The 125,758-nt window shown below is 45.5% G+C and overlaps 3 protein-coding genes across 3 annotated transcripts; all 3 read right to left on the bottom strand.

Annotated features, from left to right (window-relative positions):
• Positions 1-10,717: 10,717 nt before the first annotated feature.
• Positions 10,718-15,451, bottom strand: wdr6 (WD repeat domain 6). The gene is given in 12 exon segments (XM_039011518.1): positions 10,718-11,108; positions 11,903-11,923; positions 11,925-12,105; positions 12,108-12,694; positions 12,696-12,810; positions 13,153-13,243; positions 13,452-13,637; positions 13,693-13,796; positions 13,799-14,293; positions 14,296-14,346; positions 14,587-14,693; positions 15,342-15,451. Coding segments are annotated over 12 exon segments (2,355 nt in total). The 5' UTR covers positions 15,368-15,451.
• A 7,460-nt stretch (positions 15,452-22,911) lies between these two features.
• Positions 22,912-76,874, bottom strand: celsr3 (cadherin, EGF LAG seven-pass G-type receptor 3). The gene is made up of 36 exons (XM_039011517.1): positions 76,842-76,874; positions 71,346-71,591; positions 68,084-71,111; positions 62,665-63,002; positions 62,143-62,431; positions 52,989-53,211; positions 52,325-52,440; positions 52,125-52,213; positions 51,553-51,710; positions 50,799-50,962; positions 50,293-50,418; positions 50,003-50,172; positions 49,630-49,815; positions 48,870-48,980; positions 46,940-47,108; positions 37,499-37,640; positions 36,753-36,873; positions 35,621-35,804; positions 35,247-35,348; positions 34,854-34,948; positions 34,506-34,715; positions 34,203-34,386; positions 33,636-33,785; positions 33,321-33,507; positions 32,914-33,081; positions 32,336-32,669; positions 31,590-31,764; positions 31,302-31,414; positions 29,509-29,588; positions 29,179-29,305; positions 28,967-29,086; positions 28,499-28,590; positions 28,099-28,190; positions 24,472-24,645; positions 24,066-24,263; positions 22,912-23,873 (listed from the first exon to the last, which is right to left on the bottom strand). The coding sequence occupies exons 1-36, from the start codon at positions 76,872-76,874 to the stop codon at positions 22,912-22,914; spliced, it is 9,456 nt and encodes a 3,151-aa protein (XP_038867445.1).
• A 15,118-nt stretch (positions 76,875-91,992) lies between these two features.
• Positions 91,993-124,651, bottom strand: LOC120061273 (DALR anticodon-binding domain-containing protein 3-like). The gene is made up of 12 exons (XM_039010969.1): positions 124,280-124,651; positions 120,861-121,164; positions 118,837-119,142; positions 117,028-117,086; positions 116,800-116,901; positions 108,936-109,000; positions 108,696-108,754; positions 108,496-108,578; positions 95,984-96,110; positions 95,389-95,447; positions 94,839-94,952; positions 91,993-92,799 (listed from the first exon to the last, which is right to left on the bottom strand). Exons 1-12 carry the CDS (start codon positions 124,511-124,513, stop codon positions 92,680-92,682), a joined length of 1,632 nt encoding a protein of 543 aa, XP_038866897.1. The 5' UTR covers positions 124,514-124,651; the 3' UTR covers positions 91,993-92,679.
• Between the last annotated feature and the right edge of the window lie 1,107 nt (positions 124,652-125,758).

Genomic DNA, 125,758 nt, shown 5'->3' with positions numbered 1-125,758 from the left:
GACTTAAGCTATCAAGCAAATGTGTTTCTTTCTAAGAGATCAGTCTAAAATCCTACAACACCATCAGTGAATTGGTTGGTGGATTACAAGGCATCATTCACGACTACACTGAACTAATCCCTCAAAGCCAACAGTGTGGAGACCTGAGGAAAGCATTCAACATATACTAAATCACGGAAACACAAAACTGCTTAAAAACGTCCTGAAAAATGAAAATCCTGTTGTTTTCATGAAATTGGATAATATTTGAATGAAACCAGATCAAAGAAGGACTACCAAAGTATGAAACATGACTGTTGCTTCTACACTGATAAAGTTTGATCACAGGGTTATACGTGTGTTAAGTTCCACCCCATTCTGGAGGACAAAGTCCAAATAGACAACATCAAAGCCTCTACTTATCAGTCTCACTATCCATTGATATCAGACACCCACACGTGACACTTTGTCAGTTTGCACAATTAGGGCATGTACACTACATGACCAAAAGTAGATGGACACCTGCTCGTCAAATACCTCATTCCAAAATCATGGGCATTAATAAAGGAGTTGGTCCCCCCTTTGTTGCTATAACAGCCTCCACTCTTCTGGGAAGGCTTTCCACAAGAAGGAACATTGCTGCGGGGATTTGATTCCATTCAGCCACAAGAGTATTTGTGAGATTGAGCACTGATGTTGGGCAATTAGGGCTGGCTCGCAGTCAGTGTTCCAATTTATCCCAAAGGTGTTCGATGGGGTTGAGGCCAGTCAAGTTCTTCCACACCGATCTCGACAAACCATTTCTGTATGGACCTCGCTTTGTGTACCGGCATTGTCAGGCTGAAACAGGAAATGGCCTTCCCCAAACTGATGCCACAAAGTTGGAAGCACAGACTCATCTAGAATGTCATTGTATACTGTAGAGTTAAGATTTCCCTTCACTGGAACTATGGGGCCCGAACCATGAAAAACAGCCCCAGACCATTATTACTCCTCACCTAACTTTACAGTTGGCACTATGCATTCAGGCAGGTAGTGTTCTCCTGGCATCCGCCAAACCCAGATTCGTCAGTCGGACTGCCAGATGGTGATAATGCTGTTCCACTGCTCCGGGGGTCAGGTGGCGGCGAGCTTTACACCACTCCAGCTGACTCTTGGCATTGCGCATGGTGTTCTTATGCTTGTGTGCGGCTGCACAGCCATGGAAACCCATTTCATGAAACTCCCGACGAAGAGTTATTGTGCTGACATTACTTCCAGAGGCAGATTGGAACTCGGTAGTGAGAGTTGCAAACGAGGACAGACGATCTTTACATGCTACGCAGCTCAGCACTTGGCGGTCCCGTTCTGTGAGCTTGTGTGGCCTACCAATTTGCAGCTGAGCCGTTGTTGCTCCTAGATGTTTCCACTTCTCAATGACAGCACTTACAGTTGACCGGGGCAGCTCTAGCAGGGCAGAAATTTGATGAACTGACTTGTTGGAAAGGTGGCATCCTATGACGGTGCCACGTTGAAAGTCACTGAGCTCTTCAGTAAGGCCATTCTACTGCCAATGTTTGTCTATGGAGATTGCATGCCTCTGTGCTCGATTTAAACACCTGTCAGCAATGGGTGTGGCTGAAACAGCCGAACCCACTAATTTGAAGGGGTGTCCACATACTTTTGCATATACAGTGCCTTCGGAAAGTATTCAGACCCCCTTTTTCTACATTTTGTTACGTTAGAGCGTTATTCTAAAATTGATTAAAATATGTTTTCCCTCATCAATCTACACACAAGACCCCATAATGACAAAGTGAAAACAGATTTGAAATTGACCACCCGGCCAATCGAGGGAGAAAGGCCTTGGTCAGGGAGGTGACCAAGAACCCGATGGTTACTCTGACAGAGCTTGAGAGTTCCTCTGTGGAGATGGGAAACCTTCCAGAAGGACAACCATCTCTGCAGCACTCCACCAATTGCAGCACTGACTCGCTCAAAATGCCTTAGATAGCTCTTTCGTCCCACCCCACACACATGCAGAGACCTCACCTGGCTTAACTTGTCCCTCCAGAGACAAAACATCTCTCATCGTCACTCAACGCCTAGGTTTACCTCCACTGTACTCACATCCTACCATACCCTTGTCTGTACATTATGCCTTGAATCTGTTCTACCACACCGAGAAATCTGCTCCTTTTATTCTCTGTCCCCAACGCACTAGACGACCAGTTCTTATAGCCTGTAGTCGTACCCTTATTCTCTGTTCCTAGAGAGGTAGAGGTTAACCCAGGCCCTGTAGCCCCTAGTTCCACTCCTATTCCCAAGGTACTATCATTTGTTGACTTCTGTAACCGTAAAAGCCTTGGTTTCGTGCATGTTAACATCAGAAGCCTCCTCCCTAAGTTTGTTTTATTCACTGCTTTAGCACATTCCGCCAACCCTGATGTCCAAGCTGTGTCTGAATCCTGGCTTAGGAAGGCCACCAAAAATTCTGAAATTTCCATCCCCAACTACAACATTTTCCGCCAAGATAGAACTGCCAAAGGGGGTGGAGTTGAAATCTACTGCAGAGATAGCCTGTAGAGTTCTGTCATACTATCCAGGTCTGTGGCCAAACAGTTCGAGCTTCTACTTTTAAAAATCCACCTTTCCAGAAATAAGTCTCTCACTGTTGCCGCTTGTTATAGACCCCCCTCAGCCCCCAGCTGTGCCCTAGACACCATATGTGAATTAATTGCCCCCCATTTATCTTCAGAGTTTGTACTGTTAGGTGACCTAAACTGGGATATGCTTAACATCCCGGCCGTCCTACAATCTAAGCTAGATGCCCTCAATCTCACACAAATTATCATGGAACCGAAAACACGAGCACCCTCATAGATATCATCCTGACCAACCTGCCCTCTAAATACACCTCTGCTGTCTTCAACCAGGATCTCAGCGATCACTGCCTCATTGCCTGCGTCCGTAATGGGTCCGTGGTCAAACCACCCCCCCAAACCACAAACCACCCCTCATCACTGTCAAACACTCCCTAAAACACTTCAGGGAGCAGGCCTTTCCAATCGACCTGGCCCATTCAAAAAATGTAGAACCAGGAACAGATATAGCCTTTGGTTCACTCCAGACCTGACTGCCCTTGACCAGCACAAAAACATCCTGTGGCGTACTGCATTAGCATTGAATAGCCCCCGCGATATGCAACTTTTCAGGGAAGTTAGGAACCAATATACACAGGCAGTTAGGAAAGAAAAGGCTAGCTTTTTCAAACAGAAATGTGCATCCTTTGCAACTCCAAAACGTTCTGGGACACTGTAAAGAATAAGAGCACCTCCTCCCAGCTGCCCACTGCTCTGAGAATAGGAAACACTGTCACCACCGATAAATCTACAATAATCAAGAATTTCAATAAGCATTTTTCTCCAGCTGGCCATGCTTTCCACCTGGCTACCTCTACCCAGGTCAACAGCTCTGCACCCCCCACAGCAACTTGCCCAAGACTCCCCGATTTCTCCTTCACCCAAATACAGATAGCTGATGTTCTGAAAGAGCTGCAAAATCTGGACCCCTACAAATCAGCAGGGCTACACAATCTGGACCCTCTCTTTCTAAAATGATCTGCCGCAATTGTTGCAACCTCTATTGTTCAACCGCTCTTTCGTATCATCTGCGATCCCTAAAGATTGGAAAGCTGCCGTGGTCATCCCCCTCTTCAAAGGGGGCGACACCCTAGACCCAAACTGTTACAGACCTATATCTATCCTACCCTGCCTTTCTAAACTCTTCGAAAGCCAAGTTAACAAACAGATCACCGACCATTTCGAATCCCACCATACCTTCTCCGCTAATGCAATCTGGTTTCCGAGCTGGTCATGGGTGCACCTCAGCCACGCTCATAGCCTCCATCGATAAAAGACAATACTGTGCAGCCGTATTCATCGACCTGGCCAAGGCTTTCGACTCAATCACCGCATTCTTATCGGCAGACTCAATAGCCTTGGCTTCTCAAATGACTGCCTTGCTTGGTTCACAGTCAGTGTTTCAATTTATCCCAAAGGTGTTCGATGGGGTTGAGGCCAGTCAAGTTCTTCCACACCGATCTCGACAAACCATTTCTGTATGGACCTCGCTTTGTGTACCGGCATTGTCAGGCTGAAACAGGAAATGGCCTTCCCCAAACTTCTCAAACTCTGCTCCTCAGACAGAGTTCAGTGTGTCAAATCAGAGAGCCTGTTGTCCGGACCTCTGGCAGTCTCTATGGGGGTTCCACAGGGTTCAATTCTCGGGCCAACTCTTTTCTCTGTATACATCAATGATGTCGCTCTTGCTGCTGGTGATTCTTTGATCCACCTCTACGTAGACGACACCATTCTGTATACTTCTGGCCCTTCTTTGGACACTGTGTTAACTAACCTCCAGACAAGCTTCAATGCCATACAACACTCCTTCTGTGGCCTCCAACTGCTCTTAAATGCAAGCAAAACTAAATGCATGCTTTTCAGCCGATTGCTGCCCGCACCCGCCCACCCGTCTAGCATCACTACTCTGGATGGTTCTAACTTAGAATATGTGGACAACTACAAATACCTAGGTGTCTGGTTAGACTGTAAACTCTCCTTCCAGACTCACATTAAGCATCTCCAATCCAAAATGAAATCTAGAATCGGCTTCCTAATTTGCAGCAAAGCATCCTTCACCCATGCTGCCAAACATACCCTCGTAAAACTGACTATCCTACCGATCCTTGACTTTGGCGATGTCATTTACAAAATAGCCTCCAACACTCTACTCAGCAAACTGGATGTAGTCTATCATAGTGCCATCTGTTTTGTCAACAAAGCCCATATACTACCCACCACTGCGACCTGTATGCTCTCGTTGGCTGGCCCTCGCTTCATATTCGTCGCCAAACCCACTGGCTCCAGGTCATCTATAAAAGTCTCTGTGAGGTAAAGCCCCGCCTTATCTCAGCTCACTGGTCACCATAGCAGCACCCACCCGTAGCACGCTCTCCAGCAGGTATATTTCACTGGTCACCCCCAAAGCCAACTCCTCTTTGGCAGCCTTTCCTTCCAGGTCTCTTCTGCCAATGACTGGAACGAATTGCAAAAATCACTGAAGCTGGAGACTCATATCTTTAAGCATCAGCTGTCAGAGCAGCTTACCGATCATTGCACCTGTACATAGCCCATCTATAAAAATAGCCCACCCAACTACCTCATCCCCATATTGTTTTTTATTTTTTTGCTTCTTTGCACCCCAGTATCTCTACTTGCACATTCATCTTCTGCACATCTATCACTCCAGTGTTTAATTGCTAAATTGTAATTATTTCGCCACTATGGCCTATTTATTGCCTTACCTCATTAATCTTACTACATTTGCACACTGTATATAGACTTTTCTATTGTGTAATTAACTGTACGTTTGTTTATCCCATGTGTAACTCTGTGTTGTTTGTGTCACACTGCTTTGCTCTATCTTGACCAGGTCGCAGTTGTAAATGATAACTTGTTCTCAACTGGCCTATCTGGTTAAATAACAGTGAAATAAATACAAATAAAAAAAACAAATAGGCGTTTATGGTAGAGTGGCCAGACGGAAGCCACCTAAAGACTCTCAGACCATGAGAAACAAGATTCTCTGTTCTGATGAAACCAAGATTGAACTCTTTGGCGTCACGTCTGGAGGAAACCTGGCAACACAGGAGTGGCTTCGGGACAAGTCACTGAATGTCCTTGAGTGGACCAGCCAGAGCCCGGACTTGAACCCGATCGAACATCTCTGGAGAAATCTGAAAATAGCTATGCAGCAACGCTCCCCATCCAACCTGACAGAGCTTGAGAGGATCTGCAGAGAAGAATCGGAGAAACTCTGTTACGCCCTGACCGTAGAGAGCTGTTTATGTCTCTATTTTGGTTTGGTCAGGGTGTGATTTGGGTGGGCATTCTATGTTCATTTTCTATGTTTTGTATTTCTTTGTGTTTGGCCTGGTGTGGTTCTCAATCAGAGGCAGCTGTCAATCGTTGTCTCTGATTGAGAATCATACTTAGGTAGCTTTTTCCCACCTGTGTTTTGTGGGTAGTTACTTTCTGTTTAGTGTTTTGCACCTTACAGGACTGTTTCGGTTTCATTTATTTCTCTTGTTATTTTGTTATAGTGTTCTGTTCTAATAAAAAGGCATGAACACTTACCACGCTGCGCTTTGGTCCGACTACTCTTCTTCAGACGACGAAAACCGTTACAAACTCCCCAAATACAGGTGGTATCGTCTTACCCAAGAAGATGTAAAAACATTTTTGCTTTGTCATCATGGGGTATTGTGTGTAAATTGACGGAAAATAAATAATTTAATACATTTTAGAATAAGGCTGTAACCTAACAATGTGGAAAAAGTCAAGGGGTCTGAATACACTGTATAGTGTATGTGTGTACAGTATGTGAATGTGTCTGTGTGTTTCAGCGGCTGTCATGCATGTTCTCTCCTAACACTGGTGTCATTGTGGCACAAAGGCAGCAGGGTATAGGTGTGTGAGAATGATTGTACAGGTGAACTCAGGTATCTGTACAAGTGAGTTGGTCAAAGCTCAGGTGTATGTGATTGTGTGTACTTTGCTGTACTGATATGCATAACGGTCTTTGGACAAATCATCCATTTGCCACATCACATATTAACACATTAAAGACTATAACTGATTGTAGAATGTAAAGTGATATGACTAAAACAAATAGGCTTCAAAAAAAATGTTTCCCCATTATTGGGAGAGAATTATTGTGAACATATGCCACATTATATTGAACATTAAAGAGATTCTCTGGTACTTTGTGTACTTTTTAGCCAGTAGTTCTGAAAGTAGCGCCCACGAGACAAAAGTGGTCACCAAAAATGTCTTACTATCTCACATGTGCAGATATGTGCACCATGTCATTGCTCTAACTCTGCTGTGTTTGCATCCTGCTAGCTGTCACTCAAATAGCGAGGGGCTGAAGATCATTGGCTAGAACTCAAATTGCTAGGGGGCTGGCACTTGTGGGGAAACAGCGCAGCACAGCTTCCAGAAAAACAGTCGCTTTCAAACTAGGATTTCATGGCTAATTGAGGTAAGACCATTGGGCCTGTCTAGAACATTTTGAATGGGGTGGCCAAGGTGGGGCACAGATCCAGTTTAGGGGGGGGGGCCATTACATTTTTAACCTTAATCGATGCAAGGTGGATTTTCTATATAATTATGAAGGTTCATTGCATTAAATGCTTCAGCTTAGGTTTAGTAAATTTCACTGTTCAAATAAATCAAATGATTGTTAGTGTTTGGTCAGGATTTAATATAATGTATTAGCATACAGCAGTAAGATCACTTGAAAGTGCCATCCTTCCGTGACAAATTTCTTATTAGCTTTATAGTAAAGACATGTATTACCTTTAGTAAAAAAAAAAACTTTTAATGTGAACACAACCATTCATGTTATCATCTGATTGTCAAACTAATCACTTAAGTAGGTTACCTGCGCATCTTCGTCTACTCCAAAATAAGTCCAGCATCCGAACAGTGCACTGTGCACCCGCCATTTGAAAAGGACATCTATTACAAACACTAAGTTATTGACATTCAGCCTAAAAAGTAGTGTTTATTCATAGTTGCCAAGGGAAGCCATGTTTCCCCCCAAAATTACAATAAAATAAACACATTTCTCATCCATGTTTCATAATTTTCCTGCAATACGCAGCGCCCCTCTGGTTTAGTATCTGTAGCCTATGTATCTACTCTCTACTCTTTTTGGCCAGATAGCATCAGATATTGTACATGGGTTACAAATACTAAGACAGAGGGGCACTGTTTCACTCGCTCAGATGCTTTCTCCAGTGAGATAGATGAGTATTTCTGTTGGTGCGCGCCTTGGTCAAAATTATCAATATATTCAGAGACGACATATCAGATCTAAGAATTTATGGGGGGGGGGCAATCAGATTTCAGGGGGTGCCACCCACTGGACATGCCACTGGGTAAGACAGTAATTCTGCTCATAAACTCAGAAAAAAAAGAAACGTCCCTTTTTCAGGACCCTGTCTTTCAAAGATAATTCGTAAAAATCCAAATAACTTCACAGATCTTCATTGTAAAGGGTTTAAACACTGTTTCTCAGGCTTTGAACCATAAACAATTAATTAACATGCACCTGTGGAACGGTCGTTAAGACACTAACAGCTTACAGACGGTAGGCAATTAAGGTTACAGTTATGAAAACTTAGGACACTAAAAAGGCCTTTCTACTGACTTTGAAAAACACAAAAAAAAATATGCCCAGGGTCCCTGCTCATCTGCGTGAACGTGCCTTAGGCATGCTGCAAGGAGGCATGAGGACTGCAGATGTGTCCAGGGAAATACATTGCAATGTCCGTACTGTGAGATGGCTAAGACAGCGCTACAGTGAGACAGGACGGACAGCTGATCGTCCTCGCAATGGGAGACCACGTGTAACACCTGGACAGGATCGGGACATCCGAACATCACACCTGCGGGACAGGTACAGGATGGCAACAACAACTGCCCGAGTTACACCAGGAACGCACAATCCCTCCATCAGTGCTCAGACTGTCCGCAATAGGCTGAGAGAGGCTGGACTGAGGGCTTGTATGCCTGTTGTAAGGCAGGTCCTCACCAGACATCACCGGCAACAGCGTCGCCTATGGGCACAAACCCACCGTCGCTGGACCAGACAGGACTGGCAAAAAGTACTCTTCACTGACGAGTTGCGGTTTTGTCTCACCAGGGGTGATGGTCGGATTCACGTTTATCGTCGAAGGAATGAGCGTTACACCGAGGCCTGTACTCTAGAGCGGGATCGATTTGGAGGTGGAGGGTCCGTCATGGTCTGGGGTGGTGTGTCACAGCATCATCGGACTGAGCTTGTTGTCATTGCAGGCAATCTCAATGCTGTGTGTTACAGGGAAGACATCCTCCTCCCTCATGTGGTACCCTTCCTGCAGGCTCATCCTGACATGACACTCCAGCATGACAATGCCACCAGCCATACTACTCGTTCTGTGCATGATTTCCTGCAAGACAGGAATGTCAGTGTTCTGCCATGGCCAGCTAAGAGCCCGGATCTCAATCCCATTGAGCACGTCTGGGACCTGTTGGATCAGAGGGTGAGGGCTAGGGCCATTCCCCCCAGAAATGTCCGGGAACTTGCAGGTGCCTTGGTGGAAGAGTGGGGTAACATCTCACAGCAAGAACTGTTGTTGTGTGCTTTACAGTGCATTGTTAATTATTTCATGCCCTGTGTGTCTCTGTTGACAGGATTGAGTGTCTGTTGACAGAGAACAAAGCCAGAGGAAAACAAACACTTGAGAGCCAACAGAGATGAGAGGGGATGAAACAGGAGGAGGAGTGGGAGAGGATGCAGAGCAAGAGGAGAAGGAGCCTTTTAAACAGTAATGCACCAGAAGTCAACACACAGACAGTGAAGCAGGTTCGAATAGTAGCGCTATTAAATGAAGTGGTGGGAAACCTTAGTTGGTTCACAGTACCTGCTGGTTTCCTTCCAGAGGAGCCAATCATAGGCAACCGATCCCGTAACACCATAGATCCTATAACCTGTGATGACAGAGCAGAGAGATCACAGTTCATTACTTTAGTCCATAATAACCCATGACAACAATGTTACCTATATTTACTAAAGTACCTCTCTGGTGGGTGTGGAGGGCTCCTCCTCAACTTGGGGGTCTTTCCTCCTCCCTCGGGGGTCCACTGGCACACCTCAGCCTCGTTCTCCTGGCTCCGGCGAGGCATCCCTCACGCACCACTACACACACTCCTCCTTTCTCACTTTAACCGTTCAGCAGACAATGCCTTCTGTCCAACTGTGCTTACAGTAAATGACATCACCAATCAGCCCCGACTCCCTTCAGGCATCAATAGATTCCTTCCATGAGTCTTCTCTCACTGCACAGACTACAGTTGAATTACAGGTCTTTCTATTGAAACAAAACAAATCCAAAGATTTCCCATTGAGCCTGTCAGAAGCAATGTGTATGTATTCACATATACAGTTGTTTTTATACATCATTGGTCAGAAGGCATCACCTCCTTCCATCCTCTGGCTCTTCAACTACCACTCTCTCTCTCAATAGTTGACTTATTTATTCACCTCTGCTGTCCATTTCCATACTCAAACCCTTCTCTCTCTCTCTCTCGTTGCCTTCTTTTTCTGATTCAGTCCTTTTACCTCCTCAGTGAAGATGGCACTCAGATGTGACTAAAATATTCATGTTCACCTGCTGCAGTCTTGCCCCCCTGTAAACTTGTGTACTGACCCCCATCGAGACTTCCATTTCACATCACAGCACTTGCAATACACCCCCCCCCACCGAGGAAAATGTCAGATGCTTTGACAATTAATTTTGCAAAGTACCAGTCCATGGGTCTGAAAGCATTGGGTCCTGTACACAACAGGTCATGTTGTCTTGTCTTCCGGACAACGCTGGTGAAAAGACTCTTTCACACATCCCTCTTTCACACGTCCCACACATCTTTCTTCCAGTTCTATGCTACCCGTTCCCTCCATCCTCCATGTCTGTTACCTTCAGCAGCTGTAACCCCTGTCCACAGACAACCACCCAGCCCCTGTCCCTAGCCCCAACTTCAGGCCCAGCCCCCATCCATACCTCCAGCCCTTCTGCGTCTATGACATGGGAGAAGAGCGCTCCCTGCTGGCTGAGTCCGGTACTGGCCAGCCACAACAAAACACCCTCTGGTCAGGGGAGGTGGACATCAGCAGGCCTGGGCTCAGCATCCTTAGGGCGGTCAGAGGGGGAGTGTGAGCTAAAGCCACTGACCACTGAGACTGGAGCTGTAGACACTCTGCTGCCCTCTACCTCCTCCCCCTGGTACTGCACCCTGATGAGTGCCAATGACAGCTGTCCGTCATCTCGACTGGCTAATGTTGTCCGGGTTGTCTGTATGTCCCCCCCAGGCCTTCCTCCCATACGGCAAGGGTGTTGACTACGCTCTAGTGAGCGGGGACTGTTAGACAGGGGCTGGGTAGGGCTAGGGCCGCAGTAGGGGGCTTGTCCTCCAAGTTGGCCACGGTGATCATATCCCATACTGCTATCCTTCCATCTGTGGCTGCACTGAAGAGGAACACACCTGATGGAGACAGAGGTGAGAGAACGTTAGGCAGATGTTATTATTATGATTGGCCAACAACAAGCTACACAAGCCACGCTCCACTCTCGTGAAAAGCAAGAGCAGCCGCATAAATTATATAATTTCTCTCTCTCTTACTGCAGCAATTGCGTTCGGATCTGTACGGGCCCTTCCGGACAAGTCAGTTAAAATTACAAATACCTGTGACCCCTGACAATCATATCAGATCCGACCCAGACATGTGACATTCTGCTCGGGTCCCGGATCAGGTCTAGGTTACAGGTGAATCCGTGCAGACCTCTACCTCAAGCATTTGACTAGTAAAATAATGTTAGGTAAATCCGACGTCTGCAGTGGCCGTACAGCATTTACTACGATATGGCCTCCACAGAAGTCAGGGCATGTATACTTATTGCACTTTGCAGAGCAGAGCTGTTGTGAAGGAAGTTGTTAAGGAAGTGAGTTTGTGTTTATACTGGACCTCCCGCCCCCACCTACTGTCAACCAATCAAGTCAATGCAGAGCTATACCGAGCCCTCTGCATTGTTACAACATTTTGGAGGCGCACGCGATGCGGTACGGAGCTCAATTTAGCTTCTGCATGCATCACACCCTCCATACGGCCCCTGACCTCGTTTTTAGATTGAGCATGAATTGGATTTTAAGCAACAGAGTGTGCTTGTGGTCCTGTGAGAGAAAGGGCAGCTGCATGACAGTATCTGTGTGTTGTGTGTTCTGGTAGAAAGTCAGGGGATATCTTTGAATGCAAAAAAATGAACCACAAGTTCAAACACCTCGTTTCTGGGTCCATTTTCAGTCTTGTGTCAGTTCTGCTTTCTCTCCCACTGATCGTCCAATCGGTGGCTGGCCACCTGTATCACCTGACACGACTCTCCATTTCCTACAATCAGCAGCCGGAAGCACTGCATCTGAGCCCGCATATACAAACAGTGCAGAGAGGCACTGTGTTGCTGTCTGTTCATCGGTCAGTCCTTCCATCCAATCGTTAGACTGCTGTCAGTGTCCGAACATTAGAGATGTGGTCGGTGAGGAACGACAGCACTCTGGCAGTACCGGTCTGCAGTCGGACCGCCAGGACGGTCAAGCTGGTGTCCTCTCCTCCGGTCACCAGCACCTCCCAGCAGCCCTCTCCAGCCTCCACCACCCCCAAGCGACACACACAGCCCACTCACCTGCCATGCAGCCCATCTCTCAAGCTGAATACCTCCCCAGAGGGTTGAGAGGCCAGGACCACCCCCTGCTTGATGAACACCAGGATCCCCTGGCCCACTGAGAGGCCATCCTGGTGGGGGCAGTCGCTCCAGGACCGATGGCCTCCTCCACAGGGCACTGAAAGCAGCCTTTCCTGCCTCACAGGGTCCCACACCACAAGGTGGACCGAGTGGAAGACCATGATCACAAAGTGGGCCTCTTTACCAGACCCAGTCCCTTCTAGTTCCTGGACCCTCAGGTCCTCTTTAGAGTCCTGGGGTTCCAGAAGCAGAACTCTCTCCAGCCACTCCATCCCCCTGCATGCCCGATGGACCCTCAGAACCTCAAGGCTCTCTGGTCCGACCCAGAGGACTCACACAGCTATCTCTACCTGCGCTGTACAGCTGCCCGCGATGCTCACACACCCACATCACCCCCTGCTTCCCGTGCACCCCAAACAGAGAGCTCACAGGCTGGAGGGCCAGCCTCTCTTATCCTTATCCCCCTCTCTGACTGTCACATCCCCCTTTCCATCATTGCTTTCAACTGTCCCATTATGTGCCTCTCTTCCAATCTCTTCATACCTATGCTCTGCTCCATCACCCCCACCCCTTCTCTTGCTGGTGTTCTCTCCCTTCAAAAAGAAGCAGTGATCCTCTCCTGTCTCCACATAGCCACAGTGCCCCCTGTGGATGGTTGAGGTAAACTACAGCAGTGAGCCAGCATTTTGCACAGGAAGGCAGGAGGAGAGCACAGTGGTTCTACCCTTAGATCCAGTCCTGTGTCTCTCATCTCTACCTCCACCTGCCAACGACAGACCAGCCCCAGACACCTGCAGGTATCCCCTGTCCCTCTGCCTGCCCCACCCACAGCACACTGTGGACCTTTCCTGGCCCTGCCCTCAACAACACCCCTGCACCAGGCTGGGACATGGGGAAGACATGCACCCCTTCACAGAGGCTGCCTATAGCACACAGCCCCTCCCTGGATGCAGCAGACCCCCAACCCATAACTCTCAACACCTCTAACACACAGGACCTGAACTCAGGACCCTGCTGTCACAGGAGGGGAAGCCCAGGTCCACCAGGCTCTCGCCCTCTCCTCGCTCAGCATTCCCCTCCCTCTTCTCACCCCCCACCTGCCATAGCTGGACTCCTCGATCTGCCGCCCCCCGGTGGCCACCCACATGCCCTGGCCCTCCCCTCCCTCACTGACCACCCTCACTCCCCGAGCCCGGTGTCCATTCAGTGTCTGGCCCACCCTCCCCCACCTCCCCAGTCCCACAACAGAAACCCCATCCTCCCCAGTGCTGTACACCTGTCCAGGGGACAGCTTTACGGAGAAGACTGGTGTCCGTACAGCACCCCCACACACATCGGGCTGGGGTCATATCCCCTCCAGCACCCCCCAGGTCCCCCAGGTCCCCCAGCCCCCTGAACCTCACACTGAGGTCATTAGAGGCGGAGGCCAGCCAGTCTCCCGGCGGTAACAGAGGCTGAAGAAGACACCACTATGACCTGGCAGACACCTTTCCACTGGGGCCTTCCTGTCTGGCTGTGCCCCTCCTGGCCTCCAGAGCACCAGCTGGTTGAACACTGTCTCCCCCACCAGGACAGAGTCCTCCCAGGTCCCACCAAGGAGCAGGGTGGAGTACAGCAAACACCCCTCCTGGCAAGAGCAGAGGACCAAGATGCGGCCCTCCACAGGGTCCAGCAACAGAGTAGCATTGTGGGCCAGGGCCACACTGAGGAGGGGCTCTTCCTCTCCAGAGACCAAGTGGACATCCAGGGCCCAGTCCTGCAGCTCCATGAGGGGGCCCAGTGGCTCCAGCCTCTACCTTCTAGCACTCAGCAGGCGCACAACCTTCCCTCCAAACACTACCACATCATCCTCTGGTTCACAGGTCCGTCCGTCTCTTGGCTGTGGTTTGGGACGGATCCCATGGATGCGGTAGTTGTGGAGCAAGCTCAGGTGCAGGCTTTGGGCTGTGGTTGGAGGCAGTAAACTGTCAGGATCGGACCCTCACCTGTATGGCCATATGCAAATGTCATTATTTAAAATAAAATCTTCATGACAGAACAAGGACAAAGGAAGAGAGAAAGGATGCAGTTTATACATTTCTTGGAACATGGCCCAGATCAGATTGATAATCCTAGGGTTTTGATTAGGCAGTAATGACCAAAGAATTAGAAATTTGAATATTAGTAATTTAATAGGATCTCTATGGTACGGACGGTCTTGTATTCTCTAGCCAGGGATCCCGTACCTGTCAGCAGGTACTCCTCCCTTAGGAACTCCAGAGCAGTGACAGGCGCTACCAGGGCTGCGGTCTCCATCATCACTGAGCTCCTCTCCTCAACAATACCTGACAACCTGGGACACATACAGAAGAATTAGCCAGTAATCCTCTTATTCAAAAGCCCTTTTCTGTAGTGTGACAACATCAACTTGCTAGATACTAGCTATGTGTGTGTGCTGTAACATTCGATTGATCATTTGTGGCTTTAGCCCGTTATGTTAGTCTTTCTCTTATGAATGAGAATCAGAAAAAAACTAGTTTAATTTACAACAACTTCAGACTTATTGTCAAAACCAAGGCAGGAAAACAATATGAGAAACACTTTTCACGCCGCTTCGATACAGCTATGACCGGAAGTTACTTTTTCATAGCAGGTTAGGAGAATTTCAGGTTAAGGTTAGGAAAAGAGTTAGCGAAAGGTCAGTGGGTAACCCCTACCATAACCTTCACCAACCCATTTTAAGTGTTAACTTCAATGAGGTAGGGACGTCTCAAAGGTCCCGGATTGCAAAATGCTCGTGTACCCTGCTACAAAAATCACTTCCGGTTGTAGTTGTATCGAAGTGGCGTGAAAAGAGTGTGTACCAATAACTAGCTAGATGACATAATGCTAATAACTTTGTATAATAAAAAAACTATTATAAAGCTAACTAGCATGCTAACAACTAGCTAGCAATGTCAGGGCTACTGCTGTATTATAAATACTATGGCTAGCTACTTACGTATCTATATAGGAGAACCCTTTCATTTCTTGCAAATCATTTTATCCATTTCGTGTATTGGTTCTATCTAGCCACCTACGCGTTTCTCCACTGCCAGAGTAGTGTGTATGCCACGGATCCAATCAAATATGTCTACACTGACAGATGCATCGCAATTGCAATAGAGTTGATACCCATTGGTTAAAAACTAGTCCAACGTGCTATTTGCGTAAATTACGCAGGTTTGTTGTTTACATTTTGTATCCTGGTCACTCAAAGTGTTTGTCTACGCTTTTATTGCTGTCTGGTTGCGTGTGAGTAATTTAAAATGTACATAAAAATACGTGCATTTAAATGGGGAATCCCAGGTTTATTAGTTTGACAGTAATGCTAGCTAGCTATATTGCTAACAAACCTGCTAAGGTAGCAAGCAAGGCATTCGATAGGTCTTAGGTGGATGCAAAAATTTGGAATCCTTGCGAACGATGGCTGATGCCTCTAAAAATCTCAACCTTGCTGCAGGTATTCATATACATTTGAATGTCGTTCTGATGTGCTTCCTTCCATTTCAAACCCGGAAAACAAATGATTTTGTGCGTGATTAACAATCACAGAATCGACCACTACACCTGTTCATCATATAATTTGATTTAACAGTGGACAGCCATCTGCTGCTGTAAGAACATTCCAAACCAGTTGGTTATCCCAGTAAAGATGATGCTCTACTGTGGATTACAGTAACATTCATGGCACTGACATATCCAAGTAAATACATGCACCTAGCAGTTCTTGCAAATGATCAGGTCATCAAATTGGACTAAACCACACAACCAACACTGTCACCGAAAACAACCTTGTTTCAAAATCAACCGAATGCTAGCTAGGCTGCATCAACTGAATGCTAGCTAGGCCATAGGGCGGCGCACAAAACCAGAGCAGGACTAGACCCCTCAGCTCCACCCCGTTGCCTTGGCAACCAACAACCATGTCGTACCTCACGCCCAACTTCACCATGCAGCAAAAGCTCTACTTCCTGCAGAGGATTCCTGCTTCCTGCACCGGCGCCAGAAGCAGGTGGTCACTGGCCTGCCTGACACGGCCCTGACCGAGGTCCAGCGAGAGATCACGGCCATGGTGCCCAACCTCATCTCCAACCAGGACGACATGGACAGAGAGGAGGGCTACACCGGCCTCTGGCCTGGCTCCCCCACTGCAGGTGATACCACACTACTCAAGTCAAATGTATTTATAAAGCCCTTCTTACATCAGCTGATATCTCAAAGTGCTGTACAGAAACCCAGCCTAAAACCCCAAACAGCAAGCAATGCAGGTGTAGAAGCACTACTCTGTGCTGACACTCCGCTAAGATGAGCTCATCTACATTGAGTTCACACATTTATAATATTTGTTTTCCTCAGATGATAGAATGATGTGGTGTCAACCAATCTGCTCACACACATAGTCAGTCCAAAATTATTTGCACCATTGATAAAGATTAGCAAAAAAAAAAAATCTAAAATAAATACAAATATTGTATGCTCTAAAAAAGTATGATTTTATACAAATGAAACGGATTGGCACCCCTGATTTTAATACCTTACTTTACGTAGCCAGTAGATCCGACCTGCTTGCTTACAGCTGCACTAGGGTCAGACAGACTTCCTGTGTAGATCAAGACACCGCGAAGCCAGACGAGATATGGCTCGGAAAATGTACATCAATCCAGGGATGAGAAATGCATTGTACTCAGGGATGAGAAATGCATTGTACTCTGAATTGTCCCATTATCTCAACTGTTACCCTGAGAAGATTGGACAATCTTCTCGGGGTGTAACAGTTGGGATGAATTATTAAATATTAAAGCATTAGACCTCACTAAAGGCATCAGTCATACAAAAGCTATACTTACAGCTGAACTGGTTCTCTAGCAGATTAGTAAGAATGGCTCACCCCGTTTTTAAGAATGGCCTTTTTCCCATTATTCAGATTACAACCTTTCACTTATTTGAAAATGAAATAATCTAAAAAATTTCGATATTTTTTTAACAAGCCATAGTTGGTTGCAATTTCTGTTTAATCCATCAGAAAAAACATAACCAATATTACAACGCGGGAGCTGACGTTTTTACGGGCTACTAAACAAACTGTGGTATTTTGTTGGTAAATTATTTTATTTATTTATTTAACTAGGCAAGTCATTTAAGAACAAATTCTTATTTTCAATGACGGCCTAGGAACAGTGGGTTAACTGCCTGTTCAAGGGCAGAACGACAGATTGTACCTTGTCAGCTCGGGGATTCGAACTTGCAACCTTTCGGTTACTAGTCCAACGCTCTAACCACTAGGCTACCCTGCCGTCCCATAATGATGCTGCCACCACCGTCTTTTGACCAAAAAGAGCTTCTGGACATCAGAACAGTGATTACTCACCTTGAACTGGACGAAGATTTTTTTCTTGAATGAGTCCGAGGTGAAGGATATATTGCTTTCGAGACCAGGCCCAAATCCTTTGGCCTTTTGGCAAACTCCAAGCCGGCTGTCATGTGCCTTTAACTGAGGAGCGGCTTCCGTCTGGCCACTCTACCATAAAGGCCTGATTGGTGGAGTGCTGCAGAGATGGTTGTCCTTCTGGAAGATTCTCCCATCTCCACAGAGGAACTCTGGAGCTCTGTCAGAGTGACCATTGGGTTCTTGGTCACCTCCCTGACCAAGGCCCTTCTCCCTGGATTGCTCAGTTTGGCCAGGCGGCCAGCTCTAGGAAGAAGTTTGGTGGTTCCAAACTTCTTCCATTTAGAATTATGTATGCCATTGCGTTCTTGGGGACCTTCAATGCTGCAGAAATGTTTTGTTACCCTTCCCCAGATGTGTGCCAATCCTGACTCTGCGCTCTACGGACAATTCCTTCGACCTCATGGCTTGGTTTTTGGTCTGATGTGCACTGTCAACTGTGGGACCTGATATACAGTGGGCAAAAAAGTATTTAGTCAGCCACCAATTGTGCAAGTTCTCCCACTTAAAAATATGAGAGAGGCATGTAATATTCATCATAGGTACACTTCAACTATGACAAACAAAATGAGAAAAAAAAATCCAGAAAATCACATTGTAGGATTTTTAATGAATTTATTTGCAAATTATGGTGGAAAATAAGTATTTGGTCACCTACAAACAAGCAAGATTTCTGGCTCTCACAGACCTGTAACTTCTTCTTTAAGAGGCTCCTCTGTCCTCCACTCGTTACCTGTATTAATGGCACCTGTTTGAACTTGTTATCAGTATAAAAGACACCTGTCCACAACCTCAAACAGTCACACTCCAAACTCCACTATGGCCAAGACCAAAGAGCTGTCAAAGGACACCAGAAACAAAATTGTAGACCTGCACCAGGCTGGGAAGACTGAATCTGCAATAGGTAAGCAGCTTGGTTTGAAGAAATCAACTGTGGGAGCAATTATTAGGAAATGGAAGACATACAAGACCACTGATAATCTCCCTCGATCTGGGGCTCCACGCAAGATCTCACCCCGTGGGGTCAAAATGATCAGTAGAATGGTGAGCAAAAATCCCAGAACCACAGGGGGGGACCTAATGAATGACCTGCAGAGAGCTGGGACCAGCCTACCATCAGTAACACACTACGCCGCCAGGGACTCAAATCCTGCAGTGCCAGACGTGTCCCCCTGCTTAAGCCAGTACATGTCCAGGCCCGTCTGAAGTTTGCTAGAGAGCATTTGGATGATCCAGAAGAAGATTGGGAGAATGTCATATGGTCAGATGAAATCAAAATATAACTTTTTGGTAAAAACTCAACTCGTCGTGTTTGGAGGACAAAGAATCCTGAGTTGCATCCAAAGAACACCATACCTACTGTGAAGCATGGGGGTGGAAACATCATGCTTTGGGGCTGTTTTTCTGCAAAGGGACCAGGACGACTGATCCGTGTAAAGGAAAGAATGAATGGGGTCATGTATCGTGAGATTTTGAGTGAAAACCTCCTTCCATCAGCAAGGGCATTGAAGATGAAACGTGGCTGGGTCTTTCAGCATGACAATGATCCCAAACACACCGCCCGGGCAACGAAGGAGTGGCTTCGTAAGAAGCATTTCAAGGTCCTGGAGTGGCCTAGCCAGTCTCCAGATCTCAACCCCATAGAAAATCTTTGGAGGGAGTTGAAAGTCCGTGTTGCCCAGCAACAGCCCCAAAACATCACTGCTCTAGAGGAGATCTGCATGGAGGAATGGGCCAAAATACCAGCAACAGTGTGTGAAAACCTTGTGAAGACTTACAGAAAACGTTTGACCTCGGTCATTGCCAACAAAGGGTATATAACAAAGTATTGAGATAAACATTTGTTATTGACCAAATACTTATTTTCCACCATAATTTGCAAATAAATTCATTAAAAATCCTACAATGTGATTTTCTGGATTTTTTTTCTCATTTTGTCTGTCATAGTTGAAGTGTACCTATGATGAAAATTACAGGCCTCTCTCATCTTTTTAAGTGGGAGAACTTGCACAATTGGTGGCTGACTAAATACTTTTTTGCCCCACTGTATACAGGTGTGTGCCTTTACAAATCATGTCCAGTCAATTTAATTTACCACAGGTAAATCAAGTTGTAGAAACATCTCAAGGATGATCAATGGAAACAGGATGCACTTGAGCTCAATTTCGAGTCGCATAGCAAAGGGTCTGAATACTTATGTAAATAAGGTATTTCTGTTTTTAATTTTTAAAATACATTTTCAAAAAGTTCTAAAAACCTGTTTTTGCTTCATCATTATGGGTATTGTGTGTAGATTGGGGAAAACATGTATTTGATCAATTTTAGAATAGGTTGTAAGATAACAAAATGTGGAAAAGTGAAGGGGTCAGAATAGTTTCCAAATGCACTGTATTGCTCAGTATTTGTACAGTCACAAGGAGGTAATGTGTCTTCTCAGCTAGAGCACATCTCCATAGACAATCCTCTCTGTATGATGATCTTACATATGAAAATGTCAATACAGTTCAATATTAACTGCAAGTTTTTCTATTATAAGAGCAGAATGTCTGACAGTACAGTTAATCTAACCCAGTGTCATGTCTTCCCCACGAGTGTGAGAGTAAAGACCAGGTAGACATGAGTATCGGCATCACCTCCTTTACAGCACTAACAGGAAGTGGTGGACCCCTCCGGGCCCCCTCCACCAACCAGCCCAATGAACTTTGACCTGCCCTACACCCCCCCGGGCCACCACACGACCCCTCACCTCTCTGGCGGCAGTGGCAGGGCGAGGTGCGGAGGACCCACGGCATGGGCCGCGCATGTTGGAACTGTCGGAGCTGGAACATGAGCAGAGGATGAGGCTTCTACAGATGGATCAGAAGGTTCTAGAAGATAAGAGACAGGCCGTGAGGCAGAAAGAGAAGGCCTACAGGCTAAAAAATAGATACTATCAGGCTAAGCTGAAGAAGATAGGAGAAGAGGTACGACTGTCCTCTAGTAGCAAGGACATGGAGGATGAGGATCACGATCAAATCATTTGACGTTTTAGTTTCTTTCTACATTTTTATTGCTCTTATTTTCTGACAATGATTTTTTCAGTTTTTGACAGTTTCAGGTTTTAGGGATTTTTGTTTTAGTATTCCTTTTCATTGCTGCTCAAAATCTGGGGGAGTTTTGTTGTAATGGGCTGGGGGAGATCTCTGAATATGAAAAGACACCTGGCAAATAAAAATACCTGAGAGAGAAGAGCCTCTGGAAACAAACTGTCAAAACTGGTCTCTGCTAACACTTGTTTTCATCAGGGAATGTCACTCACAGAAAACACATCTTGTTAGGAATAGTTCTTTTTTTAATGTGCAACATTTCTCTTGTATGGTTTCCACGGTGAATGAGGAGCAGCTGTTTCAAATTCCCCCCATGCTGACTGGATAGCACATACCCCAGAATAAACAAACTGACAAAGACAATCCCCCATCCCATCCTCTCTCTATCCCTTCATCATCACATCAATGTCTTTCCTCTTGACTAGTCATCTCACTCGTTCTTTTCTCTCATTGCATTTTGTCACAGTGGGAGAGTCAGGCCATAGGAAACATTACATCCTCTCACACAAAATTACAAAGTAATAAATATGATCGTCATAAATAAAATAAAATCTTATGTCTGTACAAGTTTCAGGTACTGCAATAATAAATCATGTGAAAAAATAACTGCCCAGTAGCTAAATAACTGGAGCAGCTGAACAGAATGGAACATGGGTAAGGATGGATATTGGGGGTACCCTGGGGACATTTTTGGCAATTATAGTGTCACATTTATAATAACATACCACCAAAGACATGAAATGATATTACAGCAGGTAATTGAAAAGAGATATTTTACACTTAAATGGACCATATATCCTCAGGCAGAGAAACCGTTAGATATGGAACCATATCTGATATAATACTTTGTTTTGACTGATATGTTTTGTTTGTGATTTATAGTAGCACAGCGAGCTATATGAGGCTGTAGAATAGATGATCGACATTCAAATGCAGTGGGTCTTGGATTAACAGAACAATTATGTCTAAAGAATGAGCCATCATCAAGCCTTGCAAATATAAAAGTATATCTGCTTTCTTTCTTGTTCACAATCATTTGTTCTATCAAATCTCGCTTTCCTAGAATTCCTTCCTATTTACAATCACCCGCCCCCAACATCTTCCTCATCCTATCACGTCTTGTAATCTCATCCAATCAACACTAACCAACCCCGGTCCCTAGTTTTATAAACATAGTTGACAGGTTTGAGGAAAGGTTTCGGGATAATGGTAGTGGAATTTGGGATTGAGTTAGGGCTATCGCCCATAGCAACAGATTCCATTCACATCTCCTTCACAACCGCACATGGACACAATCTTCCAAAACATCACAAGTGATTTTTTTTCTTCCATCTCTGTTGAAAAAGATACAAAATGTATAAAAATGTTATCTACAGGTTCATCTTTTTCTTAGCAGATCGATTCCGATCTTTGTGTTCATGTTGAAATCTGAGGATCGAAGTTGGTTAAAACGTAGTGGCTGAGGTAGCCACCCCTCTGTTTCAATCATATAGCCCTCCTCCCCATACTGGTTACTAATTGTGACCGAAAATACTTCACAGCAGCACCAACCCAGCACCTTCAAACTCCCTCTCACTGTCTCTGCCTTCCTTCAAAACATATCCTCCAGTATCCCAAAGTGCTTCAGCATTCCAGGGGCTCCTTGACCTCTGCCCTACCCCCGCGCAGTCCTTGGTAACCCCACTAGACATGCATTGTGGGATTTGGAGGGTGTCATCAAGACTGTCCTTCACTTCTGTTGACTCTGAAGAGGCAAGAGAGACCACAATCAGTGACAAGGGAAAATAACATCATTGTTATTAATGCTACATAAGTCTCCTGATATGTAGGCTATGACACATTTAGAATCCAAATCACCACATCTTTGATAGGGACCAAAAAGAGGGATGACCAAAAAGAGGGATGCGTGAGGATAGAGAGAAAAAGAGAGCAGAGCAGGAGTGTGAAGAGAAAAGGCAGCAGGTAGATGAAGGTGAGTGAGTGATTGAGTTCAGGACTTACTCAGAGTCTGGGGAGACCTCAGAGATGCTGTGGGAGGTGGCGGAGTGGGGTGGGGAGGGGGAGGGTCCCTGTGCAGATGAGGGGTCTGGGGGGGTGAGCACAGAAGAGCTGAAGGAGGCCAAGATGGAGGACAGGATGTCCAGGTGCTCGCTGGACGGATGGCGGCTGGGGGGCGCGCCGAGGGCAGGGAGGGGGTACCTACACGGGGGAGCAGAGTCCAGCCGGCCGCGACAGGGTAGGGGGGATTCCTGGGGTTCCTCGCTGATTGGGGGTGGAGGGGAGGAGGGTGGGGGCTGGTCGGGGTGCGAGGGCTGACGGGGGGGCAGTGTGCGCAGCCACTCCCTGCAGGGCTGGGACTGAGTCACCCCACCTCCCCCATTGCCCTCCAGCTGCTCACGGGAGCGGCTGCTCATCAGCGCTCCTCCCAGGTGTTCACGGGAGGAGGCCTGGCGTCGCGTCAGGGTGTTGAGCTGGGAGCGCGACCCCCCCAGACTCGGCTCCACACCTCCATTCCCACTCAAGTCCTCCCGGGAGGCGTGGGCGCTGTGCTGCTGGATGTCCAGCCTGTCTCTGGAGCTGCTCAGGTTCTCCCTGGAGGCTCTGTCTAGGCCCGGCTCACGGCGGCGGGGGAGCAGGTCCAGGTTGTCCCGGGAGCCCTGGCGGTCCAGGCGGTTCTGGGACCCTCCTCCAGCCTGGCGGCCCAGGGGGTCTCTGGAGAACTGGCGGCGAGCCAGAGAGTCCAGGTGCTCCCTGGAAGAGTAGCGGGAGGCGGGCTGGGACAAGGAACCCGTGCCAGACAGGGAGCCTGTCCCAGAGTACATGCGGCCGTAGGAGGCTGCCGGGACGCCCCTGTGGCCCAGGGTGGAGGTGCGGTACCAGGAGAGATCGCTGGGGACCCGGCCCATGGTGGAGAGACCCTGCAGGGCCGGCGGACAGCCAATACGGTTCTTCAGGATGCCTGAGACAGCAGGGAGAGATGAGAAGAGAGAAAAGGTTAATCATGTGTATGTATTTTGGCCTTTGAGTCTACATGAATCTGTATGTGGAACCCATTGGTAATAAATGCTGGTCATCAGCACTCCAAAGTCAACCATTGATACCCACACAGACCAAAATAGTATCATCTGGTCCAACTGAGGTTGTGACTCACCCTTGCGGTGGCGGCTGGGCTGTCCTGTCAGGCCGTTCTCGTCCCCGCTGGTCAGCGCTGCGTCAGGCTGGTTGTTGTTGGCGCCATCCTTGCTGTAGTCTGCCCCTAGGCGGCGCTCTGAGCCCCACTTCTGCAGGGAGTGGACTTCGCACTCCTCCAGCGCTGGCCAATAGGAGAGCAGGTCATTGCCATCCAGGTCTGATGGACAATCGCCAATGGCCAACAATTCAAAATAAATCACAACTGTATCCAATATGAGATAATGTTTTGTAGAAGTGACATGTAAATGCATAAGGATTTTTATTGATTTATGGATATTGGTTTCTGACATTTATGATATCTGTATGTATTCATTTGTGAATCTATGAGTCTATCAGTCTGACATTTTCTTAGCGTCTGTGTGTACCTTTGGTGCTATTGTGGGTGGGCTCTGTGAGCAGCCGCTCGCTGTGATTGGTGCGTTTGAAACGCCGCTGGATGCGTCCACGGAGACGAACGTTGTCCTCACTCTCGGAGGAGGGGATCGAGAGACTACGTTCCCCTTCCAAAGAGACATCTGAGTCTGTGTCTGAGTCCTCACCTGAGAGGAAAGACAGAACGACAGAGAGAGAGAGAGAGACAGAACGACAGAGAGAGAGAGAGAGACAGAACGACAGAGAGAGAGAGAGAGACAGAACGACAGAGAGAGAGAGAGAGAGGGTAAGACAGAACGACAGAGAGAGAGAGAGGGAAAGAGGGAAAGACAGAATGACAGAGAGAGAGAGAGAGAGGGAAAGACAGAATGACAGAGAGCGAGAGAGAGGGAAAGACAGAACGACAGAGAGAGAGAGAGAGGTAAAGAGAACGACAGAGAGAGGGAAAGAGAACGACAGAGAGAGGGAAAGAGAATGACAGAGAGAGAGAGAGAGAGACAGAACGACAGAGAGAGAGAGACAGAACGACAGAGAGAGCGAGAGAAATAGACAGAACGACAGAGAGAGCGAGAGAAAGAGACAGAACGACAGAGAGAGAGAGAGTGAAAGAGGGAAAGAGAACGACAGAGAGAGAGAAAGAGGAAAAGACAGAACGACAGAGAGAGAGAGAGAGAGGGGGGGAAAGAGAACGACAGAGAGAGAGAGGGAAAGACAGAATGACAGAGAGAGAGGGGGGGAAAGACAGAACGACAGAGAGAGAGAGGGAAAGACAGAACGACAGAGAGAGAGAGAGAAAGACAGAACGACAGAGAGAGAGAGAGAGAGAAAGACAGAACGACAGAGAGAGAGAGAGAGAGAAAGACAGAACGACAGAGAGAGAGAGAGAGAGAAAGACAGAACGACAGAGAGAGAGAGAGAGAGAAAGACAGAACGACAGAGAGAGAGAGAGAGAGAAAGACAGAACGACAGAGAGAGAGAGAGAGAGAAAGACAGAACGACAGAGAGAGAGAGAGAGAGAAAGACAGAACGACAGAGAGAGAGAGAGAGAGAGAGAGAGAGAGGGAAAGACAGAATGACAGAGAGAGAGAGAGAGAGGGAAAGACAGAATGACAGAGAGAGAGAGAGAGAGAGAGGGAAAGACAGAACAACAGAGAGCGAGAGAGAGGGAAAGACAGAACAACAGAGAGAGAGGGAAAGACAGAACGACAGAGAGAGAGAGAGAGGTAAAGAGAACGACAGAGAGAGGGAAAGAGAACGACAGAGAGAGGGAAAGAGAACGACAGAGAGAGGGAAAGAGAATGACAGAGAGAGAGAGAGAGAGACAGAACGACAGAGAGAGAGAGACAGAACGACAGAGAGAGCGAGAGAAATAGACAGAACGACAGAGAGAGCGAGAGAAAGAGACAGAACGACAGAGAGAGAGAGTGAAAGAGGGAAAGACAGAACGACAGAGAGAGAGAAAGAGGGAAAGACAGAATGACAGAGAGAGAGGGAAAGACAGAACGACAGAGAGAGAGAGAGAGAGAGAGAGAGGGGGGGAAAGACAGAACGACAGAGAGAGAGAGAGAGAGGGAAAGACAGAACGACAGAGAGAGCAAGACAGAACGACAGAGAGAGAGAGAGAGAGAGGGGGGGAAAGACAGAACGACAGAGAGAGAGAGGGAAAGACAGAATGACAGAGAGAGAGGGGGGGAAAGACAGAACGACAGAGAGAGAGAGGGAAAGACAGAACGACAGAGAGAGAGAGAAAGACAGAACGACAGAGAGAGAGAGAGAGAGAAAGACAGAACGACAGAGAGAGAGAGAGAGAGAGAAAGACAGAACGACAGAGAGAGAGAGAGAGGGAAAGACAGAGAGAGAGAGAGAGGGAAAGACAGAACGACAGAGAGAGAGAGAGGGAAAGACAGAACGACAGAGAGAGAGAGAGAGGGAAAGACAGAATGACAGAGAGAGAGAGAGAGGGAAAGACAGAATGACAGAGAGAGAGGGAAAGACAGAACGACAGAGAGAGAGAGAGGGGGAAAGACAGAACGACAGAGAGAGAGAGAGAGAGAAAGACAGAACGACAGAGAGAGAGAGAGGGAAAGACAGAACGACAGAGAGAGCAAGACAGAACGACAGAGAGAGAGAGAGAGAGGGGGGGAAAGACAGAACGACAGAGAGAGAGAGGGAAAGACAGAATGACAGAGAGAGGGGGGGGGGAAAGACAGAACGACAGAGAGAGAGCGGGAAAGACAGAACGACAGAGAGAGAGAGAAAGACAGAACGACAGAGAGAGAGAGAGAGAGAAAGACAGAACGACAGAGAGAGAAAGACAGAACGACAGAGAGAGAGAGAGAGGGAAAGACAGAGAGAGAGAGAGAGGGAAAGACAGAGAGAGAGAGAGAGGGAAAGACAGAACGACAGAGAGAGAGAGAGAGGGAAAGACAGAACGACAGAGAGAGAGAGAGAGGGAAAGACAGAACGACAGAGAGAGAGAGAGAGAGGGAAAGACAGAACGACAGAGAGAGAGAGAGAGAGAGGGAAAGACAGAACGACAGAGAGAGAGAGAAAGACAGAACGACAGAGAGAGAGAGAGAGGGAAAGACAGAGAGAGAGAGAGAGGGAAAGACAGAACGACAGAGAGAGAGAGAGGGAAAGACAGAACGACAGAGAGAGAGAGAGAGGGAAAGACAGAATGACAGAGAGAGAGAGAGAGGGAAAGACAGAATGACAGAGAGAGAGGGAAAGACAGAACGACAGAGAGAGAGAGAGGGGGAAAGACAGAACGACAGAGAGAGAGAGAGAGAGAAAGACAGAACGACAGAGAGAGAGAGAGGGAAAGACAGAACGACAGAGAGAGCAAGACAGAACGACAGAGAGAGAGAGAGAGAGGGGGGGAAAGACAGAACGACAGAGAGAGAGAGGGAAAGACAGAATGACAGAGAGAGGGGGGGGGAAAGACAGAACGACAGAGAGAGAGAGGGAAAGACAGAACGACAGAGAGAGAGAGAAAGACAGAACGACAGAGAGAGAGAGAGAGAGAAAGACAGAACGACAGAGAGAGAAAGACAGAACGACAGAGAGAGAGAGAGAGGGAAAGACAGAGAGAGAGAGAGAGGGAAAGACAGAACGACAGAGAGAGAGAGAGAGGGAAAGACAGAACGACAGAGAGAGAGAGAGAGAGGGAAAGACAGAACGACAGAGAGAGAGAGAGAGAGAGGGAAAGACAGAACGACAGAGAGAGAGAGAGGGAAAGACAGAACGACAGAGAGAGAGAGAGGGGGAAAGACAGAACGACAGAGAGAGAGAGAGAGGGAAAGACAGAACGACAGAGAGAGAAAGACAGAACGAGGTTATAGAACCAGTTATAGTGTCAGTCACAAATAAAAACTTAAAAGTGGTCATGTACATTTATAATTTTAAGTGTATTGTATACAGTATTAAAACCCCAGTTGAGTGTTTATGAATGTGTGTATTTCTATTACAATGCATGTGTGCACACGTGGGCAAGACTGTGTGTGTGTGTGTGTGTGTGTGTGTGTGTGTGTGTGTGTGTGTGTGTGTGTGTGTGTGTGTGTGTGTGTGTGTGTGTGTGTGTGTGTGTGTGTGTGTGTGTGTGTGTGTGTGCCAGTGGGTACCTCTGTCTCTATGGAACATAGCCACATCCAGGTCTGTAGCTCCAGCAATTCCCAGATTGTGTTCCAAGGTCTGGCGGGCCAGCAGGTTCTCCCTGTGGGAGGAGAGGTGTTAACCAGAGCATTTACTCATGACCACACACACTGAGACACTGGACTGGTCACTACATTTACCAGGCTCCATAAACCTTATTTACAAACAGTGGAAGTCTGCAGCACATGTACACAATGAGCCCGGTTTCCCAGACACTGACTGAGCCTACTCCTGGACTTAAAAGCATGGTTGATGGAGAATCTCCATTGGAATAGCTTTTAGCCCAGGACTAAGCTGAATCTGTGTCTGGGAAACTGCCCTACATATTTCAGCCTCACAGATCCTGTGCATCTCAGATGGCTTACTGACCGAGCGCTGCTGACAGAGGAGATGGTGGAGGCTCCCAGGGTGATGCGGTGCAGCCCGCTCTGCTCCAGCAACGACGCATTGTTGTAGGGGTTCTGACCCTTGACACAAAACACACACGTGTTGAAAAATACATTCAGGACTAGAGCACACATCAACATTCTAGGTCATACCGCGCTAGTCGAGTCTGAAATAGTCAGAGCAAACAGCAACAATCATTCCCCAGATGAGTCAGTGGAAGAGACCAATGGAAAGACAGCAGGCTGAGCACAGTGCATTGTGGGTCAAGTGAAGAGCCCCGAGGGGGTCATATTAGGGGAAGACCAGGGTGTGCTGATTTGGATTGGGGGGGTGATGTGTGTCGTAGAATGGGGCCAGATGATGTACAGTGGATGGGTGGGTAGATGGGTTCCTTGTTGGTGTAGTGGGCTGTGTGGGGGGGGGGGGGGGGGGGGGGGGGGGCATGCTCACAGGGATCTGTGGGGCTCTAGGTGCGTCCTCGTTGAGGCTCTTCTTGCCCAGACATGACAACTTCCAGACCTCCTGCACCTCCGCGTTCATCACCGTGAATAGCAGGAACATAGCAAGACCCTGGGAAGTGGGGAATGTATACATTAACACACCACCAAGTACTCACACAGTCTAATAACACACACACACACACACAAAAACAGGGTCAGTACCTGCAGTAAGCATAGTACAATGAAGATATAGTGGAAGGCCAGAATGCTGTTGTTGACAGCCATCAGCCCAAAGAACCAGGTAGAGGTGGCCAGGAGCAGCAGGAGGATGGCACCACGTAGAGTGGCTCTGGAGAGACAGAAGGAAAAGGAAAAGAATAGAGAGACAAAAAGAGAGAGGGCTTGTCAAACAGTGAGAGAGACAGAGAGGTTTTTTATCAAAAAAGCTTAAATGGCTGGATTTAAAGCTATACTGTATTACTGCAATAGAATTGTATTCAGCAGAACACGGCCATTTATATGTAATATGTTCAACCTCTCTGGGATACTCACATGACAGGTAGTTTCTTGGTCTCTTTCTGGGAGGGGTTGCAGGACATGCGAGCCACAATCAGAAACATCCCACCATTCATCTGCAACAAAGAGACAGCAATGAGGCAGACATGAGACTAGATCAAATTAGAACTACAGATGTATAGAGGCAAACAAAGTGACTGACACAGAACTAGAGGTATAGAGGCAAACAAAGTGACTGACACAGAACTAGAGGTATAGAGGCAAACAAAGTGACTGACACAGAACTAGAGGTATAGAGGCAAACAAAGTGACTGACACAGAACTAGAGGTATAGAGGCAAACAAAGTGACTGACACAGAACTAGAGGTATAGAGGCAAACAAAGTGACTGACACAGAACTAGAGGTATAGAGGCAAACAAAGTGACTGACACAGAACTAGAGGTATAGAGGCAAACAAAGTGACTGACACATAACTAGAGGTATAGAGGCAAACAAAGTGACTGACACATAACTAGAGGTATAGAGGCAAACAAAGTGACTGACACAGAACTAGAGGTAGAGGCAAACAAAGTGACTGACACAGAACTAGAGGTATAGAGGCAAACAAAGTGACTGACACAGAACTAGAGGTATAGAGGCAAACAAAGTGACTGACACAGAACTAGAGGTATAGAGGCAAACAAAGTGACTGACACATAACTAGAGGTATAGAGGCAAACAAAGTGACTGACACAGAACTAGAGGTATAGAGGCAAACAAAGTGACTGACACAGAACTAGAGGTATAGAGGCAAACAAAGTGACTGACACATAACTAGAGATATAGAGGCAAACAAAGTGACTGACACAGAACTAGAGGTATAGAGGCAAACAAAGTGACTGACACAGAACTAGAGGTATAGAGGCAAACAAAGTGACTGACACAGAACTAGAGGTATAGAGGCAAACAAAGTGACTGACACATAACTAGAGGTATAGAGGCAAACAAAGTGACTGACACAGAACTAGAGATATAGAGGCAAACAAAGTGACTGACACAGAACTAGAGGTATAGAGGCAAACAAAGTGACTGACACAGAACTAGAGGTATAGAGGCAAACAAAGTGACTGACACATAACTAGAGGTATAGAGGCAAACAAAGTAACTGACACATAACTAGAGATATAGAGGCAAACAAAGTGACTGACACAGAACTAGAGGTATAGAGGCAAACAAAGTGACTGACACAGAACTAGAGATATAGAGGCAAACAAAGTGACTGACACAGAACTAGAGGTATAGAGGCAAACAAAGTGACTGACACAGAACTAGAGATATAGAGGCAAACAAAGTGACTGACACAGAACTAGAGGTATAGAGGCAGACAAAGTGACTGACACAGAACTAGAGGTATAGAGGCAAACAAAGTGACTGACACAGAACTAGAGGTATAGAGGCAAACAAAGTGACTGACACAGAACTAGAGATATAGAGGCAAACAAAGTGACTGACACAGAACTAGAGGTATAGAGGCAAACAAAGTGACTGACACAGAACTAGAGATATAGAGGCAAACAAAGTGACTGACACAGAACTAGAGATATAGAGGCAAACAAAGTGACTGACACAGAACTAGAGATATAGAGGCAAACAAAGTGACTGACACAGAACTAGAGATATAGAGGCAAACAAAGTGACTGACACAGAACTAGAGATATAGAGGCAAACAAAGTGACTGACACAGAACTAGAGATATAGAGTCAAACAAAGTGACTGACACAGAACTAGAGGCATTGAGGATAACAAAGTGACTGACACTGAATGACACAGAGTGAGAGGGAGACAGTACCAGAATGACGATAGCGATGGGTCCAGCGAAGCTCCAGATGAGTTTGTCATATATGGAGATCCAGCAGAAGTCTGGGTTTCCATAGCCCTCAGGATCCAGCCCTACCGCCAAACCTGAACACAGAGAGTAAGATGTGTTTTTCACTTTGTGTTCTTACTAGTATCAGTGAAATCCATTCTAAAACAGGTCTCTGTAGGGAACTGCGAGTGTGTGTGCGTGTGTGTGTGTGTGTGTGTGTGTGTGTGTGTGTGTGTGTGTGTGTGTGTGTGTGTGTGTGTGTGTGTGTACCTGTGATGATGGCAGGCACGCCCCATCCGATGGCATAGTAGAACCTCATGGCTCCATAATTTATGTTGCGTGCCTCTGTCTGCATGCGGTAGATATGGAGCCCCTCCACAAACAGCCAGGCAAACGTGGCCATGAACAAATAGTGCAGCAGGATGGCCACCACCGTACACAGGAACTAACAGAGAGAGGACAGTCAGAGCCATGTATAGAGATTATGTTATGACAACTTTCAATGTATTCATATGGGTCTGTAGCCGAGTTCAGTGACTATTTGCCCATTGGGCTTCTATTGGTGAGTTTGGCCGAAATTTGTTTAAGGCCTTTGGCTTTCAGACAAGTTAGAAAACATTTACTGGGAGAGAGAATGTATGAAATCTGGTGTTATACTGTAAGCATCACAGTGCAAAACAGCAATGAACACCAAGGCAGAGAGATGTTCAGCCAGACGGTCATTTTGTCCACCCACTCAAACAGAAAAACCTTTCAGTCAGTTTGACTGGAAATGATCCAGACTGTGTAGATTAGCTAGTTAAAAATAGTAAATGGGATATTAAAGGTCATTGAAGACAATGATATAACATACCATCACTGTACATACGATACACAGTTGGAACACACAGTTGTTGAACATACCCATGCACATAAACACACATAGCCCCATGCACACTGATTTCTCTCTTTCTCTCTCAGACCCCCCCCCCCCCCCCCCCCCCACACACACACGTAACCTACCCACCCACACATACCTGCTGCTCGGTCTGGTTGATGCCGAGCAGGAAGACGAGCTCAGAGAGCAGCATGGCGGCGGCCATGTTGGAATGGATGGAGCGGGTGTTGGACTTGAGGCCCCGGAGGCAGGACAGCACCAGGACAGTGAGCAGCAGGGCCAGCATGGACACAGACAGGGAGAAGTAGGTGACCAGGGCCAAGGTCTCCAGATCCCCCTCCAACTGTTCTCTCTGGGAGCTGTCCATCAGGACACCAAAGGTGCCCAGCCTCTGACACTGGCAACGCACGTGGGACGTGTTCCTGTATACTACGATGCAGTCCCTCACTGTCCAGCAACCTCCCACCTCCAACCTGTAGAGAGAGGGGGTGGGGTGAGAGAGACAGAGAGTGAGCATCAGAGTGAGAGTGAGAGTGAAAGAGAGAGAGAGAAGGGGCGGATAGGGGTAGAGAAAAGGTGGGAGAAAGTCAGGATGAAGAAAAGAGATGGGTTAAGTGAGAGAAAGATAACAGCATCAAACACACTACAACTCCCAGCGGACAGTATCTATTTCCCATAGAGCACAAGCCCCCTCAAGTCATGTAAAGCTCTACTCACGGGCTGCTGTGGTTCCACTGGACACACAGGGGTTTGCTGCGGTTGGTGGTCTCCAGCAGGCGGAACTCCAGCAGCAGGGGCGAGTCCAGCGGACCCCCAACAAACGTCTGGTTGTTGTAGATGGACACACTGACCACCGGAGAGTTCATCACTGGATGTCTGGGGAGTCTAAAGGAGAGGAGGAGTGACAGAGGAGAGAGGGGAGAGGGAGAGAGAGAATTTGATTTAGTAGGACGGACTTAATAGCCCTAACACTGTTTTATGGTCCACCAAACACAATTCCAATGCTGTGCTTTGAAAAGTCCAATGAAAACATAAATAAACAGTCATAAATACACACTCCTAGTAAACCAGATGTCATGAGAGAGACAGACACTGGAGGGCAGGCATATACAGTACACACACACCTGACTCCTCGTCGGTCAGTGTGGTACTTGGGGGGGAGGGCTGCTCCAAGGCTACGATAGATCAACATGATGACAATGGTGATAGGCGGCTCCAGTAGCGAAACAGAATGCCTGGCTGCAGCATAGTCTCCCGTCTGATTGGCCAACATACTGACAGGGGCAGGAGCTGTGTTCTGTGAAGCTGAAACTGGAACATGCACAAGGCATAAGAGGAGTGACAAAAGGTAGGTATGTGCATGTGCTTGTGTGTGTGTGTGTACAGTATGTGTGTTTGTGTGTTTCAGTGGCTGTCGTGTATGTGTGTGTTCTCCTTACGTTGGTGTCGTTGTGGCACCAGGGCAGCAGGGGGCAACACCACATGTGTGTGGGGGTCCCAGAGAGCCTGGCCGCGGAACAGAGGGCTGTGGTAGCGAGGGAAACGTCTGCGCACATGGGTGTGGTTCTCAACGCGGTCCAGGTTCATCACTGAAACACGAGCATACACACAGTCCATGACTCCAGGTTACACCACACAACATAACAAAAATAACCTGATGAACAATGTTGTTGGTTTACTCACTACTCAGCAATAAAACAAGTATTAAAGTCAACGTCGGTCATCTGTCATCAGTGTGTGGTTTTTACACTTGTTTTTGATATTTATATGTTCCTGCCAAAACCAACCCTGGATCTCTACATGCACTGCTGTGCATAGGGTTCTCTCCTTCGTTTTTACACAGGAAAAGGACTAGGGCTACACACTTGCATGGATTAACTACTTGACCAAATAAAGCAGGAACAACCACTCAATACAGAAAGGTGGACCTCATTTGACACAATGAACTGATCTCACTACATGAAGGGTAAGAGAGCAGATGGTTCTGTCCTGGGGGGGGGACTCACCGATGTTGGGGGCGACCAGAGCCACGGGGTTCAGGTAGGTGAGCTTCATGTTCTGGGCCAGGGTCTGGGCATACTGCTCCAGCAGATCAGCCAGCCCTCCTGCCCCTCCCTGGGCCTGGATCTGGGCCCGCCATAAACTTGCACTGCCTGGACCCAGCACTGCACTACAGCCCTGCAGAACATTCTGGAGACGGAAGGAGAGAGGGAGATTCAGTTCCTACACACACAATCTAATAAAACAGTGACTACATTTTCCAAACTCCAATAAAAGGTTTTACGAGCGTGTTGCCAGGCAACCCTCACCTCGTTGAAGTGTGCGTCCTGGGTGGCGGTCAGGCCGAAGCCCGTCTGCAGACTCTCGAAGGTCAACAGGCGGGACAGTAGCCGCTCGGCAATCTGGAGGTCATTGCCATAGAGACGGGGCGTGGCCTCGGTGACATCACGGAGCTGGTGGGCCAGTTTCTTCTCCACGATGGTGCTGAGCTCTGTCTCGTTCCGCTCAACCGACTCCAGCTATGCACACACACACACAAACACACACACACACACACACACACACACACACACACACACACACACACTATGTTAGACACCATTCCGTATTGTACAGTTCCAACCAGTATGAGCAATGGGGTAGTGGAGTATTCTTACTGCTGCATTGAGCTCCACAAAGGGAGGAGAGGTACAGTTGTAGAGATCCGGCTCCAGCCAGCCCCTCTCCACGTCACAGTGTCTGATAGCAGCACCTGGAGAGAACAGACACAGACACTAATACCTGTATAACACATCCACAACACTAAAAAGCAGCACAGGGGATACATTCAAACACAGATACTAGGTTTCAAAGGAATGGGGCGTTTATCTGCCTATAGTCAGTATAGATCATGAGTCTTCTAATGGGAGATGTTATCATCTTTCCTTCTTTGGAAGATTCAGGAAATATACAGTATACTGAACAAAAATATAAATGCAACAATTTCAAAGATTTTACTGAGTTACGGTTCATATAACTACAGAGAAAGTGTAGAGTGTTGAGGGACTGACCCACGGATCCTTTAGGACAGGGCACGGCTGCTGGCAGGTTGAACTTCGTCCTGGGCCACCAGATACCCAGGGTGATGGTCTTAGGACAGCCGTCATAGATGACTAACAGACAGAGAGAGAGAGAAACAGGGGGAAAAAGACTGTGTATGAATAAAAATAAAAACTGTGTATGAAGACAATGAAAATCTCATACTAGTTTGAGAGGAGAGAGGTTTGACAAGAGGGAGATGTTTTTTGAGAGAGAAAGAGTCTTACAGCAGGGAAAATAAGTGAATCAGAGAAGCGGGAGGCACAGAGAAGATGAGAGAGAAGACATGAGAGGAAAAGAGAAAGAGAAGATCACAGGTAGGAGGAGAGGAATCCCTCGGTCTCACCTTCGCAGCCCTTCAGTGTGACTTCAGCGAAGGGGTTGTCGCACATGTTGCACTGTCGACCAATCACACCAGCCCGACACTGGCACTGGCCACTCTCTGGGTCACATGACCGGGAGAAGGAGCCCACAGGGTAGCAGTCACACGGCAGGCAGGAGTCACTGCCCCGCAGGCGGTAGTGGAACTCCTGACACACACGGATATATACACAGAGATAGGTACACAGAGAGACAGACACAACAGAAACAAATATACACCCAAACACACGTAGACATAACATTCAGACCAAAGACAACCACATCCAAATACACAAAGAACAGACATAGCAAAGTCACATACATATACACGCAAACATTCACATATACAGGCATATACATGTACATAGACGCACACAGACAAACACACAAATGCTCACAAATCAACATGAAAAAGAGAGAGGGGAAGATGAAAGCAGACAGATTTACAGAAAAGAGAAGGATTTAGAGAGAAAAGGAGAGACGTACAGAGACATGGACAGACAAACACACAAAAATATTGTCAGGTGGGCATTAAGAAACACCAGTTTGTTAAATCTCATCTTAGAACAATTCAACATTTAAATTACAATACTCAATATAATACTATAATACTATACTGTGAGAAAACGGAGCTTCTGTACTGTCCTTGAAACAGGATTTAAAATGGGGTCACAGTGTGGAGGGTGGTATGAGGGATAAGGTGGGTCCGTTGGCATTAAGAGTGTTAAGGGTAATGGGGTTGCTCAGATTACAAGGTGAAGCTGCTGATAAATGCCTCGATAAGACAATGCCTGTTTGATAGCAGTGTCAGGTTAGGATCAGTATCAAGGATTAGGGTCACAAGCAGGGATTAGAAAACAGTAGGTAAGGGTGGTATACGGTGATGATAGGTCTGCTGAGGTATATAAGAGCATGGATCTGGGATCCCATGCCTGGGATTGCGATATGAGTTGATTAACGGTAAGAGTATTTACTGCTGATATGCGTGATTGTGCGCATGCTTGTGTGTGTGTGTGTGTGTGTGTGTGTGTGTGTGTGTGTGTGTGTGTGTGTGTGTGTGTGTGTGTGTGTGTGTGTGTGTGTGTGTGTGTGTGTGTGTGTGGTGGCGGGCAGGTCACCTTGCAATGGCAGTGGCCACTGGTCTTGTTGCAGTCGGGGTCGAATCCTTTACTGGTGTTACAGTGGCAGGGCCCACATGTTGGAGAGCCCCACCAACCACGTGGACACTGGTGGTCAATCCTACACAGGCACGCACGCACGCACACACGCCCACACACACACACACACAGTGAAACACACGCACACACACGTTAAAAGTGGTAGTTCTCTCAATTTCAGTCCCTGTCTGCTATATAGGCCACAGTACCTAGATCAAAGGGAAATTAGGAAGTGACAAATCTGTGAGACCTAAAGCTGGGAGGGATTTCACATTGGGGTGGGGTGACACCTGGGTCACATATATACACTGTGTTTTATCATCACAGAGAAACTTAAGTCTCCTCTCATCCTCTCCTGGGGATTAGGGCATATCTGCTGAAAAACAAGGACAACAAAATCCACATTGACAGATAGACAGAGCAGAGCACTGTAACACTGCTGTCTCACCCCAGTCTCAGGCACTGCTATGGTGTACTGTTACTAACATTAGAAACACACACAGACATTTGGGACTCAGTCATCTGAAGTTGATCTGTAGTTCTAGTGTTTACTGACCTGTCTCCCTAGTCACAGATGGACAGTATGTTAATAAGGTTCATGTATTTAAAGTTGATGTAAAGTTGACACACTGACCTGTGCTGACAGTATTGCCCATAGTAGTTGATCTATGGTTGATCGACAGTAGATGTAAAGTTGAAAGTCTAACCTGTGCTGACAGTACTGGCCATAGTGGTTGTCTCCACAGTCACAGATGTATCCGTGTGATGAGCTGGGCTTCCTGTGGCACTTGGCTTCATTCTCACACGGGTTCAGCTGGCACGCTTCTATACAGCCCTTACCATAGAAACCTACAAAACACACACACAGTCATTACCATGGGAACCTACAACACATGTACACAGTCATTACCATGGGAACCTACAACACGTGCACACAGTCATTACCATGGGAACCTACAACACGTGCACACAGTCATTACCATGGGAACCTACAACACGTGCACGCACACGTGTTAGATCACACATGCACAATTTGATATAAAAAGGGAGTGGCTCCTAATCCGTGACTGGATCTTTTATTTCTGAGGCTTCATATCTGTGAGTGCGCTAATTCTCACAGTATCTCAAGAGAATTTGGGACTTAGATACATAGCTAGTTAAATAAGAGTTAAAAGGCAAAAAGATGATATTCGCAATGTCACTAAGCAAAAAAACTACCAAAACAGCAATAGCCACTACAATGTCAAAACATGAGTTCAGTACCATTTGCTTGATTTTATGGACCCACGACTATGGTGTATCAACATTAGCATGCTAACGACGCTATAAAATGTTGTTTTTATAACTAACCCTCACTGTTCTATACTAAAAAAATATAAATGCATGTTTCACCAGCTGAAATAAAATATCCCAGAAATGTTCTATACTCACAAAAATATTATTTCTCTCCAATGTTCCATACTCACAAAAATATTATTTCTCTCCAATGTTCCATACTCACAAAAATATTATTTCTCTCAAATGTTCCATACTCACAAAAATATTATTTCTCTCAAATATTCCATACTAACAAACAGATTATTTATCTCCAATGTCCCATACTCACAGAAAGATTATTTCTCTCAAATGTTCCATACTCACAAAAATATTATTTCTCTCAAATATTGTGCACAAATTTGTTTGCATCCCTTTTAGTGAGCATTTCTCCTTTGCCAAGATAATCCATCCACCTGTAAGGTGTGGCATATCAAGAACCTGATTAAACAGCATGATCATTACACAGGTGCACCTTGAGCTGGGGACAATAAAATGCCACTCTAAAATGTGCATTTTTGTCACACAGCACAATGCAGATGTCTCAAGTTTTGAGGGAGCGTGCAATTGGCATGCTGACTGCAGGAATGTCCACCAGAGCTGTTGCCAGAGAATTGAATGTTAATTTCTCTACCATAAGAATTTGGCAGTAAGTCCAACTGGCCTCACAACAGCAGACCACGTGTAAGCACACCAGCCCAGGACCTCCACATCTGGCTTCTTCACCTGCAGGATTGTCTGAGACCAGCCATCCTGATGAAACTGTGGGTTTGCACATCCTAAGACTTTTTGCACAAACTGTCAGAAACATCTCAGACCAGAGTCTTGACCTGACTGCAGTTCGGAATCGTAACCGACTTCAGTGGGCAAATGCTCACCTTCGACAGCCACTGTCACACCGGAGAAGTGTGCTCTTCACGGATTAATCCCGGTCTCAACTGTAACGGGCAGATGCCAAACAGTGTGTATGACGTTGTGTGGGCAAGCGGTTTGCTGATATCAACGTTGTGAACAGAGTGCTCCATGGTGGCGGTGGGGTTATGGTATGCGCAGGCATAAGCTACAAACAACGAACACAACTGAATTTTATCGATGACAATTTGAATGCACAGAGATACTGTGACGTGGTCCTGAGGCTCATTGTCGTGCCATTCATCTGCCTCCATCACTTCATGTTTCAGCATGAAATGCAAGGCCCCATGTCGCAACGATCTGTACACAATTCCTGGAAGCTGAAAATGTCCCATTACTTCCATGGCCTGTACACTCACCAGACATGTTACCCGTTGAGTATGTTTGGGATGCTCTGGGTCGACGTGTACAACGGTGTGTTCCAATTCCTGCCAATATCCAGCAACTTCACACAGCCATCAAAGAGGAGTGGGACAACATTCCACAGTCAACAGCCTGATCAATTATATTTGAAGGAGATGTGTCACGCTGTATGAGGCAAATGGTGGACACATACTGACTGGTTTTCTTATCCACGCCCCTACCCTTTTTTTTAAGGTACAGTATCTGTGACTAACAGATGCATATCTGTATTCCCAGTCATGTCAAATCCATAGATTAAGGCCTAATGAATGTATTTCAATTGAATTATTTCCTTATATGAAATGTAAAAAAATTAAATGGTTGCGTTAATATCTTTTTCATACATTTTTTACACTAGTGTTAGCTTGCTAGCTAGCCAGCATTAGCTACCTAGCTAGCAAGCTCTAGTCTAGTCCAATGGAAATCGATGCAACCCTGCTGGCTACATGGCTAGCTAGATGACCAGTGGGGACAGTGAAGTTCATATGATATTCAAGCCTCTAATAAGTGCCATCGTGCAGAATAAACAAAGAAAATACTGTTTGATGAGCTAGCTAAGTTAGCTAGCAAGGTATACCTGTTATCAAAGAGGATGCTAGCTAGCTTTGCATGCATGGCAGGACCAGTGTTGTCAAAGACGGTAGAGACCGCCTCTGGTGCTGTCAATATTACAACCAGGACGGACTGTTCTATGGTATGCAAAAGTGCCGGCACATACACAGATGCAGCTCTCATGCATTGCAATGATATTTTATTATCTGTAGTTAATCATAGTCAATACACATAAATTAACATAGCTATGAGTGAGCATGTTGTAAACTGTAAAGTATCTAGCTCGATGTGTCATCGCAAACTATCTTGCTATTGCATAAAAAAGTGCATACGACAAAATATATCTCACTACGTTGCCTATTTAGTCAACAACTTCTCTGACATTTGACTCGTAGTTCTTGAACAGGAAAGAAGTGGAGACAGTTTTTAGTGACCTACCAGATCACAACAAACAGAACAGCGAGGGGGAGATAAAAATGATGGTTAGGGAGAAATCAACCATATCACCACTAGGTATCATCGTATCCCCAAGAATCAAATTGATTTCAACAGTACTTGATGTAGAGTCCACTAGCTTGCTACACTAGTGTAACATGTCTATTGCATATGATTTGTATATAAACATATTTGGGACATTTTGGAAAACACATATGGATCTCTTAGGAGCACATACATCTATGTATTTTCTCTGTAAACTGATTAGAAAACTGACTCACATTTCTGGGGTGAGGTGGGGCTAACTAAATGAGAAATGGCAATCCAGGAGAAATGTAAATACTGCATCCTTTGTTGTATCAACTGCCTTCTTACACTAAGATCAAATCAAATGTTATTTGTCACATGCGCTGAATACAACAGGTGTAGACCTTACAGAGAAATGCTTACTTACAAGCCCTTCACCAACAATGCAGTTTAAAGAAAATTAAGTAAAAAATAACATAATTAAAGAGCAGCAGTAAAATAACAGTAGTGAGGCTTTATACAGGGGATACCGGTACAGAGTCAATGTGCGGGGGCACAGGTTAGTCGAGGTAATTGAGGTAATATGTACATGTAGTTAGAGTTAAAGTGACTATGCATAGATAATAAACAGAGAGTAGCAGCAGCAGAAAAGAAAGGGGGGGAACAAATAGTCTGGGTAGCCACTTGATTAGCTGTTCAGGAGTCTTATGGCTTGGGGGTAGAAGCTGTTAAGAAGCCTTTTGGACCTAGACTTGGCGCTCCGGTACCGCTTGGCGTGCGGTAGCAGAGAAAACAGTCTATGACTAGGGTGGCTGGAGTCTTTGACAATTTTTAGGGCCTTCCTCTGACACCGCCTGGTATAGAGGTCCTGGATGGCAGGAAGCTTGTTGACCTGTTTAAAGGTCTAACTCACATCGGCTACGGAGAGCGTGCCTACACAGTCGTCCGGAACAGCTGATGCTCTCATGCATGCTTCAGTGTTGCTTGCCTCGAAGCGAGCATAGAAGTAATTTAGCTCATCCGGTAGGCTCATGTCGCTGGGCAGCTCGCGGCTGTGGTCCCTTTGTAGTCTGTAATAGTTTGCAAGTCATGCCACATCCGACGAGGGTTGGAGCCGGTGTAATACGATTCAATCTCAGTCCTGTATTGACGCTTTGCCTGTTTGATGGTTCGTCGGAGGGCATAGCGGGATTTCTTATTAGCGTCCGGGTTAGAGTCCCGCTCCTTGAAAGCGGCAACTCTACCCTTTAGCTCGGTGCTGATGTTGCCTGTAATCCATGGCTTCTGGTTGGGGTATGTACGTACAGTCACTGTAGGGACAACGTCATCGATGCACTTATTGATTAAGCCAGTGACTGATGTGGTGTACTCACCAATGCCATCGAAAGTATCCCAGAACGTATTCCAGTCTGTGCTAGCTAAACAGATGGGAGGTGCAACCAAGCTTACATGAAACCATTCATGAAGACAAATGATCTGAAGTACGTAGGCCCCTACCTGCTGAGTATAAAAAATAAAGATAACTATAGAATCACACAGTACTGATGAAAATCTAGTGCATTTGATCTGGGTATAGGAGGACGTCTAGTGGTCACCGGGTTTTTCATCCTCAGTCACAAGCTATCATAATGTGTATCGCCCCTTCACAAGCTTGATGTTGGGTCCCCTTTCCTATGGACAAAAAACAACTAGAGATTTTACACACTATTGTGGAATGCAGTGATATATATTTGATGCAGGTATTTACTTTGCAAGATGTATTGTCATTGATGAGAACAAAATATAATTGTATGAGCTATGCATTTGTGTACTGGCATTTTTGTACCCCTCTGCTGCAGACTGAGAGCAGCCTGGTCTAGCTAGATAAATGAGGCAGTCCAGTTTCAGAGAGGCAGTCCATTCTGCATTCCTTCTTGACTTCGATACAATGTGTCGTCATGCATTTGTGCATACACACTGGTAAATGTCATAGCTATCACGCTAGCTGACTTAGTTAGCTCATCAACCAGTATTTTATTTGCCATTTCTGCACGATGGTACTTATAAATTAAATTCTTGAATCACATTAGGGCCCTCACTGTCACCACTGCTGGTCATCTAGCTAGCCACATAGCCAGCATCGGTTTACACCTACTAGAGCTGGTTAGCTAAGAAGCTAACGCTAGCTAGCTAACGCAAGCTGATTATCATGTAGCATGCTGACTAGCGTCGCTAGCATGCTAATGTCGATGCACCACGATGTCGTGGGACTGCAAAATCAAGCAAATGTTACTGAACTTATGACAAAATCATGTTTCCACATTGTGGTGGCTATTGCTGTTTTGGTTGTTTGTTTTTTCTTTAGTGACATTGCGAATATAATCTTTTAGGCATTTACCTCTGATTTAACTACCGGTGTGTATCTAATCTGGTTTTGGCATGAGAAAATGAGTGAAGTTCCAATTTCCCAGAGAATTTGCAAACTCAACGATACAGAGCTTCAGAAATAAAAGTTCTGGTCACGGATTAGGAGCCACTACCAATAAAAAAAACTGTCCATTGAAACCTAAAACAAAAGCAAAGATTTGGACATACAGTTGAAGTCAGAAGTTTACATACACTTAGGTTGGAGTTATTAAAAGTTGTTTTTCAACCAGTCCACAAATTTCTTGTTAACAAAATATAGTTTTGGCAAGTCGGTTAGGACATCTACTTTGTGCATGACACAAGTCATTTTTCCAACAATTGTTTACAGACAGATTATTTCACTTATAATTCACTGTATTACAATTCCAGTGGGTCAGAAGTTTACATACACTAAGTTGACTGTGCCTTTAAACAGCTTGGAAAATTCCAGAAAATGATGTCATGACTTTAGAAGCTTCTGATAGGCTAATTGACATCATTTGAGTCAATTGGAGGTGTACCTGTGGTACAGGCAAGGCCTACCTTGCCTCTTTGCTTGACGTCATGGGAAAATCAAAAGAAATCAGCCAAGACCTCAGAAAACAAACTGTAGACCTCCACAAGTCTGGTTCATCCTTGGGAGCAATTTCCAAATGCCTGAAGGTACTACGTTCATCTGTACAAACAATAGTATGCAAGTATAAACACCATGGGACCACGCAGCCGTCATACCGCTCAGGAAGGAGACGCGTTCTGTCTCCTAGAGATCAACGTAATTCGGTGCGAAAAGTGCAAATCAATCCCAGAACAACAGCAAGGGACCTTGTTAAGATGCTGGAGGAAATAGGTACAAAAGTACAATAAAAAGAGTCCTATATCGACATAACCTGAAAGGCCGCTCAGCAAGGAAGAAGCCACTGCTCCAAAACCGCCATAAAAAAGCCTGACTACGGTTTGCAACTGCACATGGGGATAAAGATTGTACTTTTTGGAGAAATGTCCTCTGGTCTGATGAAACAAAAATATAACTGTTTGGCCATAATGACCATCATTATGTTTGGAGGAAAAAGGGGGATGCTTGCAAGCCGAAGAACACCATCCCAACCGTGAAGCCTGGGGGTGGCAGCATCATGTTGTGGGGGTGCTTCGAAGCAGGTGGAACTGGTGCACTTCACAAAATAGATGGCATCTTGAGGAAAGGAAAACTATGTGGATATATTGAAGCAATATCTCAAGACATCAGTCAGTCAGGAAGTTAAAGCTGGGTCACAAATGGGTTTTCCAAATGGACAATGACCCAAAGCATACTTCCAGTTGTGACAAAGTTGTGGCAAAATGGCTTAAGGACAACAAAGTCAATGTATTGGAGTGGCCATCACAAAGCCCTGACCTCAATCCTATAGAAAATTTGTGGGCAGAATTGAAAAAGCGTGTGCGAGCAAGGAGGCCTACAAACCTGACTCGGTTACACCAGCTCTGTCAGGAGGAATGGGCCAACATTCACCCAACTTATTGTAGGAAGCTTGTGGAAGGCTACCCAAAACGTTTGACCGAAGTTACACAATTTAAAGGCAATGCTACCAAATACTAATTGAGTGTATGTAAACTTCTGACCCACTGGGAATGTGATCCTAACTGACCGAAGAGAGGGAATTTTTACTAGGATTAAATGTCAGGAATTGTGAAAAACTAAGTTTAAATGTATTTGGCTAAGGTGTATGTAAACTTCCAACTTCAACTGTTTGTGCATTAATACATACTACACACAAAAACGCTTTTAGCATAGAGCTGTTCACACAAGATACATAGGCCGCTATTCAATCCTATCGCAGGTTCTAGGAATTGCGGCTTTTAAAGGCAATGTGTTTGTGGAGAACCAATTCATGGTAAATGCTGCAAATGTTGGCTCAATTGGAAATGGCCTTTTATTAAAAAGCGAAGTGCCTATAACATAGCCCTCAGTCACTATAAAAACCTATGCATAACACCATAGAGCCCTACTGTCCACACACATACGATATTTGTGTATCAAAGAAATCCATATAAAACTACAGCCTCCTAGAGCTCTTCTCACAAACACCGTTTTCATCAGAAAAAACAAAGCTTCATGTTGAATTGTTCTCACATAGTTTTCTTTAGCGAAACGAGTTTAAAATAATCTCCCTATAGAACCAGGTGAGTGCTGTGAACCTCTTTCTGTGAACAGCTCTTACAAAAGTCCCTCACAAAGGATCCTGCACCTATTAAATGTGTCCTTGCATTCACAATATAAGGATATATGTCACTATAGATTCCTACACATAATAGCCCTCACCATGGAAACTGACAAAGACAGAGATGTTGGCCTTGACTGCATACAAATGCACACAATGACACCATCCTTGCCGTGGCAAGCTGCATGTTGGGAAATTAACATACACTATATATACAAAAGTATGTGCACACCCCTCCAAATTAGTGGATTCGGCTATTTCAGCTACAAGGTGTGTAAAATCGAGCACACAATCATAAAATCTCAATAGACACACATTGCCAGTAGAATGGCCTTACTGAAGAGCTCAGTGACTTTCAACGTGGCACCGTCACAGGATGCCACCTTTCCAACAAGTCAGTTCATCAAATTTCTGCCCTGCTAGAGCTGCCCTGGTCAACTGTAAGTGCTGTTATTGTGAAGTGGAAACGTCTTGGAGCAACAACGGCTCAGCCGCAAAGTGGTAGGCCACACAAGCTCACAGAACTGGACCGCCGAGTGCTGAAGCGTGTAGCCTTTAAAAATTGTCTGTCCAACACTCACTACTGAGTTTCAATCTGTTTCTGGAAGCAATGTCAGCACAAGAACTGTTCGTCACGAAATGGGTTTCCATGTCCGAGCAGCAGCACACAAGCCTAAGATCACCATGCGCAATGCCAAGCGTCGGTTGGAGTGGTGTAAAGCGCGCCGCTATTGGACTCTGGAGCAGTGGAAACGCGTTCTCTGGAGTGATGAATCACACTTCACCATCTGGCAGTGACGGATGAATCTGGGTTTGGCGCATCCCAGGAGAATCCTACCTGCCTGAATGCCAACTGTAAAGTTTGGTGGAGGAGGAATAATGGTCTGGGGCTGTTTTTCATGGTTCAGGCTAGGCCCCTTAATTCCAGTGGAGGGAAATCTTAATGCTACAGAATACAATTACATTCTAGACAAATCTATGCTTCCAACTTTGTGGCAACAGTTTGGTGAAGGCCCTTTCCTGTTTCAGCATGACAATTCCCCCGTGCATAAAGCGAGGTCCATACAGAAATGGTTTGTTGATATCGGTGTGGAAGAACTTGACTGGCCTGCACAGAGCCCTGACCTTAACCCCATCGATCACTTTTGGGATGAATTGGAACGCCGACTGCGAGCTCTGGGTCGATTCAACTGAAATCTATCAGAACTAACCCTATTTCATTTTCATTGCAGCTAATTATCCTGTGCATGCTAAAAAGCAAACAGGCGAACACAAACAAATACAGCCCCACACTGACAGCAGATGTCCTCATGTCAGTGCCCTGTCGTGCGGTGCCCTATGTGTATGTGCAGTATGTGTGTCTGTATAGTATATAGTGTGTGAACAGAGCTGTAACTCTCTCGTGCGTGAGAAAGCCCTGAAGCTAATTCAGCACTGGAGTACTCACAGCCAAAGATGAGAGGGAATTATTCAGAGCACTTCCGAGTGGCGTTATGAAACTTTGATTGGTCTCCTCCTGACGCTCATTGGCCAGCTCCATATGTACTGTAATGCTCATTGTGCTGATGAAAGCCAACACCGTGGTAATGAAGCGCTGCTACACTATGCTAATAGGGAGAGGTGTTTGTTGTAGATGGTGCTGAAGGGATGTCAGCCTCTGTATTTCCTCTCCTCCCCCCGCGGTGCTCACCGCTTCCTCTCTCCTTCTTTTTTCACTCTTTCTCCATCACACCTCTCAAACTTTCTTTCTCTTTATAGTCACCTCACCTGATAGTTTTGTATAATTTGCCAACAGAGAAATAAACATAGGTCTTTTTGCAAATGCTAAATGCCTGCACATATACACACACACACATCTGCTGACTCACAAACACACAAATACATATTCTCTCTCTTGCAGTATCTTACCTGGTTCGCACAGACAGGTGTGGCGTTCCCAATTGTCACAACAGCGGCTGTGGGGCGGGCAGGAGGAAGAGACACAGGGGTTGCCAACGCTACAGCCCGTCTCCACTTTGACAGCCCTGGAGGGGCGGGGCAGGGGCGTGGCATCTGGTCGCACCCCCAAACGAACCCCCTAAAACATAGACGAAATAGGTGTCAAATACAGTCTCATAAGAACATAGACCAATATACCATACATAGACCAATATACCATACACAGACCAATATACCATACACAGACCAATATACCATACATAGCATACAGTCGTGGCCAAAATTTTGAGAATGACACATTATAAAATAATAATTAATTTCCACAAACTTTGCTGCTTCAGTGTCTTTAGATATTTTTGTCAGATGTTACTATGGAATACTGAAGTATAAATACAAGCATTTCATAAGTGTCAAAGGCTTTTATTGACAATTACATCAAGTTGATGCAAAGAGTCAATATTTGCAGTGTTGACCCTTCTTTTTCAAGACCTCTGCAATCCTCCCTGGTATGCTGTCAATTAACTTCTGGGCCACATCCTGACTGATGGCAGCCCATTCTTGCATAATCAATGCTTGGAGTTTGTCAGAATTTGTGGGGTTTTGTTTGTCCACCCACCTCTTGAGGATTGACCACAAGTTCTCAATGGGATTAAGGTCTGGGGAGTTTCCTGGCCATGGACCCAAAATATTGATGTTTTGTTCCCCGAGCCACTTAGTTATCACTTTTGCCTTATGGCAAGGTGCTCCATCATGCTGGAAAAGGCATTGTTTGTCACCAAACTGTTCCTGGATGGTTGGGAGAAGTTGCTCTCAGAGGATGTGTTGGTACCATTCTTAATTCATGGCTGTGTTCTTAGGAAAAATTGTGAGTGAGCCCACTCCCTTGGCTGAGAAGCAACCCCACACATGAATGGTCTGGTATGGTAGCGCTCACCTTGTCTTCTCCGGACAAGCTTTTTTCCGGATTCCCCAAACAATCGGAAAGGGGATTCATCAGAGAAAATGACTTTACCCCAGTCCTCAGCAGTCCAATCCCTGTACCTTTTGCAGAATATCAGTCTGTCCCTGGTGTTTTTCCTGGAGAGAATTGGCTTCTTTGCTGCCCTTCTTGACACCAGGCCATCCTCAAAGTCTTCGCCTCACTGTGCGTGCAGATGCACTCACACCTTCCTGCTGCCATTCCTGAGCAAGCTCTGTACTGGTGGTGCCCCGATCCCACAGCTGAATCAACTTTAGGAGACGGTCCTGGCGCTTGCTGGACTTTCTTGGGTGCCCTGAAACCTTCTTCACAACAATTGAATCGCTCTCCTTGAAGTTCTTGATGATCCGATAAATGGTTGATTTAGGTGCAATCTTACTGGCAGCAATATCCTTGCCTGTGAAGCCCTTTTTGTGCAAAACAATGATGACGGCACGTGTTTCCTTGCAGGTAACCATGATTGACTGAGGAAGAACAATGATTCCAAGCACCACCCTCCTTTTGAAGCTTCCAGTCTGTTATTCGAACTCAATCAGCATGACAGAGTGATCTCCAGCCTTGTCCTCGTCAACACTCACATCTGTGTTAACGAGAGAATCACTGACATGATGTCAGCTGGTCCTTTTGTGGCAGGGCTGAAATGCAGTGGAAATGTTTTTGGGGGATTCAGTTAATTTGCATGGCAAAGAGGGACTTTGCAATTAATTGCAATTCATCTGATCACTCTTCATAACATTCTGGAGTATATGCAAATTGCCATCATACAAACTGAGGCAGCCGACTTTGTGAAAATTAATATTTGTGTCATTCTCAAAACTTTTGGCCACGACTGTACATGCTGACACACAAAGTCTATAAGAGTCCCAGAAAGAATAATGGGCATCGGTTAAGATACAGTTGCCATTGTGATCGAACCCTTACCTGGATGCAGCCCCGTATCCCGTTCTGCACCTCCCCCAAGCCCAGGACTCCGCCCACATGGAGGTGTTTCACTTTCAGCCCATGGATCTCATTCCCCACTATCACTGTGCCCTGAGAGAGAGAGGGAAGAAATAGAGAGAGACTAAATAGATTACACTTAAAAATGTGTCATTTTAGCCAGTTAACAGACGCTGTTATTCGGAATGACTTCAGTGCATTCAAATAGATGGAGTTAGAGAAAGAGAGGGGGAAGAGTGAATATGTGAAAGAACAGAACAGAATAGATAGAAAGAAAGAGTTAGACAGGTTTAGGGAGAGAAAGAGTGAGAGACACAAAAATATTTCAATGAAAGCAAGTGAACAAGAAGGATACAGGAGAGACCATGAAAGAGCATAACAAGACAGTGTGTGGTGCTACATGGCTGGAGTGAATTTTTACAAACACAGGTTTTAACACCAGCAGTGGGCAGACATTACACTGGCTTTAGGATTGGATATTGGGATTAACAACCTACAGGATTACAGGGCCAATTAGAGGTTATGATTTGCATTGAGACGTCTGCACTGCTGAGTGATATGGGGGTTTAGTGGGTCACTGGTCATTCTGGTCACGACCTTAATGTGTCTCTCCGGGTAAAAGTCACCTTTAGGTACAGATCTAGGATCAGTTTACGCCTCGACAATCATAGCCTAATCAATTAAGGGAAGAAACGCAAATCTGACTTTAAATCAGTGTGTATGGACAATTTGTGACTCTCACCTGGAAGAGGCCAAAGTCGAGGCGGACGGTAGCCACGTAGCGCGTCTCCCTCCCGCTGCGGACGTCTCGGAGCTCCAGCTGCAGGTCGTGCCAGCGCCCGTCGCTCACCTGCACCTGGTCCAGACGCAGACGCACCGGCAGCGTCGACCCCTTGGTCACCGAGAACACCAGCTGACCACTCACCAGCTGCAACAGAGACACGTGTAAATAATCCACAGAGTAATCCACACAAATATGGTTTGGAATCCCCCTGTAGGTTGCTATTACTCCAACATAAATGGACACATTTCCAAAGACAGACGGACATATAGACACAGATAAACTAGTGCAGGTTAGGTAGCACAGGTAAGTGTAGATGTATGTGTGTACAGACCTGGAAGACCAGGCTGGTGTACTGTCCGGCCTGTGCCTGCAGCAGGGTGCCCTCCCTGGCCCGCGTCCTAAACACCAGCCCCAGGTACCAAGGTGTGGAGATGGTCACGTCATTCTTCAGGTCCCACCAGAGGGCACTGTTTCCCAGGAAACGATGTGGGTGGGGCATCACTGTAGGGGGGCAGGGAGAATAGGTCAGTGAGGTTAGTATGAGGTGTGTGTATACGTCCGTTTATAAAGGAGTGAGAAAAGCCTATGTTTACTGGACAGGTATGTCAGTGCTTATCTTACCATGGCTGCAGTCCTTCCCTCCAAACCCTAGGGGGCAGTCACATGAGAAGGTCTCCCAGCTGACACGACACGTTCCTCCGTTCTGACATGGGTCGGAGTTACAGAAGGGCAGCTTGGCACTACATCCTATCAGAACCAGAGAAAATCATTACATCTGTGTTAACAAACTCAATCAACTTAGCGGTTAGTGGTTTCTATTGACAACACAAACACAGACAGGTATGCTAAAGATGCTTTGTGTCAAGTCTACAAAACCTGTGCACTGTGTTCACAAAATATTATACTTTTGGGAACAGAAAACTGTATTGAGATTGAATTTTTCATAGATGAGAAAATATGTAGAACGTCAGCCCAGTTTCATCTCGCTCCATCTTCTCCATTTGCTGGCCACTGTACTTCCTCTCATCACCATATTTGGTGGTGAGTGAGTGGAAGTTCCAACTGGATTTTTACCCCCAGTAAAGTATCTGAGTTCCCACTTGTATCTGTGAGTATGCTATACAGACCAGGTAGGGTTCCATTGTTAGCGATGTATCCCGCCAGGTCCAAAGGTCTGTTGTCGATGTGGAGGTCTTTCATACAGCCAATAAACTCCCGGGTGTGAAACGGGAAATGATCAGGCATGTTGGGCACTCCGCCCAAAAACAAGGGACCGGTGAGATCCAGAGATCTGAGAAGGGCGGAGAGAGAGGGAGAGAGAGAAAGCAGAGGGATAGAGAGAGAAGGTAGAGGGATAGAGAGAGAAGGCAGAGGGATAGAGAGAGAAGGTAGAGGGGTAGAGAGAGAAGGCAGAGGGATAGAGAGAAGGCAGAGGGATAGAGAGAGAAGGCAGAGGGAGAGAAGGCAGAGGGATAGAGAGAGAAGGCAGAGGGAGAGAAGGCAGAGGGATAGAGAGAGAAGGAGGATGGAAGAGAGGAGCACAACACTAGTAGATGTTGTCCTTGTCCTTTGCCCTTGTACTTTCCTCAGCGCTTACAGACCACAGCAGCAGTGGTGAGTGACTTGTCAAGTCCAGACAACATTGCCAGGCTTAAGTGGCAATGCTGAGGGTTTAACCCTGACACTGACTTGCACGTGACGTGCACGTGTGTGTGTGTGTGTGTGTGTGTGTGTGTGTGTGTGTGTGTGTGTGTGTGTGTGTGTGTGTGTGTGTGTGTGTGTGTGTGTGTGTGTGTGTGTGTGTGTGTGTGTGTGTGTGTGTGTGTGTGTGTGTGTGTGTGTGAGAGAGAGATAGAGAGATGGAGAGATGGAGAGACTTACTTCTTGGAGCTGGTCTGCTTGCCCTGAGCAGCACAGCTGTAGTTGCCGAGCTGTGTTCCGAAGCGTAGCGACACTGCTGTGTCACAGTCGTCCACGCTGACCACCGCCACCTTCTCATCAGATGGACCCTGGGCCTCCCCACTCACACTGCGCTTGGGCTGGGGCAGACACAGGGACAGTCAAATTTAACACACACACATACAAACAGTACACACACAGTACACACACAGAACACACAGAATACACCAAAACACCTTGCTGTACTCTTGCTGCTTGTGCTGCTACAAAGACAGAGAGTAAAATGCAGTACACACACAGTGGACTATCAGAGAGAGGGAAGAATATGTGACATAGAAAGAAACACTGACACTGCAAATGGGCTAAGAGGGCAGGGGAACTCACAGCCACACTCACAGAGAGTGAAAGACAAACCTGTACACACAGCCATACCGTACTCACACTGTGCGAGGGCTGAGAAAAATGTAGAAGGGGAGAAAATTCTAACAAATGCATGGTATGTGCAGATATTAAGGGTTACACACATACACACACACACACACACAGGGACTCGCCTTGTTGTAGTAGTGGATGTGGACAGTGTGCCAGTTTCCATCGGCCACGCCCCCAGGTAGAAAGGGGCTCACCTGAGTGGACAATTCACCTGGGGACAGACAGGTCAGAGGTCACACTCAAAACCAGGGTTTTGCCTACCATTGTATAGGCGGGGCACACCTACAAAGCCATACACATACAGATACAGATCGACACATACCTGTGGAGTACTTGAGCACCACCTGTCCCTCTAGGATCTCCAGAGTCAGGAAGTCGTGTTTCTCATTGAAGCGTCCGTTGTAGAAGAGGAGGCCACTGTTCTCCAGAGTGGCAAAACTGTAATACAACCCACAACCATGTTAGAGCGCTGTGAGTAACCCCACCATCACACACACGGTACAGGAGATGCTCTGTACATAGTACAGGATAAGCTGTAGGGTTCACTGCAAATCTCTAATGCAAGTGTACATGAGTATATAGGACATTGTGGTATATAATAAATAAAAGATCTATGCCTGCTGAGAGAGGCTGGGACGGATCACGTCATGTGTCTTAAAGCTAATGTACCTCTGAGTCACGGGATTTAGTTAGACCTGAGATCACATGTGTGACCACTTCACCCTAGCAATCACGTCTGACCAATCAGAACACACCAAGGGGCCACACCAGGTCCCAAGTTGGGCCTCTAGGAGTGGGGGAGGGGACAAAGAGAACAGGATAGAGGGTAAAATATAAAAAATAAATGACATGACACATGAAAGAAAGAGCAGGAAATTGAGAAAGGGTCTAAAAAGAAAGATTGAAAGAGAGAGCGAGAGAGAAAGAGAGAAAAAGAGAGAGTGAGAGAAAATAAAGACAAAAAGAAAAAGAAAGTCAGTACTCACGTGAGAGAAATGGAGAGGTGGAATCTCTGGCGGAGGCCTCGGAACATGATAAATGATTTGGGGGGGAAGGAGCGTGCAGTGACAGCGCAGTAGGGCCGCTCGTACCCTCCTGCGGGGCACTCACAGCGGAACCCCCCTCCAGACAGCTCCCTGCACGTCCCCCCATTCCTACACACCCCCGGGACACAGCGGCCCTGACGCCTGTCCCACTCACACCGCTCGCCTGGGAAGGAGAGGGGATGCAGCATGTTACTGTACACATACAGTACCAGTCCAAAGTTTGGACACACCTACTCATTCAAGGGTTCATTTTTATTTTTTTATGATTTTCTACATTGTAGAATAATAGTGAAGACATCACAACTATGAAATAACACATATGGAATCATGTAGTAACCAAAAAAGTGTCAAAACAATCAAAATATATTTTAGATTCTTCAAAGTAGCCGTCCTTTGCCTTGATGACAGCTTTGCACACTCTGCATTTTCTCAACCAGTTTCATGAGGTAGTCACCTGGAATGCATTTCAATTAACAGGTGTGCCTTGTTAATTTGTGGAATTTCTTTCCTTCTTAATGTGTTTTAGCCAATCAGTTGTGTTGTGACAAGGTAGGGGTGGTATACAGAAGATAGCCCTATTTGGTAAAAGATCAAGTCCATACTATGGCAAGAACAGCTCAAATAAGCAAAGAGAAACAACAATCCATCATTACTTTAAGACAAAAAGGTCAGTCAATGCTGAAAATTTCAAGATCTTTGAAAGTTTCTTCAAGTGCAGTCGCAAAAACCATGAAGCGCTATAATGAAACTGGCTCTCATGAGGACCGGCACAGGAAAGGAAGACCCAGAGTTATCTCTGCTGCAGAGGATAAGTTCATTAGAGTTACCAGCCTCAAAAATTGCAGCCCAAATAAATGCTTCACAGAGTTCAAGTAACAGACACATCTCAACATCAACTGTTCAGAGGGGACGGCATGAATCAGGCCTTCATGGTAGAATTGCTGCAAAGAAACCACTACTAAAAGGACACCAATAAGAAGAAGAGATGTGCTTAGGCCAAGAAACACGAGCAATGGACATTAGACCGGTGGAAATCTGTCCTTTCGCTCTGATGAGTCCAAATGTGAGATTTTTGGTTCCAACCACCGTGTCTTTGTGAGACGCAGAGTAGGTGAACGGATGATATCCGCATGTGTGGTTCCCACCGTGAAGCATGGAGGAGGAGGTGTGATAGTGTAGAGGTGCTTTGCTGGTGACACTGTCTGTGATTTATTTCACATTTCGAATTCAAGGCACACTTAACCACCATGGCTACCACAGCATTCTGCAGCGATATGCCATCCCATCTGGTTTGCGCTTAGTGGGACAACCATTTGTTTTTCAACAGGACAATGACCCAACACACCTCCAGGCTGTTTAACTTCTTATGGCTGGGGGCAGTATTTAGTAGCTTGGATGAATAAGGTGCCCAGAGTAAACTGCCTGCTACTCAGTCCCAGAAGCTAAGATATGCATATTATTGGTAGATTTGGGTAGAAAAAACTCGGAAGTTTCTAAAACTGTTTGAATGATGTCTGTGAGTATAACAGAACTCATATGGCAGGCAAAAACCTGAGAAAAAATCCAACCAGGAAGTGGGAAATCTGAGGTTTGTAGGTTTGCCTATCCAATATACAGTGTCTTTGGGGTCATATTGCACTTCCTAAGGCTTCCACTAGATGTCAACAGTCTTTAGAACCTTGTTTGATGCTTCTACTGTGAAGAATGAGGGAAGGAGAGCTCTTTGAGTCAGGTGTCTGGCATGAGCTGATCACTGGCGCTCCCGTGAGAGCGACCTGCCGACCTGCGTTCCATCGCATTTCTGAAGGAATTCTCCGGTTGAAACATTATTGAAAATTTCTGTTAAAAACATCCTAAAGATTGATTCTATACATCGTTTGACATGTTTCTATGAACTGTAATGGAATTTTTTTACTTTTCGTCTGACCTGCACGTCATCAATTTGGATTTTGGATCTAAACGCGCGAACAAAAAGGAGGTATTTGGACATAAATTATGGATGTTATCGAACAAAACAAACATTTCTCTGTGGAACTGGGATTCCTGGGAGTGCATTCTGATGAAGATCATCAAAGGTAAGTGAATATTTATAATACTATTTCTGACTTCTGTTGACTCCACAACATGGCGGATATCTGTATGGCTTGTTTGGGCTCTGAGCGCTGTACTCAGATTATAGCATGGTAATGCTTTTTCCGTAAAGTTTTTTTGAAATCTGACACAGCGGTTGCATTAAGGAGAAGTTTATCTAAAGTTCCATGTAAAACACTTGTATCTTTTATCAATGTTTATTATTGTAACGTCCTGACCAGAGTTCTTATGTGTTTTGCTTGTTTAGTGTTGGTCAGGACGTGAGCTGGGTGGGAATTCTATGTTGTGTGTCTAGTTCGTCTGTTTCTGTGTCCAGCCTAATATGGTTCTCAATCAGAGGCAGCTGTCAATCGTTGTCCCTGATTGAGAATCATATATAGGTGGCTTGTTTTGTGTTCGGGATTGTGGGTGGTTGTTTCCTGTCTTTGTGTTTTGTCTGCACCAGCTAGGACTGTGACGGTTAGTTTGTGTTGTCATTTTGTATAGTGTCTTGTTTTGTGTTAATTAAATAATGGAAAATTACCACGCTGCACATTGGTCCTCAGATCCTTCTCGCCTCTCCTCGTCTGAGGAGGAGGACGACTTAGACTGCCGTTACAATTATGAGTATTTCTGTAAATTGATGTGGCTCTCTGCAAAATCACTGGATGTTTTGGAGGCAAAACATTACTGAACATAACGCGCCAATGTAAACTAAGATTTTTGGATATAAATATGAACTTTATCGAACAAAACATACATGTATTGTGTAACATGAAGTCCTATGAGTGTCATCTGATGAAGATCATCAAAGGTTAGTGATTAATTTTATCTCTATTTCTGCTTTTTGTGACTCCTCTCTTTGGCTGGAAAAATGGCTGTGTTTTTCTGTGACTAGGTACTGACCTAACATAATCGTTTGGTGTGCTTTCGTCGTAAAGCCTTTTTGAAATCGGACACTGTAGCTGGATTTACAACAAGTTTATCTTTAAAATGATGTAAAATACTTGTATGTTTGAGGAATTTTAATTATGAGATTTCTGTTGTTTGAATTTGGCGCCCTGCACTTTCACTGGCTGTTGTCAAGTCGATCCCTTTAACGGATCTCAGCCATAATAAGTTAAGGGCTATTTGACCAAGAAGGAGTGTGATGGAGTGCTGCATCAGATGACCTGGCCTGCACAATCCCACAACCTCAACCCAATTGAGATGGTTTGGGATGAGTTGGAATGCAGAGTGAAGGGAAAGCAGCCAACAAGGTCTAAGCATATGTGGGAACTCCTTCAAGATTGTTGGAAAGGTATTCCAGGCGAAGCTGTTTGAGAGAATGCCAAGAGTGAACAAAGCTGTCATCAAGGCAAAGGGTAGCTACTTTGAAGAATCTTAAATATAAAATATGTTTTGATTTGTTTAACACTTTTTTGGTTACTACATGATTCCATATGTGTTATTTATTCGTTTTGATGGCTTCACTGTTATTCTACAATGTAAAAATTTTCTAAATAAAGAAAAACCCTTGAATGAGTAGGTGTGTCCAAACTTTTGACTGGTACTGTACGTACGAACATACTGTACATACATAATTAGTAGGCTAACAACAGATGCAAACATGCACCAAAAAAAGTACAGGATACGTACAAATATTGACAACTCACATGAATGGAATAATGTAATCACGTAAAGCCCTATTTATAATGCAATTTTTTTCTTCATTACATAAAAAAAGAAACACTCTACAAAACTCCCACTATATATACAAAGGTATGTGGACACCCCTTCAAATTAGTGGATGGGGCTATTTCAGCCACACCCGTTGCTGATAGGTGTATAAAATCGAGCACACAGCCACGCAATCTCCATAGACAAACATTGGCAGTAGAATGGACTTACTGAAGAGCTCAGTGACTTTCAACGTGGCACAGTCATAGGATGCCACCTTCCCAACTAGTCAGTTAATCAAATTTCTGCCCTACTAGAGCTGCCCCGGTCAACTGTAAGTGCTGTTATTGTGAAGTGGAAACGTCTTGGAACAACAACGGCTCAGCCGCGAAGTGGTAGGCCACACAAGCTCACAAAATGGAACTGCCAAGTGCTGAAGCGAGTTGCGGGTAACACTCTACTGTCCTTGGTTGCAACACTCACTACCGAGTTCCAAACTGCCTCTGGAAGCAACGTCAGGACAAGAACTGTTCGTTGGGAGCTTCATGAAAGGGGTTTCCATGGCCGAGCAGTCGCACACAAGCCTAATATCACCATATGCAATGCCAAGCGTCAGCTGGAGTGGTGTAAAGCTCGCCGCCATTGGACTCTGGAGCAGTGGAAACACATTCTCTGGAGTGATGAATCACGTTTCACCATCTGGCAGTCCGACGGACAAATCTGGGTTTGGCGGATGCCAGGAGAATGCTACCTGCTCGAATGCAAAGTGCTAACTGTAAAGTTTGGTGGAGGAGGAATAATGGTCTGGGGGTGTTTTTCATGGTTCAGGCCCCATAGTTCCAGTGAAGGGAAATCTTAACTCTACAGTATACAATGACATTCTAGATGAGTCTGTGCTTCCAACTTTGTGGCAACAGTTTGGGCATTGTTTCAGCATGACAATGCCCCCGTGCACAAAACGAGGTCCATACAAAAATGGTTTGTCAATATCGGTGTGGAAGAACTTTACTGGCCTGCGCAAAGCCCTGACCTCGACCCCATCGAACACATTTGGGATGAATTGGAACTCCGACTGCAACCCAGGCCTAATCACCCAACATCAGTGTCCGACCTCACTAATGCTCTTGTGGCTGAATGGAAGCAAGTCCCTGCAGCAGTGTTCCATCATGTAGTGGAAAGCCCCAGAAGAGTGGAGGCTGTTATAGCAGCAAAGGGAGGACCAACTCAATATTAATGACCATCATTTTGGAATGAGATATTCGACGAGCAGGTGTCCACATACTTTTGGTCATGTAGTGTATTAAATGTATAGATGAACCATAAGAATGTATAGAGGACTCATCTTCATATCTGTGCCATTATAGCATCTGTGACAGCATGGGCAGCGCCATTGAGGCTACAACCCATCAGAATCTACTTTAAAATGTCTGAAGCATGGTGGAAGCACACAATGGTGCTGTCCATGCTATAACAGCCTTTTGGCCACTAGAGGCTTCTATCATTCTCTATGGGAGAAACCAACATTTCCTCATACAATTCTTTTGCCAGGATTTCTCAAAATATGACTGTAACTGCAGGCAAACCCATTTGTGTGGGCAGTAGTCTCACTAGAGGCTTCTATCATTCTCTATGGGATGAACCAACATTTCCTCATTCTATTCCTTTGCCAGGATTTCTCAAAATATGACTGTCACTGCAGGCAAACCCATTTGTGTGGGCAGTAGTCTCTGCTGAATGCCCAGCAAATAAAACTATATCACTACAGGCAAAAATATACATATAGTCAGACTCAGCAGATTGAGTACAATACACAGCTAGAGAGCTCCAGCCAGCCTCCCTATCAATGAGCTGGTGTAAACACAGTGTGGGGATTAACTGCCTTCACCCTGCAGACACACTGCTCCTCCAGGCCCCCAGTTTAGAGGCCTGCTGAGGTCCATGGAGACATGCAGATCATGTTAGAGCTGCAGGCTAGGCCTTTGTATGGCGGGCCTAATGGTGTCTCGTTGGTACAATATTTGTTCAGCGTCAAGACACTACTATGGTGAATGCAGCCACTGGCATGGTTTAAAACAACCACCAAGCAGACGATTGTGCTTGGTGGGCGAGACTGCAGAGTGCCTTGGTCTTTTTCTCATGCGTGTATGGACACCCATGCTGACACACACACAAACTGGCTGACTGTACCCCCCGGTATGATGTGCAGTGTTAAAACATGGTAGGGTTCTGTGTCTAAAAGCATGAAGAGTTTAAACGACTTTCACTTTCACCCCTCCTTCTCCCTCCTTTCTACCCCCCCCCCCCAAGACACACACACACACACCACGTACACACACACAAAACCCACCACCACCATTTACATTATTTTTCTCTCTCTCTGGCACTTGCATGCTCACACACACACACACACACACACACACACACACACACACACACACACACCAACTTATTAATATTAAAATAAATAAACAGACATTAATAATCATGAATTATTTGTCTAGTGATACAGAAAGACAGACACACAGACAGACAGTGGAAACGTCTAGCAACCCGAAGGTTGAGTGTTTGAATCTCATCACGGACAACTTTGGCATTTTAGCTAATTAGCAAATTTGCAAGTACTTACTTCCTTTTAGCTACGACTACTTAGCATGTTAGCTAACCCTCCCCTAACTCTAACCCTAACCTTAACCCTTTAACCTGAATCCTAACCCTAACCTTGATCCTAACCTTAACCCCTAACCCTAACCCTTTGCCTAGCTAACATTAGCCACCTAGCTGATGTTAGAGACAACACATTTGAATACATAACATATCATACGTTTTGCTAATTGGTAACATATTGTACAAATTGCAATTCATAACATATTGTACGAAATGGATGATAGACATCCACAAATCAATGTATGCCATATTAAACGTAACATATCATACTAATTGGAGTCGCCCAGATTTACATTTACTATGTTAAATGTAAATCTGTGTCTACCACTGAGTCCATGTCTACCACTGAGTCCATGTTGCCCTGGCAAAGAACAGAAGAACCTATTATTTTCACTTCACTGACTCTCCTATAATTGTTTGGTGTACAACTCTGCGCTCACTCAACACACTGAAGGCCCACTCAAACCGATAGGGAGCACAGTTTAGCTTCTACATTCATATTCTCCATAGACTTACATAGAAATGGAGCAATTACTGTACAAAAGCTTTCCCTAAGATAACAAGACACTTATGCTCTTGTTATAAAAAACGACTCTACATTCTACCGGTGCTTCTCTATTATCTTTATTCTGGACAAACGGAGCACTATTTCTGTCCTCTTCCCCCTCTCCCTCTTTTCTTCTCCACACACCCTGTCCATCCTGACTTCCCCTTTTCCTCTCTTCCTCCCTCATTCTCTCCATCCCTATGCCTGCACATTCTTAAAACTATCTTCCTATTGCCCTTCATCCCTATCGTTGCTTCTTATTTCCCCTGCTTCTTATTTTCTCCTCCCTTCCCCATTCTCTCTGTATCTCGAGCTAATGCATTCACACCCCTTCATTCATGGGATGTTTTATTCATTAACGCCATCGCTTCCCCTACGGCTCCTCAACCTACCCCTCCTTCCCTCCCACACATGGTACATCCCCAGAGGCCATCGCTCTACCTCCTTCCTTCTCTACCTCCTCTGACTCTTTCGCTCTCTTTTTCTACCTCCTTCCCTCTCTCTCCATCTTTACCTCCTTCCTTCCCTGTTCTCTCTCTACATCCCTCTCTCTCTTTTTCTCTCTCTACCTCCTTACCTCTTTCTCTCTGTACATTAGTCCCTCTCTCTTTTTCTCTGCCTAGTTCTCCTCTCTCTGCCTCTGATGCTTCCCTTTCTTCTTCCTAGCTTAGCCCCTCCCACTCCCTTTAGTCCCCCTTTTCCCATGGAGCTCAGTTGGTAGAGCATGGAGCTCAGTTGGTAGAGCATGGAGCTCAGTTGGTAGAGCATGGCGCTCGGTAGAGCATGGCGCTCGGTAGAGCATGGAGCTCAGTTGGTAGAGCATGGCGCTCAGTTGGTAGAGCATGGCGCTCAGTTGGTAGAGCATGGAGCTCAGTTGGTAGAGCATGGAGCTCAGTTGGTAGAGCATGGAGCTCAGTTGGTAGAGCATGGAGCTCAGTTGGTAGAGCATGGAGCTCAGTTGGTAGAGCATGGCGCTCAGTTGGTAGAGCATGGCGCTCAGTTGGTAGAGCATGGCGCTCAGTTGGTAGAGCATGGCGCTCAGTTGGTAGAGCATGGCGCTCAGTTGGTAGAGCATGGCGCTCAGTTGGTAGAGCATGGAGCTCAGTTGGTAGAGCATGGCGCTCAGTTGGTAGAGCATGGCGCTCAGTTGGTAGAGCATGGCGCTCAGTTGGTAGAGCATGGCGCTCAGTTGGTAGAGCATGGCGCTCAGTTGGTAGAGCATGGCGCTTGCAACATCAGGGTTGTGGGTTCCATTCTCACGGAAGACCAGTAAGGAAATGTATGCACTCACTGCTATAAATCGCTCTGGATAAGAGCATCTGCTAAATGACTAAAATGGAAATGGAAAATGTACTCTTTGCTCCATCTCTCCCTCTCTATACTCCCCCTCTTTCCTTTATCTATAAATACTCTAAGTAGTTCTCTTTTCTCCATATCTTTTATTATCTCCATGGGAATCATGCCGTCTATTATAGAATCATTATTAAATGCCTGTGTTAGTTCTCTGCAGTCCATTGAAACAACACAGTGACATTTCATACAAACACAGGCAATACAGAAAATCCTCAAAACCCTCCTCTCTATTTCCCATCAGTCTCTATTTTCTATTCATCGTTGCGATCGCTTTCTTCATTCCCCGTATCTCTCTCACCCTCTTTCTAGTTCTCCCTCTCTCCTTTAGTCTCTAACTTCTCTCTCTGTAAGAGTTTGAACAGCGCTTAAGGCTCCTTCTCACTTCTGAAAGATAAGTGCTGGTTCACCCCAAGCTTTTTTGATCTGAAATGAAAGAGAATATGAAACACCTCTAACATATTCATGGCATCTATCCTCCATCACTTCCACCATAAGACAGTATTGCAGCTATTCCCAGGGGAAAGGAGGAGGGATGGGAAACACGTCTAGTCCTGTGTCCTTGTGAGGACATAACACTACTCTGTTTCCAGAGACTCACTCACAGGAACAAACACACACATTTTTCATAAATAGTCAGAAATGTCACACAAAATGTGCATCAGACATAAGCATACACACACACACACACACACACACACACACACACACACACACACACACACACACACACACACACACACACACACACACACACACACACACACACACAGTGACTAAACACCTATTAGCTGTGTAGTCTACCTGTGTAGTCTTCTCTGCAGATACAGGTGTAGCCTCCCTCCCTGCGAGCACACACTCCTCCGTTGAGACAGGGGTTGGAGTAACACAGGTTGATCTCCGTCTCGCAGTAGTCCCCAGTGAAGCCTGCGGGGCAGCGGCAGCGCAGCCCGGCGATGGGGTGGATGGGCCGGAACAGGACGGAGGGAGAGGAGATAAAGGGAGCAGAGCTGTTGAAGCGAAGCACCGAGATGCACTTCATGTAGTTCTGACACGGCTCCCGCAGACACACGTTGTCATCGAACGGGAGCACCTGTTTTACAACACACACACACAGATAGTTTCAATTCAGTGGACGGGTTGGGAAAAGCGTGAGAGTGAAAGAGAGCGTGTGTGTGTGTGTGTGCGTGTCCGTCCATGAGTAAAATGTACTCTTGTAAGTGTGTGTGTTCAGTGCGTACATCTATGTATCTTGATGCGTAACCACATATGTCTAATGCTATCTGTGTTTCTGAGTTGATCTGTCTGTTCTTCCGCCTCCCGTACCTCCATCTTTGCCAAGGAGGTGAGGTGCGGACGGTTGAGGTAGAGTTGCTCTTCCAGGGCCTCTGAGGGTAAAAAGTTACCCCCGGGCAGCGCAGCGGTGAAACTGACGTTCAGGATGCCCCCTGCTTCGCCGTCCGGCTGGATGTTAAATACAAAAACATCCTCCGGAGGGATGGACAGCACCGCCGACACCCCCTCCAGGAAGTGACCCAGCAGTGGGGACAGGAAGTGCTCCTGGGACATGTTTTGGAGGCGCACTGTCACGCTGCTGCTCAACATGTCCTCTGTGATGATGAGCACTCGAAGAACGCACTGGGCCGAGATACTGTGGACTCCGTCTGAGAGAGAGGGGGAGAGAGGGTGAGGGGGGTGAGGTTGCTATGTCAATCTGTAGAGATACACATATTTAGGTAGCATGAAGAGCTTGGTAGTGTGGAGTACTACAGGACAAATAGGAAAGTAGGAGAGAGTGAGTGTCGGTGGAGCTACTGAGAGACAGGAGAGACAGGAGAGAGTGAGGGTCGGTGGAGCTACTGAGAGACAGGAGAGACAGGAGAGAGTGAGGGTCGGTGGAGCTACTGAGAGACAGGAGAGAGTGATGGTCGGTGGAGCTACTGAGAGACAGGAGAGGCAGGAGAGAGTGATGGTCGGTGGAGCTACTGAGAGACAGGAGAGAGTGAGGGTCGGTGGAGCTACTGAGAGACAGGAGAGAGTGAGGGTCGGTGGAGCTACTGAGAGACAGGAGAGAGTGAAGGTCGGTGGAGCTACTGAGAGACAGGAGAGAGTGAGGGTCGGTGGAGCTACTGAGAGACAGGAGAGAGTGAGGGTCTGTGGAGCTACTGAGAGACAGGAGAGAGTGAGGGTCTGTGGAGCTACTGAGAGACAGGAGAGAGTGAGGGTCTGTGGAGCTACTGAGAGACAGAAGAGAGTGAGGGTCTGTGGAGCTACTGAGAGACAGGAGAGAGTGAGGGTCTGTGGAGCTACTGAGAGACAGGAGAGAGTGAGGGTTTGTGGAGCTACTGAGAGACAGGAGAGAGTGAGGGTCTGTGGAGCTACTGAGAGACAGAAGAGAGTGAGGGTCGGTGGAGCTACTGAGAGACAGGAGAGAGTGAGGGTCTGTGGAGCTACTGAGAGACATGAGAGAGTGAGGGTCTGTGGAGCTACTGAGAGAAAGGAGACAGAATGAGGATGTTGACATTGTGGGGGGAGGGGAGCGGTGGCAGCTGGTTTGATTACAGGATTATGAGGAGGCTGACTCCCTACTGACCTCACACACGCTCACATCACACACACGCACACACACACACACACACACACACACACACACACACACACACACACACACACACACACACACACACACACACACACACACACACACACACACACACACACACACACACACACCCACACCCACACACACCAGGCGCTAATAAATGAACAGCCAGGGGGTCGACTAGGATTATGAGAGGAAGGCTCAAACCAAAATATGATTCTTCATGTTCAAGAAATAATATGGGGAAAAACAGTGGAGAATTTCTCTCATTGTAAAAAGAAAAAGGAAATGTCAACACAGAATACAAAATAGGGAATACTGCTCAGGCAAAATAACTTGCAAAAATGAATATCTAATTACTTTTGTTCTTGTAATGACACATGGATCGTAGTCAAGGAGGTAATCTTTTGTGATTTGCACCCCTTGCCTGGCTTATTTCCAGCTAGCAGCTACATAGCTAACTCAGAAACAGGTACACACAATGAGCTACAATATAGGCTAATCCACCTAGCAACTAGCTAAGTCGGGAGCAGGTAGGCTACATACAGTACAATATAACTGAGCAATCAGCAATAACTTAGGAACAGATACTGTACATACAGCACAATAATAGAACCCAGCTAGCAGCTAGTAGCTAACTCACTCTGAAGCAGGTATTGTAGCTACACAGAGTACAACACAACCCAGACCTAATGCATGTAGCTACTGGCCCTCTGAGGCTAAGCTACCTTTCTAGCTATAAACTTTTATAACCCTCCCCAAAGCATAAATGGAGGTTATTTTAGCATCTTTAGCACTGAGGGGAAAACAAGCGTTTGTAAATAACACTTTGTGGGCTTCTTTTTGCTCCTATCCATGTTTTCGTGTCATGACTCCACACTTCAAACGGAGGAGTGGTGTTTTAGGTCTGCTGGGTTGAGAGGGGCTACTCCAGGTACACTTGGCTAATATAGTTTTACCGCCTCCTAGATATAAGCAATGCTTCCTTTCCTAAACCTAGGGCTGGAAATAGCAAGCTGCCTGCTACCCACGTCAGTAGCTATGCAGTACATGCCCAAACCCTTTTAAAGAGATGGAGCCTTGCCTTGCTCCTCTGTCACTTCAGCCAAACCTGAACCTGCTGCGAGACGGGAACAACTTTCATTTCATGTACACACACAGCTCCCTTTCCCTCCAGTCATATCAGGGGAGACTGAACAAGTGTTGGCCTTTTCAAATGGATGGAAATTGTTTTGGGCATGCAGAGTCACCTAGAAATAACAAGTGTAGGTCCCCAGGATGGTTAAATTATGAACACACAATGTGGCTCAGACTCCCACACACGGAAACACACACACACAACCACAGAAAGAAACACATCCATAGCCTGCATTCATTCACAATCTTGCTCGTGTGAACAGACACACACATGCACACTACAGGCAGTGGTCTGACAGATGATTTCTGTGCTCTGTTTGTTTTAAAATCCCTTCTCCCCCTGAGGTCTGAACACTCATTATTCTCAGTGCAAAGTAGAACGGAATAAGCCACACAGTCAAAGAGCTCTCTACAGGCTTCTACTGCATCTTAACAACACCGTGTCTAATCTCCCATTAAACCACATACATGGATACACACACACACAATCACTTTACACACACATTAGGCATCAGCATAAAAGTGCATTTTACAGACATATGCTTATAGTCTCAGTGATCTGATCTATCTGTTTTATCTTCCCAGGCGTACAGACGTATCTACCACGCCACGTTTACAACTACTGTATGTATATAACGGGAAATTACTTATTTGTAGCATACACACTCCCTCACATTAATTATACTGTTCTTACGCTTGCACACACAAATACACCTGGACACACTTACTACAGGATGCATCGGTGTGTGTTGAATAAGTAAAGGATGATCCTAAGAGAGGAGAGGAGAGGAAAGAAAGAGAGAGGGAGAAAGAGAGAGGGTGTATGGGCCCTGCTGTCTATTGTGGTTCAAGTGCATTACAGAGGGATTATATTATTATTATTAATTTTTTGTACTTTTACCCCTTTTTCTCCCCAATTTCATGGTATCCAATTGGTAGTTACAGTCTTGTCCCATCGCTGCAACTCCCGTATGAACTCAGGAGAGGTGAAGGTCGAGAGCCATGCGTCCTCCGAAACACAACCCTGCCAAGCCGCACTGTTCTTGACACACTGCTTGCTTAACCCGGAAGCCAGCTGCAACTATGTGTTGGAGGAAACACTGTACAACTGGCGACCAAGTCAGCTTGCAAGCACCCGGCCCACCACAAGGAGTCGCTAGAGTGCAATGGGACAAGGACATCCCAGTGGGCCAAACCCTCCCCTAACCCGGATGACGCTGGGCCAATTGTGCGCTGCCTCATGGGTCTCCTGGTCATGGCCAGCTGTGACACAGCCTGGGATCGAACCCGTGTTTGTAGTGACGTCTTAAGCACTGCGATGCAGTGCCTTAGACCTCTGCGCCACTTGGGCTGCTAACAGAGGGATTATTTAATGAGAAAATCCTACAGCTGGAGCAGGAAGAAAAGGATCTCTTTACGAACACTGTAAACTGTGCCAAACTATCTGGCCATCCCTTGCATGACCAGTCAAGAACACATTTATATATGCTGGACGGTAAACGTTTACAACACACGTTTTATAGAAAGTGCAAATCAAATCTCTATTATTTGCCTTTCATGTTTAAATATCTCTGTCTACACCCATATGTACTGTATAGACACACACAAACACAGATACACACCCAAGCACACAGATTCACACACACACATAAACAAACACACACACACACACACACACACACAAAAGAGGGGAAGTGGTGGTGGTGTGTGTTGGTGTCCCAAGGGAAGAAGACAGACAGATGGACAGAGACAGATATCAGATGAGTCCTGCTGTCCTGTTGGGATCTTAGACCGACTGGCTATATTACATCTTAATCTCCCCACTCTCCAGTCTTAGACAAGAGCACGAGTCAAAGCCAAGCAAGCGAGAGAGAACCAGAGACAGCCACAGCCCCAGAGAGAGAGAGAGAAAAGAGAGTGATACAGAGAGCCCATGAGAGACAGAGAGATAGAGCGAGAGACAGAGAGCATGAGAGAGAGAGCGTGAGCAGAGAGAGAGGGAGAGAATGTGAAGGGAGGGGAGGAGAGGGGAGGGGAGCCAGGCAGACACAGACAGCAGCATATACAATGAATCTGACAGACTTGCTCTCAGACTGACTGTATTTCATTATAATCTCATAACACTCCAGCCCTGGAGGAGAGGAGTGGGCAGAGAGAGGCTGAGAAAGGCTGAGTGTGGGAGAGACGGAGGGAGGGCGAAATGGAGGGAGGGAAACGATGAACAGAGACTTCTACTGCAGAGGGAAAATTGAAAGGGACAGGGAGAGAGGGAGAAAGAGAGATGCACAAACACACACGCACATACGATCACGCAAACATACACAGACAAACAAACAAACACAGATAGACAAACAAACACACACTCGTATTCAAAATCACACACAAATAGGCATTAAGCACCCACAATGCAATTGGAATAAAAGCTCTGTAAATAGGCCAGCTCACACAAAAACACTGCCCATATAAAACCTATTTATTAACAAACTAGAAATGCATGACTGTTGTACAGTAAAATAAATCATAAACCATCGTTACCAGGCAGTTTATCATACCATGCCACATTTTGCCTTATTTATCTCAATACAAATACATAAATCATGGAACAAGAGCCTAAGTATTTGAAATGCCCCTTTACCGCTCAGTCATTCACATTTTCTGACCAGCCCTTCCACACACTCTTTCTGTCCCACACACACACACAAACCACACACTCTTTCTGTCCCACACACACACACACACACACCACACACTCTTTCTGTCCCACACACACACACACAAACCACACACTCTTTCTGTCCCACACACACACACACACACACAAACCACACACTCTTTCTGTCCCACACACACACACACACACACACACACACACCACACACTCTTTCTGTCCCACACACACACTCTTTCTGTCCCACACACACAAACCACACACTCTTTCACACACAAATCTCTCTGTCCCCGTCCCTCTCTACACATCCAGCCACACTCTCTCTCTCTCTGGCTCACCTGTGACAGTGATGAGCATGGGGGCCACCAAGGCTCTGTTGTTGTCCAGCTTGCGGCTCAGCCGGATCTCCCCGCTGCTGTGGTTGAGAAGCAGCAGGTGCAGCTCGTTGCCCCGGTCGATAGTGTAGAAGAGACGGTCGCTCACGTCCGGGTCGTGGGCCGGCACCCGTCCGATCCCCCCACTGGGGAAACTGTTGGAACGGTTGGACACAAAGTTGTTGAAGATAATCTGGAAGTCCTGGAGCTGGGGCCGGTTGTCGTTCTGGTCCACCAGCCGGATGCGCACCGTGGCCCGACTCACCAAGGGGGCTGAGGTGGCCTGGACCACGATCACGTACTCTGAGCGGGCTTCGTAGTCCAGGTCGATGAGGGAGGTGAGCTCCCCAGAGAAGATGTCCATCTGGAAGATCTCAGGGATGTTACCTTCTACGATCTGGTACATGATCTGGGCGTTGGCCCCCTCGTCTGGATCTGTGGCTGTAATCTGGGCCACCACTGACCCCACAGCGCTGTTCTCCTTCACTAGAACCTCAAAGTCGTCCGCTGGGAACACGGGTGCGTTGTCATTGACATCGAGAACTGTCACCTGGATGTGGACGGGCGTCCGCTGTGGAGGCAACCCACGGTCCACTGCGTACGCCGTCAGCTCATAGAAGGGAACACTCTCGCGGTCCAGACGACGGACCGTGCGTACAATGCCCGATGTGGGCTCGATGGTGAAGTCACCGTCGCCGTCCTCCCCATTCTGGAAGGTGTACTGGACGCGGCCGTTGGCGTGGGCATCTCGGTCCATGGCGGATATCTGTAGGACGCTAGTGAAGGGTGGTGCGTCTTCACTGACGGTGCCCTGGTACCTGGGGCTGAGGAACTGTGGTGCGTTGTCATTCACATCGTTCACATTCACCTCTACGTAGGTGGTGTCAGACTTCTGTGGGATGCCGTTGTCCCGGGCGGTGATGGCTAGAGTGTAGGTCATCTGGTCTTCGTAGTCCAGCTCGGCCTGCAGGGTGATGGCTCCGCTGGACGGGTCGATGCGGAACTGGGGGATGTTGTCCTCCAAGAAGTAGGTGATGCGAGCGTTCTCACCGACGTCATCATCCGTGGCACTGATGACCACGACCGTGCTGCCCGGCGGCCGGTCCTCGTTCACAGACACTGAGTAGTGAGCGCTCTGGAATACAGGCCGGTGCGTGTTGGCATCCGTGATGTTGACGTGGACCTGGCACGTGTCGTGTAGTGTGCGGTCTGAGGCGGTCACAGTCAGAACGTAGCGCCGTTCCTGTTTGTAGTCGAGTGGCAGCGCTAGGGAGACCATCCCCGACCCTCCGGCTGTGCTTATGGCAAAGCGGTTACGCGTGTTGCCACCCGTGATCTGATAGGTGACCGCACTGTTGACATCACGATCGACCGCGGTCACAACGACCACACTGGTGCCCACGGCCGCGTCCTCATTAAGCCTCACAAAGTACTCTTTCTGCAGAAACTCTGGCCTGTTGTCATTGACGTCCATCACTGTTATGGTCACGCTGGCTGTGGCAGAGAGAGGTGGGACGCCATAGTCTCTGGCATCCACCCCAAAGAAGAAGTGTTCTACAGACTCTCGGTCCAGAGCCGAGCTGACCGTCACCCAGCCGGTGGCAGAGTTGATGGTAAAGGGCATGTCAGGGCTAGTGCCAGTCAGCCTGTACTCCAGACGGGCATTGTCCCCAGAGTCGGTGTCGATGGCCTGGATGTGGAGGATGGAGCTGCCCACGGGGGCGCTCTCCAGCACTGATGCCTGGAACGGTGTGGAAACGAAGATGGGAGGGTTGTCGTTGACGTCGGTCACCTGCACGCTGATGATACCTGTATTGTTGGAGAGGGGCGGCCGGCCGTTGTCCTGGGCCCGTACCCTCAGAGTGTATTCCCTCTCTGCCTCGAAGTCCAGAGGGGCAACTACCTGGATCTCCCCCGTCACACTGTCGATGTTGAACTGGCCCCGGCTGTTCCCACTGATGATGTTGTAGTGGACGGCCGCATTGCTATCCTTATCATAGTCCGTAGCACTTACCCTCAAGATCTCCGAGTGGGGCCGGACATCCTCCCTGACCGCCACCACATAGCGCTTCTCGCTGAACTGGGGAACGTTGTCGTTCTCATCCAGCACCGTGATGAAGACCTTAACGGTGGCTGAGCGCGGCCCGGGCTCCTTTCCCTGGTCACTGGCCTCCACGTGGAGGGTGTAACGCTCGTTGGTCTCCCTGTCGACTGCCCCCCGCGTAGTGATCAGCCCTGAGCGGGGGTCGATCTCGAAAGCGGCGCGGGCGGTGGCTGCGGTGTCTCCTATGAAGCGGTAGCGGATGTTGGCGTTGGACGGGGCATCCAGGTCAGTGGCTCGGAGCTGCAGGATGGGGTAACCCTCTTCCACGTTCTCCCGGATGGTCTCCCGGTACTCTGCATGCTCAAAAATGGGCGAGTGGTCATTGCGGTCGGCCACGGTGATGGCCACCATGGTGGTGCCAGAGAAGCGTGGAGAGCCGTGGTCTGACGCTGTGACCCGGAAGTAATGCAGGTCCATGTGCTCCCTGTCCAGCACCTGGGAGGTGGTGATGAGGCCTGTGTCGGGGTCAATGTGGAAGTAGTCAGTTGATCTGCTGTTCATGAGAGGGGCCATGGTGTAGCTGAGCATGCCTGCGTCACCTGAGTCTGGGTCTGTGGCTGAAATGGCTATGACTGAGGTGCCTGGGGGCTGGTTCTCTGGTACCTGCACCTGGAAGTTATACAGGGAGAAGTGAGGGTGTCTGTTGGCAGCACGGCGAACACGTCCCACCACCAAAACCTCTTTCTCTCTGTCCTCCTCACCTCCATCTTTCACTATGTGCCTTTCCAGGCTTCTCTCTCCACTGGAACTGTGCCTTTCCTCCTCTTCTTCCCACTCTCCCTGTGTGCTTTCATCCCCCTGCCACTCTTTGTTCCCCCCTCCTCCTGCTCCACTCTGTGCCTGTGTGTGCCTGGCCCTCTCCTGACCCTTTCCTCCCTCTCCCTCTCCCTCTCCAGTTATATCTGTTTGGGCTGTGGCTCTCTTTGTTATTCCTTCTGACTCCCACTCCTCCACTTCCTCTCTCCACGGCTCTCTGGCCTGTCCCTCCCCCACCTGTAATTCTCCTTCCCCAGACCCCTCTTCAACCTCGACCCCCATATGCCTCTCTCGCAGACTGACACCTTCTTGTTGTAATGGCACCAGTTTACTGGATTTTAATTGCGTGCGCGTGCCCCCCTGTACAGTGGTTAAGCTGTCGACAGCACACGCAGCGTGGAGGCACTCTTCCGGGAACGACCCCTGCTGTGTCTGTGAGCACGGTCCACTCAGATCCCCCGACACCTGTCTACTATCGGCATCGTTACTTTCGTCATTCGTTAGAACATTCTCCTCTTTGTTCTCCTCGTTGCTATTGTTGTTGTGGTTCTGGTTGTCATTTCTGATGTTGTTATTGCTATTGACGTTGTGAACACTCCCGAAAAAGATTGTCTGAAAGTGGTGAGCCAAATCTGCGTGTTTACTTTGGGAATCCTGTGTAAAGGTTTTCATGGGAGCTGTCCACAGTGCCTGTGGTGCTGAACTCATGTGCTGAGAACGGGTAGTGGGGTGGGGGCTAGCTCGTGGCCGGGAATGTGAGTCTGAGTCATCATCCCGTTTAGTCAGGTTGAGCTCGATGGAGAATGATAAAGGGGTTGTGGTAACGATATCCCTGTGAGTAACACCAGACTTAATTGCACGGGCGTGTGCCGTGAATGATATAGTGTAAGCGGTGATGGAAGACATTACAGGCGTGACGAGAGCTGACTCATTGTGAGCTGGCTCAGACTGAGGGTTAGGATTAGTGGCTCGAACAGACAATTCTGCTGCCTGTATGTCGTCATGGAATAAGGAAAACGAGTTTGTAGAGCTAAGTGAATGTATGTTTTCATTAGCGGTATGCCTACCGTTAGATAGAAAACAGAGACTATCCGTAATATTTGTGGTGGAGGGAAATTGGATGTTGACATTACTCCCTGCTATGCTCCCCCTAGGTCTAATAACGCTGGCTGAAGGTCCTCCCCCCACATCCATCTGCTGCAAACCACAACACCTCGTTACGGGGAGAGACGCCCAGGGTAACCCCTTGCTCTCTACACGGGATTGAGAGGTCTGTTCTCGGCCTGCCACCACTGATAATTTCTGTGGAGGAGCAGCCCGTACTTTAGGCTTGGCTGTTAGATAAACAGAGGCAAAATCATCATCCGGATCATTTGCGTTTACGTGATTGTTGACTTGTGCCTTCTCTCCGTCCATCCTCTGGCCCACACCCACCTGTCCAGGTGGTTGCTTAGCTATATATATGTGCTGTGTTGGAGAAAGTGGCTGGTGGAGAGGCCTTCTACACCTTTCAGAAGCCCCTCTCACTTCCCTAGCTATCTCGAACGCCTCGCTATCAGGTCCCCGGTGGTGGCCGCGCACAAAGACTCTCCTGGTGTCGGGTTTGGAGAGCAGCAGACAGGATGGTAACCGCGCGCACACTCTAGTCCTTTGTACAAACCACATTTTGCCATTTTGAACAGGGGAAGAGAAAACAGGTGAAACAACGCCCCTCTCCCCACTGCTGCTCCTGCTCATACCTGCAGGGTCGGGAAGCATGTCTCCATTCCACGCCCCTGTCGCCCCCCCTTCTTCCGTGCACAGGGGTCCAAAAGGGTCTCCGTGCGCTCCGTGCCATATAAAAAGACTCCACACTGGGCATTCTGGTCCAGATGGGAACCGCTGTAACGTCCACCTGGGGCGAATCACCGAGCCGCTGTTGCTCGCCAAGACCCCAGCTTCCCCGGGATGGCTAGGTGTCTCAGGGCAGGGTCCCGGGCTCCAGCGGCAGGGCCCTGCTGCCTTCGCCGGGATAACTGCTAACAAAGGGCTGAGGAGCAGGTGGAGAAGAAGTGGCGAGAGCAGGCAGGAACCCAGTAGCAGTGCAGCCATTAGTCTGGTAAGATCCTTTCTCCTCTCCCCCTTTCTCCCTCTCACCCCTCTCTCTTTCTCTCTCCCTCGCTCTCTATCTTCGAGTGCGTCTCTTCCTCTCTTCCGTCGCCGGCTAGGTCGCCAGCTCCAGCGGCACCGCTCGACACCTTCCCCCGCGCTCCCCCGTCTCTCCTTGGGCCCGGGAAGTTGTCATTTACTCGCTGTGTTCGGTAGAACTCGGGCTGTCGGCGTCAGGGGTGCAGCATCTCTCCCTTTCATTCATATCCAACATGGCTCTCAGCAGACCCCGTGGTACTACCATCCTCGCGTTACACTCTCCTCCTCTCAACACCCCTCCCCCTCGCTGCTCTCCGCCTCCCTCTCTACTCACAGAAATGGGAGAGAATGGTTTATTCCACGCGCAGGGCTGTTACACCCGTAGCCGCCATATCCACAACTGGAAGGCGACTCTATATCTCACAATCATCTTTTAATAAACCCATCTCAATAAATTACATTACAGCCTTATAGCCTATATCAGAACCTAATAGCCATGTAGCATATGAAAACAAATTCCATTTTGGTGATAATTAGAAATATTTATGCTTTATTAAATATTAAAGTATAACACAGAGAGTACTGCAAATTATGTTTATTATTGCACATGTTCTGTCACTCGTAACCTAATACATTATAAAGACAGTTAGGCCTATGTTATGTACCAGATGAACTGGCCGAGTTGAGCCTCTCCATGACGTCATGCTCAGCCTAAACATCAATGAGTCATTTACAGTAGCCTAGCTAACCCCTATTCATTGCTTTTCTTTCGATATAATCATCACCCTTCACTTATTATTTGAGTTAAACATGAATTTATATGGATATGACCAAATATATTTCCTTGTATTTGCAAAGTGGATAAAAAGTCGTTTATATGAAAATATCACTTTTATTCCCAATTTAATCACACAATTTATTCTGCTGGTGAATATACAGCCTATAAATGAAATCCCCACATTTCGGAAATGGCTGAGGGAGGGAAGGCGTGTCTGGCAGTCTTGGCTTGCATCGTCGGATGTGCTGTGGCACAAAATTGATATGTTAGGAAAACCAATCTGTGTTTCTCTCAGTCTGGCTGCCTGTCGCCGCTGCCACGGTTGGAGCGGATCCACACATTTTGAAATATTCATGCTCCAACCACAATAATATTGGGCAAAAAAAAACGCCAACCCCCGCGCTCTATGCACTTGCTCTCTCCTGATATCCGAGCCGAGCTGAGAACAGTCAGTCAGTAGCCGCGAGGAGGCGAGGGTCAGGCCGTTTAGGCAGGCAGCCCTGTTGGATATCATTGCTCGATCGCCTTGCTCGCACACCAACATTATTTGCTGTGAAAAGTAGGTTATGCTGGCGAGCCGCCCTCTCCGTGATTAGGACGGATAGGCCTACATGTTATCACGCGCAAAGCAGTCTAGCCAAAGTGGCACTTGTGATATCATAGTGAAATAGTGTGAGGAAGAAAATGCAATTTACCAGGTTACATTAAAACTGGATATCATTCCATGATATTCCTAGATTTAATATAAATAATGTATCTGGATAAACACACTTTTGTATTAATGGAAAGTTCTTGAAATGTGAAGCGACGCCAAAGCGGGGTGCTGTAAAACTCTAGCCGTCCATAGTCTCAATGGTGACTCCCTGTTTAAATAAAGGTGATATTAAAAAATGTAAAAAATGTTTAAAAAATAAATGATGAACGACATGTGTCACGATCGTCTTGAGGATAATGAGTGGACCAAGGCGCAGCGTGAGAGAAATACATCTTCCTTTTATTAGACGAAGACGTAACACGAAACGAAACACTCTTACAAAACTAACAAAACAATAAACGACCGTGAAGCTAATAAACGAAAGTGCACACACAAGCTACTAACGTTCAACATAGACAATTACCCACGAAAGCCTACTGTCTATGGCTGCCTTAAATATGGCTCCCAATCAGAGACAATGAATGACAGCTGTCTCTGATTGAGAACCATTCAGGCAACCATAGACTTGCCTAGACAACTATACTAAACCCAACCCCATACACTCAACAAAACCCCCTATACAATACAAACACCCTAAACTAGACAAAACACACAAACATCCCATGTCACACCCTGACCTAACTAAACTAATAAAGAAAATCAATATAACAGAGGCCAGGGTGTGACAGTACCCCCCCCCCCCCAAAGGTGCGGACTCCGGCCGCAAAACCTGACACAGAAGGGGAGGGTCCGGGTGGGCCTTCCTATGGTGGCGGCTCGGGTGCGGGACGTGGACCCCCCTCCACCATAGTCACTAACCGCTTTGGTGGCGCCTCTGGAACGGCGAGTACCGGACTGAATACCATCCCAGAGGGCGCCACTGGACGGAGGGGCAGCTCCGGACTGAGGGGCAGCTCCGGACTGAGGGGCAGCTCCGGACTGAGGGGCAGCTCCGGACTGAGGGGCAGCTCCGGACTGAGGGGCAGCTCCCGACTGAGGGGCAGCTCCCGACTGAGGGGCGGATCCTGGCTGGCTGGCGGCTCTGGCGGATCCTGGCTGGCTGGCGGCTCTGGCGGATCCTGGCTGGCTGGCGGCTCTGGCGGATCCTGGCTGGCTGGCGGCTCTGGCGGATCCTGGCTGGCTGGCGGCTCTGGCGGATCCTGGCTGGCTGACGGCTCTGGCGGATCCTGGCTGGCTGACGGCTCTGGCGGATCCTGGCTGGCTGACGGCTCTGGCGGATCATGGCTGGCTGACGGCTCTGGCTGGTCATGGCTGGCTGACGGCTCTGGCGGATCATGGCTGGCTGACGGCTCTGGCTGGTCATGGCTGGCTGACGGCTCTGGCTGGTCATGGCTGGCTGACGGCTCTGGCTGGTCATGGCTGGCTGACGGCTCTGGCTGGTCATGGCTGGCTGACGGCTCTGGCTGTTCATGGCTGGCTGACGGCTCTGGCTGGTCATGGCTGGCTGACGGCTCTGGCTGGTCATGGCTGGCTGACGGCTCTGGCTGGTCATGGCTGGCTGACGGCTCTGAAGGCTCAGGACAGACGGGCGGCTTTGAAGGCTCAGTACAGACGGGCGGCTTTGAAGGCTCAGGACAGACGGACAGTTCAGACGGCGTTGGGCAGACGGGCAGTTCAGACGCCGTTGGGCAGACGGGCAGTTCAGGCGCCGTTGGGCAGACGGGCAGTTCAGGCGCCGTTGGGCAGACGGTCAGTTCAGGCGCCGTTGGGCAGACGGGCAGTTCAGGCGCCGTTGGGCAGACGGGCAGTTCATGCGCCGTTGGGCAGACGGGCAGTTCAGGCGCCGTTGGGCAGACGGGCAGTTCAGGCGCCGTTGGGCAGACGGCCGACTCTGACCTGCTGAGGTGCACAGTACACGCACCATAGGGCTAGTGCGGGGAGCAGGAACAGGGCACACTGGTTTCTCGAAGCGCACTATAGGCCTGGTGCGTGGTGCTGGAACTGGTGGTACCGGACTGAGGGCACGCACCTCAGGGCGAGTGCGGGGAGAAGGAACAGTGCGTACAGAGCTCTGGAGATGCACATTAGGCCTAGTGCGTGGTGTAGGCACTGTCTTAACCAGACGGCTAGCACGCACCTCAGGACGAGTATGGAGAGCTGTTCCCGGTGACATCAAATCGCGCACACGCTCCTTCAAGAGGATGCGGTGCTTTATGCTCCACAACAGCACTTCCCTCATTTCGCTCTCCTCCAATTTCCCCATTAATTCATCCACAGTCTCAGCTTCACTCCCCTTACTCACCTCCAATTCCACCTCGACTGGCTCTGGTTCCATCTTCGGCTCCTCACAGTAAGCACGAGGAGCTGGATCAAGTCTCCTACTTGACCCAGCTACACCCCCCGAGAGCCCCCCCCCCAATACATTTTTGGGGTTGCCAGCCGCTCTGCCGTGCTAGCTCCTCATACCGGCGCCTCTCTGCTTTCGCTGCCTCCAGCTCAGCTTTGGGGCGGCGATATTCTCCCGGTTGTGCCCAGGGTCCTCCGCTGTCCAGAATTTCCTCCCAATTCCTGTAATCCTGCGTTTGCTGCTGCTGCCTTCAATCACGCTGCTTGGTCCTTGTTTGGTGGGTAATTCTGTCTCGATCGTCTTGAGGATAATGAGTGGACCAAGGCGCAGCGTGAGAGAAATACATCTTCCTTTTATTAGACGAAGACGTAACACGAAACGAAACACTCTTACAAAACTAACAAAACAATAAACGACCGTGAAGCTAATAAACGAAAGTGCACACACAAGCTACTAACGTTCAACATAGACAATTACCCACGAAAGCCTACTGTCTATGGCTGCCTTAAATATGGCTCCCAATCAGAGACAATGAATGACAGCTGTCTCTGATTGAGAACCATTCAGGCAACCATAGACTTGCCTAGACAACTATACTAAACCCAACCCCATACACTCAACAAAACCCCCTATACAATACAAACACCCTAAACTAGACAAAACACACAAACATCCCATGTCACACCCTGACCTAACTAAACTAATAAAGAAAATCAATATAACAGAGGCCAGGGTGTGACAACATGTGAACGAGAGGCTTGTAGAATCATGACTCTTTCGAGTTTTCAGTTAATCGTTGGCCGGTAGTTGGTCCTGCGTGCTCTGGGAATTACTGACTCAAATGAACTTAACTAGTAGAAAGATTCGTTATTTTGATTGAACGAGTCGAAAAGAGCCGAACTTCCCATCACTACTATACATTTTAAAATGCACGCGTACCCGTAGACCTATACGTGCATTAACGAGATACATATATAATTAGCTGATACATTAGTGCACTTAACCGTCAAATAAATGTTGCATGGCCAGAGCAATGTTGCATTAACGTAATTGGTTGGCCTCTGGATAAAAGCATGTGTTATTTTCTTGTAATTTCATACATTTATTCACGCGCAACCCATGTTCTGAGTAGGAGGTAAGTATTTTGAGTAGGAGCTATCCTTTAACTTAAAACCTCTTGAAGCTAGGGGGCAAAATTTTTATGTTTGGAAAACATAACGTTACCAATGTAAGCTGCCTATTTCTCAGGCCCAGATGCTAGAATATGCATATAATTGACAGATTAGGATAGAAAACACTCTAAAGTTTCCAAAACTGTCAAAATATTGTCTGTGAGTATAACAGAACTGATTTTGCAGGCGAAAACCTGAGGAAATCCAACACGGTAGTGTCTCTTATTTTGAAAAATCCCTGTTCCATTGCCTGCCTTTCCTCCATTTAAAGGGATATCAACCAGATTCCTTTTCCAATGGCTTCCACAGGGTGTGAACAGTCTTTAGACATAGTTTCAAGCTTTTATTCTGAAAAATGAGCGAGATTTATCAATACGCGTGGATACGAGTGGATAGACGGATGTCCTTCCATTAGTTAATACGCGCAAAAGTTGTAGCTCGACATTTTCTGTATCTCTGTTATTGAATAGTTTACCGTCCGATTGAAATATTATCAATTATTTATGTTAAAAACAACCTGAGGATTGATTGTAAAAAACGTTCGACATGTTTCTACTAACTTTACGGATACTATTTGGAATGTTCGTCTGCCCTTAATGACTGCTCGAGCCTGTTGATTTCTGAAGATAACGCACCAACCAAATGGAGGTTTTTGGATATAAAAATACTATTTATCGAACAAAAGGAACATTCATTGTGTAACTGGGAGTCTCGTGAGTGCAAACATCCGAAGATCATCAAAGGTAAGCGATTCATTTTATTGCTTTTCTGGCTTTCGTGACCAATCTACATTGCTGCTAGCTGTTCGTAATGTTTTGTCTAGTGATCGATAAACTCACAAACGCTTGGATTGCTTTCGCTGTAAAGCATATTTTCAAAATCTGACACGATAGGTGGATTAACAACAAGCTAAGCTGTGTTTTGGTATATTTCACTTGTGATTTCATAAAAATAAATATTTTTAGTAATTCTTTTTGAATTTGGCGCTCTGCAATTCAGCGGTTGTTTACGAAAATGATCCCGTTAAAGGGATCTGTGCGCCAAGAGGTTTTAACAGGTCTTGTGTGGACTCAAATGGTCCGAGTGATGCAGCAGGCCTATTTGGACTGCCGCTGTCCGCTGTAATGAGGTCGATCACAGCGTTACTAAATATTACCCAACATTTCTAGTCATTTCTCGTCGGAAAGATATCCATGTTGTGGACTGCTCAGACTTACAGTTCTTTGTTTAAAGTGTTCAACAGTGCTTCGTTTTTTGAGAGTTCTGCCCCTGAACAAGGTAGTTAAACCACTGTTCCCCAGTGGGCCGCCATTGTAAATAAGAATTTGTTCTTAACTGACTTGCCTAGTTAAATAAAGGTTAAATAAAAAAAGATTTAAAAAAATGTTATGTAGGCTACTTTCAGCATAGTCGACATGGGCACAGTCCATGGTGCTGTAGTGCTGAAATGTCCATAGCCTGTTCGTGCGCCCATCTATCCCATCACATTTTTGTCTTATTTTATTACTTTTGTGGGTCTGATGGGCCCAGAACATTTTTTTTTTTTTTTAAGTCTTTGTCAATGCAAATGCTCAGATATTTGTAGGCGGGAACATGATTGTCACGTTCCTGACCTGTTTTCTGTTGTTTTGTATGTGTTTAGTTGGTCAGGGCGTGAGTTGGGGTGGGCATTCTATGTGTTGTGTTTCTATGTTGGGGTTAATGTGTTGCCTGATATGGTTCTCAATTAGAGGCAGGTGTTTGACGTTTCCTCTGATTGAGAACCATATTAAGGTAGGCTGTTTTCACTGTTTGTTTGTGGGTGATTGTTCCTGTGTCACTGTTGGTGCTACACGGGACTGTGACGGTTAGTGTTTTTGTCAGTTTGTATAGTGTCTTGTTTTTGTTTAATTAAATTCATTATGTCTAATTACCACGCTGCACATTGGTCCTCTGATCCTTCTCGCCTCTCCTCGTTTGAGGAGGAGGACGAAGTAGACTGCCGTTACAATGATCAATGGGAGAACCATCCAAATAATAAATATGTAGTTCATTGCATTCATTTTTGCACCAGGTGATCAATTAACCTATCAGTTCTAAACATGTATATTGCTTCTCTATGCTGCCTGTAGCATGATCTTTTTTTATGCGCGCATATAGGCCTATGAAGGACAGCTGTTGGTCGGAGAACGTCTCCAGAGTCGCGGAGCAGCATATTAATCCTGCTGTAGAATTCCTTGCGGCCAGCCAGCAGGTCAAACGAGCGAGTCACTCAGAAAAGATTAAAAAAGAACGAATCGTTCGCAAACTGTACATCACTAATTTATAGACACCCTTTACAAACTGTTGTGTCCCAATTTAACTGGGTGGCTCCCCTCCACGCAACCATGGATCCATAAGCGCATCCTCACTGGGAGTCCCCTATCTATCTACCGCGAGCCGCAATGCAAGACCCTGCTTTCAACGGTGTGAGTTACCATGGGAACTGCGAAAGTGGGAGTACTTTTAGCCTGTGGTGGATTATACCCCGCCGAGGGGTCGAGTGTGCAGGGAGGGAGGGGCACTGTGGAGGCGTTCTTCACTCATTTTGCCTGCCAGTCACATACTCCTTAGCCTAATTGCATGCCCCCGGCCCCGCTCTCCTTGTCTGACCAAGCCCGGTGCCACAGAGTCCCCAGACCCTTTCACCCTCCCTGAAATCCTGAGCGGCAGCACGGTTTACATCTGGCCTCGACTGGAAATTATGCGGCAGTATATATTCACGAGAGGTGTGAGGGAACGCACATAGATTGACGTATAGGCTAATCGTGTCATTTGCCAATGCCAACCAATCGCCTGTTGTCTTCGACATCGATCATTTATGGGAAAGGGAGAAGGCCAGGGCCCTGGCCGTCCTGCCACTTAGACAGGTCGACACAGAGGGTCGCTATCCGGGAAGACCCACTACATCCCTCCTCTCTCTGATGGCATATGGCAGCAGCTGCGTGGCGCGTGTGGGGTGATTGTGTGAATCGTGCAACAGCTTATATAGGGCCTATGGGTTGCGCGTGAATAATACAGCAATAAGCCTCTGCACGCTACGCTGACGTGAATACCAAACAGCCAAGAAAGGTAAAGGGCCCTTAGCTCTCCTTGATCTCACCGTTGATTAGAGACCATTCATTTATTCATTGTTCGGGCCTTGAGTCCTATTGCAACCTGTTTTCCTCTCATGTTTAAAGTGTGTTTTCCTTCTTGTCAACCAAAAGGATGATGATGTCATTAATTATTTGGGGAGATTAGCCCTATGTGATAAGGCCACATATGTTCGTTATCTGGCTGCTAGTTTATTAGATTCAGACAGGGGCCTAGAGCTTGGCCAATTTGATCATGAAATTACTGGCTCTACCATCCTATACACAAACACATCAATCCACCATTCTGGGTTCCATTATAAAACAACACATCAATCCACCATTCCCGGGTTCCATTATAAATCAACACATCAATCCACCATTCTGGGTTCCATTATAAATCAACACATCAATCCACCATTCTGGGTTCCATTATAAATCAACACATCAATCCACCATTCTGGGTTCCATTATAAATCAACACATCAATCCACCATTCTGGGTTCCATTATAAATCAACACATTTTGAAACAACCATGTGGCTAGGTAAAACATTTTAACAAATTGGAAAGGGTTCTCTGTCATATAAACATCTAAAGCAAATATAATTAAAATCTCTTGATATGATGAAGAGAGAGGTTTACTGACACACACGCACACACACGCCCACCCGCCCACCCACCCACCCACCCACACACACACACACAGTTTTATTCAGGTCACAGAGTTTTGTTTATAAAACAAGTGATGAGAGAGACTGTGTGGATGGATGAAGGGAAAGTGACACAGAGAAAGAGAAGTACATTTTCAGCGTGGGCAAACAACAGTAAAAACATTTTTTAAAGGATGCTCTGGGTGAGTGTGTGCCTTAAGTATATTGTATGCGTGTCAGAAAAATTGTGCATGTGTATTTGTGTGTGTGTTTGTAGTTTTTTAGGCCAGCTGTGTGTTGTCTCTTATCAGCCAGTGACCCAAATCACTGAATAAAGAGAAAGGGAGAGAGAGAGAGAGGTGGGGGTGAAGAGCGGGAGAGAGAGTAAGTTGGCATTTAAAAAGGAGAATGATGAAAAATTATGCAGCACAGATATAAATATCATACCTTGGTATTCCCTAAACAATGCTTTTACCATTGCTCTCTCACTACACGAACACAACCCCCCCCCAAGCCTATTCCCATAGAACGTATCAAACTCCCATGGCACTGATTATGGAAATGTTCTGAAGAATGTGAACATTCAGATAGAACACAGATGTAAAAATGGCTAGAATGAAATATTTTACCATGAGGAAATATTCAGAACATAAATCCCTATTGCCATATTACCAATGACAGACAAAAGTGAACCCTCGAAATACAATGTCTAAACACTGAATCACATAGTCACTGCAATAAATATAGATTGAGATCTAGATCAGTAGGCTACATGATGAGGTCATGAGATTCTAGAGCAATATTTGCCAGGTCTAAGAGCTAGCAGAGCCACAGCGCTATCAGACTGGATCTATCCAAGCTGGATTCATATCAGATGAGATTAGGCTGGATGGAGGATCCCTATCACACTACTGTGGTCTGGGTTGCATCAGACTGGCTCCTGGTGGCCGCAGGCCCAGGTCGCACTGGAATCTGGATCCATTTCAGATGGGAACCCTACCAATACAAATTGCATCAGCAGCAGCAGCTGAATGGCTGGATCTCTATCACTGGGTATTGTAGGTATCACTATCAGCAGAGATCAGTAGGACTTTATGAAACTTCATCAGCATTAGCTAAAGAAGTGTATTATCCGTATAAGCAGAGCTACTAAACTAGGGTCCTGGAGGGCTTGAACCCAGCAAGGGGCCTCCCAGCCCCGGCCTCATGCTGACTCTAGATCATTATTGCTGGATGTGCAGTTACTTTGATATAGGAGCTTCTCAACCATTTGGCTGGCTAAGAGGATGGTTAAGAGGATATTGGATTAAATTAAAGTGCTGGGAGAGGGTCAATATCCATGCTGGTACCTCTTCCCCTTTGACATCAGTTGAACAGTGATGTGATCTGATCAGCTAGTAAACATGTGAATGTTTGAATGTAGACTTAAGATTGCACACACATAGCATGCCTACATAAACGTCTGAGAAAACAGAATCAGGAAATAAATGAATAAAAGCAGTTAAAGCAGCAGTCAGCAGGAGAAACAATAGCAAGGCTTTCTCCCCGCTCCTGTTTCCTTAAAAAGCTGAGGGATGGGGCTGAAGAAATGTAACCACTCTCAAATTCATAGACAGAGCTGTGGATGCAAGGACTGACCATCCATCACAGGCAGCTTGTGGTACCAAAATTGGGGAGGATGGCTCATTGTAATAGCTAGAATGGAATGAATGGAATGGTATCAAACATCTGGTTTCCATGAGTTTGATACCATTCCATTCACTCCATCCCAGCCATTATGAGCCGTCCTCCTCTCAACTGCCTCATCTCCTGAGCCATCCATATCAATTATAGTTTTAACCATGTTTTAAGGCTATATAGTGTTAATATACATTTACTTTGTTTACAAATATTGGAGTAAAATAAACTTATATTTTGGGTTCTAATGGGGTACAACAGTTAAACTCAGCTCATGAGGCAATTACGTTATATTCTACAAGAATCTATGGTTGCACACCATTCATTTATACATCTAAAAATGGATGCAGTAACTGCTGATTGTCCCTTTAAATAATCACAATGCACTCATTCAGTGAATCATTAAAACAATGGATGGTTGGTCTCATTTGCTCACAATTAGGTATCCAGTATACAGAAATTCAAATTCAACCAGTTCCCTAATTTGTATTCATCCAGGGTAGTGAGGAGGAGAGAAAGGAAAGTGAGCCACAGAATGAGAGAGGGAGAGAGAGGCAGAGAGGGCTGGATGACAGCTGTTGCATGAGGAGTTTATCTGATTAAAGCTGTCCATCTCCGGGCCCCTGCCCCTGCCATCAACCAACAACTACAACCCAACCCCCACAAATTCATGTTCTCCTCTCACCACACTCTGCACATTCAAAGACACTAAGGGACTCGCTCAACAGGAGCCACATTCTCTTGGAAATAAGCAAGCCTGATGTGCAAAATTGCCCCTGTGTTATAAAGACACAATTTATCTTTCGGATAGAATCCCTATCGGTCTCTTCGTCACAGTCACCACTGCCTCTGTGTTCAAAGTGGCTCTGTGACTCACATTAAGAAGCACATTAAGTAGAAAATATCCTGGATGGTCTAACTGATATCAGTCACTGTGTTTTTGTGTTACACATCATTTATGTTATCTCTCTGCTCCTCAGTCTCGCTGTTAGCCTCCCTCCACCCCCAATCTCTCATCCTGTCGTTTCCTGGCTTGGTAGGGTATACCGAGCCAGTCAGCCAAAGCACTTATATACACATCAATATCAGTAGCCTAGCCTAGCCTACTCCCTCTTTTTCTCCTCCACACCACCCATTTCTCCCTCCCTCCCTCCCTTCTGTGCTCTCTCCTGCACTCTCTCTCTGGCAACCACAAAGAACTCTATTCTCATGGGCATCCCTGACCTCATTCATCTCCCTGTTTTCCTCCTCCTTTAAGACAGTAGATTTGCTCATAGCATTTACTCTGCATGCTCTCCTCCTTTCCCTTTGCATTCATCCCTCCATTTTTGAACTCCTTTCATGTTTGCATCCCCTTTTCTCTCTCTCCTCCCTCTATTGTCTCTGGCCAACCAAGGCCTGAGGGGAGTGATTGACAAGCAGGCAGGGTAGGCGAAGGGGAGAGACGTGATAGCAGGAGATGAAAAGCAAGGCTGCCTGCTGGTGGACTGTCTGTCAGGTGGTTGAAATATCCGTCAGTAGACCTCCACCCTGTGGCTATGTTCATGTACTGCATGACCCCTGCCTAGTCTTGTCAGACTTCTAACGCCAGACTTGCTTAACTCATTGGCTGTGGGGAATGGGAACACGGGAACACACACACGTTTCCAAACTGCAATAACCAGTCCCATATTCCCTGGATTTAAAAAAGCTAAAGTCATAGCATTGCATCATGTTGCACCATAAATCTAGCCAGTATATGGCAATCTGAGTATGAATTTACTCACAAATATGAAAGAGAATGGTTAATAAACTATGGGAAATCAACTAGGCTTCAGTGCTGTAAACATACTGCCTTTTATTCCCCTGCTAAATGGATAAATAAAACTGCTGGAGTCAGAAACAGCTGATTCCACATAGTTCAGTGTAACACTGAACTTAGTGTCACCCCATACATCTGCTCTGTAAAACCCTGTCTCTCAAGAGGTTTGGTCTGGCGTCAGCAAACCGTGTCTCCACCTTGCGTCGGGAAGACTGTGGGGGTAAAAGAGCAGAGGTGTGTGTATGGAGATATGAGGTGTATTTATTAGGCACTAAACGGAAGGAAACAGAATTAAACAGGGAGTGACTACCAAAATATATCCAATCAGAAAGGCTCAATTTCATTTTACATTGCAAAGCATTTTACTACAGTGTGTCATAATGAATAGTTCAGTGGAGGCTGGTAGGAGGACCTATAGGAGGGCAGGCTCATTGTAATGTCTGGAATGGTATAAAACCATATGTTTGGCTCCATTCCATTCCAGCAATTACAATGAGCCTGTCCTCCTGTAGCTCCTCCCAGCAGCCTCCTCTGGAATATGTTTACCCATGGTGGTGGTGGTGTTGGGAGGCCAGACAGCTGAAGCCTGTGGAGAGCTCCAACGCCAGCTGTTCCATCTCATTATTGGGGGGGGGAGGGGAAAATAATCACTACATCTTTCATACAGAGAGCATAGAGCTTGGTGTGGCAGGACCAGCTAATGAGGAGAGAGCTCTTACATCCCCCAGTTATTCTCAATAGTCGCCAACGTGGGGAAGATTCTAATTAGGTGGCCCCGTCACCCATTTTAATTGCCTAGGGTGAACTTGAGCATCCATGTACCTTTCTTTTATTAGCGCTATGATTGGGTAAATTATCTGATATTGCCTACAAATGAATTATTCTCATAACCAATTATTTCTGTAATCCCCAGGCATTATCCAACCATCTATTGATTTTTCCCTGTAACTTGTCACACTTAAAGCTGGAATACTTAGCTGCTAAATACATTTTTGGACTTATAAATGAATTATATATACCAATTGATTCTTGAAGAATATAACTTACGCCTCATGAGTTTAGTTCAACTGTCGTACCTCATCAAAACCCAAAATATAAGCTTGTTTTACTCCAATGTTTGTAAACAATATATACTGAACAAAAATATAAATGCAACATTTTCTAAGATTTTACTTAGTTACAGTTCATATAAGGAAATCAGTCAATTGAAATAAATAATTTAGGCCCAAATCTATGGATTTTACATGACTGGGCAGGGGTGCAGCCATGGGTGGGCATTGGAGGGCACAGGCCCACCCAATCAGAATGAGCTTTCCTCCACTAAAGGGCTTTATTAAAGACAGAAATACTCAACACCCCTCCCCCTCAGATGATTCCGCAGGTGAAGAAGCCGGATGTGGTGGTCCTGAGCTGGCGTGGTTACACGTGATCTGCGGTTGTGAGGCCGGACCTCTGGCAACAGCTCTGGTGGACATTCCTGCAGTCGCATGCCAATTGCACACTCCCTCAACATGAGACATCTGTGGCATTGTGTTGTGTGACAAAACTGCTCATTTTACAAGTGACCTTTTATTGTCCCCAGCACAAGGTGTACTTGTGTAATGATCATAATGTTTAATCAGCTTCTTGAGATGCCACACCTGGCAGGTGGATGGATTATCTTGGCAAAGGAGAAATGCTCACTAACAGGGATGTAAACAAATTTGTGCACGTTTGAGAGAAATAAGCATTTGTGCATATGGAACATTTCTGGGATTTTTTATTTCAGTTCATGAAACATGGGACTAACACTTTACATGTTGCATTTATATTTTTGTTCAGTGTAAACAAACACTGTATAGCCTCAAAACATGGTTAAAACTATAATTTTGATATCATGGATGGCCAGTCCATGCATCCATAGCTCCGTCTATGAATTTGAGGGTGGTTAATCTTCTTCAGGCACATCCTTCAGCTTTTACCAAATCAAAGTCAGCGTGACCGCTTTGTTATTGGTTCAATTAAGGATTCTAGCGTAAAATGACAAATAGTGGAACACAGTGCTGCAATATGACACCTACAAATCTTCACACACAGCAGCAGGGTCACCGAGGTCAACACTCATTTATTGATCAAATCAGTGAAGGTGAAAAATATATTGATCTGATGCACTGTTGACAAAAACTTTGTGGATGAGAGTTAGAGAGAGCGAAAAATAGTCTGACCCAAGATTCACGTACACCACCAACACACAAAACGTACACGATAATAAATAAAGCGACAATGGAGAAGTGGGGTCTGGCGCAGTGCAGTATAGTATGTACTATGGTACAGGAGAAGTACTGCAGTGGTGGTGGTGGAGGGTTAGTCCATGGCACATATACAATGCAGTCGGGAAGTTCAGACACACACAATACCCCATAATGACAAAGCAAAAACAGGTTTGTAGAAATGTTTGCAAATTTATTAACAATAAAAAACTGAAATACCAGAAAATGCTGCATTGAAGGTCCCAAAGAACACAGTGTTCTCAATCATTCTTAAATGGAAGAAGTTTGGAACCACCAAGACTCTTTCTAGAGCTGGCCGCATGGCCAAACTGAGCAATCGGGGGAGAAGGGCCTTAATGGCATTGGTCAGGGACCAAGAACTCAATGGTCACTGACAGAGCTCCAGAGTTCCTCTGTGTAGATGGGAGAACCTTCCAGAAGGACAATCATCATCTCCGCAGCACTCCACCAATCAGGCCTTTATGGTAGAGTGGCCAGACGGAAGCCACTCCTCAGTAAAAGGCACGTCAGTCCGCTTGGAGTTTGCCAAAAGGCACCTAAAAGAAAAGACTAAAGCTATGAGAAACTAAATTCTCTGGTCTGATGAAACCAAGATTGAACTCTTTGGCCTGAACGCCAAGTGTCACTTCCGGAGGAAACCTGGCACCATCCCTACGGTGAAGCATTGTGGCAGCATCATGTGGGGATGTTTTTCAGCGGCAGGGACTGGGAGACTAGTCAGGATCGAAGGAAAGATTAACAGAGCAAAGTACGGAGATCCTTGATGAAAACCTGCTCCAGAGTGCTCAGGACCTCAGACTGGGGTGAAGGTTCACCCTCCAACAGGACAATGACCCTAAGCACATAGGCAAGGCAACACAGGAATGGCTTCGGGACAAGACTCTGAATGTCCTCGAGTGGCCCAGCCAGAGCCCGGACTCGAACCCGATCGAACATCTCTGGAAAGACCTGAAAATAGCTGTGCAGCGACGCTCCCCATCCAATCTGACAGAGCTTGAGAGGATCTGCAGAGAAGAAATGGGAGAAACTCCCCAAATAAAGGTGTGCCAAGCTTGCAGCGTCATACTCAAGATGACTTAAAGACGGATTAAAGATGGCGCCGAAGAACATGGCTGATGTTTTATATTTTCTCAACCAGTTGTGGATTTATTTTTTTTTTTGCATTACTTATTTTTTAACTTATTGTGTACATATTTACATTATCGGGGATCGGGGATCTGCAATATGGGGTCCTTCTGAGAATCCAGAGGCGAGCGAGTAAACTCCCAATGCCTTCCATTATCCTTGCTAACGTGCAATCAATAGAAAATAAAATTGATGACCTATTATTAAGATTATCCTACCAATGGGACATTAAAAACGGTAACATCCTATGTTTCACCGAGACGTGGCTGAACGAAGAAACAGACAATATAGAGCTGGCGGGATATTCCATGCACCGGCAGAACAGAGACGCTACCTCTGGTAAGACGAGGGGTGGGGGTGTGTGTCTTTTTGTCAGTAACAGCTGGTGCGGGATGTCTAATATTAAAGAAGTCTCGAGGTAATGCTCGCCTGAGATAAAGTACCTTATGATAAATTGTTGACCACATTATCTACCAAGAGAGTTCTCATCTGTATTATTCGTAGCTGTCTATTTACCATCACAAAGCGAAGCTGGCACTAAGAATGCTCTCAACCAACTCTATAAGGCCATAAGCAAAGAAGAAAATGCTCATCCAGAAGCGGCGCTCCTAGTGGCCGGGGACTTTAATGCAGGCAAACTTAAATCAGTTTAACCAAATTTTTACAAGCATGTCACATGCACAACCAAAAAAAAAAAATCCAAGACCACCTTTACTCCACACAGAGATGCATTCAAAGCTCTCCCCCACCCTCCATTTGTCAAATCTGACCATAATTCTATCCTCCCGATTCCTGCTTACCAGCAAAAACTAAAGCAGGAAGTACCAGTGACTCACTCAATACGGAACTGGTTAGATGACGCGGATGCTACACTACAGGACTGTTTTGCTAGCAGACTGGAATATGTTCCGGGATTCAGCCAATGGAATTGAGGAATACACCACCTTAGTCATTGGCTTCATCAATAAGTGCATCAACGACGTCGTCCCTACAGTGACTGTACGTACATATCCCAACCAGAAGCCATGGATTACAGGCAACATCCGGATTGAGCTAAAGGCTAGAGCTGCCACTTTTAAGGAGCGGGAGATAAATCCGGACGCTTCTAAGAAATCCCGCTATGCCCTTAGACGAACCATCAAATAAGCAAAGTGTCAATACAGGATTAAGATTGAATCCTACTACACCAGCTCTGACGCTCGTTGGATGTGGCAGGGCTTGAAAACTATTACGGACTACAAAGGGAAACCCAGACGCGAGCTTCCCAGTGACATGAGCCTACCAGACGAGCTAAATGCCTTTTATGCTCGCGTCGAGGCAAGCAACACTGAAGCATGCACGAGAACACCAGCTGTTCTGGATGACTGTGTGATAACGCTCTCGGTAGCCGATGTGAACAAAACCTTTAAAACAGGTCAACATTCACAAAGCCGCTCGGCCAGACGGATTACCAGGACGTGTACTCAAAGCATGCGCGGACCAACTGTCAGGTGTCTTCACTGATATTTTCAACCTCTCCCTGACAGAGTCTGTAATAGCTACATGTTTCGAGCAGAACACCATAGTCCCTGTGCCCAAGGGAGCGAAGGTAACCTGCCTAAATGATTACCGCCCCGTGGCACTCACATCGGTAGCCATGAAGTGCTTTGAAAGGCTGGTCATGGCTCACATCAACAGCATCATCCCGGATACTCTAGACCCACTCCAATTCGCATACCACCCCAACAGATCCACAGGTGACGCAACCTCAATCGCACTCCACACTGCACTTTCTCACCTGGACAAAAGGAACACCTATGTGAGAATGCTGTTTATCGACTACAGCTCAGCACTCAACACCATAGTGCCCACAAAGCTCATCACTAAGCTAAGGCCTCTGGGACTAAACACCTCCCTCTGCAACAGGATCATGGACTTTCTGACGGACTGCCCCCAGGTTGTAAGAGTAGGCAACAATACGTCTGCCACGCTGATCCTTAACACTGGGGCCCCTCAGGGGTGTGTACTTAGTCCCCTCCTGTATTTCCTGTTCACCCAAGACCGCGTGGCCAAACACGACTCCAACACCATCATTAAGTTTGCTGATGACAACAGTGGTAGGCCTGATCACCGACAGCGATGAGACGGCCTATAGGGAGGTGGTCAGAACTGGCAGGTGGTGCCAGGACAACAACCTCTCAATGTGAGCAAGACAAAGGAGCTGATCGTGGACTACAGGAAAAGGCGGGCCGAACAGGCCCCCATTAACAACGACGGGGCTGTAGTGGAGAGAGTCGAGAGTTAAGTTCATTGGTGTCCACATCATCAACGAACTATCATGGTCCAAACATCCCAAGACAGTCGTGAAGAGGGCACGGCAAAACCTTTTCCCCCCCTCAGGAGACTGAAAAGATTTGGCATGGGCCCCCAGATCCTCAAAAGGTTCTACAGCTGCACCATCGAGAGCATCCTGACCGGTTGCATCACCGCCTGGTATGGTAACTGCTCAGCATCTGACCGTAAGGCGCTACAGAGGGTAGTGCGAACGGCCCAGTACATCACTGGGGCCAAGCTTCCTGCCATCCAGGACCTATATAAATAGGCGTGTCAGAGGAAAGCCGATAAATTGTCAGAGACTCCAGTCACCCAAATTATAGACTGTTTTCTCTGCTTCCGCACGGCAAGCGGTACCGGAGCGCAAAGTCTAGGACCAAAAGGCTCCTTAACAGCTTCTACCCCCAAGCCATTAGACTGCTAAACAATTCATAAAAATCGCCACTGGACAATTTACATTGACAATTTACATTGACACCACCCCCCCCCCTGCTGCTACTCGCTGTTTGTTTGTTACCTATGCATAGTCACTTCGCCCCCACCTACATGTACAGATTACCTCAACTAGCCTGTACCCGACTCGGCACCGGTGCTCCCTGTATATAGCCTCGTTATTGTTATTGTGTTACTTTTTATTATTACTTTAAATTTTAGCCTACTTGGTAAATATTTTCTTCTTCTTGAACTGCACTGTTGGTTAAGGGCTTGTAAGTAAGCATTTCACGGTAAAGTCTACACTTGTTGTATTCAGCGCATGTGGCAAATAAAGTTAGATTTTTGATTTGAGGCTGTAATCACTGTCAAAGGTGCTTCAACAAAACACTAAGTAAAGGGTCTGAACACTTATGTAAATGTCCTATTTTCATATATTTTTTTAAATACATTTGCCAAACACTCTAAAAACCTGTTTTTGCTTTGTCATTATGGGGTATTGTGTGTCGATTGATGAGAAAAAAAATGTAATCAATTTTAGAATAAGGTTGTAACGTAACAAAATGTGGAAAAAGTCAAGGGGTCTGAAAAATTTCAAAATGCACTGTATGTGTGTGTGTGAGATATATATATACACACACACACACACACATCATACTGAGACAGTCAGTTCAAGTAGAAGGAGGGGGGAAGGTAGGGGAGCGTAAATGGCTCATGGCCAGGAGCAATATCTAGTGATGAGGGCGGGGGCAGTGCTTACAGTGTACATGCAGAGTCTGTGTAAATACCAATGGCTCTGGGGCAGTGTTTGTTAGTGGAAAATCATCTATGGTATTGTATAAGGGAAGACTGAAGATGATCATTGGTTCAAAGGCAGTGAGTGTCTATGGTAGAGGCTGTATCTGTGGTACATCAGAGATACTGGTGATAAGACTGGGGAGACAAATACTTCACTGTAGGGTGAATCATTTATACACCTTCTTTTATCAGCAATAAATAGAGTGGGTGTAATATAGGGTGTAAGTATATGGGGGCGTAACAGATCTTCAATTTGGAGAAAATAAAAGCCTATTGCTAACTACAGTATTACCTTTGGGCAGTAAAAGTGGCATTTCTATGTCTATTTCATCTATGGGATAGGCTAGTGATATTTTTGTCTGTTAATGGGCCTTATATTTGGGCAGTTCATGGGGCTATAGTTGGGGAATTTGGGTCAGTTCTTGGGGCTATAATTCTGGCTTTCGTTGGGGTATTTGGGGCTATAGCTGTGGAATGGGAGGAAGGTGAAGAGTGTCTAGTGCGCTATGGTAGAGCTCTCTTAGTGCTCTCAACAACTGCAGCCGACAAAACATCTGATTGAAGAGGTGAGGCAACGGCTCCTGTAGAGGGGGAAAGAGGGGATATAGTGAGAGACAGTTTGAAAAAGAGGGGGGAGGGGTTTTGTATGGACTGAACTTGGTGTGAACTAATCAGTTTAAATCAAAAATAATCTGTGCTGTCTATCAGTACACCATGTTTTCAGGCCTGGTATGGTCGGTCATAGGCCATTAACACAATGTGCCAAACATCGAGGGGCATCACACATGCAAACAGATATGTAATTCTGCATACTGCGAGACCACATGCTGTAATTAAACCTAACCTAAATTAACTACCCCCACCCTCAACACAGACAGACAATCATAGCGGAAAAATTAGGGAGTGCTCACGCCAAGGACGTGGACTCTGTTGTAATAGGAGCTAAAATCCTTACTGAGGGACACCAGGAACTTGCAGATCTGGGAGACACATTGCACACACATTAAACATACATTATATGAGCATTCATTTACCTACTGTTCAAGTCAAAAGTTTGGACACCTACTTATTCAAGGGTTTTTATTTTTAATGTTCTCGACATTGTAGAATAGTGACGACATCAAAACTATGAAATAACACATGAAATCATGTAGTAACCAAAAATGGTGTTAAATCAAAATATATTTTATAATTCTTCAAAGTTGCCACCCTTTGCCTTGATGACAGCTTTGCACACTAGGCGTTCTTTCAATCAGCTTCACCTGGAATGCTTTTCCAACAGTCTTGAAGGAGTTCCCACATGTGCTGAGCAGTTGTTGGCTGCTTTTCCTTCACTCTGCGGTCCAACTCATCCCAAACCATCTCAATTGGGTTAAGGTCGGGTGATTGTGGAGGCCAGGTCATCTGATGCAGCACTCCATCACTCTCCTTGGTCAAATAGCCCTTACACAGCCTGGAGGTGTGTTGGGTCATTGTCCTGTTGAAAAACAAATGACAGTCCCACTAAGCCCAAACCAGATGGGATGGCGTGTCGCTGCAGCATGCTGTGGTAGCCATGCTGGTTCAGAGTGCCTTAAATTCTAAATAAATCACTGACAGTGTCACCAGCAAAGCACCTCCACACTATCACACCTCCTCCTCCATGCTTCACGGTGAACCACACGGGGAACCACACATGCGGAGATAATCTGTTCACCTACTCTGTTTCACAAAGATACGGCAGTAGGAAACAAAAATCTCAAATTTAGACTCAAACCAAAAGGACAGATTCCCACTGGTCTAATGTCCATTGCTCGTGTTTCTTGGCCCAAGCAAGTCTCTTCTTATTGGTGTCCTTTAGTAGTGGTTTCTCTGCAGCAATTCGACCATGAAGGCCTGATTCACACAGTCTCCTCTAAACAGTTAATGTTGAGATGTGTCTGTTACTTGAACTCTGTGAAGCATTTATTTGGGCTGCAATTTCTGAGGCTGGTAACTCTAATGAACTTATCCGCTGCAACGGAGATAACTCTGGGTCTTCCTTTCCTGTGGCGGTCCTCATGAGAGCCAGTTTCATTATAGCACTTGATGGTTTTTGCGACTGCACTTAAAGAAACTTGCAAAGTTCTTGACATTATCCGGATTGACTGACCTTAATGTCTTAAAGTAATGATGGGCTGTCATTTCTCTTTGCTTATTTCAGCTGTTCTTGCAATAATATGGACTTGGTCTTTTACCAAATAGGGCCATCTTCTGTATACCACCCCTACCTTGTCACAACACAACTGATTGGCTCAAACGCATTAAGGAAAGAAATTCCACAAATTAACAAGGCACACCTGTTAATTGAAATGCATTCCAGGTGACTACCTCATGAAGCTGGTTGAGAGAATGCCAAGAGTGTGCAAAGCTGTCAAAGGCAAAGGGTGGCTACTTTGAAGAATCTCAAATATAAAATATATATTTGTTTAACACTTTTTTGGTTACTACATAAATACATGTGTTATTTCATAGTTTTGATGTCTTCACTATTATTCTACAATATAGAAAACAGTAAAAAGAAAAACCCTGGAATTAGTAGGTGTGTCCAAACTGACAAACTGATTTTTCAAATGCACTTATATATTATTTTAAATCTCACCTGTTCAGTCTTCAGGTTGACTCTGGCCCCTCCATCACACCCCAACGTCTGTCCTGTTTGGTCGAGAAGCTCCGAGAATGGAATGAGGTAATCGAACAGAAGAAGCCACTCCCCCTATGAAACAGGAAAAGACACCATGACTGTGGAGAATAGCAATCTCTGGAGGACCAGAGTACAAATGAAACACAGATATCTAGGCCCATATTCACAAAGCACCTCAGAGTAGAAGTACTGGGAAGAATCCAGGATCAGGTCCTCCCCCATCCCACAGGTTTGTGGCACCTTAATTGGATAGAACGAGCTTGTGGTAATGACTGGAGCGGAATAAGTGGAATGGTATAAAATACATCAAACACATGGCTTCCATGGTTTCCAGGTGTTTGACGCCATTCCATTCGCTCTGTTCCGGCCATTTTTGTGAGCTGTCCTCCCCTCAGCAGCCTCCTGTGCCCCATCCATGTAATGACCTAAAAGGCTAAACTGATTCTTGATCAGCACAGGCTCTGTAATGTGTGCTGTGGAGCAGTCATTTAACCAATGATAGACCTACCTCTTCTTTTAGAGCTGAGAAGTCCAACTGGGAGCCCTCTGGGATTTCAGGGTAAAGTCCTGTAGGATGCAAATAAGGAGGAACTGAACATGCAGCATGAGAAAGACCGAGTACAATGTAGGATGTACATGTTTGCTTGGTGTGGTCTGGACTAGTACGCATATACAATATGGCAGTGTAAAGGCGGCAGGTAGCCTAGCGATACAATTGTGTGGTTCAGATGGCTCAGTTTGTGGTTTGACTACAACATAACACATATGCACTACAGTATGTGGCCTAAGTGTTTGCTGGATCACTTTGGATAATGGCACGTTCAAAACAACTGAGCTCAAACCATGACGTCAGTGATCTTCAGGTCTGAAAGTTGGAGCTCTAGAAAGAGGCCTGTGTTCCCTAGTTGGATGACCGTTCAAATACATTTTTCTCAGTTGGAGCCAATTTATTTCACAGTTCCCAGTTGTTTTGATTGCACTGAGGTCGGAAGTCTGAGATTTCCCAGTTGTTTCGAATGCGGCATTATCAAGTCAGTCACGTCTGCTAAAGGACATCATATCCATCATCATCATCCAGTTGCCTTGCGTGTCCCCCGTCTCACCTTTCCCCACACCTCGCTCGTAGCTGTCAAATAGGGTGTGCAGCCGAGCACAGTTGTACATGACGAAGACTCCGCCTCTGGGGCCCTTGGTGGACACGCTGCCTTCCCTCTGCACATCCAGAGTGACCTGTGTGTGAAAACAGCCATCAGTCTGCCAGTCAGCTCTGACTCAACACCAGCCAGACACAAAGCCCCTGGAGAGCAAGGTAGGCCAGCACGCTACAGAGCTATACCAGTTCATATACAGTATGAAACCTTAGACATAAGGTTCATGAAATCAAAAAACTTACTAAGATCAGATAACATTCATATATTAGCCATTTCTGAGACTCACTTAGATCATTCATTTGATGACACAGTAGTAGCAATACAAGGATATAACATCTATAGATGAGACAGGAATACTTATGCGGAAGGTATCGATATACAGTGGGGAGAACAAGTATTTGATAACCTGCAAAATCGTCAGTGTTTCCTACTTACAAAGCATGTAGAGGTCTGTAATTTTTATCATATCACACTTCAACTGTGAGAGACGGAATCTAAAAAAAAAATCCAGAAAATCACATTGTATGATTTTTAAGTAATTCATTTGCATTTTATTGCATGACATAAGTATTTGATACATCAGAAAAGCAGAACTTAATATATTTGGTACAGAAACCTTTGTTTGCAATTACAGAGATCATATGTTTCCTGTAGCTCTTGACCAGGTTTGCACACACTGCTGCAGGGATTTTGGCCCACTCCTCCATACAGACCTTCTCCAGATCCTTCAGGTTTCGGGGCTGTCGCTGGGCAATACGGATTTTCAGCTCCCTCCAAAGATTTTCTATTGGGTTCAGTTCTGGAGACAGGCTAGGCCACTCCAGGACCTTGAGATGCTTCTTACGGAGCCACTCCTTAGTTGCCCTGGCTGTGTGTTTCGGGTCGTTGTCATGCTGGAAGACCCAGCCACAACCCACCTTCAATGCTCTTACTGAGGGAAGGAGGTTGTTGGCCAAGCTCTCGCGATACATGGCCCCATCCATCCTCCCCTCAATACGGTGCAGTCGTCCTGTCCCCTTTGCAGAAAAGCATCCCCAAAGAATGATGTTTCCACCTCCATGCTTCACGGTTGGGATGGTGTGCTTGGGGTTGTACTCATCCTTCTTCTTCCTCCAAACACGGCGAGTGGAGTTTAGACCAAAAATCTCTATTTTTGTCTCATCAGACCACATGACCTTCTCCCATTCCTCCTCTGGATCATCCAGATGGTCATTGGCAAACTTCAGACGGGCCTGGACATGCGCTGGCTTGTGCAGGGGGACCTTGCGTGCGCTGCAGGATTTTAATCCATGACGGCGTAGTGTGTTACTAATGGTTTTCTTTGAGACTGTGGTCCCAGCTCTCTTCAGGTCATTGACCAGGTCCTGCCGTGTAGTTCTGGCCTGATCCCTCATTGATGCCCCACGAGGTGAGATCTTGCATGGAGCCCCAGACCGAGGGTGATTGACCGTCATCTTGAACTTCTTCCATTTTCTAATAATTGCACCAACAGTTGTTGCCTTCTCACCAAGCTGCGTGCCTATTGTCCTGTAGCCCATCCCAGCCTTGTGCAGGTCTACAATTTTATCCCTGATGTCCTTACACAGCTCTCTGGTCTTGGCCATTGTGGAGAGGTTGGAGTCTGTTTGATTGAGTGTGTGGACAGGTGTCTTTTATACAGGTAACGAGTTCAAACAGGTGCAGTTAATACAGGTAATGAGTGGAGAACAGGAGGTCTTCTTAAAGACTAACAGGTCTGTGAGAGCCGGAATTCTTACTGGTTGGTAGGTGATCAAATACTTATGTCATGCAATAAAATGCAAATTAATTACTTAAAAATCATACAATGTGATTTTATGGATTTTTGTTTTAGATTCCGTCTCTCACAGTTGAAGATGATGATAAAAATTACAGACCTCTACATGCTTTGTAAGTAGGAAAACCTGCAAAATCGTCAGTGTCTCAAATACTTGTTCTCCCCACTGTATACTCACATACTCAAGAGCCATATCCCTGTAATGCTTACAGAAGATCTTATGTCAAGTGTTATCGAAGTGTTGTTGTTGCAGGTTCACCTGGCACATCTAAAGCCTTTTCTTTTGGAGTGTTGCTATAGGCCACCAAGTGCTAAAGTCAGTATCTAAAAAATGTGTGAAATGCTTGATAGTGTATGTGATGTAAACAGATAGGGCTACTTTCTTGGGGACCTGAATATTGACTGGTTTATCAAGCTGTCTGCTCATGAGGAAGGTTCTCACTGTAACCAGTGCCTGTAATCTGGTTCAGGTTATTAATCACCCTACCAGAGTGTTTACAAACACTACAGGAACAAGATCATCCACATGTATTGATCACATTTTTACTAATACTGGAGAACTTTGTTCTAAAGCTGTATCTGTACCCATTGGATGCAGTGATCACAATATAGTGGCTACATCCAGGAAAGCCAAAGTTCCAAAAGATGGGCCTAAACTATTGTATAGGAGATCATACAAAATATTTTGCTGTGACTCTTATGTGGATGATGTTGAAAATACACTACATGAGCAAAAATATGTGGCCACCTGCTCTTTGAACATCATGGTCTTTAATATGGAGTTAATCCCCCCCCCTTGTTGCTATAACAGCCTCCACTCTTCTGCGAAGGCTTTCCACTAGATGTTGGAACATTGCTGTGGGGACTTGCTTCCATTCATCTGCAAGAGCATTAGTGAGGTCAGGCACTGATGTTAGGCGATTAGGCCTGGCTCACAGTCAGCGTTCCAATTCATCCCAAAGGTGTTCGACGGGGTTGAGGTCAGGGCTCTGTGCAGGCCAGTCAAGTTCTTCCACACCGATCTCGACAAAACATTTCTGTATGGACCTCTTTGTGTACGGGGGTATTGTCATGCTGAAATAGGAAAGGGCCTTCCCCAAACTGTTGCCACAAAGTGGGAATCGTCTAGAATGTCACTGTTACGCACGCCTCTTGGAGGAGGGAACACAACACCCTGCTACTCTCAACTCACCGCGGAGTGAAAGAGGTATGTGATTGTAGGTGCGGGTAAGGATGACAGAGGCAGAGTAGTTAACCATTAACAGGAAATGTATTCCGTCACACGGTAATTTGGGAAAAAGGGGCTGGTCGGAACCAAAGCAAAGAAAGTAAAAGTTAGAGCACCCTCTCCTACCTTACCTACCCACAACTTATCTATTCTTAACGCCACCTGCCGTGCTAACCAAAATGCAGGGGGTGGTCCGCCCAGGTCTTACCTAGTGTGCATAGACAGAGTACATACTACGGGTATATGTATGCCTGCAGGCCTCTTGCCTAAGCACTCCCAAGGTGCCTTTACCTTCACACCTGGGAACAAATGAAACAGAATAATACAAACAATTTCAATAATCAAAAACAGTCCTTTTGACAAACATACCTCAGCAGGATCTGCTACAAAATACTTTCTGAGCAACGAGCAACAACCAACACAGGACATCAAAGAAGCTCTCTGAGCAACAACCAACACAAGACATACCAATAAGCTCTCTCTCTGAGCAAAGGAACACTGGCTTTTATACAGCTGGAGGGGGAGTCTGCAATTGTAGACAGCTGTATCCCTTAACGAGAGGGCGGGATCAGACCTACAATCTGCAATGGGGGCAACCAATCAGCTGCTTGGGGGAATCCAGGAAGCCATTTCCTGAAATACATACAAACCCACAACAACACAGAAACTGGGGAACGTAACAGTCACTGTATGCTGTAGCTTTATGCTTTCCCTTCAGTGTAACTAAGGGGCCTAGCCCGAACCATGAAAAACAGCCCCAGACCATTATTCCTCCTCCACCAAACTTTACAGTTGGCACTATGCATTGGGACAGGTAGCATTCTCCTGGCTGCTCCAGAGTACAATGGCGGCGAGCTTTACACCACTCCAGCCGACTCTTGGCATTGCGCATGGTGATCTTAGGCTTGTGTGCAGCTGCTCGGCCATGGAAACCCATTTCATGAATCTCCCGACGAACAGTTATTGTGCTGACGTTGCTTCCAGAGGCAGTTTGAAACTCGGTAGTGAGTGTTGCAACCGAGGACAGGAGATTTTTACGTGCCACGGGCTTCAGCGGTCCCGTTCTGTGAGCTTGTGTGGCCTACCACTTTGCAGCAGAGGCGTTGTTGCTCCTAGACGTTTCCACTTCACAATAACAGCACTTACAGTTGACCGAGACAGCTCCAGCAGGGCAGACATTTGAAGAACTGACTTGTTGGAAAGGTGGCATCCTATGACCGTGCCATGTTGAAAGTAACGGAGCTCTTCAGTAAGGCCATTCTACTGCCAATGTGTCTCGAGGACAAGTACATTAGAATGTCTAGTTTGAGAAACAGACGCCTCACAGTCCTCAACTGGCAGCTTCATTAAATAGTACCCGCAAAACACCAGTCTCAACGTCAACAGTAAGAGGCGACTCCCGGATGCTGGCCTTCTAGGCAGAGATGCAAAGAAAGGGAGTAGTACACAGCGTTGTACGAGCTCTTCAGTTTCTTGGCAATTTCTTGCATGGAATAGCCTTCATTTCTCAGAACAAGAATAGACTGGTGAGTTTCAGAAGAAAGTGCTTTGTTTCTGGCCATTTTGAGCCTGTAATCAAACCCACAAATGCTGATGCTCCAGATATTCAACTAGTCTAAAGAAGGCCAGTTTTATTGCTTCTTTAATGTCCACAACATTTTTCAGCTGTGCTAACATAATTGTAAAAGTTTTTCTATGATCAATTAGCCTTTTAAAATGACAAACTTGGATTAGCTAACACAACGTGGCATTGGAAGACAGGAGTGATGGTTGCTGATAATGGGCCTCTATCTACATAGGCGTACATTCCATAAAATTAAAAAAGCCATTTCCAGCTACAATAGTGTGCTTCTCTTTCAAAAACAAGGACATTCCTAAGTGACGCCAAACTTTTGAATGGTAGTGTACATAAGAACGAATCGAGCGGGTCTAACATTTGGTAGAAATCCTTCCTTAAGTTCTAGACCTCAGGTGAATCTGGTGTGGTGTGGCTGTTGAACAAGTTGAGGAGACTAAAGGACTTGGTGTTACCTTCGATTGTAAACTGTCATGGTCAAAACATGTATACTGAACAAAAATATAAACGCAACATGTAAAGTGTTGGCCCTAAGTTTCATGAGCTGAAATAAAAAGGTAAACAGAATTTTCCATATGCACAAAAAGCTTTTCCGCCCAGGCAACGAAGGAGTGACTTCGTAAGAAGCATTTCAAGGTCCTGGAGTGGCCTAGCCAGTCTCCAGATCTCAACCCCATAGAAAATCTTTGGAGGGAGTTGAAAGTCCGTGTTGCCCAGCAACAGCCCCAAAACGTCACTGCTCTAGAGGAGATCTGCATGGAGGAATGGGGCAAAATACCAGCAACAGTGTGTGAAAACCTTGTGAAGACTTACAGAAAACGTTTGACCTCTGTCATTGCCAAAAAAGGGTATATAACAAAGTATTGAGATAAACTTTTGTTATTGACCAAATACTTATTTTCCACCATAATTTGCAAATAAATTCATTAAAAATCCTACAATGTGATTTTCTGGATTTTTTTTTCTCATTTTGTCTGTCATAGTTGAAGTGTACCTATGATGAAAATTACAGGCCTCTCTCATCTTTTTAAGTGGGAGAACTTGCACAATTGGTGGCTGACTAAATACTTTTTTTCCCCACTGTAGGTTCCACTTTCAGAGGTACATCTTTTACAGTTAGGAGAAATGTCTGTTTTCATTCTATGGAGTCTCATTGGAGTGTAATAAAATTTGTACAGAAATGTGTAATTAGATTCTTTCATTTTTACATTAGTAGAGGAGCAGTATACCCTGTCGCAAACCTCCGCCCATAACTCATCACTGAGTCAGACCAAGGTCCTTTTCCCAGATTATTTTCAAAGGAGTAAAGGAGGAGCCCCCTTTCTCAGAAAGGAGTCTATAGATATGAGATTTTGCCTTTAATGGATTGTGCTGAGCAAGAAGGGTTTCAGCTTCATTCAGCTGAGCTCTAAACCTCCTCTTGGAAGTAAATGAGGAAATGACGTCTAATTTAAAGATATTAAAAAAAACACAAAAAATGGATCTTGGCACATTGAATTCACTGCAGAGCTCTTGAAAGGATTTCAGTGTAGTGGTCTTCTGATGAAATAGGTCTGAAAAGGTCCTGATTCCTAAAGTATGCCAAAGATTAAAATTGGCATCACTCAGGGCTTTTGGCAAGTCTGGGTTGCATACTATAGGTGAGTGAGAACATATTTGGGAGGAAATGCCCAGGTATTTCTTACAGTCTCTCCACGCTAGTAGGGTGCTGTAAATCACAAAGGTTTTGGCTTTGTTGCCCACTTCACTAAAGTTATTCATTAATATAATTGAGCTTAGGGTCAGTGAACCACAGGATTGGGCTTCTATCTGAATCCACGTTGAGTCTTGTCTGTTTGTGATCCATGTTAGCATGTTGCGGATTTGGGCAGACCAGTAGTACAATTGAAGGGAGGGAAGGGCAAGACCGCCCTTAGATTCAGGTTTCGATAGAGTGGAGAACTTGATCCTAGGTTTTTATTGCTAACATGCTTTGATTAGTTGTTTTGAAAAAGGAAACTGGGAGATAGCATGGGAGCGTCTGAAATAAATAGATCAATCTAGGGAGGACGTTCATACGAATGACATTAATTCTTCCTACTAAGCTAATTGGGAGGGAGATCCAGGTTTGGAGATCGTTCTTGATTCGATCCAGGAGTGGAAGATAATTTTCCTTGAAAAGGCAATTCAGATCTGGTGTTACGAAGATCCCAAGGTATTGAAACCCCTGTGACTTCCATTGGAACGGACAGTGTCTTCATAGAGCTGGTGAGTGTAAGATTGAGAGGGCAAACAGTGGATTTGTTCAAATCTATCTTATATCCTGAAAACTTGCCATACTGAGCAATTGTGTCTAAAATGGGGGGGATTTCTCAGGGTTGGATATGTAGAGCAAGACATCATCCGCATAGAGCGAAATCTTGTGCTGTAGGCCGCCTGCAGAAACACCCATAATACTTGGATTGCTCCTTATCAACTCTGCCAGAGGCTCCAGCCCCAACAAGTAGCACCCTCATCTTGTGCCCCGCCCCAAAAAGAATCTGTCAGAGTTCAGTACGTTAGTAGTCACCATGGCATTTGGATTAGAGTATAGGGACTTAATCCATTTAATGAAGTTTGGGCCCATATTGAACTTTTCTAAGACTGAGAACAGAAAGCTCCACTCCATCCTGTCGAACTCCTTCTCAGCATCCAGTGAAGCCAGCAGGACAGGGGTCTTCTGTGTGTTTAGTTGATCAATAATACCAAAAAGACGGCAATGTTATCAGAAGAGTACCTGTCTCTAATAAATCCAGTTTGCTCCGCCTTTATTATATTGGGAAGAAAAGTGTTTAGTCTTGACGAGCAATTTGGTAATTATTTTGTAGTCGAAATCAAACAAGCTTATGGGCCGGAAGGACGAGCAGGATAGAGGGTCCTTGTCTTTTTTGAGCAACACTGTAATGCGAGCTGTGTGCATAGAGTCTGGGAGAACTCAGTTTTTGCAAAAATCATCCAGCATTGGCATCAAAATAGGGCTAAGCTGGGGCCAAAAAGCTTTGTAGAACTCTGGGGAATCCATCTGGGCCTGGGGACTTGTTAGGTGGCATGGAGGTAATTGCCTCCAGGACCTCCTCGGGAGTGAAGGGGGAGTTGAGATCTTCTTGGTCGGTCTCTGATAGTTTAGGTAGCGAGATTCCCTCTAGGAAGGAGTGGAGTTCTGAGAGAACATACGGAGGCAGAAGTATATAGTTTGCAGTAAAAATCATGAAAAGTTACATTTATATTTTTTGGGTCATATGTGACCTCATCCTCTGCTGTTCGGATAGCCATGATTGTACGCTCTGACTGCTTTAAAAAAAAATATATATATATATATAGGTATGCAAGCAATCTACTAGGCCTATTGCTATACTCATGGCATTTCTGTTTGGTAAAGAAAACTTTTTTTTAAATCTGCAGAGTATAGTCCAAGTTCAGTTTGGCTTTGGCTGTTTTAAGTTGACTCCAGGAGGCACTGTCTGGGGATTGTTTATGTACTTTTTCACAGCGTTCCAGGTCCTTCTCAAGATCTAACCTGTGTGCTTCCATTGCTTTTTTCTTAGAGGAAGCATATGCAATCAGATGACCTCTTAGTGTGGCTTTGGCAGCATCCCACATTGTGGCTGGAGAAACAGGAGAATCTTTGTTGTCTTGTGTGTAGTTGTCTATCCATGTAGTTACCAACGTATGGAACACTTTGTTTGATAACATTATTTAAGATAGTAATTGGTTGCCCATACAGTGACCCAGTTATCAAAATATCTCCCCTCCGGATCAGATATGTTTTTGTCAATTATGAATGGAACATTCTTATGGATAAGTATGGCTGTACCTCTACTATTTGATTTGAAAGATGAGAAATACACCAGTCCCACCCGCGCTCTGCGAAGTTTGGCATCACAGACGTGTGTCTCTTGTAATAGTGCAATGTCTGCTTTTTCCTTCTTTTTTTTTTAGAGCACATAGTATCTTTTTCCCATTTTATTGAATGACCTAGACAATGGCAGTTCCATGTCAATAGATGTAAGGTACTAGTCAACGTCATCGAACAGTAATGGAACTCTAGTGCAAGTCATCTCTGGGTAAAGATGGATAATAGTTACAGCTGCGATCACATAAAATAAAAAATAAATGGTGTACATAAAAGAACAATCTCTGAACACCCTAGCCGAGTTCCCAAACAACTCGACATATCCCATTGGATCTATTACCCCCACGCTCAGCCTCAATTCTGTGTTCCGAAAAAACAACAACTTAGCAACGCACAACGTCTCCCCCTCCCCACCAAAGAAATGCCTCATCCTCTCAGCCCGCATTGAGTAAGTGACAACGTAGCCCCCGTCCAGACCACATTAAAAAAAACTCCCCCAAAGGACATAGGGCTAATCTTTTGGACCAAATAAAAACAGAAATGTTGGGGCCAATCCTTAAGAGGGATCTATAGGATAAGTTGTTTGTTTTTATTAAAACGTAATAGAAACAGGATAAGGCCATAGGCATAAAATTGACACATTGAGCTTCTCGTTAGGTCTGTAAGTGTGTCGTAATCGACAGCCTATAAATGGTGGAGGCCTGTGAAAATGAGAACTACAAATAACAATAATAAAAATAAAAAGTGAAATCAAAGTAGGCTGAAACGTTAGTAGGCCTAGGTTATGCTATAGAGCCTATCCCTCAGCTAAAATAATATAAATTAGACGGCTATAATGACATTTAGGGGGGCGGTGGGTCTTTGGATGGCGGCTATATGTTGTCTTACCTCCATTAGTAATAACTGTAATCGCTTTTAGTCATTGGTCCATTTCTCAGTGATCAGGATTGTTCTTCAAAAAACTTTAGTCTTTTCGGGAGTTTTGAAGTGTCGCAGGGCTCCTTGGTGAAGAATCCTGAGCTCGTTTGGGTATTTGAATCCCCTAAAGATGCCTCGGTCAATGGAGTATTTCACCTCGTCAAACTCTCGGCGCTTTCGCCGTATTCCAGCTGACAGGTCCTGGTGTAAAGTGAGTTTTTTGCGTTTCCCACTGTAATTCTGTTGATTTTCGCCGCCTGTAGGACTCGTCGGTGAATCTCAGGAAACGTATGGTGAGTGGGCGCGGTGGTTGTCTGGCTGCTGGTGGGGGCCTCAGTGCTCGGTGAGCTCTCTCCAGTTCTATGGGCCTGTCGGTGGACAGGTGGAGCCACTCGGGAAGTTTGTCTTACAGGTAGCGGATCAGTGGCATGTTTCACTCTTCCTTTTCGCCCAGATTTAATAGAACACAATTATTCCTTCGCCCCCTGTTTTCCAGGTCCTCTGTTTTCTTTTTAGCATATGTTATTGTTTCCATGGCGTCTGTCAGTGAGTTTTCCATGGATAGGATTCACTCCTATTCCTCATCCAGGCGCCCCGCGTTGATGGTTATCTTGTTGTTGATGTCAGGCAAAGCATTTTCCAGGGTTGTCACCTTGCCCCCTATCACACTGAGCTGAGAGTTAATGCCATCTAATTTGATGTTGAGTTCTGTACGTTGGGATCTCAGCTCAGAAAGGATGACTTCGGCAGAGTGCGAGGTTGGCATTTGTTGGGCTTCGGGGGGGGGGGGGGGGGGGGGGTCCTCTTGCTCCTCGCTAATGGCGCTAGCTTTTTCTGAAGCTAATGCTCGAGTCCGGGTAAAAATGTCACCTGTAATATCGCCTTTTGTAGCCGCCATGACTTTTTGACTAAAGCTAAAAGGAGTTTTAACTTGAAGTGGAGGTAAGATTAAGAATAGGAAACTACTTGTGCGGAGCTCTTAGTTCATGTGGCCAACTCGTTCAAGGGTCATGTGATCCCCCACTTCTTGTTTTTATAAAAACATTCAATGTGTAGGAAATTCCAAATTGTTCGCATAGTCAACTTACACACAGCACTGACACACACTTACTCCACCAAACATGCCACCAGGGGTCTTTCACAGTCCCCAGGTACAGAACAAATGCAAGGAAACATACAGTATAATACAGAGCCATGAGTGCATAGAACTCCCATCTTATATAGCGCAAGTGAACAGCAAACCTGGTTTCAAAAAACAAATAAAGCAACACCTCACGGCACAATGCCTCTCCCCCATGTGACCTACTTGTTGTGCGTATGCAGTGGCGACCCGTCATTCAGGGCAATTACATTGAGTTAATAAAGCCGCATACAAACCTGGTCTCTTTTTTGCTTTCTTGAGTAAGGCAGCTCCAAAATGCAGGTGTTCCAGCCTAGCTCAGTGCTTTCTGTGGTGGGGCTAGCCAGCAGAAAATGGAGCATTACGCCTGATTGTCTCAGTTTTCTGTCATGATTGTCTCAGTTTTCTATCACTCATGGCACAGTACATCATCCCCAATTTTAAGGTTCGAGATCGAAAATTTTAGCTCCTTGGGTTCTGCCATAGAGTTATATTAGAAGTGCCCATCCACGAAGGCTCAAGGTCACTGGCCACAGATAGAATGACAACAAATCACGTTATATCTACAGTAGCTTTGATTGGACTGATCATGTCAACATCATACTTTCAAAATCTTAGCTAGCAAACTAGCAGTCGTCACCATGAATCAAGTCGACAAACAAATCCTTTTTGATCCTTGTCATATGAAGAGAAATTATAGAGAAAACATTATCGGTGCTCATCGGCCATTGGACATAAATATTACACAACAAGTTGGAAATAGCAAATTCAACAATGAGTGGTTTGGAAGGAATCAGTGGCTAACTGAGTTCAAGACAACGTTGAACTCGTGAAAAACAAGCTACGACTGGGAAAATACGTTTTGTACGGTCATCTTTCTCTTTGATGACAATATGCCCACGAAGGACCGCCGCACCACATTCCTGTTCAAGCACATCACAACGTGAGTCCAAAAATGTCTTATGCAGCTTCATAAATTATATAGGATACCAGAGGGATATGTATACTGTAGCTAAAGTAATACTAAGAGAGTGTTGTGTAGTAAGCCGTTAGTAGCTCATGTGCCTCACACTAATAATTTGGTCAATTTTCACCAACGTGGTATTGTAAACCTATCGTTCGTGGCAGGTGTGTGCTTGTTTGCCTATAACCTGTTTTAGAGAAATGTAATCATCGAATATTGTAAGAGCTTTCATTGTCTGATTAAATGTATGAACAGCCCATTATCTGAATTCTGTCGCTGTACATTTCAAAAGTGATGAACAAATAGTTATATTGACTACGTCCATCCTAGCTCGCTCATTAATGTCTTAATTGAAATTACGGATCGCCTCTTATTCACTTGTCGTCCCCTTGTGACATAGTTTGTACATCTCAATTGTCAGTAGAAACCACATTTGTTAAAGCAAGTCAGCCATATAAGCTATGTTTTTTTAAAAAAAAAGGCAGTATATAAGGCTGAATGAACTGTAGCAGTGGTAAGGTGTTGGGACTGCTGTTGGGACTCTGCTGTTGGGACAGCTTTATGTAGGCCCTAACAGTTTGTGGGCATCGTTTGTCACCGTTATAGTGCTATTAATGTATTGGTTAGTGTTGGGTCATGTAGTGGCTTTGCTGGCATGCATCTACATGTTTTTTTGTTTGCCCCACCAAGATTTACATGCTAAAATCACCACTGGGTGTGTGTATGTACTGACATGTATGTGTAACTGATAGATACATTTAAAAACTTGAACATGTAGTGTGTGTATGTAAATTGTTACATCTTTTGTCTGTAATGTATTTTTCATGATATGTCGGACCCCAGTAAGACTAGCTGTCTCCATTGGCGACGGCTAATGGGGATCCTAATAAATCTAATCAAAATACACACACATGATTATCGGTGTGTGCATGCGCGCATGCAGACTAGCTCCAAGAAGTGAGTCTCTCTCTCACACAGCTCCTAAGACTCACCGGGCTCGTATGGACTGTTGAGAGCAGCTCAAACCTCACTGTGGCTGAGGTCATGACCTTGATGATGTCATCCCAAGTTTGGTCTGAAACAGTATTTGGAGTTGTAATAGAAGTGTTAAGTCCAAGGAGGGAGATCACATACCACAACAGTCCCTGATCATACACATGCTACAGAGTTCAGACAAATTGAGCAGACTCACCTTCGACTTGTTCTCCATACTTAATCTCTGAGGCCTCCTTCATCTGCACTCTTCTCAGTCTATAGGACAGGGTGAACAATGAGCCAATGAGACAGACACACACACACACGCAGTGGCTCGATGAGATCTGAATAGGCTACATTAGAGATCTGAATAGGCTACATTAGAGCAAACAGCAGAGCAAAGTGATAGCTACTGGGACTAAAGCTGAATCAAAATGATAAAAGAAGATGTTCTTACTGAAGGTACTGGGCAGCACTGAGGTGAGTTCCAGGTGTCTTCATTGGTCCACAAACAAGATGCCTCTAAGAAACAGATAAAGAAAAAGAGGGGGTGGGAAAAAAACGTTACTTTGAGCAATCAATTTATAAGACAACATGAGATGTCGAGTTACAGCATGAATTTGGTAGAGACGAGGCCTTTTTATATAAACAAAAAAAGAAAATGTCCCTTTTTCAAGACCCTGTCTTTCAAAGATAATTTGTAAAAATCCAAATAACTTCACAGAATCATTGTAAAGGGTTTAAATACTGTTTCCCATGCTTGTTCAATGAACCATAAACAATTAATGAACATGCACCTGTGGAACGGTCGTTAAGAGCTTACAGACGGTAGGCAATTAAGGTCACAGTTATGAAAACTTAGGACACTAAAGAGGCCTTTCTACTGACTCTGAAAAACACCAAAAGAAAGATATGCAGGGTCACTGCTCATCTGCGTGAACGTGCCTTAGGCATGCTGCAAGGAGACATGAGGACTGCAGATGTGGCCAAATTGCAATGTCCGTACTGTGAGATGCCTAAGACAGCGGGACAGGGAGACAGGACGGACAGCTGATCGTCCTCGCAGTGGTAGACCACGTTTAACACCTGCACAGGATCGGTACATCCGAACATCACACCTGCGGGACAAGTACAGGATGGCAACAACTGCTCGAGTTACACCAGGAACGCACAATCCCTCCATCAGTAATAGCCTGAGAAAGGCTGGACTGAGGGCTTGTAGGCCTGCTGTAAGGCAGGTCCTCACCAGACATCACCGGCAACAACGTCGCCTATGGTCACAAACCCACCGTCGCTGGACCAGACAAGACTGGCAAAAAGTACTCTTCACTGACGAGTCGCGGTTTTGTCTCACCAGGGGTGATGGTCGGACTCGGGTTTATCGTCGAAGGAATGAGCGTTCCACCGAGGCCTGTACTCTGGAGCGGGATCGATTTGGAGGTGGAGGGTCCGTCATGGTCTGGGGCAGTGTTTCACAGCATCATCGGACTGAGCTTGTTGTCATTGCAGGCAATCTCAATGCTGTGTGTTACAGGGAAGACATCCTCCTCCCTCATGTGGTACCCTTCCTGCAGGCTCATCCTGACATGACCCTCCAGCATGACAATGCCACCAGCCATACTGCTCGTTCTGTGCGTGATTTCCTGCAAGACAGGAATGTCAGTGTTCTGCCATGGCCAGCGAAGAGCCTGGATCTTAATCCCATTGAGCAAGTCTGGGACCTGTTGGATCGGAGGGTGAGGGCTGGGGCCATTCCCCCCAGAAATGTCAGGGAACTTGCAGGTGGCTTGGTGGAAAAGTGTGGTAACAAATCACAGCAAGAACTGGCAAATCTAGTGCAGTCCATGAGGAGGAGATGCACTGCAGTACTTAATGCAGCTGGTGGCCACACCAGATACTGACTGTTACTTTTGATTTGGACCCCCTTTGTTCAGGGACACATTATTCAATTTCTGTTAGTCACATGTCTGTGGAATTTGTTCAGTTTATGCCTCAGTTGTTGAAACTTATGTTCATTCAAATATTTACACGTTAAGTTTGCTGAAAATAAACACAGTTCACAGTGAGAGGACGTTTCTTTTTTTGCTGAGTTTATAACTCACCGGTAGAGATAGGATTCTGATTATTAGTTACGTAATCAGATTATTTTATGACTAATGGACTAACGTAAGACATTACTTTCTAAAATTGGATAATATTATTACAGGTGCTTTAAGTAACAAGTGCGTTAATTTCAGAATCATATCTCTACTGGTGTATCAGTTTAAAAAGCCTCGTCTCTACTGAATTCAAGCTGAAACTAATTTTACTGTTAAATAAATTGATTGCACAAAGTGGCATAACGGAAAAGATGGGCCATATTATGTTCTGAAACGATGTTGTCACAGGAAGTAAATTCATAGTGGTTATGCCAGTCTAATGTTATTATCTATTTGACAGTTTATTTCATTTCAAGGCTGCAAGTAAACGTGTATTGTAGACTATAGTCCAGGCCAGAGGTGTGACCAAGTCACTATCATTCGAGTCACAAGCAAGTCTCAAGGTCAAAGTCTCATGTCGAGTCCCAAGTAGAACCGGTCGAGTCAAGTCCAAGTTGTGCATTCTAAGCAAGTCAAGTCCAGTCCAGTCGTAACAAGTTGTCTGAAATAATTTATTGAGGCTACCAGACAGACCTTTTCATTAGGTAATAATACATTTTAACAATCAAGCAATTTTGACATACCAAAAGACCAGTAGACCTATGCTAGTAATTGTTACTTGATGCACCATTGCTGGTGAGCTTGCAAAGTAAATGGTTCATATTCTTCATCACCAAACAATTTTTGGAGCTACATACTCATTTATGGCAATCCTCTCTCCCTACAATTTGGCGTTTGCGCTGCACCCGGTCCTATAGCTGTACAGCAAATCAGTAATCTGTTTGCTTGCGCAGTGGTTTTCAAACTTTGACCCGTGACCTCCAAAAAGGAGTGGTTCAAAGCTTGCGACCCTGCGCACACACATGCAGTCCCTGTGCAAATGAAGCCTGTCATTACAGCCATAAACAGGGATGCATTTTCAAAATGCAAGATACAGAAATCAACTGCAAGTCATTCATGTTAGCAGTCAATATCAACCAGGGATATCATGTCACTTCTCTGGAGTCCAGAGCAAGCAGGATCATATGGCCTACCTCAGGGATGGGCAACTCCAGTCCTCGGTAGCCAGAGTGTTGTCACACTTTTCCCTATCCCTAGTAAACACAGCTGAATAAACTAATTGCATTCTAAACTGAAGATCATGAATAGTTGATTATTGGACTCAGGTGTGTTAGCTGGGGCTGGGGAAAACGTGTGACACCAATCAAACCCCCGAGGACTGGAGTTGCCAGTCCCTAGCCCTACCTGTATGCAGCCTAGGTTGCAGGATTGGATGGAAAGCATGATCTGTCTCTGTAGCCTTTTTCTTCCTCACAAAATGTCCTAATTAATTTGCCAGAATATGTTACATCTTCATCCCATAAGGATTGAAGGTAGTGCAATGTTCCAGCTACCTTCAGACATATAACCAGTACCATCACTGATGTATATACGGTAACCCACCCAAACTAGACCTTTCGGAAATATGAACATTATAAATGAAATCACCAGGTAGCCTACTGTTGTGGCAAAGATGCATCCGTAGCAGATTGTTAAACACTAAGGTGAATTCAGAATAAGCGGGACACTTTTTGCATTACATTTACATTTACATTAGCCCAACATGATACATTTCTGAAAGTTGTTTCCTAATCACACACAAAAAAATATGTTTAATATCATATTCACAGGAGGTATGACACACCCATCTGTACACTGAGTCAAAACCATATTTTCAGTTTGCATTTGGTAGACTGGGACAGCAGGTTAGATAAACGGGGACACCATTATTATAGTCCTAATTGTACCCCAATGAAAATTAAATTAAATTTTGTGTGATTTGGAAACATCTGAGGATTTCAGAAATGCATCATGTATTGGGATAATATGTTGGATAGAAGAGGTTACAGAATACTTAAATGCAAAGTGTCCCACTTTCTGAATTCCCTCAAATAACAGTGTTCATAACGGCACTACATTAACAAATTAAGAGGATAGTCAGTATTTTCCCCAAGCGCTGTTTAGAGTCATTTTCAGCCGGGTATTTTAGTTTAGTTTTTTGATGGTACAGTGATTCCCTACACTATTCAGCGCTTGTTTTCTCACAAACTGAAATTGAGCAAATAGTGTAGAATGTTAGCAAACAGGAAATGACAGAGCAATTTCCACTAGATAACACAGCCACAAAGTCGGATTTCCGCTAGATAACACAGCCACAAAGTCTGAAAGAGCTTTTTCCGTTTTACAACATATGCTACTTAGCCGGGAGAAATCAATAGGAGAATATCACAGCCAATCACAACACTAAGGGTAAGTAATACTGTGAAACACTATCATTCCACTATTAATGTCAGATATATTAGATATTGTTTAAATTACAATGCAAAAATAAAATAAAAATCCTATGTGTAGCACCAGAAAAAAGTCTGCAGAGCCCCCTCCCGCTAGAATGAACAAATGCATCTTCTAGCAATCTATTGACAGGACTGGCACCTCTGTCACAAAGTGAGCAATGTACCGCCTCTCGATACCTGGGTGTGTGTGTGTGTGTGTGTGTGTGTGTGTGTGTGTGTGTGTGTGTGTGTGTGTGTGTGTGTCGTGTGAGCTGTAGTTGAAGTCTAATTTCTACACGGAGAGCATTCATTTGCACATCCCATATAATGTGTTAACGATGAGTCGAAATCCACATAGCCTATTGTTTTCAGGCACATTCATATATTTTCTTTCGAGAGCAGGGTCCAACATTAATGATGGCCCGCACGGGCCAGTAAAAGCGTGAATCTCATCAGTCACTGACCCGATCGGGTGCTGCTTGAATGAACTGCCAATCATATTGCTCAAATACAAAATGGCATGACATTTACATGTGTAGTCTTGAAATGGTAGACTGCGGCAGAGCAGGCAAATTTTGAACTGGAATGCAAACATTTCGCTGTGTATTTCATATGGAATAAATGCATTAAAATTTACCTGAGACCACCAAAACAGAGCTTGTTTGTCAAAAAATCCCATGGCCCGGTGGATCCTGGCTGGCTACTCCATGTTCTTGTGGTAATCTCTCTTTCCTCCACTTTAGCTATGGCTGGTACAGCAGGACAACTAAAAAAATACTGAATTACAAAATGTAAACATAATATTGGCAACTTTATGTATTTTGATGCACCAGTACATAGTATGTACATTTACATCAATTTGGCACAGTGCATTATAACCCTAACATCAAAACAGAAGAAAGCTGTCACTGATCCTTACTGTGTGCTACGCAGGGAAACCAAGATTCAACTTCCTGTTTGAAGCTAGCTCTGCCCCCTCTATAATGTCACACTAATGAAGTGATGCAATTTTGATGATGTGGTTTCTCTGCAAGGGCTTAGTAACCACCGTTTAGATTTTCTCTTGTCAGATCAAGAAATAAACGTCTCAGGATTAAGCTGTCTCAGTTTATATAATGTCCCACTATTTCTGAATTCACCCTACTTTATAGGGACAATATTTAGTCAAGTCAAGACGTGCAACTTTTTTGTTCTGAAGCACAAATTCGATTTTTTGAAACAAGAATTTGGTGCAATGCCGTAGGCCTAGGTTAGTGACCTGATTGAATAAGCAAAAGGTATAATACAAATGGTTGGCTATATGTAGCCTATTAAAATATGTAGAAAAATATAGATTTTTCCCCATTCAGTTTCACACTGGCAGCCCCCAAAACCCCACTGCGCTAACTCACCCGACCTGTGTCGATTGACAATTTTCTGGTCCAATCAGAGGTCTGAGTGTGTGTTTCACTAGCCAATCAGTATTTTTGCAAGTGCGGTACTGGCTGCATTCGAAACATGTAAAATATACACCCTCTCCCCTCAGCCCTCAAATTAAGTGAATATCATGACTTATGATGAGTTGACACTTGCAGGGCAAGGGAATAATGAATGCATTTTAAAATGGACCGCCCTTGCCCGGAAATGTGTCACTCGTTCGCCCCACGGTTGTGTTTTCAGTCATCATGGAACCACCGGTAGCTGTTGTGTGTGCTTAATATGCGTTAGAGTCAATTATGATTGCATTTCATATATTGGCTAGAAGACAACGCATTCGCAGACATCGAATGCAACCATCTGACGATATCAGGTAAATCGAAAATGACAATGTAGAAGTGTGATGTCAGGGAAAGTTGTATGCACTAGCTAATGTTTCCAAAAGCTAACCAAACAAAAACATCATTACTTTCACGATACACGTTTGTGCTGTCATGTGCAGTATTAGCACAGTTTCTAACTTATTTACATTTGTTTTTACTTGTACTTGTATATTGACTTCTCCATATTGATGTTGGTTTTACATTTTGGCTGACTTTTCTTAGCGAATGTACAATCATCGCAAATTGAATTATGGGGCGTTACAGGCCCCGGAGTGAACAGGATTGTAAACTCACAAACTCTATCAAAAACGAGGGCTGAGGGGCTTAGGTTGCCAACTTCCTTTACTTGGCTAATCGTTTGGACCGTTGGCAAAGATGGCCCTGGCGATTCCCCCAAGGGCATAAGGCGAGGGTAAGAGGAGGAGGGTGTGTCTTTTATGTGTTTGAAACTCAGCCATTGTCTCGGGCTGCGTGGAGAATAATCCACTTCGATTCTGTGCCACAAAATGAGTAACTAAACGTTAAAAAACCTGGCCAAATACTTTCAAGTCATCAGTCTCAAGTCAAAGTCGAGTCCCGAGTTTTAGGCTCCAAATCAAGTCTCAGGTTTTAAAAAAGTATATCAACTCGAGTCAGACTCCAGTCCAAGTCATGTGACTTGAGTCCACACCTCTGGTACAGGCTCTCTCCGAAAGGTTTGAAAAAAAATCTGTCACAAGTGTTGGTGTTTTAAAAGTATACAAGCTGTTGTCACAGTGAGGCCTGATCACACTTTGAATCATTCCAAGAAGAATGAAAATAACTCCAAATTTTGAGGTGGCCTTGTTCTGTCTGACAATATTTTTATACATTGTCAAATTGTGAATGAAGAGACTGATGAACAGCCCAGCATGGAATTGACAGAGGCAGGGAAAACGGAACACACTCTTATTTTGCATTTTTACCAAAATGCGACTTTTTGAGAATCCTTTTACAGTCACATGCAAGTAAGACATTTTGATTTCTATATATGATTACAAAGAGTAGATACTGAGCTTTTCAAAACCCTTACATTTGCTAAACAACAAAAAACTAAATGCTCTTTCAAAATATCACTTCTTCTTGGGATAACCGCAAGTCCATCCATTTCTCAAGTGAGCATTCGCAAGACAAAAGTAGATTCTATTTCGATTGTATTCCATTATATTCTTACTATATACACAGTATACTGAGTGTACAAAACATTAAGAACACTTTCCTAATATTCAGTTGCACCCCCGCTTTTATCCTCAGACGAGTCCATTTTCCAGGGCATGGACTCAACAAGGTGTCGAAAGCATTCCACACAGATGCTGGCCCATGTTGACCAATGTTTTTCACTGTTGTGTCAAGTTAGCTGGATGTCCTTTGGGTGGTGGACCAGTCTTAATATACACGGGAAATCGTTGAGCGTGAAAAATCCAGCAGCGTTGAAATTGTTGATACAAACTTGTGCGCCTGGCACCTACTACCATACCCCGTTCAAAGGCACTTAAATATTTTGTCTTGCCCATTCACCCTCTGAATGGCACACAGACAATCCATGTCTCAATTATCTCAAGGCCTAGAAATCCTTCTTTACCCGGCTCCTCCCCTTAATCTACACTGATTGGTATTCATCACGGCTACTCTAGTGTTAAATCATTCAAATGCTTTGATGTCTGTCCTATCATTAGTATTGTATCCTCTGCATTATTAAATCGGTGACCAACATACCTTGTTGGCAAGTGGGATTTGATGGTGTTTGTAATATAAGGAGTAACATAACACATTACTTTGCACAGAAAGTAGTATTGTAATATGACACGTTATGTTGATTGAAAGTTACGAGCAATACGTCATATTTTACAAGTAACGAATCCCAACACTGATCATATGTGGTTGCAGCAAGGATAGGTTTATAAACTGATTTTGGATCAAAATCAGAGTAAAGTTGGAGCAACATAAACCAATTTCTTTTTCATTTACAAAAATTGGTGCACCTCTACTGGTTAGTCTGGGGAGGTACAGTTTGTCATTATGTGGTAGTTAATGTGTTGTTGTGTCAAACAAACCTGTGTCACTGTTGCACCACTTGATCTCCACAGCATTGCTATCTGCTGCTGACGGAACTCATACTGACAGGAAGTGACATGTACTGCGGTTGCCGTGGATACCTTGGTCAATAAGAGATGTGATAAACATGAGACCCTATACTGTTTAGTATTGTATGAACATACACAACATAGCAGCTATAGTAGTACTTGATGTTTAAAGTTTGGGGAGGAGAAAATGTTACTCACAGTGCAGCCTGCAGTAGCCCTGTCCAGTTGGGCCAGATGAGACACACTGTCCCTTTGCACTGAGGACAAATCAACAGGATTATGGGTTACAGACTGCTCCTATAGACTGTTAATCTCTGTAGATTTTATTTATCTAAACTACATTAAAGTAAGTTTCATATCTAAAGGTGATCTATAGGCCTAGCTCCCTGTGAAAGAAATCAATTTCATTGAGCAATTTGACCCTACACAGTGCATTCGGAAAGTATACCCTTTCTCCACATTTTGTTACGTTACAGCCCTATTCTAAAATTGATTGAATTGTTTTTTCCCCCCTCAATCTACACACAATACCCCATAATCCAAAGTGAAAACAGGTTTGTAGAAATCTTTGCAAATGTATTAAATGAAAAACAAATACCTTATTTACGTTCAGACCCTTTGCTATGAGACTCAACATTGAGCTCAGGTGCATCCTGTTTCCATTGAACATCCTTGAGATGTTTCTACATCTTGATTGGAGTCCACCTGTGGTAAATTCAATTGATTGTACATGATTTGGAAAGACAACACCTGTCTATATAAGGTCCCACAGTTAACAGTGGATGTCCGTAGAGCACCGAGACAGGATTGTGTCGAAGCACAGATCTGGGGAAGGGTACAAAAAATGTCTGCAGCATTGAAGGTCCCCAAGAACATAGTAGCCTTCATAATTCTTAAATGGAAGATGTTTGGAACCACGAAGACTCTTCCTAGAGCTGGCCGCCCGGCCAAACTGAGCAATCAGGGGAGAAGGGCCTTAGTCAGGGAAGTGACCAAGAACCTGATCGACACTCTGACAGACCAAAGTTCCTCTGTGGAGATGGGAGAACCTTCCAGAAGGACAACCATCTCTGCAGCACTCCACCAATCCTACCTTTATGGTAGAGTGGCCAGACAGAAACCACTCCTCAGTAAAAGGCACATGACAGCCTGCTTGGAGTTTGTCAAAAGGCACCTAAAGGACTCTCAGACCATGAGAAACAAGATTCTCTGGTCTGATGAAACCAAGATTGAACTCTTTGGCCTTCTAAGCATCACATCTGGAGGAAACCTGGCACCATCCCTATGGTGAAGCATGGTGGTGGCAGCATCATTTTGTGGGGATGTTTTTCAGCGGCAGGGACTGGGAGACTAGTCAGGATCAAAGGAAAGATGTACAGAGAGATCCTTGATGAAAACCTGCTTCAGAGCACTCAGGACCTCAGACTAGGGTGAAGTATCACCTTTCAACAGGACAACGACCCTAAGCACACAGCCAACACAACGCGGAAGTGGCTTCGGGACAAGTCTGTGAATGTCCTTGAGTGGCACAGCCAGAGCCCGGACTTGAACCCGATCAAACATCTCTGGAGACCTGAAAATAGCTCTGCAGCGACTCTCCCCATCCAACTTGACAGAGCTTGAGAGGATCTGCAGAGAAGAATGAGAGAAACTCCCCAAATACAGGTGTGCCAAGCTTGAAGACTTGAGGCTGTAATAGCTGCTTCAACAAAGTACTGAGTAAAGGGTCTGAATACTTATGTAAATGTGATATTTCCGTTTTGTATTTTTAATACATTTGCAAAAATAATAAATTAAACTGTTTTTGCTTTATAGTGATGAGGTATTGTGTCTAGATTGATGAGGGGGGGGAAACGATTTAATCATCCTTAGAATAAATCTAATGTAACAAAATGTGGAAAAAGTTAAGGGGTCTGAATACTTTCCCAATGCACTGTATGGGTTATTCATATGTTAAGACATTTATAACCAATCCCCAGGTCAAAAGGTCAATGTTGTTTGTCTCACCTGTACAGGTGCCCAGGCTGAGGTCATACCCTGGCAGCTGCTCCTCCTGAAACACCCTCTTCAAGTTCACCCTGAGCATCTCCTCTTTATCTCCATCCATATTCTTTCCTTCACTCTCTCTTCTTCCTCCATCTGTCTCCTCTCTTTCTCTGTAAGGGGAATTCTGTAAAGCCTCCAAAATGTTCTCCTTCCTCTCGTCATTGGTCCAGCTGATGGGCACTGTGGGCCAATCGATGCCAAGCAATCGGAGGAAGACAATGATGTCACTTTCCTCTGGAAGCACAGGGCAGCAGGACACAATAAACCTGAGAAAAACAGTGACGCCACTGACATGATATAGTGGTAAAGCAACACGCTATATCTACGCAGTCTATCACATATTTATGTGCACTTAACATACAACTCAGCAGATACATACAGTACCAGTCAAACGTTTGGACACATCTAATCATTCAAGGGTTTTTCTTTATTTTTTACTATTTTCTACATTGTAGAATAATAGTGAAGACATCAAAACTATGAAATAACACATATGGAATCATGTAGTTATCAAAAAGTGTTAAATCAAAATATTTTATATGGGAGATTCTTCAAAGTTGCCACCCTTTGCCTTGATGACAGCTTTGCACACTTAGTATTCTCTCAACCAGCTTCACCTGGAATGTTTTTCCAAGTCTTGAAAGAGTTCCCACATATGCTGAGCACTTGTTGGCTGCTTTTACTTCACTCTGCGGTCTGACTCATCCCAAACCATCTCAATTTGGTTGAGGTCGGGAGAATGTGGAGGCCAAGTCATTTGATGCAGCACTCCATCACTCTCCTTCTTGGTCAAATAGCCCTTACACAGCCTGGAGGTGTGTTTTGGGTCATTGTCCTGTTGAAAAACGAATGATAGTCCCACTAAGCCCAAACCTGATGGGAAGGCGTATTGCTGCAGAATGCTGTGGTAGCCATGCTGGTTAAGTGTGCCTTGAATTCTAAATAAATCACTGACAGTGTCACCAGCAAAGCACACACACACCATCCCACCTCCTCCTCCATGCTTTACGGTGGGAAATACACATGTGGAGATCATCCGTTCACCCACACCGTGTCTCACAAAGACACGGCGGTTCTAACCAAAAATCTCCAAGTTGGACTCCAGAACAAAGGACAAATTTCCACTGGTCTAATGTCCATTGCTCGTTTCTCATGGCCCAAGCAAGTCTCTTCTTCTAATTGGTGTCCTTAATTAGTAGTTTCTTTGCAGCAATTCGACCATGAAGGCCTGATTCACACAGTCTCCTCTGAACAGTTGATGTTGAGATGTGTCTGTTACTTCAGCTCTGTGAAGCATTTATTTGGGCTGCAATTTCTGAGGCTGGTAACTCTAATGAACTCATCCTCTGCAGCAGAGGCAACTCTGGGTATTCCATTCCTGTGGCGGTCCTCATGAGAGCCAGTTTTATCACAGAGCTTGATGTTTTTTGCGACTGCACTTAAAGTTTCTTCAAAGTTCTTGACATTTTCTGGATTGACTGATCTTAAAGTAATGGACTGTTGTTTCTCTTTAATTATTTGAGCTGTTCTTGCCATAGTATGGACTTCGTCTTTTACCAAATAGGGCCATCTTCTGTATACCACCTCTACCTTGTCACAACATTACTGATTGGCTGAAACGCATTAAGGAAAGAAAATCCACAAATTAACAAGGCACACCTGTTAATTGAAATGCATTCCAGATGACTACCTCATGAAGCTGGTTGAGAGAATGCCAAGAGTGTGCAAAGCTGTCATCAAGACAAAGGGTGGCTATTTGAAGAATCTCAAATATATTTAGATTTGTTTAACACGTTTCTGGTTACTACATGATTCCATATGTGTTATTTCATAGTTTTGATGTCTTCACTATTATTCTACAATGTAGAAAATTGTAAAAAGAAAAGAAAAAAAACCTTGAATTAGTAGGTTTTCTAAAACTTTTCATCGGTAGTGTAGGCGTGTCCAAATTTGACATTATGGCAGAATAGTAATCTCCTTACTCACCCGTCTCCTCAGTAGCGCCCCTAAGTGGTCAGTCAGCAGCACAGTGCATAGGTGCCCCAGCGTGAAGGTGTCAGGGGAGGGTAAATTTGGTTTGGGGTGCAGGGCGGGGCAGTTGAGCATCACACACCTCTGTCTCTGGCAAGGAGGCTTCAGGTATACCGACGCGTCACTCAGGACCTTCTGAAACGCAGCAGTCCGGTCGACCCGCACCCTCAGCCCCTCTCCCATGAGTTCCCCCCCAGCCACAGGGAGAACCCCTGTCCCTCTCAGGGACTGCACTCTAACCATCACTGCTGGGGGAACCTACACACAAACACATCGCACTTACAGTTGAAGTCTGAAATGTACATACACCTTAGACAAATACATTTAAACTCCGTTTTTCACAATTCCTGACATTTAATCCGAGTAAAAATTCCCTGTCTTAGGTCAGTTAGGATCACCACTTTATTTTAAGAAGGTGAAATGTCAGAATAATAGTAGCGAGAATGATTTATTTCAGCTTTTATTTCTTTCATCACACTCCCAGTGGGTCAGAAGTTTACATACACTAAGTTGACTGTGCCTTTAAACAGCTTGGAAAATTCCAGAAAATGATGTCATGGCTTTAGAAGCTTCTGATAGGCTAATTGACATCATTTGAGTCAATTAGAGGTGTACCAGTGGATGTATTTCAAGGCCTACCTTCAAACTCAGTGTCTCTGTGCTTGACATCATGGGAAAATCAAAAGAAATCAGCCAAGACCTCAGAAAAAACATTGTAGACCTCCACAAGTCTGGTTCATCCTTGGGAGCAATTTCCAAATGCCTGAAGGTACCACGTTCATCTGTACAAACAATAGTATGCAAGTATAAACACCATGGGACCACGCAGCCGTCATACCGCTCAGGAAGGAGACGCGTTCTGTCTCCTAGAGATGAACTTACTTTGGTGCGAAAAGTGCAAATCAATCCCAAAACAACAGCAAAGGACCATGTGGAGATGCTGGCGGAAATGGGTACAAAAGTATCTATATCCACAGTAAAATGAGTCCTATATCGACATAACCTGAAAGGCCGCTCGGCAAGGAAGAAGCCACTGCTCCAAAACCGCCATAAAAAAGCCAGACTACGGTTTGCAACTGCACATGGGGACAAAGATTGTACTTTTTGGAGAAATGTCCTCTGGTCTGATGAAACAAAAATAGAACTGTTTGGCCATAATGACCATTATGTTTGGAGGAAAAAGGGGGAGGGTTGCAAGCCGAAGAACACCATCCCAACCGTGAAGCACGGGGGTGGCAGCATCATGTTGTGGGGGTGCTTTGCTGCAGGAGGGACTGGTGCACTTCACAAAATAGATGCATCATGAGGAGGAAAATTATGTGGATATATTGAAGCAACATCTCCAGACATCAGTCAGGAAGTTAAAGCTTGATCGCAAATGGGTCTTCCAAATGGACAATGACCCCAAGCATACTTCCAAAGTTGTGGCAAAATGGCTTAAGGACAACAAAGTCAAGGTATTGGAGTGGCCATCACAAAGCCCTGACCTCAATCCTGTAGAAAATTTGTGGACAGAACTGAAAAAGTGTGTGTGCGCGCAAGGAGGCCTACAAACCTGACTCAGTTACACCAGCTCTATCATGAGGAATGGGCCAAAATTCACCCAACTTATTCTGGGAAGCTTGTGGAAGGCTACCCAAAACGTTTGACCAAAGTTAAACAATTTAAAAGGCAATGCTACCAAATACTTATTGAGTGTATGTAAACTTCTGACCCACTGGAATTGTGACAGATTAATTCACTTATAATTCACTGAGTCTGTAACCATTGTTGGAAAAATTACTTGTGTCATGCACAAAGTAGATGTCCTAACCGACTTGCCAAAACTATAGTTTGTTAACAAGAAATCGGTGGAGTGGTTGAGAAACGAGTTTTAATGACTCCAACCTAAGTGTATGTAGGTTGGAGGTTGGTGGTTGAAGATATCCCTCTAGTGGTGCGGGGGCTGTGCTTTGGCAAAGTGGGTGGGGTTATATCCTTCCTGTTTGGCCCTGTCCGGGGGTATCATCGGATGGGGCCACAGTGTCTCCTGACCCCTCCTGTCTCAGCCTCCAGTATTTATGCTGCAGTAGTTTATGTGTCGGGGGGCTAGGGTCAGTTGGTTATATCTGGAGTACTTCTCCTGTCTTATCCAGTGTCCTGTGTGAATTTAAGTATGCTCTCTCTAATTCTCTCCTTCTCTCTTTCTTTCTCTCTCTCGGAGAACCTGAGCCCTAGGACCATATGTCAGGACTACCGGGCATGATGACTTCTTGCTGTCCCCAGTCCACCTGGCCTTGCTGCTGTTCCAGTTTCAACTGTTCTGCCTGCGGTTATGGAACCCCTACCTGTCCCAGACCTGCTGTTTTCAACTCTTAATGATCGGCTATGAAAAGCCAACTGACATTTATTCCTGATTATTATTTGACCATGCTTGTCACTTATGAACATTTTGAACATCTTGGCCATGTTCTGTTATAATCTCCACCCGGCACAGACAGAAGAGGACTGGCCACCCCTCATAGCCTAGTTCCTCTCTAGGTTTCTTCCTAGGTTTTGGCCTTTCTAGGGAGTTTTTCCTACCCACCGTGCTTCTACACCTGCATTGCTTGCTGTTTGGGGTTTTAGGCTGGGTTTCTGTACAGCACTTCAAGATATTAGCTGATGTACGAAGGGCTATATAAAATATTTAAAAAAAAATAAACTTGATGTATGTAAACTTCCGACTTCAACTGTACATGCTGTCCATGGATAGCAGACAATTTTCTAGTGTGCAAAGACATGCACTATCAATCACACAGTCAAAAACTATTGCAGTAGTAGCCTTCTGCCTGTAGTGGTATAGGCTTAATTTGTCTCCTGCATGCAAAGACATATGCACCATCAATCACACAGTCAAAAACTATTGCAGTAATAGCCTTCTGCCTGTAGTGGTGTAGGCTTAACTTGCCTCCTGCAGGACTGTGTGGTGTTGTATTGACCGATGCCATGTAAAAACGAGACCCATGCCATGTAGAAACACGGTGGCACATTTTGCTGTGTGACCCACATTGTATTTGCCAGTCAGGGGTTAATAATACTTGCCGCAATGTTTAAATGTTATGTCGATGATGGCAATGCCAACAGTCTCAAATATGAAAATGTATGAATTCAATTTCGTTCACAATCATCAAGTGGTAGTTGATAACAGTTTGGGGTACAATTTGCCTCCACATATCTCTCGAGAGTTCAACCTGTCAAAGAGAAAAGCGCGTGCTGTCAACTCATACATTACAACCAGTGCACCAACTGCAAAACAATTCTAAGGCAAAATACAATGGGGTTATACGAGAATTAAATAAGAAGGAAGCTAACGTTAGTTAGCTAACTGTTAATCTAACGTTAACAGACGGACCTGTCCGTCTGCATAAAGCGTATTCAGCACCGTGGTGGGTGACAAGAAGTCCCTGTTTCGGAGATTCTTAGCGCTGCTTTCTTTGAACCAAAGCTTCTCCGGCTCACTCGAGATTCTGTCCCCGCTACCCAGACCATTTGCATCAGAAACATTTTCAGGCTCTCCCCGTAGTGCGGAGCCCAGAGCTTGGACGGTATGGGTGATCCGAAATGGCGTCTCCTCAATGTTCTCCATCACTAACTCACTACCTGGTCATCACTTCAGCTGAGCTATACGGTATCGTAGTAATTTCTGCTTTATGACAGCTAGTTTTTCAAATAAAAACATGCGTTCACTTGATCCAGTTAGTCTATCGATGTCGCATTGGCTGTAAATGACTGCATAATAATCACAATGCGGAACTGTAGAGTGCAAATGTTGTTTCCCGAATCCCGTTTATTTGTGAAGTACGGCAAAAGCGCGAGTTTAGGGCCATTTTATGTGTGGCATGGTTGCCTGTTCAGCACAATGTATGAAACTTAAATTAACTTTCTGAAAACATTAAGTGGTAGACATGTCGTAGATGTTAGAATGACAGTTTATTATATGGCTTCTCCTACTTTTTCAATAATGTCATGTTCTCTGGATTAATTCAGATAAGTGGAGACCTGTCATTCAGGGCAAGTGGTGCAGAGGCCCACCTGTTTAGCTATAAAATAATAAATAAAATAAAATAAAAATTGTTGCATGTTTTGCATGTTATTTTGGCATTAATACGTAAAATATCAGTTTTCAAACAATGTAAAAAATAATGATTAAGTTAATAAAGCTGCATACAAACATGATCTCTTTTTTTGCTTTCTTGAGTAAGGCAGCTCCAAGATGCAGGTTTTTCGGCCTAGCCCAGTGGAAAATACAGAGCTATGGGTTGGTAATGTTCTCTAGTTGCGCCGTGATTGGCTCAGTGTTCTGTCACTCATGGGGACACTATGTCGGAACAAAATCTACAAGGAGCGCTAGGAAGTTCAAGCCCCCTTGGATGCTGCCATATATTTACATTAGAAGTGCCCATCCAAGAAGGCTTAAGGTCATTGGCCACAGATAAAATGTCAAATCACGTTATAGCTACCATAGTTTTGATTGGACTGATCATGTCAACATCATACTTTCCAAATCTTAGCTAGCAACATATACAAACTGTCATCATCATGAATCACGTCAAAAAAATATACTGGAAAATCCTTTTCAATCCTTGTCCTATGAAGATAAATTATAGGTAAAACGTATCTGTGCTCATTGGCCATTGGACATAAACATTACACAAGAAGTTGGAAATCGCAAATTCAACAATGAGTGGTTTGGAAGGAATCAGTGGCTAACTGCAAGCGTTGCAAGCAATCACTATTTTGCCTCCCCTGCTATTCGGTGGAGAGGGTGAGGTCCAAGTCTGGGTTTAAGGGTCTCTTTTCAAAGCTTAAAAGGATAAACATTCACACGCAA

The sequence above is a fragment of the Salvelinus namaycush genome, chromosome 16 (assembly GCF_016432855.1).
Source record: "Salvelinus namaycush isolate Seneca chromosome 16, SaNama_1.0, whole genome shotgun sequence".
In the NCBI taxonomy this organism is placed as follows: domain Eukaryota; kingdom Metazoa; phylum Chordata; class Actinopteri; order Salmoniformes; family Salmonidae; genus Salvelinus; species Salvelinus namaycush.
The sequence above is the reverse complement of the archived record's forward strand: the minus strand, read 5'-3'. Positions and strand labels throughout refer to the sequence as shown.

Bases quoted from the DNA above. Each gene is read 5' to 3' on its own strand.
- LOC120061273 (XM_039010969.1), bottom strand. From the start codon at position 124,513: ATGGAGAACATTGAGGAGACGCCATTTCGGATCACCCATACCGTCCAA. The intron at 108,579-108,695 runs GTGAGTCTGCTC...ATACTGTTTCAG, and splicing joins GTATGGAGAACAAGTCGAAG to ACCAAACTTGGGATGACATC. The intron at 92,800-94,838 runs GTGAGATTTAAA...CCCCCTCTACAG, and splicing joins TCAACCTGAAGACTGAACAG to GAGCCGTTGCCTCACCTCTT.
- celsr3 (XM_039011517.1), bottom strand. From the start codon at position 76,874: ATGGAACCAGAGCCAGTCGAGGTGGAATTGGAG. The intron at 51,711-52,124 runs GCGAGTCCCTGT...TGTCTGCCCCAG, and splicing joins ACATCCACTACTACAACAAG to CCCAAGCGCAGTGTGAGTGG. The intron at 24,264-24,471 runs GTACACACAGAC...ATTGTCCATCAG, and splicing joins CACCCACAATAGCACCAAAG to ACCTGGATGGCAATGACCTG.